Genomic DNA, 141,446 nt, shown 5'->3' on the forward strand with positions numbered 1-141,446 from the left:
CCGGTCCTGGTGATGGCCGGGTCTGGGGGCGTCCTCCGGCTCGTCCCGCCTCCCCTTTTTGAAGGTTACAGCCACGACCCAGTCCCGGGCCCGGTGCTGGTCCCAGCGTAGACAAGGAACCCAGTTCTGGGCCTGGTCCAGGCATTTCATTCATTCAGTTGTGTTTCCTGAGCGCTCACTGTGTGCAGGGCACTGGACTAAGCCCTCAGGAAAGTACCTCAGGCAAATCACTTAACTTCTCTGTGCCTCAGTTACCTCATCGTAAAAATGGGGATTAAAAAAAGTGAGCCCCACGTGCGACAATCTGATTACCCTGTATCTACCCCAGCGCTTAGAACAGTGCTCTGCACATAGTAAGCACTTAGCAAATACCATAATTATTATTATATTACAATATAACAGATATATTCGCTGCCCAGAGCGAGCTTACTGTCTAGAATGGGGAAGACAGACATCCATATAAATGAATAAATTACAGACTTGTACAAGAACCCGGTGCAGACAAGGACCCAGTGGCAGCCTGGTCCAATGTCCCCGTGTTGGTTTTGGGCCAGGCCACTCCTCGGTGCTGGTCCCAGTGGAAACCATGACCCAGTTCTGGTCCCGCTCCAGACCGTGAGCTGGTGTTATTCCCGGTCCAAACCACATCCCACAGCTGATCCCGATCCAGGCAACGACCTGGCGTTGGTTCTGGTCCAGAGAATGATCCAGCGGTGATGCCAGTACTGATCGTGACCCAGACTAATCCTGGTCCCGGCCAAGAATTGGAGCTGGTGCCAGTCCTAGACCATGACCCGGTACTGGTTCTGGCCCAGGCAGTGACCCAGAAAGGGTCATTCATTCATACATTCAGTCTTATTTAAGGAGCACTTCCTGTGTGCAGAGCACTGTACTAAGCGCTCGGAGAGTACAATTCGGCAACAAATAGAGACAATCCCTACCCAATAATGGGCTCAGAGTCTAGAAGGGGGAGACAGACAACAAAACAAAACCAGTAGACAGGCATCGATAGCACCAATATAAATAAATAGAATTAGAGATCTATACACAACCTTAATAAAATAAATAGAATAATAGATATGTAGATATATACGCAAGTGCTGTGGGGTGGGGAAGAGGATAGAGCAGAGGGAGGGAGTCGGGGCGATAGGGAGGGGAGGAGGAGGAGAGGGGAGGGGAGGAGGAGGAGAGGGAAAGGGAGGGATCAGACTGGGAAGGCCTCCTGGAGGAGGTGAGCTTTCAGGTCCCGGGTCATGGTCCCGGGCCTGGCCATTATTAATAATAATAATAATAATAATAATGTTGGTATTTGTTAAGCGCTTACTATGTGCAGGGCACTGTTCTAAGTGCTGGGTAGATACAGGGTAATCAGATTGTCCCACGTGAGGCTCACAGTCTTAATCCCCATTTTACAGATGAGGGAACTGAGGCACAGAGAAGTGAAGTGACTTGCCCACAGTCACACAGCCGACAAGCGGTGGAGCCGGGGTTCGAACCCATGACCTCTGACTCCAAAGCCCATGCTCCTTCCACTGAACCACACTGCTTCTCTAGAAGCATTATCCAGAACTAGTGCCAGTCCAGGTCACGACGCAGTCGATTGCTGGTCCCGGCCAAGACCCGGCACTGATCCAGGTCCAGACCATGACCTGGTGCTGGTCCTGGTCCAGCTCAGGCCCCAGTACTGCTGCCAGTCCAGACCAATAATAATAATAATAATAACAATAATGCTATTTGTCAAGCGCTTTCGATGTGCCAGGCACCGTTCTAAGCGCTGGGGTGGATCCAACTAAAGCGGGTTGGACACGGTCCCCGTCCCCTGTGAGGCTCACCGTCTCAATCCCCATTTTCCAGATGAGGCAACTGAGGCCCAGAGAAGTTAGGTGACTTGCCCAGGGTCACACGGCAGACAAGTGGCAGAGCTGGGATTAGAACCCATGACCTTCTGACTCCCAGGCCCGGGTTCGAGCCATTACGCTATTAAGACTGTGAGCCCCACGTGGTACAGGGACTGAATCCAACCTGGTGACCTTGTACCTACCCCATCGTTTAGAACAGTGCTTGGCACATAGTAAGCACTTGACAAATACTGTAAAATGTATCTGTTAAATGGGGATTAAGACTGTGAGCCCCACGTGGGACAACCTGATTCCCCTCTGTCCACCCCAGCGCTTAGAACAGTGCTCGGCACATAGTAAGCGCTTAACAAATACCAACATTATTATTATTATTATTATTAAATACTACAAATAAGTAATTCGTCTTCAGGGAGTTCTCTAATAATAATAATAATAATAATAATGGTATTTGTTAAACACTTACTATGCGCCAAGCCCTGTTCATTCATTCATTCAATAGTATTTATTGAGCGCTTACTATGTGCAGAGCAATGTACTAAGTGCTTGGAATGGACAATTCGGCAACAGATAGAGATAATCTCTGCCCAACGACGGGTTTACGGTCTAATCGGGGGAGATGGACAGACAAGAACAATAGCAATAAATTGGATCAAGGGGATGAACATCTCATTAAAACAATAGCAAATAAATAGAATCAAGGTGATGTACATCTCATTAACAAAATAAATAGGGTATTGAAGATATATACAGTTAAGCGGACGAGTACAGTGCCGAGGGGAGGGGAAGGGAGAGGGGAGGAGCAGAGGGAGAGGGGGGAGAAGAGGGTTTAGCTGCGGAGAGGTGGGGGGTGGTTAGAGGGAGCAGAGGGAAAAGGGGAGCTCAGTGTGGGAGGGCCTCTTGGAGGAGGTGAGCTTTCAGTAGGGCTTTGAAGAGGGGAAGAGAGTTAGTTTGGCGGAGGTGAGGAGGGAGGGCGTCCCGGCACCGCGGGAGGATGTGGGCCGGGGGTCGACGGCGGGATGGGCGAGAAGGGGGGACGGTGAGGAGGTGGGGGCAGAGGAGCGAAGCGTGCGGGGTGGACGGTGGAAAGAGAGAAGGGAGGAGAGGTAGGAGGGAGCGAGGTGATGGACAGGCTTGAAGCCTAGAGTGAGAAGTTTAATCTCCCAATCTCCCAATCACTTAGCACAGTACTGTGCACCCAGTAAGCGCTCCATAAAATACATTTATTGATTGATTGACTCCCCCTCTGGAGTGCAATCGCCCACTAAACCATAAGCTCTGCGGGGAGGGAATGTGTCTGTTATATTGTTATATTGGACTCTCCCAAGCGCTTACCACAGTGCCGTGTACACAGTAAGAGCTCAATAAATACCATTTATTGATTGATAGATTAAGGGCTCAATAAATACCATTTATCGATTGATAGACTCCCCCCCTCGACCGCAATCTCCCGCTAAACCGTAAGCTCTGCGGGGAGGGAATGTATCTTTTATATTGTTATATGGGACTCACCCAAGCTCTTAGCAGAGTGCTCTGCACACAGTAAGCGCTCAATAAATACCAGTGATTACTGATTGACTCCCACGCTAGACCGCAGTCCCCCTCTAAACTGTAAGTTCTTCGTGGGTAGGGAATGTGTCTGTTCTGTTGTACTCTCCCAAGCGCTGAGCAGAGTGCTCTGCCCACAGTAAGCCCTCAATAAATACATTGGTTTACTGATGGATTCCTCCTCTAGACCGCAGTCCCCCTCTAAACTGTAAGTTATTCGCGGGCGGGGAATGCGTCTCTTCTGTTGTCCTCTCCCAAGCGCTTAGCAGAGTGCTCTGCCCACAGTAATCCCTCAATAAATACATTGGTTTACTGACGGATTCCTCCTCTAGACCGCAGTCCCCCTCTAAACTGTAAGGTATTCGCGGGCAGGGAATGTGTCTCTTCTGTTGTACTCTCCCAAGCGCTCTGCACACGGTAAGTACTCAATAAATTCTATGAATGATTGATTCTCACACACACACAGAGGCAGACTGGAGAGATCCAGGCCTTTTCTATTTACCAGGGGCTTGTTCTCATTAGGGGCGGCCCCGCCTCCCCCCCACGGCCCCCAGCCCGGGACGTCCCCCCCGCCCCCCCAACATTTCCCCCCCCCCCTTCCTCGGCCGCCCGGCTGCCAATTTCTCCCTAATAAAAACCAAATTCCCGCCTGGAAGCCAGAAACATGTTGTTCCAAGATGGCCAGCCACGCCACCTCTGGGGCGAGGGAGCCCCGCGGCTGCCCGGACGCCCCCCCTCCCCTCCTCCTTCATCCCCTCCACCCCCCAGCCCCCCAGTCACGACCCCCCACGTGGGCAGTGGGCAGGGAGAGCGGGGCAGAGTCGTCCCCTGGCGGCGGCGGCTACCGGGGAAGGCCCGGCCTCCGGCCTCCGGCCTCCCGCGCCGACGACCAGAAGGCCGACATTCCTCCCCTCCCCTCTCCCAATCTGGATCTTCCCCAACACAACGGATTTTGAAGATCAGACGCTCCTCAGTCAGTCAGTAGCATTTAGTGAGCGCTGACGTGTGCAGAGCACTGCACTAAGCTCTTGGGCGAGTGCGATACAACAATTAACAGACGCGACTGGACTAAGCTCTTGGGAGACGACAGTAGAGACACATTCCCTGCCCACAGAGAGCTTACAGTCTCGGGGAGGAAACAGTCATAGAAATAAATAAATGAGAGATTCATTCAGTAGGATTGACTGAGCGCTTACTATGTGCAGAGCACTGGACTAAGCGCTGGGAATGGATAATTCGGCAACAGATAGAGACGATCCCTGCCCATTGACGGGTTTACAGTCTAATCGGGGGAGACAATCGGGGGAGAGATGTGGATATAAGCGATGTGGGGCTGGGAAGGGGGGGATGAATAAAGGGAGCGAGTAGGGGCGACGCAGAAGGGAGTGGGAGAAGAGGAAAGGAGGGCGCAGTCGGGCAAGGCCTCCTGGAGGAGGCGGGCCTTCAATAAGGCTTTAAAGGAGAGAGTCATCGTCGGTGGGATATGAGGAGGGAAGGCGTCCCAGGCCAGGGGCAGGACGTGGGCGAGGGGGCGGCGGCGGATCGGGGCCGGGGAGAGGGAATCGGGCCACGAGGATGTCTACTGTTTGCTCTCTAGGGCTCAGTCCAGTGCTCTGTGCGTGGTGGGTGCCCCGCGAAGCATTCTGCACACGGTAGGTGCTCAGTACAGTGCTCTGTGCACCAGAGATGCCCATCACAGCACTTCGCACCCAGCTACTTTGGCCGTGAGCCCCATGTGGGGCAGGAACTATATCCGACCTGATTGTTTTGTACAGTAATGATGCTGTTTGTTCAGCAGCATGGCTCAGTGGAAAGAGCCCGGGTTTGGGAGTCAGAGGTCGTGGGTTCTAATCCCGACTCTGCCACTTGTCAGCTGTGTGACTTTGGGCAAGTCACTTCACTTCTTTATGCCTCAGTTACCTCATCTGGAAAATGGGGATTAAAACTGTGAGCCCTAATAATAATAATAATAATGTTGGTATTTGTTAAGCGCTGACTATGTGCAGAGCACTGTTCTAAGCGCTGGGGTAGGCACAGGGGAATCAGGTTGTCCCACGTGGGGCTCACGGTCTTAATGGGACAACTTGATTACCTTGTATCTACCCAGCGCTTAGAACAGTGCTTGGCACATAGTCAGCGCTTAACAAATACCAAATTATTATTACCACGTGCCAAGCAATGTTCTAATCGCTGGGGGAGATACAAACAAGGTGATCAGGTTGTCCCACGTGGGGCTCACGGTCTTTACCCCCATTTGACAGATGAGGTCACCGAGGCACAGAGAAGTTCATCGGCTTGCCCAAGGTCACCCAGCTGACCAGTGGCAGAGCCGGAATTAGAACCCACAACCTCTGATTCCCAAGCTCTGGCTCTTTCCACTAAGCCATGCTGCTTCTCCAATAATAACTGTGGTATTTGTTAGCGCTTACTATGTGCCAGGCTCTTTACTAAGCGCTGGGGTGGATGCCAGCAAATCGAGTTGGACACAGTCCCTGCCTCACTTGGGGCTCACAGTCTTACTCCGCATTTTACAGATAATAAGAATGTTGGTATTTGTTAAGCGCTTCCTATGTGCAGAGCACCGTTCTAAGCGCTGGGGGAGATACAGGGTCATCAGGTTGTCCCACGTGAGGCTCGCAGTTAATCCCCATTTTACAGATGAGGTAACTGAGGCACAGAGAAGTGAAGTGACTTGCCCACAGTCCCACAGCTAAGTGGCAGAGCCGGGAGTCGAACCCATGACCTCTGACTCCGAAGCCCAGGCTCTTTCCACTGAGCGCAACTGAGGCACAGGGAAGTCAAGTAACTTGCCCAGAGTCACAGAGCAGCCAGGTCGCGGAGCCGGGATTAGAACCCGGGTCCTTCTGATTCCTAGTGCTCTATCCACTAGGCCATGCTGCTTCTCTGCAGCATCTATGTATCCCAACGCTTAGTTTAGTGTTTGACACAACGCTTGCTTAACAAACACCATGACTATTATCATTAGCAACGTAATCGATCATCGTCATCATTAGCCGATGCCCATGCAGTGCTCTGCACACAGTAGGAGCATTTTACCTCCTTTTAAGCAGCGTGGCTCAGTGGAAAGAGCCCGGACTTGGGAGTCAGAGGTCATGGGTTCTAATCCCGACTCTGCCACTTGTCAGCTGTGTGACTTTGGGCGAGTCACTTCACTTCTCTGGGCCTCAGTCCCCTCATTTGGAAAATGGAGATTAAGACTGTGAGCCTCATGTGGGACAACCTGATGACACTGTATCTTCCCCAGCGCTTAGAACAGTGCTCTGCACATAGTAAGCACTTAATAAATACCAACATTATTACATTATTATTCTCTGGGCCTCAGTCCCCTCATCTTGAAAATGGGGATGAAGACTGGGAGCCCCATGTGGGACAGCCTGATCACCTTGTATCTCCCCCGGCGCCAGGGAAGCAGCGTGGCTCAGTGGAAAGAGCCCGGGCTTCGGAGTCAGAGGTCATGGGTTCGACTCCCGGCTCTGCCACCTGTCAGCTGTGTGACTGTGGGCAAGTCACTTCACTTCTCTGTGCCTCAGTTACCTCATCTGTAAAATGGGGATTAACTGTGAGCCTCACGTGGGACAACCTGATGACCCTGTATCTCCCCCAGCGCTTAGAACAGTGCTCTGCACATAGTAAGCGCATAACAAATACCAACATTATTATTATTATTATTAACATGTTTACCATTATCATCATCATCATCATTTTACCTCATTTCCCAGATGAGGGAACCGAGGCCCAGAGACTTGTCCGAGTTGACACAGCAGGCAAGCGGCGGAGCCACGATTAGAACCCAGCTCCTTCCGACTCCCCGGCCCGGGATCCATCAACCAGGCTGCGCGGCTTCTCTTGCAGCGCTCTGGACGCGGTCGGCCCCGCGATAAATCTGTCTGAGGCAGCGACTGATAGGGGCGAAGCGGATTCGAGGCCGAGCCCGGCTGCCACCTTGTAAATCTGGATTTATTGGGTAATTGGGTTTTAAGACTGGAGTAGCTTAAGGATTAACTATAAAGACGCGTTTCACGAGCCTCCAGAGATGCCACTCCAGGCCCCAGCGAGCGGCGGGGGCTACCGGCCCGACTCCGGCCGGGCCAGACCGCCCTTCGCCCACAGGCCCGCGCCCTGCTCGTCCCGACGGGGCCCAGGGCCACCCCCTCGGCCAGATGGGCCGGGGTACGCAGGGATAATACTAAGAACCCGTGGCATTTGTTAAACGCTTACTAGGTAATAATAATAATAATAATGTTGGTATTTGTTAAGCGCTTAATATGTGCAGAGCACCGTTCTAAGCGCTGGCAGCGTGGCTCAGTGGAAAGACCCCGGGCTTGGGACTCAGAGGTCATGGGTTCGATACCCGGCTCTGCCACCTGTCAGCTGTGTGACCGTGGGCAAGTCACTTCACGTCTCTGGGCCTCACTTAGCTCGTCTGGAACATGGGGATTAAGACTGTGAGCCTCACGAGGGACAACCTGATTCCCCAGCGCTTAGAACAGTGCTCTGCAAGTAGTAAGCGCTTAACAAATACCAACATTATTATAATTACAGGGTCATCAGGCTGTTCATTCATTCATTCATTCAATAGTATTTATTGAGCGCTTACTATGTGCAGAGCACTGTACTAAGCACTTGGAACGTACAATTCGCCAACAGGTAGAGACAGTCCCTGCCCAGTGACGGGCTCACAGTCTAATCGGCGGGACAGACGGACAAAAACAAGACAGCATAATCACGATAAATAGAATCAAGGGGATATAAATAGAATCAAAGGGATATAAATAGAATCAAGGGGATATAAATAGAATCAAGGTTGTCCCACGTGAGGCTCACAGTTAATCCCCATTTTACAGACAAGGTAACTGAGGCCCAGAGAAGTGAAGTGACTTGCCTATAGTCCCACAGCTGACAAGTGATTAACAATAATGTTGGTATTTGTTAAGCGCTTACTATGTGCAGAGCACTGTTCTAAGCGCTGGGGGAGATACGGGGTCATCAGGTTGTCCCACCTGAGGCTCACAGTTAATCCTCAGTTTACAGATGAGGTCACTGAGGCACGGAGAAGTGAAATGACTCGCCCGCAGTCACACAGCTGACAGGCGGCAGAGCCGGGAGTCGAACCCATTACCTCTGACTCCGAAGCCCGGGCTCTTTCCACTGAGCCAGGTGGATAGAATAATAAATATGGACAAATATACACAAGTGCTGTGGGGCGGGGAGGGGAGTAGAGCAGAGGGAGGGAGTCCGGGGCGACGGGGAGGGGAGGAGGAGCGGAGGGAAAGGGGGGCTCAGGCTGGGAAGGCCTCCCGGAGGAGGTGAGTGCTCGGTAGGGCTTGGAACGGGGGAAGAGAGTGAGTTTGGTGGATGTGAGGAGGGAGGGCGTTCCGGGACAGAGGGAGGACGCGGGCCGGGGGGCGACGGCGGGACGGGGGGGAAGGAGGCCCGGTGAGGAGGCGAGCGGCGTCCGAGGAGCGGAGCGTGCGGCCTGCGATGGAGGAGGAGAAGAGGGAGATGATGCGGGAGGCGGCCGGGGGATGGACGGCTTGGAAGCCAAGAGGGAGGAGTTTTTGTTTCGTGAGGAGGTTGATGGACAACCATCGAAGGTTTTCGAGGAGGGGGGTGACCTGCCCGGAGCGTCTCTGTCGAAGGATAATCCGGGCAGTAGACGTGCATAGAGATAAATTTATACATATATAATTAATCAGCATTAATCTTAAATGCTGAGCCTTTGAGGGTGGGGCCAATATCAAATTCGAAGAAGAATTTGGAGAAGCAGCTTGACTCAGTGGAAAGAGCCCGGGTTTGAAAGTCAGAGGTCATGGGTTCTAATCCTGGCTCCGCCACTTGCCAGCTGTGTGACTTTGGGCAAGTCACTTCACTTCTCTGTGCCTCAGTTACCTCATCTGGAAAATGGGGATTATTCATTCATTCGTTCATTCAATAGTATTTATTGAACGCTTACTATGTGCAGAGCACTGTACTAAGCACTTGAAATGGACAAATGGGCAACAGATAGAGACGGTCCCCGCCCTTTGACGGGCTTACGGTCTAATCGGGGGAGACGGACAGACGAGAACGATGGCAATTAATAGAGTCGAGGGGAAGAACGTCTCATAAAAACAATGGCAAATAAATAGAATCAGGGTGATGTACATCTCATTAAACAAAATAAATAGGGTGATGAAGATATATACAGATGAGCGGACGAGGACAGTGCCGAGGGGGTGGGACGGGAGAGGGGGAGGAGCAGAGGGAAAGGGGGGGAGAAGGGATTAACTGCGGAGGGGTGAAGGGGGTGGGTAGAGGGAGCAGAGGGAAAAGGGGAGCTCAGTCTGGGAAGGCCTCTTGGAGGAGGTGAGCCTTAACTGTGAGCCCCACGTGCGACAACCTGATCACCTTGTATCCCCCCCACCGCTTCAAACAGTGCTTTGCACATAGTAAGCACTGAACAAATACCACCATTATTATTAAATGCCCAAAGATTACAGATTCGCATGCATGGACGCCGCCAAAGGAGGACGGAGCTCATCATCTCCATTAACCACACGGTAAGCGTCCAGTACAGTACTCTGCACACTATAGAGTTGCGTGATGTCGGTGTGGCTGCGTGCGGAGCAATGTATTGAGCACATAGTGTGTGGAGAGAGCTATTCTGGGTGCCTATTGTGTGCAGAGCGCTGTACTGAGCGCTTACTGTGTGGAGAGTGCGGTGCTGGGCGCCTCTTGTGTGCAGAGCATTGTATTGAGCGCATACTGTGTAGAGAGCTGTTCTGGTCACCTCTTATGTGCAGAGCGCTGTATTGAGCACTTACTGTGTGGATGTCTGTCTCCCCCTGCTCAAACTATGAGCTCCTTGTGGGCAAGGATTGTCTCCGGTGCTGTATTGTGCTTTCCCAAGCGTTTAGTACAGTGTTCTGCACCCCGTAAGTGCTCAATAAATATGACTGAATGATTGAGGGTGCAGTACTGGAATCTCCCCCAGCGCTTAGAACAGTGCTCTGCACATAGTAAGCGCTTAACAAATACCAACATTATTATTACTGGCACTGGGGAAGCAGCATGGCTCAGTGGAAAGAGCCCGGGCTTCAGAGTCAGAGGTCATGGGTTCGACTCCCAGCTCTGCCACCTGTCAGCTGTGTGACTGTGGGCAAGTCACTTCACTTCTCTGGGCCTCAGTTACCTCATCTGGAAAATGGGGATTAACCGTGAGCCTCACGTGGGACAACCCGATGACCCTGGATCTACCCCAGCGCTTAGAACAGTGCTCTGCACATAGTAAGCGCTTAACCGACACCAACATTATTATTATCCCACCTCTGCCACTTGTCAGCTTTGTGACTGCGGGCAAGTCACTTCGCTTCTCTGGGCCTCAGTTCCCTCATCTGTAAAATGGGGATGAAGACTGTGAGCCTTACATGGGGCAATCTGATTACACTGTATCTACCCCAGCGCTTAGAACAGTGCCCTGCACATAGTAAGCGCTTAACCAATACCAACGTTATTATTATTATTATCTATTGGATGCAGAGCACTGTACTGAGCGCATACTCTATGGAGAGAGCTGTACTGGGCTTCTGCTGGGGGGCGGGAGGGAAAGTGGGGGGGGGGGTGGGAGACGGTGGGGGGAAGAGGGGACGTTGGGGGGGTTGCCTGGAAGAGGAAGCCCGTCTGACGCCTTGCAGACCCTTGCCCGAAATCCAAACCTCTCTCGGGGGCCTGAGAATGGAGACCGGATGCAGGGGGAGGGGGCTGCCCAGGACCGCCAGTGGGGGTGGGGGAGGGGGGTTGGGAAGAGGGGCCTCCAGATGTGGAGGGGGACCCCGCTCTGCCCGCCTCCCGCCGGATTCACTCTGCCCCCCCCTTCCCTTCTCCCTCCGGTTCTCCGTCTGGGCCGAGGCGCAATTCGTCTTTCTGCCCATTTCCACCCAGGAGAGGGGCCGAGAGTAGATGAAAAACCACAAGCAAAATTGGGGAGGGAGCTCGGGGGGCCTGGAATAATAAGGTTGGTATTTGTTAAGCGCTTACTATGTGCCGAGCACTGTTCTAAGCGCTGGGGGAGATCCAGGGTCATCGGGTTGTCCCACGTGAGGCTCCCGGTTAATCCCCATTTGACAGATGAGGGAACTGAGGCCCAGAGAAGGGAAGTGACTCGCCCACAGTCACACAGCTGACAAGTGACAGAGCCGGGATTCGAACTCATGACCTCTGACTCCCAAGCCCGGGCTCTTTCCACTGAGCCACGCTGCTTGGAAGCCGGGAGTCCCCGGGGCGCGCGTCTTCGCTTGAGTATCGGCGGGCCCGTTTTTGTGTCCGTGTGGTCACGCGGGCGTGTATACAATAATAATGATAATAACTACGGCATTCCTTAAGCGCTTACCGTGTGCCAGGCCCCGTACTCGACGCTGGGGTCGATACAAGCTTGGACCCGGTCCCTGTCCCTCGTGGGGCTCACAGTCTCAATCCCATTTTCCGGATGAGGGAACTGAGGCCCGGAGAAGCGAAGGGACTTGCCCCAGGTCACCCAGCAGACGAGTGGCGGAGCCGGGATTAGAACCCATGGCCTTCTGACTCCCGGGCCCGGGCTCTATCCACTAGGCCTCGCTGTTTCTGTCGATATAATGTGTGCATTTGTGTGGGATTGTGTGTGCACATGTGTGTGCATGTATGTTTGTGTGTGTGTCTTTTCCCAGAGATTGAGGAATAATAATAATAATAATATGAGGATGATATTTGTTAAGCGCTTACTAGGTGCCAAGCACAGTTCCAAGCACTGGGGTAGACACGAGGCAATCAGGTTGTCCCCCGTGGGGCTCACAGTCTTAATCCCCATTTGACGGATGAGGGAACTGAGGCACAGAGAAGTGAAGTGGTTTGCCCAAGGTCACCCAGCAGTCAGATGGTGGACCCGGAATTAGAACCCACAGCTCTGACTCCCGAGTCTGGGTTCTTTCCACTGAGCCATGTTGATGTGAGCGTGTGTGTGTGAGTGTGTGTGGGAGGGTGGGTGATTTCCTTTCATTCATTCGGTCTTATTTATTGAACGCTTATTGTATGCCGAGTGCTGTACTAAGCGCTTGAAAAGTACAATAGCTTGATACTATTTATTGCTATTGTTCTTGTCTGTCCGTCTCCCCTGATTAGACTGTAAGCCCGGCAAAGGGCAGGGATCGTCTCTATTGTTGCCGACTTGTTTATTCCAAGCGCTTAGTACAGTGCTCTGCACATAGTAAGCGCTCAATAAATACTATTGAATGAATGAATGAATGAATTTGTACATTCCAAGCGCTTAGTAATAATAATGTTGGTATTTGTTAAGCGCTTACTACGTGCAGAGCACTGTTCTAAGCGCCGGGGGAGATATAGAGAAGCAGTGTGGCTCAGTGGAAAGAGCCCGGGCTCGGGAGGCAGAAGTCATGGGTTCGATTCCCGGCTCTGCCACTTGTCAGCTGGGTGACTTTGAGCAAGTCACTTCACTTCTCTGTGCCTCAGTTCCCTCATCTGTAAAATGGGGGTGAAGAATGTGAGCCTCACGTGGGACCACCTGATGCCCCTGTATCTCCCCCAGCGCTTAGAACGGTGCTCTGCACATAGTAAGCGCTTAACAAATACCAACATTATTACGATTAATGAGGTTGTCCCACGTGAGGCTCCCAGTCTTCATCCCCATTTGACAGATGAGGGAACTGAGGCCCAGAGACGTGAAGTGACTTGCCCACAGTCACACAGCTGACAAGGGGCGGAGTCGGGATAGTTAAGTGATCAACAAATCCCATCATTATTATCGTTATTATTATTACTACTGTCCTCTCCCTCCTCCCCTTGGCCTCTTCTCTCCTTTTCCTCCTGCTCCGACCCTCTCCCCGACCCCCATCGCGTCCCCCCATCTCTCGCCCAGGTCTCGGCGACCCCCTCCTCCGTCTCTCTCGGTCTCTGTGGGTCTCTTTCGGTCTCTGTGGGTGCCTGCCTCCCCCGGCTCTGGCTCCGGCATGTTGGGGTGAAATGAGGACAAGGCGTTCCTGGCTCCCCGCCTTTAAAAGACAGTTTCCCCACCAGCCTCCCTTTGCAGAGTTTATGGGGGGCTTAGCACAGTGCTTGTCACACAGTAAGTGACTTAAATACCATCGTTAATATTATTATTGCCATGTCTTCCTCCCCCGGGATCCCTTGTATTCATTCATTCTCTCAATAGTATTTATTGAGCGCTTAATATGTGCAGAGCAAGCAGCGTGGCTCAGTGGAAAGAGCCCGGGCTTTGGAGTCAGAGGTCATGAGTTCGAATCCCGGCTCTGCCACTTGTCAGCTGGGTGACTGTGGGCGAGTCACTTCACTTCTCTGGGCCTCAGTTCCCTCATCTGGAAAATGGGGATGAAGACTGTGAGCCTCACGTGGGACCACCTGATTCCCCTTATTATTATTATTCTAAGCGCTGGGGTAGATGCAAGGTCATCAGGTTGTCCCACGTGGGGCTCACGGTCTTCATCCCCATTTTCCAGATGAGGGAACTCAGGCACAGAGAAGTGAAGTGGCTTGCCCAAGGTTCTAAGCAGCGGGGTAGATGCAAGGTCATCAGGTTGTCCCCTGTGGGGCTCACGGTCTTAATCCCCATTTTCCAGATGAGGGAACTGAGGCCCAGAGAAGTGAAGCGACTTGCTCAAAGTCACACAGCTAATGAGTGGCGGAGCAGGAATTAGAACCCATGACCTTCTCACTACCGGGCCTGTGCTCTACCCGCTACATCATGGGCACAGGGCGAAGGGCACACGGAGCGGGGCGCAGAGCGCAAGGTGCAGGGCACAGAGTGCCAAACTTGGGGCGAGGGGCACGCGATGCGGAGCACAGAGTGAGGGGCGCCAGGACACAGAGTTTAATACTAATAACAACAATAATAATAATCATGGAATTGGTTTAGCACTTACTACGTGAAGTAGAAGCAGGGTGGCTTAGCGGAGTCAGAGGTTGTGAGTTCTAATCCCGGCTCTGCCCCTTGTCTGCTGGTGACCTCGGGCAAGCCGCTTCACTTCTCTGGGCCTCAGTGACCTCATCTGGAAGAAGGGGCTGAAGACTGAGAGCCCCACGTGGGACCACCTGATGACTTTGGATCTCCCCCAGCGCTTAGAACAGTGCTTGGCACCTGGTAAGCGCTTAACAAATACCACCATCAGCAATCCTGGAATCCGGCCGAGAGGAGGAGGGTGGGGGGAAGAGGGCTGCTGGTGTCCGGAGGCCACTGAGACCTTCCGCGCTTGGGCGGCCTGGCGCACCTGAAGGCCCAAGGCCCGGAAACCCTCCTCTTCCTCTTCTTCCTCACTTCCCTCCTCAGGGATGACCGGGATGGGGGACGCTGGGGAGTGACCGGACACCAGGGAGAGGGACCAGCAGACAGGAGGGTGACCAGACACCAGGGAAAGTGATTGGAAGAGGAGCGACTGGACGCTGGAAGTGACCAGAAGACGGGGGCGTGACAACACTGGGGACGATGACCAGCAGACAGGGGAGTGACCGGATACAGGGGTGAGTGACCAGCAGGCAGGGGCGTGACTGGACACTGGGCAGAGTGATCAGCAGACAGGGGAGTGTCTGGACAGCGGGGAAAGTGACCAGCCGATAGGGGAGTGACCAGCAGACAGGGCGTGACTGGACACCGGGGAGACCAGCAGATGGAGGAGTAAGTGGGACTCCAGGGAGAGTGACCAGCAGTCAGAGAGGTGACCAGAAGAGAAGTGACCAGACACCGGGGAGAGTGCCCGGTAGACAGACGAATAACAAGCCACCGAGGCAAGTGACCTGACACCGGGGAGAGTGAGCAGCGGACAGAAGAGTGACCAGACACTGGGGCGAGTGTCTCGATACCTGGAAGAGTGACCAGCAGACAGAGTGACCACACACCGGGGAGAGTGACCAGCAGACAGAGAGGTGGCCAGACACCGAGGAGAGTGACCAGCAGACAGAAGAATAACTAGACACAGGGGCGAGTGTCTCGACACCGGGGAGAGTGACCAGAAGACTGAGGAGTGACCACACACCGGGGAGAGTGACCAGCAGACAGAAGAGTGACCGGACACCGGGGCGAGTGTCTCGACACCGGGGAGAGTGACCAGCAGCAGACAGAGGAGTGACCCGGCACACAATGTCCAGAAGACAGGGGAGTGACCGGACACTGGGGAGAGTGACCAGTGGTGAGAGGAGTGACCGGGGACCGAGGAGAGGTGCCCGGCCCACGTCCCACCTCTGGCCTGGAACGGCCTCCCTCCTCAAATCCGCCAAGCAATCCACTTCCCCCCTTCAAAGCCCTACTGAAGGCTCACCTCCTCCGGGAGGCCTTCCCACACCGAGGCCCCCCTTTTCCTCAGCTCCCCCTCCCCTCCCCATCGCCCCGACTCCCTCCCTCTGCTCTACTGGTGTCCCTATGTACAGATCTATAATTCTATTTATATTAATGATGTGCATATATCTCTAATTCTATTTGTCTATATTGATGCTATCGATGCCTGTTTACTTGTTTTAATTATGTTGGTATTTGTTAAGCGCTTACTATGTGCCGAGCACCCTTCTAAGCGCTGGGGGAGATACAGGGTCATCAGGCTGTCCCACGTGAGGCTCACAGTGAATCCCCATTTTCCAGATGAGCTCACTGAGGCCCAGAGAAGTGAAGTGACTCGCCCACAGTCACCCAGCTGACGAGGGGCAGAGCCGGGATTTGAACCCATGACCTCTGACTCCCAAGCCCGGGCTCTTTCCACTGAGCCACGCTGCCTACTCTAATTTTTGTTAGAAATTTTGTTTCGATGCCCGTGTCTCCCCGTCTGGGCCGTGAGCCCGTCGTGGACGGGGGTGGTCTCTCTTTGTTGCTGAATTCTACTTTCCAAGCGCTCAGTCCAGTGCTCTGCACATAGTAAGCGCTCGATAAATACGATTGAATGAATCTGAGGTCACACTCGGGGGGCTGGGAGGGTCCTGACCTCTGGGGCCAGAGGTGGGCTGTCACCGGAGCATGGGGGGGACACCCAGAAGCCGGGGTTCTCCCCTCGGGGGGTGGGGACGGGTCACCATAGTTGGGGGAGGTGCCTCGCAGCAGCCTCCTTGTTGTGAACAGAGAATGTGTCTGTTATATTATTATTAATAATAATGTTGGTATTTGTTAAGCACTTACTAGGTGCAGAGCACTGTTCTAAGCAGTGGGGGAGATTAGAGAAGCAGCGTGGCTCAGTGGAAAGAGCACGGGCCCTGGAGTCAGAGGCCATGGGTTCGAATCCCGGCTAGGCCACTTGTCAGCTGTGTGACTTTGGGCAAGTCACTTCGCTTCTCGGTGCCTCAGTTCCCTCATCTGTAAAATGGGGATGAAGACTGTGAGCCCCACGTGGGACAACCTGATTCCCCTGTGTCTACCCCAGCGCTTAAACAGTGCTCGGCACATAGTAAGCGCTTAACAAATACCAACATCATTATTATTATTATTATACAGGGTCATCAGGTTGTCCCACATGAGGCTTACAGTCTGAATCCCCATTTTACAGAGGAGGGAACTGAAGCACAGAGAAGTTGACTCGCCCACAGTCACACATCTGACAAGTGGCAGAGCCGGGATTAATAATTTTGGTATTTGTTAAGCGCTTACTATGTGCAGAGCACTGTTCTAAGCACTGGGGTAGAGACAGAGTAATCAGGTTGTCCCACGTGAGGCTCCCAGTCTTCATCCCCATTTTCCAGATGAGGTCACAGGCCCAGAGAAGTGAAGTGACTTGCCCACAGTCACCCAGCTGACAAGTGGCAGAGCTGGAATTCGAACCCATGACCTCTGACTCCCAAGCCCGGGCTCTTTTCACTGAGCCATGCTGAATTGTCCTCTCCCAAGTGCTTAGTACAGTGCTCTGCACGCATTAAGTGCTCAATAAATACAATCCATGGACTGACTGCTTGGAATGGTCAAGTTATGGACCAGCATGGCATAATAGCTAGAGCCCGGGCTTGGGAGTCAGAAAGTCAAGGGTTCTGATCCCGGCTCTGCCACTTGTCTGCTGTGTGACCTTGGGCAAGTCCCTTCACGTCTCTGGGCCTCAGTTACCTCATCCAGAAAATGGGGATGGAGACTGTGAGCCCCACATGGGACGGGGACTGTGTCCAACCCGGCCCCCACTAGACTGTAAACCAGTTGTGGGCAGGGATTAACTCTCTTTATTGCTGTATTGTACAGTCCAAGCGCTTAGTACAGCGCTCTGCACACAGCTCTCAATAAATATGATTGAATGAATGATCTGCTTGTATCCACCCCTGCATTCAATATAGCAATAATGTTATTTGTTAAGCTCTTACTATGTGCAGAGCACTGTTGTAAGCACTGGGGTCGATACAGGGGCATCGGGTTGTCCCACGTGGGGCTCACAGTCATCATCCCCATTTTACAGATGAGGGAACTGAGGCACAGAGCAGTTAAGTGACTTGCCCACAGTCACACAGCTAAGTGGCAAAGCCGGGATAGTGCCTGGCATAGTAAGCACTTAACAAATATTATAATAATAATAATAGCCTGATTAGCTTGTATCTACCCCAGTGCTTAGTACAGTACCTGGCACATAGTAAGCGCTTAACAAATAAAATAATAATAATAATAATAACCTGACTAGCTTCTATCTACCCCAGCGCTGAGAACAGTGCATGGCACATAGTAAGCGCTTAACAAATAAAATAATAATAATAATAACCTGACTAGCTTCTATCTACTCCAGCGCTGAGAACAGTGCCTGGCACATAATAAACGCTTAAATACAATAATAATAATAATGATAACAACAACCTGACTAGCTTGAATCTACCCCAGAACTCAGTACAGTGCCTGGCACATAGTAAGCACTTAACTATTACAATTATAACAACATGATTAGCTTGGGTCTACCCCAGTGCTTAGTACAGTGCCTGGTACATAGTAAGCGCTTAACAAATACAATAATAATAATAATAATAATAACCTGACTAGCTTCTATCTACCCCAGCGCTGAAAACAGTGCTTGGCACATAGAAAGAGCTTAACAAATACCACAATTATTATTATTATTTACTATGTGCCAGGCCCTGGACTAAGCACTGACTACTTACAGAGCACTTTCATTCATTCAATCGTATTTATTGAGCGCTTACTGTGTGCAGAGCACTGTACTAAGCGCCTGGAAAGTACAATTCAGCAACAATTCAGTTAATTTCAGTTGTCAAACCTCCACTGTCCCTCCCGCTTCCCTACCCCAGGGATTGAGAACGGGGACCTTGAACACAGTAAGTGGTCAAGAAATACAATCGACTTACTGACCGGCCGACTGCTTGGGGTGGTCTAGTTCATTCTTTCATTCATTCGGTAGTATTTATTGAGCGCTCACTATGTGCAGAGCACTGTACCAAGCGCTTGGAATGGACAATTCGGCAACAGATAGAGACGGTCCCTGCCCAGTGACGGGCTCACGGTCTAAACGGGGGAGAGGCTATGGACCAACATGGCCTAGTGGCTAGAACCCGGGCCTGGGAGTCAGAAGGTCATGGGTTCTAATTCCGCCTCCTTTGGGACTTTGGGGACCAAGAGGGCCAGGGGGACACCGCGTGACTCAGTGGAAAGAGCTCGGCCTTGGGAGTCAGAGGTCATGGGTTCGAATCCCAGCCCTGCCACTTGTCAGCTGGGTGACCGTGGGCAAGTCACTTCACTTCTCTGTGCCTCAGTTCCCTCATCTGTAAAATGGGGATTAACTGGGAGCCTCACGTGGGACAACCTGATGACCCTGTATCTCCCCCAGCGCTTAGAACAGTGCTCTGCACATGGTAAGCGCTTAACAAATACCAACGTTATTAGTATTATAACTCTGTTGGAGGAAGAAGATGGAGGAGAGGGCAGGACCAGGGGTGGAGGAAATGCGCACAGAGTAGACCGGAGCTGGTAGGCCTTGTTTTCAATTTCGCGGGGCCGGCGGCCTTTGCTTTCTTTTCTTTTTCTTTTTTTCACCGGCCTGTTTTTGTTTTCAAGTTTGAAGCCCGGACAGGAGCCAGATGGGATCAGTCAGAGGCCCTTCGCTTGGGAAGCCCGGCAAGAGAAGCCAGACTGCTCCCTGATCGAGCCCCAGGAACCTCTGGGGGTTTGGGTTGGCGGGGGTGAGGAGAGAGGAGGAGGAGGGGAAGGAGGGGAGAGAGGAGGGAGGAAGCCGGGAAGAGGAGGAGGAGGAGGAAGGGGAAGAGGAGGAAGGGGAGACGGTGGGGAGGAGGAGAGAGGGGAAAGAGGAGGAGAAAGGAGGACAAAAGGGAGGAGGAAGGGGCAAGAGGAGAAGGGGGAGAGAGAAGGGGAGGGGGAAAGAAAGGGAAAAGAGGAAGAAAGGGGGGAAGCTGGGAAGAGGAGGAAGGAGAAAGTGGGGGAGGATAGAGGAGGAAGGGAGGGGAGAGGAGAAAGGAGAGGAGGAGGGGAGGGAGGAATCGCGGAAGAGGAGGAGGAGGTGGGAGAGGGGAGGAGGAAGGGAAAAGAAGGGGGGAGGAAGCTGGGAAGAGGGGAAGGAGGAGGAAGGGGAGGGGATGGAGAAGGAGGAGGAGAGGAAGAGGGGAAAGAGAACGAAGAGGAGGGTAAAGGAGGAGGCAAGGGAAAAGAGGAGAAAGCTGGGAAGAGGGGAAGGAGGAGAGGGTGGGGAAGGAGAGAGGATGAGGGAAGGAGGAGGAAGAAAGAGGGGAAAGAGGAGGAGAAAGGAGGAGAAGAAGAGGGAGGAGAAGAGGGGACGAGGAGGACGGGGAGAGAAGGGGGAAGGTAAGAGAAGGGAAGGGAGAGAGTAAGATAAAAGAGGAGGAAGCTGGGAAGAGGGAAAGAGCTGGAAAAAGGAGGAAGGGGAGGAAACTGAGAAGTGAGGAGGGAGGAGGAGGGAGGAAGCAGGGAAGAGAGAAAGGGGAGAGGGTGGGGAAGGAGAAAAGAGGAGGAGAGGAAGAGGGGAAAGGAGGAGAAAAGGGAGGAGGAAGAGGGGAAGAGTGGGGAAAGAGAAAGAAGGGGAGGGGAAGGGGAAAAAGGAGGAAGAAGAGAGGTTGGGGAAGGAGAGAGGAGGAGGGAAAGAGGAGAGAAAGAGGAGGAGGAAGAGAGGAAAAGGAGGAAAGGAAGAGAATGGGGAAGGAGAGAGGAGAAGGGAAGGGCGAGAGAAAAGGAAAAGAGGAAAAGGAGAAAGCTGGGAAGAGGGGAAGGAGGAAGCTGGGAAGAGGAGGAAGGGAGGAGTGGGGAAGGCGAGAGGAGGAGAGGAGGGGAAAGTAAGAGGAAAAAGGAAGGAGAGGAGAAGAAAGGAGGAGGAGGGGAGGGAGGAAGCTGGGAAGAGGAGGAGGAAGAGGAGGAGGGGAGAGAAGAGGGAGAAAACTGGGAAGGAAGAGAAAGAGGAGGCTGGGGAAAGAGGAGGAAGAAAAGGGGAGGAGCAAGAGGGAAAAGAGGAGGAAGGAGAGAGAAAGACGGAGGAGGGGGAGGAGGGGAGGAGATGCCCCTTTTGTAAGGCTGGGGAGGGAGATGTTGATGCTTGGGATTTTATGGTCCAGTGACAGGGATTCCGGTGAACTGGGTTCGCCTGGGATCTAGAGAAGCAGCGTGGCTCAGTGGGAAGAGCCCGGCCTTGGGAGTCAGAGGTCCTGGGTTCCAATTCCGGATCTACCACTTGTCAGCTGTGTGACTGTGGGCGAGTCACTTCACTTCTCTGGGCCTCAGTGACCTCATCTGTACTGTGGGACAACCTGATGACCCTGTATCTCCCCCAGCGCTTAGAACAGTGCTCTGCACATAGTAAGCGCTTAACAAATACCAACATTATTATTATTATGGGACAACTGCTGTGTGCATTCATTCATATTTCTTGAGCGCTGTGTGCAGAGCACTGTACTGAGCGCTTGGAATGGACAATTCGGCAACAGATAGCGACAATCCCTGCCCAGCGACGGGTTCACAGTCTAAACGACTGCAGAATACACACCACCATGTGCAGAAATGGGTACACTGTGAGCCCCACGGTCCGAGTCCAAACTGATTAGCTCCTCTCTGCCCCAGCGCTTAGTACAGTGCCCGGTGAGCTCCTTGTCCCAGACCCTGGGAATGTGTCTTTATTGTCACGCTGAACTCTCTCAAGCACTTTGGTTCAGTGCTTTGCTCACAGTAAGCGCTCAGTAAGTACAATTCAATGAATCGTACCTAGTAAACGTTTTAACAAATACCATTAGAAAACTCCACATTGGGTGCCAACCGGGTGCCGAGCAGTGTACTTTCCAAGCGCTTAGTACAGTGCTCTGCACAGTAAGCGCTCGACAAATACGATTGAATGAATGAATGTACCGGTGCAAGGTGCAAAGGGCTATACTGGGTGCCTACTGTAGTAATAATGTCGGTATTTGTTAAGCGCTTATTATGTGCAGAGCACTGTTCTAAGCGCTGGGGTAGATACAGGGTCATCAGGTCGTCCCACGTGAGACTCACAGTTAATCCCCATTTTACAGATGAGGGAACTGAGGCAACTGAGAAGTGAAGTGACTTGCCCACAGTCCCACAGCTGACAAGTGGCAGAGCCGGGATTAGAACCCATGACCTCTGACTCCCAAGCCCAGGCTCTTTCCCCTGAGCCACGCTGCTTCTACTATAGACAGACGCTCCTGGGATAGGAAAATAGGAAGCAGCGGGGCCTAACGGCTAGAGCCCAGGCCTGGGAGTCAGAGGTCGTGGATTCTAATCCCGGCTCTGCCACATGTCTGCTGTGTGACCTTGGGCAAGTCACTTCACTTCTCTGTGCCTCGGTTCCCTCATCTGTAAAATGGGGATGAAGACTGGGAGGCCCCGTGTGGGATAGGGACTGTGACCAGAAAATGAAAGAAGGTATAGTTTCTGCCTAACATCTAATATGGACGATTGACTGACATTGATTATAGGATAGCATTTGTTAAGCGCTTACTACGTGCCAAGCGCTGTTCTAAGCGCTGGGGTAGGTACAGGGTAATCAGGTTGTCCCACATAAGGCTCATTGTATTGTAATAATAATAATAATATTGGTTTTCAAAATAAGTAAACACACAGTCTTCATCCCCATTTCACAAATGAGATCACTGAGGCCCAGAGAAGTGAAGTGACTTGCTCAAAGTCACACAGCTGACAAGTAACAGAGCCGGGGTCGGAACCCACCACCTGTGACTCCCGAGCCCGGGCTCTTCCCACTGAGCCACGCTGCTGCTGCTGGCACTTGTTAAGCGCTCACTATGTGCCAATCACTGGGGGAGATACGAGCTGTGCGACCTTGGGCAAATCATTTCACTTCTCTGTGCCTCAGTTTCCTCATCTGTAAAATGGGGATTAAGACCGTGAGCCCCACGTGGGACAGGGACCGTGTCCAACCCGATTTTCCTGTGTCTACCCCAGCACTTAGAACAGTGCCTGGCACATAGTAAGCGCTTAACAAGTACCATTAATTATTATAATTTTTACCTGCTCATAATAACTATTATATTAGTTAATAATAACTAAATAAACCATTAATTATTATTATTACATGCTCATAATAATAATAATGTTGGTATTTGTTAAGCGCTTACTATGTGCAGAGCACTGTTCTAAGCGCTGGGGTAGACACAGGGGAATCAGGTTGTCTCACGAGGGGCTCACAGTCTTAATACCCATTTGACAGATGAGGTAACTGAGGCCCAGAGAAGTGAAGTGACTCGCCCACAGTCACACAGCTGACAAGCGGCAGATCCGGGGTTCGAACCCATGCCCTCTGACTCCCAAGCCCGGGCTCTTTCCACTGAGCCACGCTGCTCATAATAACTAAATTATTAGTTCGTACCAGAGCAGCAGCGGTCTTGGAGAGGGCGGCATGGAAAGGGGGACCACCGGTCAGGAAGTCCGCTGCGTGACCTTGGGCAAGTCGCTTCACTTCTCTGCGCCTCAGTTACCTCATCCGTACAATGGGGATGAAGACCGTGAGCCCCCTGTGGGACCTGGACTGTGCCACGAGCCCGGGAAATGTGTTGGCGTGTTGAGGACCCGGCAACGTCTTGGAATGCTGTGAGCCCAGGAATGTGTTGGAATATCACGAACCCAGGAATGCACCGAGATGCCGGGAGCCCGGGAAATGTGCCGGAATGTTGCGAACCCAGGAAAGCTCCGGAATGTCATGAACCCAGGAATGAGCCGGAATGTCGGGAACCCAGGAATGTCGGAATTGGAATACTGTGAGTCCAGGAATGTGTCGGAATGCCAGGAAGGTCCGGGAATATCTCGAAACCAGCAACGCGTTGACAGGCGGCAGGGCCAAGACCCTCTTCCGATCACAGGGCAGCGGGACCCCCACCCTCAAGGAGCTTAGAGTTTGACGAAGGCGGGAGGGGGAGACCAACCCCACAATGAACTCCAGATGGGAGGAAAGTGGAAAAATGGAAATAGACTTGTGGATCGGTGCTTAAGTAATAATAATAATAATAATGTTGGAATTGTTAAGCGCTTACTATGTGCCGAGCACCGTTCTAAGCGCTGGGGTAGACACAGGGTCATCGGGTTGTCCCCCGTGAGGCTCACAGTTAATCCCCATTTGACAGATGAGGGAACTGAGGCCCGGAGAAGTCAAGTGACTCGCCCACGGTCACACAGCTGCCAAGTGGCAGAGCCGGGATTTGAACTCATGACCTCTGACTCCCAAGCCCGGGCTCTTTCCACTGAGCCACGCTGCTTCTCTAATAATACGAGAAGTATATACGAATACGAGAATACGAGAAGTAATAAGCCGAGAAGCAGCATGGCCTAGTGGATCACAATAATAATAACGTTGGTATTTATTAAGCGCTTACTATGTGCAGAGCGCCGTTCTAAGCGCCGGGGTAGGTCCAGGGTCATCAGGTTGTCCCACGTGAGGCTCACAGTCTTCGATCCCCATTTTACGATGAGGGAACTGAGGCACAGAGAAGTGACTGGCCCACAGTCACGCAGCTAAGTGGCAGAGCCGGAATTCGAAGCCACGACCTCTGACTCCCAAGCCCGGGCTCTTTCCACTGAGCCACGCTGCTTGGCTTGAGAGTCCGAAGGACCTGGGTTCTAATCCTGGCTCTGCCGCGTCTGCTGTGTGACCCTGGGCAAGTCTCTTCACTTTTCTGGGCCTCAGTTCCCTCATCTGGAAAATGGGGATTAAAAGCGTGAGCCCCATGTGGGACGGGGACTGTGTCCACACTAACTTGGATGTAGTGACCAGAGCCCTGGCCTGGGAGTCAAAAGGTCATGGGTTCTAATCCCGGCTCCGCCACTTGTCTGCTATGTGACCTTGAGCAAGTCACTTAATAACAACAACGATGGCATTTGTTAAGCATTTACTATGTGCGAAGCACTGTTCGCTTCTCTGGGCCTCAGTCATCTCATCTGCAAAATGGGGATTGAGACTTGAGCCCCACATGGGACAGGGACTGTGTCCAACTCAATTTGCTTGTACCCACCCCAGCGCTTAGTAATAATAATAATAATGTCAGTATTTGTTAAGCGCTTACTATGTGCAGATCACTGTTCTAAGCGCTGGGGGAGATCCAGGGTCATCGGGTCGTCCCACGGGAGGCTCCCAGTTAATCCCCATTTTCCGGATGAGGAAGGAACTGAGGCACAGAGAAGTGAAGTGACTTGCCCACAGTCACCCAGCTGACAAGTGGCAGAGCCGGGAGTCGAACCCATGACCTCTGACTCCCAAGCCCGGGCTCTTTCCACTAAGCCACACGCTACTTCTCTAACACAAAGTAAGCGCTTAACAAATATCACTGTCTACCCCAGCACTTAGAACAGGCCTTGGCACATAGCAAGTGCTTAACAAGTACCAAAATTACAGTGCCTGGCACATAGTAAGCGTTTAACAAATACCATCATCATCATTATTATTAAGCCGTTTAAGACATTTTCTTTCAGCCATGTCTAACACATACGAATTTACTTACACTCCCCCTTGGCATTTGTATATTCATGTCCACGCCATTCATTCAATCGTATTTATTAAGCGCTTACTGTGTGCCGAGCACTGTACTAAGCGCTCGGGAGAGCAAAATACAACCCCAAACAGATACATTCCCTGCTCACGACGAGCTTACAGTCCAGAGGGGGAGATGGACATTACTGTAAACAAATAAATAAATTACAGATACTTAGGTAGGCAATAATAATGTTGGTATTTGTTAAGCGCTTACTATGTGCAGAGCACTGTTCTAAGCGCTGGGGTAGATACAGGGTCATCAGGTTGTTCCACGTGAGGTTCACAGCCTTCATCCCCATTTGACAGATGAGGTCACTGAGGCCCAGAGAAGTGAAGTGACTTTCCCACGGTCACACAGCTGACAAGTGGCAGAGCCGGAATTCGAACCCATGACCTCTGACTCCCAAGCCCGGGCTCTTGCCACTGAGCCACGCGGCTTCTCAGATACGTATTCGTTATGAGAGTGTTGTAAACGCCCTTACGCTCATCCACCCCAAGCCAGTGAAAGCTCCTTTTGCTCAGGGAACTTGTCATTTTCCAAAAGCCTCGTTCAGGGTCCTGCATCGAATGAGCCCTAAATGTCTTTCTGAGCGCTGACTGTGTGCTGAGCACTGTACTAAACGCTTGGGAGAGTGCAATACAATGCTGTGCACACGGTCAGCGCTCAATAAATACAATCGAATGGGCAACAAATTGACGCGTTCCCTGCCCACAATGAGCTTAGAGTCAAGAGGGGGAGAGACTTGAATGAAAATTGATAAATAATAATGGTGATATTTGTTAAGCGCTATGTGCAAAGCACTGCTCTAAGCGCTGGGGGGGGATACAAGGTGATCGGGTTGTGCCACATGGGGCTCAGATTTCATCCCCATTTTACAGATGAGGTAACTGAGGCACAGAGAAGTGAAGTGACTTGCCCAAAGTCACACAGCTGACAAGCGGCCAAGTCGGCATTCGAACCCACGACCTCTGACGCCCAAGCCTGGGCTCTTTCCACTGAGCCACGCTGCTTCTCCAAATGACAGATACACGGCACTGTACTGAGCGCTTGGAAAGTCCAATTCGGCAACAGAGAGAGACGATCCCCGCCCAACGACGGGCTCACCGTCTTCACTGCACACACACTTTATTTTTATACTCTAATAGTAACGATAATGGTAATTGTTAAGCACTTACTATGTGCCAGTCACTGTACTAAGCGCTGGGGTGGATGCAAGCAAATCGGGTTGGACCCAGTCCCTGTCCCACGTGGGGCTCCCGGTCTCCATCCCCATTTTCCAGATGAGGGCATTGAGGTCCGGAGAAGGGAAGTGACCTGCCCAGGGTCACACAGCGGACAAGTGACGGAGCCTGGTTTAGAACCCAAGACCTTCTGACTCCCAGGCCTGGGCTGTAGCCTCTGTGCGGTGCTGCTTCTCATGTTGGACTCTCCCAAGCGCTTACTATGTGCTCTGCAGTCAGCGCTCAATAGATAGTTGTGGTGGGGCGCATCCTCCCATGGCAACCAGGCCCGGGATGGCCTAGGAGGCTGGGATGCTGCCTCAGTGGGCCTGTCAGGCTGAAAATCCCTCCCTCAACCGCAAGGCTGCACCAAGGTTTGAGCCCGGGGCTGCCTGCTCCTGCCGGATTCGGGGGGAAACTGAGGACCCCCGGTGCCCCCCCCGCGTCCCCCCCAAATGCCAGGACCGATACCCAAGGAGGTGGTGACGTCACGGGGCCTCATCTAACCTCCGTTTAGACCGTGAGCCCGTCACTGGGCAGGGCTGGTCTCTATCTGTTGCCCAACTGTCCACTCCAAGCGCTCGGTACAGTGCTCTGCAGGTGGTAAGCGCGCAATAAATCCGACTGAATGAGAATACGACTGAATTCATTCAGTCATTCATTCAATAGTATTTATTGAGCGCTTACTAGGTGCAGAGCACTGTACTAAGCGCTTGGGATGAACAGGTCGGCAACAGATAGAGACGGTCCCCGCCGTCGGACGGGCTCACGGTCCGATCGGGGGAGACGGACGGACGAGAACGATGGCGATAAACAGAGTGGAGGGGAAGAACATCTCGTAAAAACCGATGGCGACTAAATAGAATCGAGGCGATGTACAATTCGTTAACAAAATAAATAGGGTAACGGAAATATATACAGTCGAGCGGACGAGTACGGTGCCGTGGGGAGGGGAAGGGAGAGGTGGAGGAGCAGAGGGAAAGGGGGAAAAGAGGGTTTAGCTGCGGAGAGGTGAAGGGGGGGTGGCAGAAGGAGTAGAGGGAGAAGAGGAGCTCGGTCTGGGAAGGCCTCTTGGAGGAGGTGAGTTTTAAGTAGGGTATGAATGCCCTCCGGCGACCCGGGCACCGCTTCCGAGCCGCAGCACTCGGCGGAGGTGGGGAGGGTGGCCGGGACCGCCGGGGCCGCGCCCGGCCGGGGGCCGGCCGGACGCCGCGCAGGGGATGAGCCGGCAGAACTGGCCGAGCTGCCTGGAGGCAGGGAGCCCCCAGGACCACCCCGGGACGCCCAGCTTCATCCTGGGTAGCTGAAGGGACCCCTCCAGGGTTCCCCAAATGGCTGCAGGGGCCATCGCAGGACCCCCCAGAAACACCCTGCACGGCTGTAGGGGCCGCCAGACGGCTCCAGGCTCCAGGGACCCCCCGGGACCCCCAGGCTCATCTTCAGTAGCTGTAGGGACCCCCCCTCCAGGATTCCCCGAATGGCTGCAGGGGCCATTGCAGGGCCCCCCCGGAAACAGCCCCGGTTCCTGTAGGGACCCCCAGACTCCCCAGATGGCTCCAGGGACCACCCCGGGACCCCCAGCTTCGTCCTCGGTAGCTGAAGGGACCCCCCCCCCAGGGTTCCCCAAATGGCTGCAGGGGCCATTGCAGGGGCCCCCAGAAACACCCCGGGTGGCTGTAGGGACCCCAGACTCCCCAAATGGCTCCAGGGACCACCCCGGGACCCCCAGGCTCATCCTCGGTAGCTGTAGGGACCCTCCCAGGGTTCCCCAGAAAGCTGCAGGGATCACTCCAGGGCGCTCCCCCTGAATCCCCCGGACGCCCGCAGGCCGCCCCCGCGAGAGCCCCAGCCTCCCCGGGCGGCGAAGCCGGGCGGTCTTTTCCGGAAACGTTTTTAATGGGCGACACGAACCCGGTCGACGCAAGCCCCCCACCCTCCGTGGTTCGGAAGGCGAGGCCGGGACCCCACGGTCAGGGCGGGCAGAGGGGAGGAGGGTCCCGGTCTCAGAGCGTCAACCAGCGGGGGACCCCGCCCCACCGGGGGTCGGCCTTCTGCTTCCGCCTCTCCTCGTCCGTCAGCCGGTTCTGGATCTCTGCGAAGGAGCCGGGCTCCGGGGAGGATTCCTTCTTGGGAAACAGGTCTGGGAACGTGAAGGTCTGCCCGTGAGCCTGGAGGGGGGACGGGGAGGGAGGAGAGTACAGGTCACGACCCGGGCCCGCTTGGGACGGTCCAAGCCGGCAAGAATAACAGACACATTCCCTGCCCGCAGCGAGCTTGCAGTCTAGAGGGGGAGACGCACATTAATAATAATAATAATAATGTTGGTATTTGTCAGCTGTTCTAAGCCCTGGGGTATACAGGGTATTCAGGTTGTCCCACATGAGGCTCACAGTCTTCATCCCCATTTTCCAGATGAGGTAACTGAGGCGCAGAGAAGTGAAGTGACTCGCCCACGGTCCCACAGCTGACAAGCGGCAGAGCTGGGATTTGAACCCAGGACCTCTGACTCCCAAGCCCGCGCTCTTTCCACTGAGCCACGCTGCTTCTCTATTATTCAATCGGTCATATTTATTGAGCGCTTACTGTGCGCAGGACACTGTACTAAGCGCCTGGAAAGTACAGCTTGGCAACAGAGAGAGACAATCCCCGCCCACAATGGGTTCACGGTCCAGAAGGGGGGGAGACCGGCATCAAAGCAAGTGAACGGGAATCGACTGCATCGATGTAAATGGAATCATAGATATAGACACGTCGTTAATATAAATGAGTAGAATTATAAATATGAATAATAATGTTGGTATTTGTTAAGCGCTTACTATGTGCAGAGCACTGTTCTAAGCGCTGGGGTGGATACAGGGTCATCGGGTTGTCCCACGTGAGGCTCACAGTCTTCATCCCCATTTTACAGATGAGGTAACCGGCCCAGAGAAGTGAAGTGACTTGCCCTCCGTCACACAGCTGACAAGTGGCGGAGCCGGGATTAGAAGCCACGACCTTCTGACTCCTAAGCCCAGGCTCTTTCCACTGAGCCATGTTTGCTTGTACTGTAGAGAAGCAGCATGACTGGGTGGAAAGAGCCCGGGCTTGGGAGTCAGAGGTCAGGAGTTCGAATCCCGGCTCTGCCACTTGTCAGCTGGGTGACTGTGGGCAAGTCACTTCGCTTCTCTGGGCCTCAGTTACTTCATCTGGAAAATGGGGATGAAGACTGTGAGTCCCAAGGGAGACAACCTGATGACCTGTATCTACCCCTGGGCTTAGAACAGTGCTTGGCACACAGTAAGCACTTAACAAATCCCATCATCATCATCATCATCATCACAGTGCTCTGCAGACAGCAAGCGCTCAATAAATACCACTGATTGATCGTGGTTCACTGGAAAGAGCCCGGGCTTAGGAGTCAGAGGTCCCGGGTTCTCATCCCAACTCTCAGCTGTGTGACTTTGGCCCAACTGTCCATTCCAAGCGCTCAGTCCAGTGCTCTGCACATGGTAAGCGCTCAATAAATACTATTGAATGAATGAAAGTCGCAACTTCTCGGTGCCTCAGCGCATCTGGAAAATGGGGCTGGAGACCAGGAGCCCCACGTGGGACAACCTGATGACCCTGTATCTCCCCCAGCGCTTAGAACGGTGCTCCGCACATAGTAAGCGCTTAACAAATACCAACATTATTATTTTTATTACTCTGCATAGTAAGCGCTCAATAAATACTACTGAATGAATGAAAGTCACTTAACTTCTCGGTGCCTCAGCGCATGTGGAAAATGGGGCTGGAGACTAGGAGCCCCACGTGGGACAACCTGATGGATGACCCCGTATCTCCCCCAGCGCTTAGAACGGTGCTCCGCACATAGTAAGCACTTAACAAATACCAACATTATTATTATTACTCTGCATAGTAAGCGCTCAATAAATACTACTGAATGAATGAAAGTCACAACTTCTCGGTGCCTCAGCGCATCTGGAAAACGGGGCTGGAGACTAGGAGCCCCACGTGGGACAACCTGATGGATGACCCTGTATCTCCCCCAGGGCTTAGAACGGCGCTCTGCACGTAGTAAGCGCTTAACAAATACCAACATCATTATTATTATTATTACTCTGCACACAGTAAGCGCTCAATAAATACTACCGAATGAATGAAAGTCACTTCACTTCTCGGTGCCTCAGTGCATCTGGAAAATGGGGATGAAGACTGGGAGCCCCACGTGGGACAACCTGATGACCCTGTACCTACCCCAGTGCTTAGAACGGTGCTCGGCACAGAGTAGGCGCTTAACAAATACCAACATTATTATTATCATTGTTAATAATAATAATAAAAACGGAACTGGAGGGGAAGAGCACTGCTGCCACCTCGTGGCAGCTGGGGGGTAACACGGCTCCGGCCCCGATCAGTGGCCAGCGGCTCAATGTTGGTATTTGTTAAGCGCTTACTATGTGCAGAGCACTGTTCTAAGCGCTGGGGTAGATACAGGGTCATCAGGTTGGCCCATGTGAGGCTCACAGTCTAAATGCCCATTTTCCAGATGAGGGAACTGAGGCCCAGAGAAGTGAAGTGACTTGCCCACAGTCACACAGCTAAGTGGCAGAATTCGAACCCATGACCTCTGACTCCCAAGCCTGTGCTCTTTCCACTGAGCCATGCTGCTTCTCTAATAAAAACGACCTTGGCGGGGGGCCAATGACCCTAGCCCGGGGCCAGCAATGGTGGTCCCTCAGGGACCCACGGGGACTGACCAGCTCCAGGGTCGCCGGGCTCCAAGCTGACATAATAATAATTATAATGTTGATATTTGTTAAGCGCTTACTATGTGCACAGCACTGTTCTAAGCGCTGGGAGAGATACAGGGTCATCAGGTTGTCCCACTTGAGGCTCACGGTCTTCATGTCCGTTTGACAGATGAGGTGACCTGAGGCCCAGAGAAGTGAAGCGACTTGCCCACAGTCACACAGCCGACGGGTGGCGGAGCCGGCGTTCGAACCCATGACCTCTGACTCCCAAGCCCGGGCTCTTTCCACCGAGCCTTCCTGATCAGACCCGACTCCTCAGAGCCCAGGGAAGTCGGAAGGGTCACGGGTTCCAACCCCGGCTCCGCCACCTGCCAGCTGTGTGACCCGGGGCGAGTCGCTTCACTTCTCTGGGCCTCGGTCACCTCATCTGGAAAACGGGGATTGAGACTGGGAGCCCCACGGGGGACAGGGACCGGGTCCAACCCGATTTGCTTGGATCCACCCCGGCGCTTAGAACAGCGCCTGGCACATAGTAAGCGCTTAACAGACGCCATCATTATTATTAGTCCAGGGAGCTGGGTGGGAAGGGGGAAACGAGGGCGTAGTCAGGGAAGGCCTCCGGGAGGAGATGGGCCTTCAGTAAGGCTTTGAAGTTGGGGGAGAGTCCTCGTCTGTCAGATTAGAGAAGCAGCGTGGCTCAGTGGAAAGAGCCCGGGCTTGGGAGTCAGAGGTCGTGGGTTCGAAACCCGGTCCTGCCACTTGTCAGCAGTGGGACCGTGGGCAAGTCACTTCACTTCTCCGTGCCTCAGTTCCCTCATCCGTCAAATGGGGATGAAGACCGTGCCTGATGACCCTGTATCTCCCCCAGCGCTCAGAACGGTGCTCGGCACCTAGTAAGCGCTTAACAAATACCAACGTTATTATCTGAGGAGGGAGGCCAGAGGCAGGACGCGGGCGAGACGGCGGCGGCCAGACAGACGAGATGGAGGCCTGGGGCGAAGGCCGGCATTAGAGGAGCGGACTGAGTGGGTTGGTTTGGAGAGCAGCGAGGTAGGATCGGAGGGGGCGACGGTTTTAAAGCCGATGGCGAAGAGCTTCTGTTTCATGCGGAGGTGGATGGGCGACCACCCGAGGGTCTCGAGGAGCGGGGAGACGTGCGCCGAACGCTTCTGGACAAAAATGATCCGGGCAGCAGAGTGAACTACGGACCGCAGGGAGGACAGACGGGAGGCAGGGAGGTCGGCGAGGAGGCCGCCCCACAGCGCTTGTGGGGCAGCGCGGCTCAGCGCGAAGAGCCCGGGCTCGGGAGTCCGAGGTCGTGGGTTCTAATCCTGGCTCCGCCACGTGTCAGCTGTGTGACTGTGGGCAAGTCACTTAACCTCTCTGTGCCTCAGTGACCTCATCTGTCAAATGGGGATGAAGACTGTGAGCCTCATGTGGGACAACCTGATGACCCTGTATCCACCCCAGCGCTTAGAACGGTGCTCTGCACAGAGTAAGCGCTTAACAAATACCAACATTGTTATCATTATTATGTACATATCTATAATTCTACGTATTGACATTAACACCTGTTTGCTTGTTTTGATGCGTACATATCCACAATTCCATTTATTCACATTACTATTATTATTATTGATGTCTGATTGTTTTGATGTCTGTCTTTCCCCTTCTAGACTGTAAGCCCGGTGTGGGCAGGGATCGTCTCTCTTTATAGCCGAACTGTACTTTCCAAGCGCTTAGTACGGTGCTCTGCACACAATAAGCGCTCAATAAATACGACTGAATGAACAGATGAATAATCAAGGTGGGAAAGGAGAAGTGCTCGGACCAGTGAAGTAGCATTAAGCATCTGAAAATCACAGGCATTCAGCCCAGGGGCCGGGAGCAGGCGCCCAGCACGGCAGCCAGCAACGGGCGCTCGGCCCAACGGCCCGCAGCCGACGCTCAGCTCACTGGCTGGCGACGGGCACTGGGCACAGTGGCCAGGAGCGGGCGCTCGGCACATCGGCCGGCGCCATACCGGCCCGGGAGGGGCGCTCAGCACGTGCGCCGGGAGTGGCTGGGAGCGGCTACTCATCACAGTGGCCGGGAAGGGGCGCTCAGCGCATAGGCCGGAGGGTGGGGGAGTGCCCTCGGCGCACGTGCCGGGGGTCACGGGTTCCGATCCCAGCCCTGCCCGCTCGCCGGCTGTGTGACTTTAGGCAAGTCACTTCCCCGGGCCTCAGGGACCTCAACTCTCAGACGGGGATGAAGACCGTGAGCCCCACGGGGGACAACCTGATCGCCTTGGATCTCCCCCGGCGCTCAGAACATAGTAAATGCTTGACAGATACCGTCGTCATCATCTGCCCGCAGCGGGCCGATGACCGGTGACCGGCAGCCGGCCGGCAGCCCGCTCCCGGTGCCCCCGCCCGCCCCGGCCGGCACGAGCGGTGCCCGCTCACCAGCTGGACGTAGGCCACCTTGTAGTCCGGCTGCTTCACCCGTCTGTTCTTGTGATCCTTCTTCTTGTTGGAGCCTGTGCCGCGAGCGGAAGGGGGGGGGGGGTCAGCCACGTCCGCCCTCCCCTGCTCACTGCCCCCCGCCGACTCCGCGCCCCGGCCGGAGGGCAGACCGCACCGGGTACCCCCCGCCGCTCGGCCCACGGAGCCCCACGCCCGGGACGCCCATCCTGGGAGAGGGTGGGGGCGGGGAAGGGGATGGGCCGGGGCCGGGGGCGGGTCTGGACTCACCAAACTGAATCCTGGTCCTCACCGTGGCCACGGGCACCTTGTAGATGCTCTGGAGATAATTCCTCAGGTCGATCCGGGTCATCCTAGAGGGACGCCCGGGGAGAATGAAGCCGTTATCCCGTCGGGGAGGCCGAGGCGGGTCGGGAGGGCAGGAGGAGGGATCTAACACTCCTCCCCGCGGGAAGGCGGGGCAGGGATCCCCATGATCCGTGAGGAAGAGGGGGCGGGGATCCCCATGATCCACGCGGAGGAGGGAGGCGGGGATCCCCATGATCCAGGCGGAGGAGGGGGGAGAGACCTCTGTGATCCCTGGGGAGGGAGGGGCAGGGATCCCCATGATCCACGCAGAGGAGGGAGGCGGGGATCCCCATGATCCATGAAGAGGAGGGGGGAGAGACCACTGTGATCCCTGGAGAGGAAGGGGCAGGGATCCCCATGATCCATGCGGAGGAGGGGGGGGGAGACCTCTGTGATCCCTGGGGAGGGAGGGGCAGGGATCCCCATGATCCATGCGGAAGAGAGAGCAGGGATCACGGTGATCCCTGGGGAGAAGGGGAGCGAGGATCCCCGTGATCCTTGAGGAGGAGGAGGAGGAGGGGGACAGGGATCACCACAATCCCTGGAGATATGGGGGGGAAGCAGCGTGGCTCAGTGGAAAGAGCACAGGTTTTGGAGTCAGGGCTCACGAGTTCGAATCCCGGCTCTGCCACTTGTCGGCTGTGTGACTGTGGGCGAGTTACTTCAAATCTCTGTGCCTCAGTTCCCTCATCTGTCAAATGGGGATGAAGACTGCGAGCCCCACGTGGGACAACCTGATTCCCGTGTCTACCCCAGCGCTTAGAACGGTGCTCGGCACATAGTAAGCGCCTAACAAATACCAACATTATTATCTCCACGATTCCTGGGGAGGAGGGGGCAGGGATCCCCGTAATCAGGGAGGAGGGGGGATAGGGATCCCCACGATCCCTGGGGAGGAGGGGGGAAGGGATCGCCACCACCCACGAGGAGGACGGGCCGGCACTGCCCGCTCAATCTCTGACCCCCCCGTGTCCCTCCCAGGAACCGGGGCACGGATGCCCAGGGGCGGGGCTGTCCCCGGGCCCCGAGCGGCCCCCCCGGGCGCCCCCCCCCCCGCCCTCCCCCGGGCCGGACTCACGTCATGGGGATGCGGAACTGGACGGTGTCCTCGGGCTGCTCCTGCCCGGGCCTCACCAGCTGCACGAAGAAGTTGGTGCGGAAGACCCGCAGCTGGGGGTTCCCTCGCTGGTACAGGGGGTACCTGGACGGGAGGCGGAGGAGAGGGGGGGGTCACCGAGCACCCCCGGGGACCCCGACGGCCGCCGGGGCAATCCGCTCCGAGCTTACTGTTAGTGGAAAGAGCCCGGGCTTGGGAGTCAGAGGTCGCGGGTTCGGATCCCGGCTCCAGCACTTATCAGCTGAATGACTCCGGGCAAGTCACTTCGCTTCTCTGGGCCTCGGTTCCCTCATCTGGAAAAGGGGGCTGATGACCGTGAGCCCCACGTGAGACAACCTCATTACCTTGTAGCCGCCCCGGTGCTTAGAATATTCACTCAATAGTATTTATTTATTCATTCAATAGTATCTATTGAGCGCTTACTATGTGCAGAGCACTGTACTGAGCGCTGGGAATGAACAAGTCGGCAACGGATAGAGACGGTCCCTGCCGTTCGACGGGCTCACGGTCTGATCGGGGAGGGACGGACGGACGAGAACGATGGCGATAAATGGAGTCGAGGGGAAGAACGTCTCGTAAAAACAATGGCGACTAAATAGAAGCGAGGCGATGTACATTTCATTAACAAAATAAATCGGGTAATGGAAATATATAGAGTTGTAGAATACGCTTGGCACCCAGTAAGCGCTTAACAAATACCGTCATTATTATTATTATTACTTTCCCAAGTGCTTAGCTCAGGGCTTGGCACATAGTAAGCGCTTAACAAATACCGCCATTACTATTAGTATTACTTTCCCGAGGGATGATGATGATGACGATGGTACTTGTTAAGGGCTTACTCGGTGCCAAGCACTGTTCTGAGCGCTGGGGTAGATACAAGGTGATCAGGGTGTCCCACGTGGGGCTCCCGGTCTTCATCCCCATTTTCCAGAGGAGGCAACTGAGGCCCAGAGAAGACAAGTGATTTGCCCAAAGTCACCCAGCGGACAAGTGGCGGAGCCGGGATTAGAACCCACGGCCTCCGACTCCCAAGCCCGGCCTCCTTCCATTAAGCGAGGCTGCAAGTGCTTAGTAAAAATAATGGTATTTGTTAAGCGCTTACTATGTACAAAGCACTGTTCTAAGCGCTTGGGGGATACAAGGTGATCAGGTGGGGTTCACAGATTTAATCCCCATTTTACAGATGAGGGAACTGAGGCACAGAGAAGTCAGGTGACTTGCCCAAAGTCACACAGCTGACGTGAGGGAGCCGGGATTCGAACCCATGACCTCTGACTCCCAAGCCCGTGCTCTTTCCACTGAGCCACGCTGTTTTGCACCCGGTAAGCACTTAACAAATACCAGTGAATGAATGATTGAATGGGTAGGCTGAGAACCCCCAGCTCCCTTCCCCGACAGCGGCGCGGCTCAGTGGAAAGAGCCCGGGCTTGGGAGTCAGAGGTCATGGGTTCGACTCCCGCCTCTGCCGCTTGTCCGCTGTGTGGCTGTGGGCGAGTCACTTCACTTCCCTGCGCCTCAGTGACCTCATCTGGAAAATGGAGATTAACTGGGAGCCTCACGTGGGGCGACCTGATGACTCTGGATCTCCCCCAGTGCTTAGAACAGTGCTCTGCACGTAGTAAGCGCTTAACAAATACCAACATTATTATTATTATTCATTCAATCGAATTTATTGAGCGCTCGCTGCGTGCAGAGCTCTGTCCTAAGCGCTCGGGAGAGGACAACAGAACAACAGGACACACTCCCTGCCCACAACGAGTTTACAGTCCAGAGGGGGAGACGGACCTTAATAGAAATAAACAAATGACAGATCTGGGGACATAAATGCAGAGTCCAAAGGGGGAGACAGACATTAATAGAAATAAATAAATGACAGATCTGGGGACATAAATGGTGCGGGGCTGGGACCGGGGGGATAAATGCAAGTCACTTCACTTCTCTGTGCCTCAGTGACCTCATCTGTAAAACGGGGATTAAGACCGTGAGCCTCAGGCGGGACAATAATAACAATGTTGGTATCTGTTAAGCGCTTACTACGTGCCGAGCACTGTTCTAAGCGCTGGGGGAGATACAGCGTAATCAGGTCGTCCCACGTGAGGCTCACGGTCTTCATCTCCATTTTGCAGATGAGGTCACTGAGGCCCAGAGAAGTGAAGTGACTCGCCCACAGTCCCACAGCTGGCAGAGCCGGGAGTCGAACTCATGACCTCTGCCTCCCAAGCCCGGGCTCTTTCCACTGAGCCACCGTTGCTTCTCTAATCTGATTACCCTCTATCTACCCCGGCGCTTAGAACAGTGCTCGGCACATAGTAAGCGTTTAACAAATTCCAACATTATTATTATAAATGAAGGGAGCAAGTCCAGGCGACGCAGAAGGGAGAGGGAGAAGAGGAAAGGAGGGCGCAGTCAGGGAACGTCAGATCTTCCGGTCAGGTGGGTGCAGAGCACTGTACTGGGCGCTTGGGAAAGTACAATCGTGCACGTTAATCAACTCTGCTCAAACTGCACTCTCCCAAACGCTTAGTACAGTGCTCTGCACTCAATAAGCGCTCAATACATACCACTGATCAACTGACAGTCTCCTAATAATAATATTGGTATTTGTTAAGCGCTTACTATGTGCCGAGCACTGTTCTAAGCGCTGGGGTAGAGACAGGGTAATCAGGTTGTCCCACGTGAGGCTCACAGTTAACCCCCATTTTCCAGATGAGGTCACTGAGGCCCAGAGAAGTGAAGTGACTCGCCCACGGTCACCCAGCTGACAAGCGGCAGAGCCGGGATTCGAACTCATGAGCTCTGACTCCCAGGCCCGGGCTCTTGCCACTGAGCCACGCTCCTCCTGTGTGTAGGACGCTGCGGTGAGCGCTAGCAGAGGACAACAGACATAGACGACGTGACCCCTGCCCTCAGGAGCTTACAGTCTCCTGTGTGCAGAGCACTGGACTGAGCGCTTGGGAGAAACGAGGGAGGTAATAGACGCGACCCTGCTTTGAAGGATCTGTCTCTGCGTGCAGAACGCTGTACTAAGCCCCACTTTTCCCCATCTCCCACTCCCTTCTGCGTCACCCTGGCTTGCTCCCTTTGCCCTCCCCCGACCCCACACCACTTAAGGGACTGTCTCTGTGGCCGAACTGTACTTTCCAAGCGCTTAGTACAGTGCTCTGCACACAGTAAGTGCTCAGTAAATACGACCGAATGAGTGAACTATCATTTTATTTAATGTATTGATGTCTGTTTGTACTGATGTCTAACCGCCCCCCTACACTGTGAGCACCTCGGGGGAGAGACGGTCACTGTTTATCGTTGCTTGGTACTTTTCCAGGCGCTTAGTACAGTGCTCTGCACACAGTAAGCGCTCCACGAATACGAATGACTGAACTGAGCACTTGTGAGTTATACAACAGCATTAGTAGACATGATTCCTGCCCGCAAGAAGCTTGCGGAGCACTGTACTGAACGCTTGGGAGAAACGAGAGAGATAACAGAGACCTCGCCCTCAAGGAACTCATAACGGGTAAACTCACCCTTTAGACTGTAAGCTCTTTGTGGGCAGGGAATGGGTCCGTTTATTGTTGTATTGCACTCCCCCAAGCGCTCAGTACAGTGCTCTGCACACAGTAAGCATTCAATAAATAAGACTGAACAGATGAACGAAAGAATGTAGCCTTCTGTGTGCAGAGCCCTGTACTGAGTGCTTGGGAGAGGACAGTTGCTAGTAAAACCATCCTATAATCCTGGCCCCGCTCCAGGTAAATGCAGTGGAGATGATTGATTATTGTTATTATTACTAATAATGTATTTGTTAAGCGCTTACTATGTGCCAGCCACCGTACTAAGCACTGGGATAGACACAAATTGGGTTGGATACGGTCCCTGTCCCACGTGGGGCTCACAGTCTCAATCCCCACTTTACAGATGAGGTAACTAAGGCCCAGAGGAAGGATGTGACTTGCCCAAGGTCACACAGCACACAAGTGGTGGAGCCGGGATTAGAACCCACGACTTTCTGAATAATAATAATAATAACGTTGGTTTTTGTTAAGCGCTTACTATGTGCAGAGCACTGTTCTAAGCGCTGGGGGAGATACAAGTTAATCAGGCTGTCCCACGTGGGTCTCATAGTCTTAATCCCCATTTTACAGATGAGGGAACTGAAGCACAGAGAAGTGAAGTGACTCGCCCACAGTCACACAGCTGACAAGTGGCAGAGCCGGGATTCGAACCCATGACCTCTGACTCCCAAGGCCGGGCTCTTTCCACTGTGCCACGCTGCTTCTAGCCACTATGCCAAGCTGCTTCTCTTGATGGATGGGCAACTAGTGGAGATTCTCGAGGAGTGGGAAGATTCATTCACTCATTCATTCAATCGTATTTATTGAGCGCTTACTGCATGCAAAGCACTGTACTGAGCCCTCGGGAAATCCAATTCAGCAACAGACAGAGACGATCCCTGTCCACACTGGGCTCACAGTCTAGAAGGGGGAGACGGGCATCGAAACAAGTAAACAGGTATCAATCACAGCAATAATAATAATGATAATAATAATAATGTTGGTATTTGTTAAGCGCTTACTATGTGCAGAGCACTGTTCTAAGTGCTGGGGGAGACACAGGGGAATCAGGTTGTCCCACGTGGGGCTCACAGTCTTAATCCCCATTTTACAGATGAGGTGACTGAGGCCCAGAGAAGTGAAGTGACTTGCCCACAGTCACACAGCTGACAAGTGGCAGAGCAGGGATTCGAACCCATGACCTATGACTCCAAAGCCCGTTCTCTTTCCACTGAGCCACGCTGCTTCTCAATACCATATATTGATAGATTCATTCATTCAGTCGTTACTTCTCTGTGCCTCAGTTACCTCATCTGTAAAATGGGGATTACACCTGTGAGCCCCACGTGGGACAACCTGATCACCTTGTTTCCCCCAGCGCTTAGAACAGTGCTCGGCACATAGTAAGCGCTTAACAAATACGACCATTTCTATTTTATTTTTAAGCGCTTACTATGTGCCAGGCACTGTTCTAAGCGCTGGGGGAGACACAAGGTCATCAGGTTGTCCCACGCGGGGCTCCCAGTCTTCACCCCCATTTTCCAGATGAGGTAACTGAGGCCCGGAGAAGTGACTTGCCCACAGCCACACAGCTGGTAAGTGGCGGAGTTGGGATTAGAACCCACGACCTCTGACGCCCGAGCCCGTCATCTTTCCACTAAGCCACGCTGCTTCTCAATAGCATATACTGATTGATTCATTCAGTCAGGCGTATTTATTGAGCGCTTACTGTGTGCACAGCACTGTACTAAGCTCTTCTAAAGTCCAATTCGGCGACGGATAGAGACAATCCCTGCCCAACGACGGGCTCACAGTCTAGAAGGGGGAGACGGACAGCAAAACAGAACAAGTAGACAGGCATCAATAGCTTCAAAGTAAACAGAATTATAGAAACATACACCTTATTAAGGAAATAAATAGAATAATAAATACGTACAAATATACACCAGTGCTGTGGGAAGGGGGTGGAGCAGAGGGAGGGAGTCGGGGCGACGGGGAGGGGAGGAGGAGCGGAGGAAGAGGGGGGGGGGGGCTCAGTCTGAGATGTGGACTGAACTTTTTTTTAGAAAAATGATCCGGGCGGCAGACTGAAGTGGGGACTGGCGTGGGGAGAAAGAGGAGGTCGGGAAGTCAGAGAGGAGGCTACTACCGTCACCCATTCAGTCATTCACTAGCATTTATTGAGCGCTTACTAGGTGCAGAGCCCTGGACTGAGCGCTTGGAACGGACAAATCGGTAACAGATAGAGACGGTCCCTGCCCTCTGACGGGCTCACGGTCTAATCGGGGGAGACGGACGGACGAGAGCGACGGCAATAAATAGAATCGAGGGGGATGAACATCTCATTCAAACAATAGCAAATAAATAGAATCCAGGCGGGAGAGGATCAGGGCTTGGATAAACGTGATAGCAGTTTGGACGGAGAGGAAAGGGCGGATTTTAGTGAAGGGACAGGATTTGGTGACAACGCATATATTAAATCTGCCCATCCACCTCCACATCCGACAGAAACCCTATGCTACTGATGCCCGTCTACTTGTTTTGTTTTAATGTTGGTATTGTTAAGCGCTTACTGTGTGCGGAGCACTGTTCTAAGCGCTGGGGTAGACACAGGGTCATCAGGTTGTCCCACGTGAGGCTCACGGTCTTCATCCCCATTTGACAGATGAGGTCACTGAGGCACAGAGAAGTTAAGTGACTTGCCCACAGTCACACAGCTGCCAAGTGGCGGAGCGGGGTTTCGAACCCGTGACCTCTGACTCCCAAGCCCGGATTCTTTCCACTGAGCCACGCTGCTTCTGTTTTGTCGTCTGTCTCCCCGCTTCTAGACCGTGAGCCCGTTGGTGGGTTGGGATTGTCGCTATGAGTTGCCAAACTGGACTTTCCAAGCGCTTAGTACAGTGCTCTGCACACAGTAGGCGCTCAATAAATACATGAATGAATGAATCAATGGGCGGAGTCGGGGGAGGAGGGAAGCCCAGAGAGGGGCAGTTCCCGGCCCCAAGTGACCCAGCCCGAGTGGGGACAGGGGCCGAGGACATCCCTCTGTCTCTCACCCAGAGAGATCAGATCCAAGTGAGGATGGGAAGGGCTTACGATTCCAGATTCCGATACCGATAAATAATAATAACAGTGGTATTTGTTAAGCGCTTACTACATGCCGAGCACCGTCCTAAGCGTAGGGGTAGATACAAGGTTGGGCGCAGTCCCTGTCCCACATGGGGATCATAGTCTTCATCCCCATTGCACAGATGAGGGAACTGAGGCCCTGAAGTGACTTGCCCAAGGTAATAATAATAATAAAGGCATTTGTTAAGCGCTTACTATGTGCCAAGCACTGTTCTAAGCCCTGGGAGGGACACAAGGTGATCAGGTTGTCCCACGTGGGGCTCCCAGTCTTCATCCCCATTTTCCAGATGAGGACACCGGGGCCCAGTGAAGTGACATGCCCAAGGTCACCCAGCTGACAAGTGGCGGAGCCGGGATTAGAACCCACGACCTCTGACTCCCAAGCCCGGGCTCCTGCAGACCGGTGGCAGATCCGGGATTAGAACCCAGGTCCTCCCGCCCCCCAGGTCCGTGCTCTATCCACTCGGCCATGATTTTTCTACCAAGGTTTGGGGGAACTGGAAGGACCCGGGGTCTATTCCCGGCTCCGTCGTGCACCACGCTTGGGACAGGATGATGCGTGGGGGGGAGAGGGGTGACAGAGGAGCGGAGGGCACAGGTGCGGGGAGATGGGGACAGGCCGATGGGGAAGGGGAGAGGGAAGGTATGTCCAAAACTGAGCTCCTCATCTTCCCTCCCAAGCCCTGTCCTCTCCCTGACTTCCCTATCACCTTGTCGGTACGACCGTCCTTCCCGTCTCTCGGGCCCGCGACCTCGGCGTCGTCTTCGACTCGTCTCTCGCGTTCACCCCACGCGTCCGATCCGTCACCGAGACCTGCCGGTCTCACCTTTACGATATCGCCGAGATCCGCCCTTTCCTCTCCACCCAATCGGCTACCTTACCGCTACGGGCTCTCGGAATATCCCGGCTAGACTACCGTGTCGGCCTTCTCTCTGACCTCCCTTCCTCCTCTCTCGCCCCGCTCCGGTCTATTCTTCACTCCGCTGCCCGGCTCATCTTCCTGCAGAAACTCTCTGGGCCTGTCACTCCCCTTCTTAAACACCTCCAGTGGTTGCCCATCGACCTCCGCTCAATACAAAAACTTCTCACTCTAGGCTTCGAGGCTCTCCGTCACCTCGCCCCTTCCTACCTCTCCTCCCTTCTCTCTTTCCACAGCCCACCCCGCGCGGTCCGCTCCTCCGCCGCCCACCTCCTCGCCGTCCCCCGTTCTCGCCCATCCCGCCGTCGACCCCCGGGCCACGTCCTCCCGCGGTCCCGGAACGCCCTCCCTCCTCACCTCCGCCAAACTCTCTTCCCCTCTTCAAAGCCCTACTGAGAGCTCACCTCCTCCGAGAGGCCTTCCCACACTGAGCTCCCCTTTTCCCTCTGCTCCCTCTGCTCCCCCTCTACCCCTGCTTCACCTCTCCTCAGCTAAGCCTTCTTTTCCTCCCTTTCCCTCTGCTCCTCCCCCTCTCCCTTCCCCTCCCCTCAACACTGTGCTGGTCTGCTAAATTGTAAATATTTTCATTACCCTATTTATTGTTAATGTACATCACCTTGATTCTATTGTCAGTGAGCTGTACATCACCTTGATTCTATTATTTTGTTAATGAGATGTACATCACCTGGATTCTATTATTTTGTCAGTGAGATGTCCATCACCTTGATTCTATTATTTTGTTAATGAGATGTCCATCACCTTGATTCTATTATTTTGTTAGTGAGATGTCCATCCCCTTGATTCTATTTATTGCTATTTTTATGGTCTGTCTCCCCCGATTAGACTGTAAGCCCGTCAATGGGCAGGGACTGTCTCTCTCTGTTGCCCAACTGTCCATTCCAAGCGCTTAGTCCAGTGCTCTGCACATAGTAAGCGCTCAATAAATACTATTGAATGAATGAATGAATGAATGAAAAGAGAGGAGCCGACAGCGCAGGCGCGGGACGGTTGGCACAGAATGATGGGGGAGGGGGAGAGAGGAGTGGACGGCGCAGGCGCGGAGAGATTGGAACAGGCCGGGGGGGGCCAGAAGAGAGGAGCCGACAGCGCAGGCGCAGAACTGTTGGGACAAACTGATGGCAAGGGAGAGGAAAAGAGAGGAGCCACGGGCGCATGCGCGAGACGGCTGGGCCAGGATTCATCCATTTATTCAATCGTATTTAATGATTTAAGGTTGAGGGAAAGTGGAGAGGAGGCGAGGCCCGGCAGGTGGCCGAGCCGCTACTCACAAGACTCTCTGCGCCATGCTCACCGACGGCTCCTAGGCTCGCCGCTTCCGGCGCCAGCCCGAGCGAGAGCGGCCGCCGCCGGGCTGCGCGCACCCAGCTCTCGGCGCTGGCGGCCCCTGCCGGCCGGAGGGGGAACTGCGCCGCCGACGCCTCCCGGGCATGCGCAGTGTTGCTCTGAGGCCTCCAACCTCCCCTTCCTCCAAGTCTCTAATAATGTTGGTATTTGTTAAGCGCTTACTATGTGCAGAGCACTGTTCTAAGCGCTGGGGTAGATACAGGATAATCAGGTTGTCCCACATGAAGTCTCTAATAATGCTGCCATGTGTTAAGCGCTTACTATGTGCTAAGCACTGTTCTAAGCGCTGGGTTAGATACAATAATAATATTGCTGTCATGTGTTAAGCCCTTACTATGTGCAGAGCACTGTTCTAAGCGCTGGGGTAGATACAGGGTAAACAGATGGTCCCACTTGAGGCTCACAGTCTTAATCCCCTTTTACAGATGAGGTCACTGAGGCACAGAGAAGTTAATGACTTGCCCACAGTCACACAGCTGCCAAGTGGCAGAGTTAGAATTCGAACCCATGACCTCTGACTCCCCAGCCCGGGTTCTTTCCACTGAGCCATGCATACAAGGTGATCAGGTTGGCCCACGTGGGGCTCACAGTCATCATCCCCATTTGACAGATGAGGTCACTGAGGTCCAGCGAAGTGAAGTGACTTGCCCAAAGTCACACAGCTGACAAGTGGCAGAGCCGGGATTAGAGCCCATTACTTCTGACGCCCAGGCCCGTCCTCTTTCCACTAAGTCACTCTTCTCTGCTTCTCTTTTCCCCCCAACCAGCACCCACAGAGCCCTACACATAAAAAATAATAATAATAATAATGTTGGCATTTGTTAAGCACTTACTATATGCAGAGCACTGTTCTAAGCGCTGGGGTAGATACAAGGTAATCAGATTGTCCCACATGAGGCTCACAGTCTTAATCCCCATTTTACAGATGAGGTAACTGAGGCACAGAGAAGTTAAGTGATTTGCCCACAGTCACACAGCTGACAAATGGCAGAGCCGGGATTCGAACTCTTGACCTCTGGACTCCCAAACCCGGGCTCTTTACACTAAACCTCACTGCTTCTAAAATCGACGATGGTGAATCCTCGTGCAGGTTACAATAAAAATGCCTACCTTGGGTTTGTTATAGTGCTTTTATTACCAAAGGGCTCTCACATTAATTAGTTCATTTCAAATCCTCAACTCCAACTCTCTCCTGGACCCCCTCCAATCTGGCTTCCGTCCCTTCCACTCTATCGAGACTGCTCTCTCAAAGGTCACCCATGACTTCCTTCTTGCCAAATCCATGACTCCTACTCTATAATAATAATAATAACGTTGGTATTTGTTAAGTGCTTACTATGTGCAGAGCACTGTTCTAAGCCCTGGGGTAGATACAGGGTAATCAGGTCCCACGTGGGGCTCACAGTCTTAATCTCCATTTTACAGATGAGGTCACTGAGGCAGGGGGAAGTGAAGTGACTTGCCCACAGTCTCACAGCTGACAAGCGGCAAAGCTGGGATTCGAATCCATGACTCTTTCCTCTGAGCCACGTTGCTTCTCTATCCTAATCCTCCTCGACCTTTCAGCTGCCTTTGACACTGTCAGCCATCCCCTTCTCCTCCACACCTTATCTCACCTTGGCTTCATGGACTCCGTCCTCTCCTGGTTCTCCTCTTATCTCTCTGCCCCGTCATTCTCGGTCTCCTTCGCGGGCTCCTCCTCCCCCTCCCATCCTCTAACTGTTGGGATTCCTCAAGGATCAGTTCTTGGCCCTCTTCTGTTCTCCATATACACTCACTCCCTTGGTGAACTCATCAGCTCCCACGGCTTCAACTATCATCTCTCTGCAGATGACGCACAGATCTACATCTCCGCCCCTGTCCTCTCCCCGTCCCTTCAGGGTCGTATCTCCTCCCTCCTCCGGGACGTCTCCACCTGGATGTCTGCCCGCCACCTAAAACTCAACATGAGCAAGACTGAGCTCCTCATCTTCCCTCCCAAGCCCTGTCCTCTTCCTGACTTCCCTATCACTGTGGATGGTATGACCATCCTTCCCGTCTCTCAAGCCCGCAACCCTGGTGTAATCCTTGACTGCGCTCTCTCGTTCACCCCCTCTCCATCCAAACGAACCTTCGTACTGGTACAAGGTCTCATAACCGTCCCGGCTGGATTACTGTGTCAGCCTTCTCTGTGGTCTCCCTTCCTCCTGTCTCTCCCCACTCCAGTCTATCCTTCATTCCACTGCCCAGATCATCTTCCTGCAGAAACACTCTGGGCCTGTCACTCCCCTCCTTAAAAATCTCCAGTGGTTGCCCATCGACCTCCCCATGAAACAAAAACTTCTCATTCTGGGCTTCAAGGCTGTCCATCACCTTGCCCCTTCCTACCTCTCCTCCCTTCTCTCTTTCTCCCGCCCACCCCGCACGCTCCGCTCCTCTGCCGCCCACCTCCTCACCGTCCCCCGTTCTCACCTATCCCGCCGTCGACTCCTTGTCCACGTCCTCCTGCGGTCCTGGAACGCCTTCCCTCCTCACCTCCACCAAACTCACTCTCTTCCCCTCTTCAAAGCCCTACTGAGAGCTCACCTCCTCCAGGAGGCCTTCCCACACTGAGCTCCCCCCCCTTCCCTCTGCTCCCCCTCCACCCTCTGCTCCTCCCCCTTCCCCCCCCCCAGCACTGTGCTCATTTGTATATGTTATTTATTACCCTATTTATTTGATAATGAGGTGTACATTCCCTTGATTCTACTTATCGTGATAATTTTGTTTTGTTTTCATTTTGTTTTGTTTTGCTCTGCTGTCTGTTCTCCCGCGGTTAGACTGTGAGCTGTCATTGGGCGAGGATTGTCTCTATCTGTTGCCGGATTGGTACATTCCAAGCGCTTAGTACAGTGCTCTGCACATAGAAAGCACCAATAAATACTATTGAACGAATGAATGAATATTTATTTTGTTAAGGGGGTGTACATCCCCTTGATTCTATTTATCGTGTTTATGCTGTTTTGTTTTTGTCCGTCTGTTCCCCCGATTAGATGTAAGCCGTCAACTGGCAGGGATTGTCCTCTTCTCTGTTTGCTGAATCGTATATTCCAAGTGCTTAGCACAGTGCTCTGCACATAGTAAGCGCTCAGTAAATACTGTTGAATGCATGAATGGTGATGGTCTCAGCATTTTTTTAATATTATTTGTTAAAAGCTTACTATGTGCCAGGGACTGTATTAAGCGATACAAGTAGATACAAGCTAATCAAATTGGACACGGTCCATGTCCCAATTGGGGCTCCCAGTATTAATCCCCATTTTACAGATGAGGTAACTGAGCCCCAGAGAAGTAAAGTGATTTGCCCAAGGTAACAAAGAAGACAAGTGGTGGAACCAGGAATAGAAGCCAGGTCCTTCGGACTCCCAGGTCTGGGTTCTGTGTTCCAGGCACTGTACTGAGCCTGGGGTAGATACAAGGTATTTATGACTGACAGAGTATCTAACCCAAATGGAACTCAGAAAAAAGAAGGAAGGAAAACAGGTATTTAATCCCCATTTTGCAGATGAGGAAACCAAGGTACAGAGAAGTGAATTGATTTGCTCAAGGTCACACACAGCAGAGAAGTGGGACAGCTGGGATTAGAAGCCTGATCCTCTGACTCCTAGGCCATCCACCCATTTCCCTGGAATCCGGGGATACCAGTTCTGTCACCCCCACAGCCAGAACCCGGGGATACCAGCCCCATCACCCCCTCAGCGAGTTCCGGAAAGCAGCACGGTGTAGTGGATAGAACACGGCCCTGGGAGTCAGAAGGTCATGGGTTCTAACTCTGACTCCTCCACTTGTCTGCTGTGTAGCTTTGGGCAAGTCACTTCGCTTCTCTGGGCCTCAGTAACCTCATCTGGAAAATGGAGATTGAGACTGTGAGCCCCAGCCGGGACACGGACTGTATCCAACCCTCTTTCTCGTATTCATCCCAGCACTTAGTACAGTGCTGACACATAGTAAGCCCTTAACAAATACCACAATTATTATTAGGGGGCAGCTGAAATGGAAATGCACCTCCTCAAGATTCTTCCCACCCCAAGGACGAGGGGCTCCACTGGAGCTGGAGGGCGGTGGAAGATGAAACAAACTGCAGGACACATTTCTCTCCACAGCGCAGGAGACCAGGAGCAGGAATCGCCTCCCTTGGCGAGCCTGTGTGACAGGAATCTCCAGCAGGTCCAGAGGGATTGGGGGGAGATCCAGGGACAAGCGCCCGTGCTCGGTCACTGGGGGAGAGTCAGGGACGGAGAGGGGAGAGTCAGGGGTGCGGGATGGTTCGTGCTGGGTCACTGGGGGAGAGTCTAGAGGTGCTAGATCACTGGGAGAGGGTCAGGAATGTTGAATGGTCCATGCTGGGACACTGGGGGAGAGTTGGGGAGTTGGATGGTCTGTGGGGGGAAAGTCAAGGGGGGATGTATGGTCTGTTCTGGGTCACGGTCTGTTCTGGGTCTGTTCTGGAAGAGTCATGGGTGGTGGATGGTCCATGCTGGGTCACTGGGGGAAAGCCAGGGGTTTTGGATGGTCCATGCTGTGTCACGAGGGGAGAGTCAGGGGTGTTGGATGGTCCATGTTGGGTCACTGGGGAGAGTGAGGGGTGGTGGACGGCCCATGATGGGTCAGTGGAGAGAGTCAGGGGTGGTGGATGGTCCATGATGGGTCACTGGGGGAGAGTCAAAGTAGGTGGATGGTCCACCCCTGTCTGGTGAGTGCAGGGATCCAGAAAGAACGACCAGCCTCCCCGGGTTTCTCCCAGGGTCCCACTGCCCCTGACAGAGTTGGGATCCAGATCTGCAGTGGGCTGTGGGCCTCTCCCAGGGGGGTGTGGAGCAGATTCCCGTCACTTGGTTGACAAGGGCGATCTCTGCGGGTAATTGGTGCCGACCGGCCCTTTGCGACCCTTCAGATTGCCGAGGACGGTGGTGTCGAGCCCCAGTCCCGAGACCGTCCTCCCGGGGCAGGGTCTCCGTGCCCCCCGCCGTCTTCTTCCCTCCCTTGGCCCCACTTCAGCCACAGAGCCCCAGAGGGTCAGAAACATTTTTATTTACAAACGCCATAGAGGGGGGTCGGGGGCCAAAACACGGGAAGTCCCGGGGTCCCTGAGCACAGATCTCCTGGTAGGGGTCCGCGGGGGACCCGCTTTCCATCTCCCAGCTGGCAAGGGGCTCTATAGGTCCACAGGGGCAAAGGGTGGCGGGAAGGGGAAGGGGTTGGGGAGGGGGGTTCTGCCCGTGGGAGTCAGCCCCGCCGCAGGCATCCGTGCGTTCACTTCCAGCGGGCCTCCAACTTTGCCTTTGGCTCCGGCCTCTTGCTGCCGTAAATGGAAAGGGGGAGATCCCCGTCAGTGGAGTGCAGGAGACGGGGGCTCTCGACCCCCTCACCCCAGCCCCGGGGCTGCCCGGCCCACCTGGCCGGGGGGCCGAGGGGCTTCTGGATGGGGTTCTTCATGCGGGACCCGCGGGGCGCCTGGAAACTTCCCCACCGCCCGTCCGTCTCCCACCCTGCAAGCGCTCGCCCTCTGGGTTCAGAGGGGCATGCAGGATTGGATCCCAGTGCCGAGCAAGCCAAAGCAAGTCCCCTGGCCACTTACCTGGCCTAGGCAGCCCTTGTGTCCCGAGTAGTTCCCCCCTCCCCCGACCCACTTACCTGCCCTGGCTCACTTACCTGCCTCAGAAATCTGGGTTAGTCTGGGGGGGTTAGAGGTCCGAGCGGTCCCAAGCCCGTCCCTGCCTTACCCGTTCCCGGCCCGAAGGACCACGGTGTTGGAAAGCCTTAAGCCCTAAGCCCCCCAAAATGTGCCGCTTCAGGCCCAAGGACCCTGGCAGCTGGGTGCAGGGAAGATTTGGCCTCCAGGGCCACTGCACAGCATAGGGGGAAGGCAGGGAACTACCGAGGGAGCAAGGGAGGCTAGCGCCGACCCTCGCCTGGTATCTGCTCGTGGGCTGGCCCGGGGGATTGTTGGGGGAAACCGGGGCACGTCTGCCCCGCTCCCTTCGTGGCGTCCCCCAAAAACCCCCACCAATTCCCCCACCCGGCCCCCCCGCCTGACCCAGTCCTTACCTGTGGGCAGCGGCCCGCGAGGTCCGGCCTGAAACCGGCCCTAGACACGGGACGACCGGGGGTGCTCGATGCTCCTGCTCCCTCCCTGGGAGCCGGACCTGCCGGGGGTCTCGGGGGTCTGGCCTTACCGGCGCTTCAGTAGCTTCCTCAGGCCACTCAGTGCTACTCTACCCCCTTGAGGCTTTCTCTTCACCCTCCCCATTCTCTGGGGGCACGAGGAAGGACGGGGCCTTCCAGGGCTTTGAGGGCTCAAAAATTACAGACCCTGCCTTACCTCTAGGCAGTAGCTCGCTGTGGACAGGGAACGGTCTGTTTATTGTTGTAACTGGGACTCTCTCAAGTGCTTAGTACAGTGTTCTGCACACAATAAATGCTCAATAAATATGACTGATTGATTGTAAGCTTCTTGTGGGCAGGGAACGGGTTTACCAATTTATGAATGAATTCGATTATACTGAATACAGTGCTCTGGCCACATTAAGAACTCAATAAATAATAATAATGATGGCATTTGTTAAGCGCTTACTATGTGCCGAGCACTGTTCTAAAGGGGTGGGATAGATATAAGGTGATCAGGTTGTCCCCATGTGGGGCTCACAGTCTCAATCCTCATTTACAGACGAGGTAAACTGAGGCACCAGAGAAAGTGAAGTGACCTGCCTAAAGTCACACAGCTGACAAGTGATGGAGCCGGGATTAGAACCCACGACTTCTGACTCCCAAGCCCGTGCTCTTTCCCCTAAGCCACGCTGCTTCTCAATCAGTATTGATTGACTGATTATAAAGCATCTGAGGGCAGGGAATTATGTCTAACCGACTTGTCATACTGTACTCTCCAAGGCTTGGTCAATGCTCTGCGCACAGTAAGTGCTCAATAAATACCATGGATTGATTGATCGATTGATGCCTTTTATCCTCCCAGGCCTGGCCCCTGGTGGAATGGAGCGGGGGAAGGAGGAGGAAGGAGGGGAATGGGGAAAGGGGGTGTCACCTGTCACCCAATCCCAAGTTCCCGCCCACCGGTCCCTGGGGGTCTCGTATCACCGGCAGGCCGCAGCGGGGGGATGGTGGGGGGGGCCTGTTAGTTTGTTATTGAGGGGGTCTCAGCGGGGAAAGAACCATCCTGCTCTGGCAGCCCCACCCTCAAAAGGAGAGTGGAGCGGAAGCTCTCTCTCCTGCCCGTTTGGGGGCCTTCTCTTTCCCCCTCCACTCTCTCCATCTTTTCAAAGAGGAAGCAGGGTGAGGGAGAGGTCAGAGAGGACCCCTGCCCATCCTATGGGCCCAGGTGGTCACTGTGCAGGGGTGGGGGCGCTGCTGGTCTGGACTGTGGTTCCAGACTGCTGCCCTCTGGGCCTGCCGCCCTCTGGCCTGGCAGGAAAGGTAACGGTCTCCGGCCAAACTCCCCGGCGGGGCCTCTAACCGGGCCGGAGAGCGACCGAGCGGGAACGAAAGAGCCCGGGTCCCGGTCCGTATGTCCTGCTCCTCCCTGACCTCAGTTTTCCCCAGTGAGGTCCCCGTCCCCCGAGGCCCTCGGCGGGAGCGGGCTGGGGTACTACTGCTTCTGGGCCTGGTCGATCCGGTTCCTGAGGGTTGTGATCTGCAAGCAACACAGACGACTCGGATTCTCGGGGGGCTCGGGAACAAAGCCGGGGTCCCCGTGCCCCTCCGTGCCCCGGGGGGGGCACCCCAGGGCCCGGTTCTGGATTCAGGGAAGTCCCCGGGGACCAGGGAGCGATATTCAGGCAGGAGGCGGTGGTTCCCAAGGCTCTGCCCCCTGTGAGCTGGGCAGGGGCTGGGCACAGCCCGTATCCCTGGGGGGCAGGGGAGGCAGAATGCGTTTTCCCCAAGAGATGCCCATTTGCCCGGCGGGAAAGACGCCCGCCCGGACCTCAGCCCCGGCCTCCATGACCCTCCTGGGCAAACTGTAAGAAGAAGGGCGGTGTTGGCGTTGGGTAGAGGCCTTTTACTTACTGTGACCTGTGACCCCGGCTCTGCCCCAACGGGGCGGGCACCTCCAGAGCGATCTGAGACCCTAGCACTTACCTTTCCCGCCAGACCAGAGGGTGACAGACCCAGAGGGCAGCGGGCACAGGGGGTGGTGGGCACGGAGAAGAAGCTTTGAGGGGGACGCTACCAGTGTACCCCCGCCCACGACACTTCTCCTTGCCTACCTCAGTCTGACTCTGTCTTCGTCCTACCTCCCTGGGACAGAGGTCTTCCCTGCCAGACGTTGGCCTTCGGCCGGCCGCCCCGGGCCCAGCCAAGACAGCAGGGGGTAGCCGACGGTGGCTAGGGCCAGACTCGGATGGGGTCCCCGAGCCCGCCCCGCCCACTTTGCGATCCTGCCAGAACTCCACCCGTGATGCTGGGGCAGAGAAGGGATCCCCTCCCCCCCCCGGCCCTTGGCAGAGGGTTCCCACGGGGGGGGTCCCCTGTGCCCGTGGCCGGGGGGGGCACCTCTGTACCACACTGGGGGTTTCCCTTGTGCCCGCTGCCATTGTGTTCCTTCAGGAACCCAGGATCTCACCATGCAGAAGGCTCATGCATCTGAGATCAGGCCAGGGTATGCGACCCCCTCCACCCAATACTCACAACTTAGCCAACATCGCCACCCTCGCCCGCAGGGCTGTGATCTAAGAGAGACGGAGACGATTACCCTGGCGGTCGGGGGGCAGGGAGGTAGGGGAGCCACCGCCGGTGAGGGACGGAGGTTTCGGGGTGGAGCCGGGCAGCCAAGCGGAAAGTACCCGGGCCCGGGGGGCCAGGAGCCCTGGGTTCTATCCCGGGCCCTACCGGGGAACCTAGAGCAAGTCAGTTCTCTGCCCTGCACCTCAGTTACCTCATCTGTAAAATGGGGATTAAGGCTGTGAGCCCCATGTGGGACAGGGACTATTCATTCATTCGATCGTAGTTATTGAGCGCTTACTGTGTGCAGAGCCCTGTACTAAGCTCTTGGAAAGTACAGTCCAACTGATAGCTTGACTCTAGCCCAGCATTCAGAACAGTGCCTGGAACATAGTAAACGCTTAAGAAATACCACCATTATTATTATTTATTACTATTATTATTCTCCGGGCCTCAGTTTCCTCATCTATAAAATGAGGATTCAAAACTGGTTCTCCCTCCTAGACTGTAAGTCCCGTATGGGGTAGGGAATGTGTCCGACCTGCTCATCTTGTAAATGCCCTAGTGCTTAACACAGTGCTCGGGACATAGAAAGCGCTTAACCAATATCACAATTATTATAATTATCATTCTCTGTGCCTCAGTTTCCTCATCTGTAAAATGAGGCTTCAAGACTGGTTCTCCGCTCTAGACTGTGAGTCCCACATGGGGCAGGGACTGTGTCCAACCTGCTTATCTTGTAACTACCCCCGTGCTTAACACAGAGGTTGGCACATAGTACGTGCTTAACAAAAAACATGATGATGTAGCGTATTGTCCTCTCCCAGAGCAGTGCTCTGCGCACAGTAAGCACTCAGTAAGTACCACTTATTGATTAGGTGGGCCTTCCACGACTTGGGAATGAATCCCTCAGGCTGCGACCGGCGAGCGCAGGAGTCGGACCCTGCCGGGGGTCGCCCTCTGGAACCTGCCCCCACCCCAACCCGTGGGACTCCCGTCCCAGGGACAGGTTGTGGCTAACCTAGCGGGTGGTGGTGACGCTGGTCCGGCGGGCTCGTGACCCCTCATGCGGGTCATTCAGTCAATCAATGGTATTTACTGAGTGCTTACTAATGATAATAATTGTGATATTTGTTAAGCGCTCACTATGTGCCAAGCACCATTCTAAGCACTGGGGTAGTGCAAGTTAATCAAGTTGGACCCAGTCCCTGTTCCACATGCGGCTCACAGTCTTGATCCGCACTTTGCAGATGAGGTAACTGAGGTCCAGAGAAGTGAAGTGACTTGCCCAACATCACACAGCAGACATGTAGTAGAGCTGGGATTCGAACCCACGTCCTCTGACTCCCAAGCCCAGGCTCTTTCCACGAGGCCACACTGCTTCTCAATGTGTGGAGCACTGTACTTGGGAGAGTACAATACAACAGAATTAGAGAAGCAGCATGGCGTAGTGGATAGACCATAGGCCTGGGAGTCAGAAGGTCAAGGGTTAATAATAATAATAATAATGTTGGTATTTGTTAAGCGCTTACTATGTGCCGAGCACTGTTCTAAGCGCTGGGGTAGACACAGGGGAATCAGGTTGTCCCACGTGGGGCTCACAGTCTTAATCCCCATTTTACAGATGAGGGAACTGAGGTACAGAGAAGTTAAGTGACTTGCCCACAGTCACACAGCTGACAAGTGGCAGAGCTGGGATTCGAACTCATGAGTCCTGACTCCAAAGCTCGTGCACTTTCCACTGAGCCACGCTAATCCTGCCTCTGCCACGTGTCTCTTTTGTGACCTTGGACAAGTCATTTCACTTCTCTGGGCCTCAGTTACCTCAGTTGCCTCATCTGTAAAATGGAGATTAAAACTGTGAGCCCCACATGAGACGGGGACTGTGTCTCATTTGACTTGCTTGTATCCATCCCAGCTCTTAATACAGTGCCTGGAACATAATAAGCGCTTAACAAATACCATTATCGTTATTAATAATAATTAGTGGACACTTTTCCTACCCATAATGAGCTTACAGTCTAGAAGGGGAGACAGGCATTCATAGGAAAGCAGTGTGGCTCAGTGGAAAGAGCCCGGGCTTGGGAGTCAGAGGTCATGGGTTCGATACCCGGCTCTGCCACTTGTCAGCTGTGCGACTGTGGGCAAGTCACTTCATTTCTCTGTGCCTCAGTTCCCTCATCTGGAAAATGCGGATTGAGACTGTGAGCCTCACGTGGGACAACCTGATTACCCTGTATCTACCCCAGCGCTTAGAACAGTGCTCTGCACATAGTAAGCGCTTAACAAATACCAACATTATTATTATATGAAAAATAATTTATCAGATATTTAAAGATTTGTACGTGAGTGCTGTGGGGTTGGGGGTGGGATGAATATTAAATGTCCCTAGGGGACAGAATGAAGTGCCTAGATGACAGAGAAGGGAGAGACGAGGAAAAGACGGCTTATTTGGGGAACGCCTCTTGGAGGAGAGGTGACCTTAATAATGCTTTGAAGGGGGAGAGCGTGGTGGTCTGGCATACGCAGAGAGGGAGGGAGTTCCAGATCGGGGCGGGGAGGTCGTGGGAATGGGGTCGGTGGTGAGACGGGGTCCGGCCGGGGTGGGGGGCCTGGGGAGACCCCCCCCCCACCGCTCACCTCGTATTTCTGCCTCTTCAGCTTCTCCCCAAACTCGAACTTGTCGGTCTCCAGCTGGTGCAGGGATTCCCACAGCTCCTTAGCCTTGTCTCTGCGGGTGGAGAGAAGCGAGAGGTGCCAGTTTAATAAAGGAATAATTAAGAAATAATGATGGTACATAGCCAACTATGTGCCAAGCGCTGTTCTAAGCACTGGGGTAGATACACGTTAATCGGGTTAATAATAATAATGTTGGTATTTGTTAAGCGCTTACTATGTGCCGAGCACTGTTCTAAGCGCTGGGGTAGACACAGGGGAATCAGGTTGTCCCACGTGGGGCTCACAGTCTTAATCCCCATTTTACAGATGAGGTAACTGAGGCACCGAGAAGTTAAGTGACTTGCCCAAAGTCACACAGCTGACAAGTGGTAGAGCCGGGGTTCGAACCCATGACCTCTGACTCCAAAGCCCGTGCTCTTTCCAGTGAGCCACGAACCTTCTCTAGGTTGGCTTCTGCAGGGTTGGAAATGGTCCCTGTCCCACATGGGGCTCCCAGGAGCAGTGTGGGAATCAGAAGGATCTGGGTTCTATTCCCGGCTCTGGCACACGTTGATGATGATGATATTTGTTAAGTGCTTACTATGTGACAAGCACTGTTCTAAGCGCTGAGTACATACAAGGTAATCAGGTTGTCCCATGTGGGGCTCACAGTTTTAATCCCCATTTTACAGATGAGGGAAGTGAGGCACAGAGAAGGTAGGTGATTTGCCCAAGGTCACACAGCAGACAAGTGGCGGAGCCAGGATTAGAACCCACGACCTCGGACTCCCAAGCCCGGGCTCTTTCCCCTAAGCCATGCTGCTTCTGAGACTGAACCATGCTGCTTCTGGCTTCCTGCCCGTAATGAGCTTACAGTCTAGAGGGGGAGACGGACAGGCATATGAATAAATAATCTATAAGATATAATTTAAAGATTTGTACATAGGTGATGTGGGATTGGGGTGAATATTAAGCCATGTCTGCTGGGTGACCTTGGGCAAGTGACTTAACTCCTCTGTGCCTCAGTTACCTCATCTGGAAAATAGGGATTGAGACTGTGAGCCTCAGGTGGGACAGGGACTGTGTCCCACCTGACTTGCTTATAGCCACCCCAGCGTTTAGCCCAGTGCCTGACACACCGTGAGCAATTATAAAATATCATAATTATTACTAATCCCACCCCTCGTACCAGTCCCACCACTTCTACCAATTCCACTAGTTACTGGTGAAATTACTACTACTAGAGAAGCAGTGTGGCTTAGTGGAAAGAACCCGGGCTTGGGAGTCAGAGGTCGTGGATTCTAATCCCGCCTCCGCCACTTGTCTTCTGCGTGACTGTAGGCAAGTCGCTTAATTTCTCTGTGCCTCAGTTCCCTCATCTGTAAAATGGGGATTAAGTCTGTGAGCCTCAGGTGGGACAACCCGATTACCCTGTGTCTCCCCCAGTGCTTAGAACAGTGCTCAGTGCTCAGAAGCAGCGTGGCTCAGTGGAAAGAGCACGGGCTTTGGAGTCAGAGGTCATGGGTTCGAATCCCTGCTCGGCCACATGTCAGCTGTGTGACTTTGGGCAAGTCACTTAACTTCTCGGTGCCTCAGTTACCTCATCTGTAAAATGGGGATTAAGACTGTGAGCCCCACGTGGGACAACCTGATTCCCCTGTGTCTACCCCAGCGCTTAGAACAGTGCTCGGCACATAGTAAGCGCTTAACAAATACCAACATTATTATGCTCGGCACAGGGTAAGCGCTTAACAAATATCATTATCATTATTATTATTAGTCCCACGTCCCGGTCCTGCCCCCTCCCACCGTGGCCGGCCACCTCAGTTTGTCGTCGCCGAGATGATCGATGTTGAGGGGCTTCCTCCTCTCTGCCAGGATCTTCTTCTTCATCTCACGGGCTGTCTGCTTCTTCCCTCTCTTCTGGTCGGCCTGGGGAGGGGGCGGCATTCAGATTCCCACCCTCCCCCTCGACACTTCCCCCGCGACCCCACACCAGCAAGGACGGGCCAGGGACGGTGGGCCATACGCAGGGGCTGGGGAACACGGGGGTTCCCACGTGACGAGTCTCTGGTTGAGCCCCCAAGATGAACCCCCTGTGAGTGCCCAGGTGAGTGTCTAAAGTGAGTATCCAGGTGAATGCCCGAGTGAGTGCTCAAGGGGAGTGCCCCGGTGAATGCCCAGGTAAGATACATGAAGATGAGCACCCCCAGTGAGCATCAGTTGAGTGCTCAAGGGGAGTATCCAAGATGAGTGCCCAGGCGAACGCCCAGGCAGGTGTCCGGGTGAGTGCCAAGGGGAATACCCAAAATGAGCCCCCAGTGAAAATCCAGGTGAATGCCAGGTGAGTGCTCAAGGGAAGTACCCAAGGTGAGTCCCCAGGTGAATGCCCAGGTAAGGCACACGAAGATGAGCACCCCGGTGAGCATCAGGTGCGTGCTCAAGGGGAGTATCCAAGGTGAGTGCCCATGCGAGTGCCCAGGCAGATGCCCGGGTGAGTGCCAAGGGGAATACCCATGATGAGCTCCCAGTGAAAATCCAGGGGAGTGCCCAGATGAGCATCCAGGTGGATGCCCAGTCGAGTGCGCTGCCCACCTTGGCCAGGTAGCTGCTGTAGGAAGCGCCCATGGAGGACAGAGCCTTCTTCTTCTTCAGGTCATCCTCAGCTTTCCGCTTGGCATCCTCTTCCTCACGCCGGGCTTTCTCCTCCTGTCAATCAATCAGTCGTATTTATTGTGCGCTTATTGCGCACAGAGCACTGGACTAATCTTTTGGATATAATAGAGCTGGTAGAAATGTTCCCTTGCCCACAAAGAGCTTACAGTCTAGAGGGGAAGACAGACCTTAATATGCTACTGATGCCCGTTTTCTTGTTTTTATTGTCAGTCTCCCCCCTTCTAGATTGCGAGCCTGTTGTGGGGCGGGGATTGTCTCTATTTGTTGCTGAATTGTACTTTCCAAGCACTTAGTACAGTGGTCTGCACACAGTAAGTGCTCAATAAATATGATTAAATGAATGAATGAATGAATAAATAAATAAATAAATGATGGATACGGACATAAAAACTGTAGGGCTGAGGTAGGGGTGAATAAAGGATCACTTCTCTGGGCCTCAGTTACTTCATCTATAAAATGGGGATTAACTGTGTGCCTCACGTGGGACAACCTGATCACCCTGGATCTCCCCCAGCGCTTAGAACAGTGCTTAACAAATACCAACATTATTAAAGGTGCAAATCTAAGTGCAAGGGTGAGGCAAAAGGGAGAGGGAGAAGAGGAAATGAGGGCTTAGTCGGGAAGACCTCTTGGAGGAGATGGGTTTTTAGGAGGGATTTGAAGGTGGGGAGAGTGGTGGTCTGTCAGATAAGAAAAGGGAAGCAGCGTGACTCAGTGGAAAGAGCCTGGGCTTCGGAGTCAGAGGTCATGGGTTCGACTCTCGGCTCTGCCACTTGTCAGCTGTGCGACTGTGGGCGAGTCACTTAACTTCTCTGTGCCTCAGTTACCTCATCTGTAAAATGGGGATTAACTGTGAGCCTCACGTGGGACCACCTGATGACCCTGTATTTCCCCCAGCGCTTAGAACGGTGCTCTGCACATAGTAAGCGCTTAACAAATACCAACATTATTAAAAGGGAGGGCGTTCCAGGCCAGAGGCAGGACGTGGGCGAGGGGTCGGCGGCGAGATGGACGAGATGGAGGCCCACTGAGAAGGTGGGCGATAGAGTAGTGGAGTGTGTGGGCTGGGTTGGAGTAGGAGAGCAGTGAGGTGAAGTAGGAGGGGACGAGGTGGTGGAAAACTTTAAAGCCAAAGGTGAGAAGTTTTTGTTTGATGAGGAGGTGGGTGGGCAACCACTGGAGGTTCTTGAGGAGCAGGGAAACATGTCCTGAATGATTTTATAGAAAAATGATCCGGGCAGCAGAGTGAAGTATGGACTCAAGTGGGGAGAGACCGGAGGCAGGGAGGTCAGCGAGGAGGCTGATACGGTCATCAAGGCGGGAGAGGAGAAGTGATTGGATTAACTTGGTAGCAGTCTGGATGGAGAGGAAGGGCAGATTTTAGCAATGTTGTAAAGGTGGAACCGACAGGATTAATGACTGATGGAATATGTGGGTTGAAGGAGAGAGAGGAGTCGAGGATAATGCTAAGGTTATGGGCCTGGGAGACGGGAAGATAGGCGGTGCTGTCTACAGAGATGGGAAAGTCAGGGGGAGGACAGGGTTGGATGGGGAGGATGAGGTGTTCTGTTAAATTTGAGGTGTCAGCAGAACATCTGAGTAGAGATGTCCTGAAGGCAGAAGGAGAGAAGTAGAGGCTGGAGATGGAGATTTGATAATTATCCGTGTAGATAATTCAATCTATCAATCCTGTCTTGTCATCCACCCCCACTGAGAGTGAGTCAGGTTGGGGGTGGCGGGGTCGGGGGGATCTGACCGGGGGCCCCCCAGCTAGAGGATGGGCCAAGAGGTGGGGGAGCCGCTGGGAGCCGGGATCGCGGGGGTCCTCACCGCCAGCCTGTTCTGGCGTTCCTTCTCCTTCTCCGCCCGGATTCTCTGCTGGTCAGCCCTCTCGGCTCTGCGCTTCTCCTGAAGGTCAGAGGGCACGGCTCAACCCCCGCCCGGTACCTGGACCCAGACCGCTAGAAGCTAGGCAGCGCGGGGATGGGGCCAGGGGCTCCTCCCCACCCCGGGCACGCAGCCCTTTAGAAACCAGGTGGTGGAGGGTTGGGGAAGGGGGCTCCTCCCCACCCCCAGCACACAGTCCATTAGAAGCCAGACAGCGGGGGTGATGGGGATGGGGGCTGCTCCCCACCCCCAGCCCACAGTCTATTAGAAGCCAGGCGGTGGGGGAATGGGACGAGAGCTCCTCCCCACCCCCGGTCATAGTCTATTAGAAGCCAGGGAGCAGGGAGATGGGGATGGGGGCTCCTCCCCACCCTGGGTAGGGAGCCCATTAGAAACCAGGCACCGGGGGATGGGGATGGGAGTTGCTCCCCACCCCGGGTTACAGTCAATTAGAAGCCAGGCGGTGGGGGGGATGGGGACTGGGGGTCTTCCCCACCCCTGGGACACAGTCCATTAGAAGCCAGGCAGCAGGAGGATGGGGCAGAGGCCACCCTAGGCCTCCGAGGCTAGAACGGGAAAGACCCGTGGAGGACCGATCGGGGAGGGGGTTCCCGGTCCTGAGCCCACCCCCACCCCACCCCACCCCACCCCGGCCACCGATTTCCAGATCCTTGGGCACGCACGATTCTCTCCTTGAGGGCAATCAGCTCCTCCTCCTCCTTCTTCCTGGCTTCGAAGTGGTTGTCGATGAGGGCCTGGAGCTCCATCAGATCCTTGTTTTGCCTTTTCTTCTGGATGTCCTGCAGGGGGGCGGATCCAGAGACAGGGTCGGGACCCCTGCTTCCCTCTGCACTCTCAAAATCCCACCCTTCCACATCCCCTCCCCGGGCCTCTCCCAGCCCAGCTCCACCCAAAGGGCAGGGGTCTTTAGCCAGCATCGGGGCTTCTGGCTGGATGGCCAAGGCCTTGGTCCAATGGGGAGAAGAGGTGGGCGGGGGAGGGTGGTCGCTCCCCTTGGCCTGAAATAACACCCTCAGGCCCCCAAGGATTTATAGAAGCAGTGTTGCCTAATGGATAGAGTGCGGGCCTGGGAGTCAGAAGGAACTAGGGTCTAATCCTGGCTCCGCCACTTGTCTGCTGTGTGACCTTGGTCAAGTCACTTCACTTCTTTGGGCCTCAGTTCCCTCATCTGTAAAATGGAGATGAAGACCATGTGATCCCCATAGGGGTCAGGGACTGTTCCGACCTGATTAACCTGTATCTACCCCAGTGCTTAGAACAGTGCTTGGCCCATAGTAAGTGCTTAACAACTATTATTATGATTATATTAGGTGGAGATGGGTCATGGGCCTGGGTTGGGGGCGGGGGCTTTTCTCCCGCTCTGCGATCTCAGGGAACGTGAGACCGGCAAGGGGTGACTGACAGGCGAATATACTCACATCGAAATCCACCTTCTCCCCTTCCGGGATCTTCGGAGCTGTTAACCTGTCGAGGTGAGAAAGAGGAGAAAACAAACTCTGACCTCCCTTTCACCGGTCTATCAGAGGGGCTTCCTCAGACTCTCACCCCTCCCAACCCCCAGGCCAGGTCCACCGGAAGGTCAATCGATCGGTCAGTGGTATTTACTGAGCGTTTACTGTGTGCAGAGCACTGTACTGAACACTTGGGAGAGTACAGTACAAGAGAGTTAATAGGCATGTCCCCTGCCCACAGAAACTGGCAGTTATCAATCAACTAATGGTATTTAATAATAATAATAATGTTGGTATTTGTTAAGCGCTTACTATGTGCCGAGCACTGTTCTAAGCGCTGGGGTAGACGCAGGGGAATCAGGTTGTCCCACGTGGGGCTCACAGTCTTAATCCCCATTTTACAGATGAGGTAACTGAGGCACAAGAGAAGTTAAGTGACTTGCCCAAAGTCACACAGCTGACAAGTGACTGAGCCGGGTCTCGAACCCATGACCTCTGACTCCAAAGCCCGTGCTCTTTCCACTGAGCCACGCTGCTTCTCTAACTCAATCTCCTTGGCCCCTCCAACCTCACCCTGCTGCTCTCCAACTTCAACCCAGCTCACAGACTTGGCTCCTCTAATGCCAACCTGCTCACTGTACCTCAATCTCACCTATCTCGCCTCCGACCCCTTGCCCGTGTCCTGTCTCTGGCCTGGAGCCCTCCCATCTCATATCCGACAGACGATGACTCTCCCCCCTTCAAATCCTTAATGAAGGCCCAGCTCCTCCAAGAGGCCTTCCCTGACTCCGCCCTCCTTTCCTCTTCTCCCATTCCCTTCTGCATCACCTTGACTTGTTTCCTTTTCTTCATCCTCCCTCCCAGCCCCACAGCACTTATGTCCAAATCGGTCATTTATTGATTTCAATTCATGTCTGTCTCCCCCTCGAGACTGTAAACTCATTGTAGGCAGAGAACGTGTCTGCTATATCACTAATCAGCATCATCCTCATCATACTTGTTAAGCGCTTAGTATGTGCCAAGCACTGTTCTAAGCACAGAGGTAGGTGCAACTTAATTAGGTTGGACACAGTCCCTGTCCCCCATGAGGCTCACACTCTTAATCCCCATTTTACAGATGAGGTAAATGAGGCCCAGGAAAGTGAAGTGACTTGCCCATGGTCACACAGCAGACACATGGTGGAGCCAGAATTAGAAATGTGCTTCTGATTCCCCTGTTCTATCCACTAAGCCAAGCTGCTTCTCCATTATTGTTATATCGTACTCTCCCAAGTGCTTATTACAGTACTCTGCACAAATAAGCGCTCAATAAATATGATCGATTCATTCCTGCCTCAACGGAATCAGGTGGGGCAAACTGGTGGTCAGCAATGCAAAAGCACCACGAAAGGACGGGGCCATGTCATGCCTGAGTGATCGATCGATTGGCCGATTGATCGATGGATTACCTTTAGTCTTCCATAAAGTGTCCTGAGCAGAATCCCCTACTTACTTTGGCCTTGGCTTTTCCTCTGATTTTCAGGAGCAGGTCCAGTGGGAGAAGGGAGGTCAGAGGAGGAGGAAAGATGGAAAAAATAGTGAGACCAGAGTGAGTGGTGGGGAGGGGGGGTGAGGGGAGAGGAAGAATAATTAAAGGAAAATCCAGGTTGGGGGACCAGTTGGGAAGCCTGGTTAGGAGTGAGGCTGTTGAAAAGGGAAATTGTTGGCATCATCATCATCAGTACTTCTGTGGTGCCCGCTATTGTGCAGAGCGCCGTACTGGGCGTCTCCTGTGTGCAGAGCCCTGTACTGGATGCCTGCTGTGTGCAGAGTGCTGTACGGTGTGGAGAGTGTTGTACTGGGTGCTTCCTGTGTTCAAAGTACTCTACTCTGTGTAGAGCACCGTAATGGGCCTCTGCCGTGGGCAGAGCACTGTGCTGGACACCCGCTGCGTGCAGAGTGCTGTACAGAGTACCTACTGTGAGTGCAGAGCTTTATACTAGGTCTCTGCTGTGTATTGAGCACTATACTGGATGCCTGCTGGGCACAGAGTGCTGTATTGGGCATCTGCTGGTTGCAGAGTGCTCTACTGGACCTCTACTGTGTGCAGAATGCTGTACTGGGCACTTGCTGTGTGCAGAGCTCTGTACTGACTGCCCAAGTCTTTTTTCTTTCTGTCAGTCCTCTAAAACCCGTGAACAATGCGCTGCACATGGCAGGCATCCAGTACAGTACTGTGCACAGAGCAGGTGCTCAGTACAGCTGGCTGCCAGTGAGTACTGGAGATGGTGTGTGTTGGAAGAGGGGAGGGATGGGTGAAGGCAGGATAGAAGGAGGGAGGGAGAGAAGGAAGGCAGGGTAGGGGGGAAGGAGGAGGAGGGCAGGGGATGAGAGAAGGGGCAGCAGCAGGCAGTTCTTCTCTGCTCCCCCTGGGGTGGTGGCAAATGTCTGGTTCTTTCCTGACCCCGCTCTGCAAGACCCAGGTCCAGGCCGGTCTGCAGGTCTTGGGGGTGGGGGGAGTTGGGGGACAAGAGAGACAGGTCAGACCCCCTCTCTCTCCTCTCTGGTGGCCTGGGAGACTCTCTCTACTGGCCCCCGATTATTATTTTATTTTATGCTTTTATTTAGCCTATCTGCCCCAATTGTGCTCCAACACTTCATCTCTCCAGATGTGTCTGTCTCTGGTATCTTGTCCCCACTTTAAATTGGGACCACTCCCCCCCACGAAAAGGACAGGGAGTCCACATGGTGGGCATTCTCTCCTAGAGTTTTGCACAGTGCTCTGCACACAGAAAGGACTATTCTCCTGTCTGAAGCTGCCTACTCGGTGCCAGGGGCTTTAAGATGAAGAGGTCACCCCTCCCCGACCCCGAGTCTCTTCTGTGACACCAGATTTCTTCCTGAGGATCCTTCCCGGCCTCCCACCCCCACCGTCTGCATGCACGGTCCCTTCTGACCTCTCTCCAGTACCTCTCAGCAGGAGAAGGCGGAGGGCAGAGCTTGCTCACAGTGCTTAGCGCCAGCCTGCCCAGCGGCACAAAGCAGCAGCAGCAGCTCGGGAGAGAAAGGTCTGGGAGAGTCCCCTCCTCCCTCCAACCCCCTCACCACGGAGGTCCAGAGATGGAAGGCAGAGACCCGAGAGACAGAGAGAGAGACAGAAAGGAAGGGGATGGATTGAGAAAGAGAAAATGGAGGTAGAGACAGTGAGAGAGAGAATCAGAGACAGTGAGGCAGAAAGACACCAGGGACACGGATTGAATGGAGGTGGAGAAGAATGTAGAGAGACAGAAATTCAGACAGAAGGAGAAGAAAAACAGAGTGTAAGCATGTAGAAAGAGAAACAGAGAGGAAAACAGAGACAAAGAGACAGAGAGAGATAGGAAGGGGGTGGAGGGAGAAAGAGAACGGAGGTAGAGAGAGAGAAAAACAAAGACAGTGAAACAGAAAGACAGCAAGGACACAGAGTGTATGGAGGGGGAGAAGAAGAGAGAGAGAAACAGAAATTCGGACAGAAGGAGAAGAAAAATAGAGTGTAAGGGTGTGGAAAGAGGAAAGCAGAGACAAAGAGACAGAGAGAGATAGGAAGGGGGTGGAGGGAGAAAGAGAGAACAGAGGTAGAGAGAGAAAAACAAAGACAGTGAGATAGAAAGACAGCAAGGACACCGAGTGTATGGAGGGGGACAAGAAGGGAGAGAGAAAGAAATTCAGAAAGAAGGATAAGCACAACCAGACAGAGAGTGTAAAGGTATGAAAAGTAACAGAAGAAAACAGAAACAAAGAGGGAGAGAGGTATAGGAAGGGGGCAGAGGGAGAAAAATGGAAGTAGAGAGAGAAAGAGAAACAAAGACAGTGAGACAGAAAGACAGCAGGGACAGGGTGTGTATGGAGGGGGAAAAGGCAGTGAACAACATACAGAAATTCAGACAAAAGGAGGAATAAAAACAGATAGAGCATATAAAGGTGGGGGAAGAGAAACAGAGAGGAAAACAAAGACAAAGAGACAGAGAGAGAAAGTAAGGAGGAGGAAAGAGAAAGAGTGAAAGGACGTGGAGAGAGACAGGCAGAGACAAAGAGACACAGAGTGTAAGGATGTAGAGAGGGAGATAGAGAGAGAGACACACAGAGGGACCAAGTATAAGAAGGAGGATACATATTTATAATTCTATTTATTTATCTTAATGATGTGTATAAATCTATAATTCTATGTATTTATATTGATGCTATTGAAGCCTGTTAACTTGTTTTGATGTCTGTCTCCCCCCTTCTAGACTGTGAGTCCATTGTTCATTCATTCAATAGTATTCATTGAGTGCTTACTATGTGCAGAGCACTGTACTAAGCGCTTGGAATGGACAATTTGGCAACAGAGTCAATCCCTGCCCATTGACGGGCTTACATGGGCAGGGATTGTCTCTGTTGCTGAATTGTAATAATAATAACACTGGTATGTGTTAAGCACTTACTATATGCCAAGCACTGTTCTAAGCGCTGAGGTAGATACAAGATAATCAGGTTGTCCTATGTGGGGATCACAGTCTTAATCCCCATTTTACAGATGAGATAACTGAGGCACAGAGAAGTTAAGTGACTTGCCCACACAGCTGACAAGTGGCAGAGCTGGGATTAGAACCCGTCACCTCTAACTCCCAAGCCCGGGCTTTTTCCACTAAGCCACGCTGCTTCCCTTTCCAATTGTACTCCCCAAGCGCTTAGTACAGTGCTCTGCACACTGAAAGTGCTCAATAAATATGATTGAGTGAATGAATGAAAGGAGGAGAAGACTGAGCTACACACAGAAACAGAGATAAAGAGAGGTGGAGTGGGAGACACAGAGAGAGACAGAAACAGAGACAGAAACGAGCATGTAGAGAGATTTAGAGTAAAATAAAGATAATAATAATAATGTTGGTATTTGTTAAGCGCTCACTATGTGAAGAGCACTGTTCTAAGCGCTGGGGTAGATACAGGGTAATCAGGTTGTCCCACATGAGGCTCACAGTCTTAATCCCCATTTTACAGATGAGGGAACTGTGGCACAGAGAAGTTAAGTGACTTGCCCACAGTCACACAGCTGACAAGTGGCAGAACCGAGATTCGAACCCATGGAGACAAAGCAAGAGAAAGTGACAGAGACCAGGAAAGATCGAGAGTATAAGGAGGAGGAGAGAGACAGAGAGAGTGACAGAGACAGAGAAATCACGAATATAAGGAGGTGGAGAGGAAGACAGAGGGAGACAGAGACAAAGAGACTGAGAGTGTAATGGGGTGGAGAGGGAGACAGAAAGAAATAAACAGAGACAAAGATCAAGAGTGTAAGGAGATGGTGAGGCAGAGAGACAGAGAAAGGGAGACAAAGAGAGATTGAGGGAGAGAAGAAGATAGAGAGAGATAGAAATTAAGAGAGATTGAGCATGTAAGAGGTGGAGAGGGAGACAGAGAGAGACAGAGACAAAGAGAGATTGAGAGTGTGAGGAGATGGAGAGGGAGACAGGGAGACAGAGAGAGTGTGACAGAGGCTAAGATGGAGAGTGTAAGGAGATAGAATGGGAGACAGAGAGACAGCGAGACGGCAAGTGACAGAGACTAAAATTGAGAGTGTAAGGAGATGGAGAGGGAGACAGAGAGAGACAGAGATTAAGAGAGATTGAGCATGTAAGAGGTGGAGAGGGAGAGAGAGAGAGAGAGAGAGAGACTAAAAGAGATGGAGAGTGTCAGAAAATGGAGAGGATGACAGGGAGACAGAGAGAGAGTGACAGAGACTAAGATCGAGAGTGTAAGGAGATAAAGAGAGAGATAGAGAGATACAGAGAGGGAGACTGACAGAGACCAAAATTGAGAGTGTAAGGAGATGGAGAGGGAGACAGAGACTAAGAGAGAATAAGAGCATAAGAGATGGAGGAGACAGAGAGACAGAGAGAAAGAGACTAAGAGAGATTGAGCAAGTAAAAGGTGAAGAGGGAGAGACAGAAACTGAGAAAATGAGAGTGTAAGGTGATGGAGAGGCAGACAGAGAGACCGAGAGAAAGAGACAAAGAGAGATCGAGAATGTAAGAAGGTGGAGAGGGAGACAGAGACAGAGACTAAGAGAAATCGAGAGTGCAAGGAGGTGGAGAGGGAGACAGAGAGTGTGACAGAGACAGGGACTGAGAGTGTAAGGAGATGGAGAAGGAAGCAGAGATGGAGACAAAGGGAGAGTGACCCGAGAGAGACAGTGTCTAAGAAGATGGAGAGGAAGATGGAGATAGAGAGAGAGATAGCAGAGACAAAGAGAGATGGAGGGGACAAGGGGACAGAAAACCTCTCACCTTCATACTCATCTTGGTCATCGTCTTCGGCTTCTTGGCAGGGCCAAGCACGTGCAGGAGAAAAGCGGGCGGGAAGCACACAGGGGGCGTTAAGGGGGTCCCCGCGGGACCCTGGGGGGAGGGAGGGGACTCGGGGGCACCGGACCACCGAGGCCTGGCCGTGGCAGGAGTGGGGGGATGGAGGGGCAGGTGTGTGACCCCGTCCCTCCTCAGGGAGGGGGCAGGGGGCAAGACTTTGTCCCATTTGGGGAAGGGTCTTTTCAATTGCGGTCTCTGGAACGGCCCCCACAAAATCACGCTCGCCCAATTCTCGGGGGCTTTCTCTCTCTGTCTCTGTGTGTCTCTGACTCCCTCCGCCTCCCTGTCTCTGCCCTCGAGAACACTTTAAGGATGAAATAGACCCCTCTCCCACCTCCCTCACTCCACCCACTCTATGGCTTAGGTGCCATCCGGCCCTGAGATGGGGGGTGGGCTAGATCACCTCTTAAAGGAAAGTGGGAACGACGGGCTTGCTCGTGAGCCCAGGGGAGCCCAAGATACGGGGAGGGGAAGCCCAAAACCAGCTGGCCCACCCAGGACCCGATGCAGGTCCTGGCCCCGGCTCTGCCCCCAGATCTCTGCTGGGTAACCTTGGGAGAGTCACTGAACCTCTCTGGGCCTCATTTGCCTGCTCTGTAAAACGGGGAGATTCATCCCTTGACCGATTATATTAATGTCCATCTCCCCCCTATAGACTGTCAGCTCATTGTGGGCAGGGAATGTCTCTGTTTATTGTTATATTGTACTCTCCCAAGCCTTAGTAGGGTGCTGAGGATATACAGTAAGCGCTCAATAAATACGATTGAATGAATTAAATGAATGATTAATCCCTAATCTCTCTTGTTTAAATCCCAACTGCTACTGCAGTTTACCGGACTGTTCTCCAGACTGTAAACTCGTTGTGGGCAGGGAACATATCTACCAATTCCGTTATAGTGTAATAATAATAATAATGATTATTATTATTGTATTCGTTAAGCACTTACTATGTGCCAAGCACTGTACTAAGCACCGTGATAAATAAAAGTCAAATTGGGTGTACTCTCCCAAGCGCTTAGTACACTGCTCTGCACACAGTAAGGGCTCAACAAATACCATTGATTGATTGATCTCCCAAAATAGGGAATGTGTCTACCAACTCTGTTACAGCATAATAACGATAATGATGATGATGCTATTTGTTAAGCGCTTAGTATGTGCCAAGCATTGTACTAAATGGTGGGGTGGATATAAGCAAACCGGGTATACTCTCCCAACTACTTAGTCCAATGCTCTGCACATAGTAAATGCTCAATAAATACCATAGATTGCTCGCAATAGCTTGTAAGCTCCTTATGTATTATAAATTATTTATTCATATTAATGTCTGTCTCCCCCTCTAGACTGTAAACTTACTGTGGACTGGGAACGTTTCTGCTAATTCTGTTGCATTATGCTCTCCCAAACGCCTAGTGCAGTGCTCTGCACATAGAAAGCGTTCGATAAATAAGATTGATTGATTGACTGAAGGCAGGGAAGGCATCTTCTAATTCTACTGTCTTCTCCCAAGCGTTCAGTATAGTGTTCTGCACACAGTAGGCGCTCGATACATAGCGTGGATGAACTTTGCCCCCCTTTGCCTCAGCTCCCCATCTCCTCCGTGTCACCCCGACTCGCTCCCTTTGCCCTATTCTCCCCTCACCCTACAGCCCTGGTGTATATATGTATATGTCTGTAATTCTATTTATTTATATTGATGCCTATTTACTTGTTTTGATGTGCATATATCTTTAATTCTATTTAGTCTATCGATGCCTGTTTACTTGTTTTGATGTGTATAGATCTACAATTCTATTTATTTATATTAATGCCTGTTTTACTTGTTCTGATGGGCATGTACATCTCTAATTCTATGTATTTATAGCGATGCTCTTGATGCCTGTTGACTTGTTTTGATGTCTGTCTCCCCCTTCTAGACTCTAAGCCCGTTGTGGGCAGGGATTGTCTCTACTGCTGAATTGTGCTTTCCAAGCGCTCAGTACAGTGCTCTGCACGCAGTAAGCCCTCAATAAATACGATGGAATGAATGAATGAATGGTACCCCTGGGGCTGGGGGCGTGGCAGGGCAGAGCAGGGGCAGCAGGGGCCGAGGTTCTGCGTTCTAATCCAGCGTCCTGCTAAGAGGCGTCCACCGCCCATGCAACCGAAGCGCGTCCCAGCCAGCTGCTGATTGCCATGCGCTCCCGCACTGGCTCCCCCTACTGGCCGGCAGGAGCCGCTCCACCTCCCCCGTCCCCGCCCGAGGTCGCCCCCCGATCCCCGCCCAAGGTCGGCCGCCTTCCTCGCCCCGTCTCCCAAATCCCCGCCCCCCCCCCGCTCTCCCCGGGCCCCGGTGGGAGGCTTCTGGCCCCGTGGCCCCGGTAGCCCCGATGTCTGGGGTTTTGGCCAACAGACTCTTCCCTCAGTTTCCCCCGGGCGTGCCCCCCACCACGCTCCTAAACCACCTTCAACCTCTCCATGCTCTCTCCTTCCTTCTTCTCTTCTCCCCCTTCACCTTTCTCCTCCCCACTTCCTCTTCTCCCCTTTCCCTCTTCCTCCCCTCCCTCCCCTTCCTTTCTCCTCTTCCCTCTTTCCCTCTTCATCCTCTTCCCCTTCCCCCTCTTCTCCCCTTTCTTTTCCTCCTCTCTCCTTCCCCTTCCCTCTTCCCACTTTCTCCTTCTCTTTTCTCCTCTTCCCTGCTCCCTTCTTCCCTCTTCATCCTCTCCCCATTTCCTATGCCTCCCTCCTTCTCTCTTCCTCCCCTCTTTCCTCTTTCTCCTTCTTTCTCCTCTTCCCTCCTTCCCTCTTTCTCCTCTCCCCCTTTCCCTTTTCTCTTCCCCCTTCCCTCTTCCTTCCATCCCTCCTTTCTCCTTCTCTCATCTCCTCTTTTCTCCTCCTCTCCCCTTCCCCATTTCTCTTCCCCCTTCCTCTTCCTCTCCCCCCTCGTCTTTCTCCTTCTCTTTTCTCCTCTTCCCTCCCTCTTCATCCTCTCCTCCTTCCCCCTCTCTCTCTCCTCCTTCTCTCCCCCCCCAAGACGTCGAACCTCCGGAGAAAGGGTTTGGAGAGGAGGGGAGCTCACACCTACCTTCTTGGACTTCTGCGGGACCACGTGGGGGGCGACAGGTTGAGCCAGCAAGGGCCGAGGAGGTGGAGAGAAAGAGAGAGGAGCAGGGCCGTGAGATTAGCTCAGGACAGGGGTCAGGGGTCGGGGTCAGTGGGTGGGGAGGGGTGGGGGTGGCAAGGAGAAAGAAAAGCAGGGCGGTGAGGAGGTTGGCTTCGGGGAGGGGGCGGGAAGGGGTACCGAAGGTAAGGGCGGCGTAGGAGCGGCCCCACCGGCTGATAATTATGGTATTTGTTAAGCGCTTACTATGTGCCAGGCACTGTACTAAGCGCTGGGCTGGATCCAAGCACATAGAGTTGGACACAGTCCCCGTTCCATGTGGGGCTCACAGGCTCAATCCCCATTTTACAGATGAGGTGACTGAGGCCCCAAGAAGTGAAGTGAGGTTAGGGAGGACAGAGGGGGAAGAAGTTAGGTCGTGTCCCTTCCCTGCGGTCACCCTAAGATTCCCGCAACACTCGGGCACACACACAAACACCCCCAACGTGGGCGCGCACGTGGGGGATGGGAATCTTAGCCTGGCTCAGCTCGGGCCGCCTGGGCTTTTGCTGGGTGAACGAGGGTCGGGATCACAGGCACACAGGGGGGTTTGGGGGGAGGGGGGTCACAGGGACCACCTCATCCAAGCCCCTGGGGAACCCCAATCCAAGCACAACCGGCGGAGACACCTCTCCTGCCCCATGGGGGAAGGACCAGGGTTGACTCGACAGGCGGGCTGGTAAAGTTTAATGGTTATTTGCAAGTCTGGGTTAGTATTTTTAAAGGCTTGCCTTTCCCTCGTGGGGAGTGGGAGGGTGGCGGGGTCCATCTCACCGTGTGGACATGTGCCGTAGAGGTCTAGCTCGGGGGAGGAACCTGGGCCTGGATGGTGGGTGAGGGGGTCGTAGGGGTGGGCGGGGAGGGGGCTGGATCCCATTCCTTCCCTCGGCCCTGGATTCCCGCTCGGCCGAGGGGCCGGTAGAGACGAGGAGGAGGCTCAACTGGGAAGTCACGTACCTGGCTGGGGAGCTTCCCGGGCGGACAAGGGTCAAAAAACGGGTGGCAAAGTCGGGAATCACACACACACACGCACAGAGAGAGAGAGTCCGGGGCCGCGGCCACGCCGGATCCCGGAGGCGGGAGCGTGGACACAAGGTGGAGAGAAGGTTAATTAGGAACGAGGTGAGATGGGGTGAAAATCCGGAAAGACAGGCCCGAGGGCCGGGCCGTTTTGGCCTTGAGAGTCATGCAGTGAGTTTCTCCGTTAGACTGTATTCTCCCAAGCACCCAGCACGGCACCCTGCACACAGCGCTCGCCCAGTACATCTCCCTTCACACAGAGGTCGCCCAGCACAGTACCCTGCACACAGCAGATGTCCAACATAGCGGGCGCCCAGCACAGCACCCTGTACATAGCCGATGTCCAACACAGCGGATGCCCAGCACAGTGCCCCGCACACGACGGGCACCCAGTACAGCACCCTGCACACAGCCGTGCCCAATATAACACGCTGCACACGGAGGACGCCCAGCACAGAGCCACCGAGGCCGAGATTTTGCCAACCGCCCCCGAACCCCAACTGGAAACCGAGGGCGGGAGCTGAGGCTCAGCACAATGGAAAACAGCTCAAAGTCGTCCCTACGGCAGCAGCCTGAAGCAGGGTAGACTCTCTTGCATTCATGGAACACTGGAGGGGGATGGGGGACAGGGAAGGGAGAGGCGGGGGGTGGGATGGTCCATGCTGGGGTCACTGGGGGTCACAGTACTAGGTGCGAGGCACTGAACTAAGCACTGGGGTAGATACGAGCAAATCGGGTTGGACACAGTCCCTGTCCCACTTGCGGCTCACAGTCTCGTTCTCCATTTTACAGAGGATGTAAACACAGAAGTAAAATGACTTGCCCAAGGTCACACAGCAGATCGGGCAGAACCGGGATGAGAACCCAAGTCCTTCTGACTCCCAGGCCCGGGCCCCTGCCACTATGCCATGCTGCTTCGCTCAATGGGGGAGAGTGTGGGATGGAGGGGGAGAGGCAGGGGGGTGGGATGGTCCGTGCTGGGTCACTGGGAGGTGTCAAAGTTGGAAGGGGGCAAGGCAGGGATAATAACAATAACAATAATAATAATAATAATAACGGAATTTATTAAGTGCTCACTAGGTGCCAAACACTGTTCTAAGAACTGGGGTAGATACAGGGTAATCAGGTTGTCCCACGTGAGGCTCACGCTTTTAATCCCCATTTTACAGTTGAGATAATTGATGCACAGAGAAGTTTAATGGCTTGCCCAAGATCACACAGTAGACAAGTGGCAGAGCCGGGATTAGAACCCACATCCTCTGATTCCCAAATCTGTTCTCTAGGGATGGAAAAGGAAAAGTCAGGGACTGAGAAGGGAGGGTCAAGAATGGGTAGAGGAGAGTTAGGGATGGGGAGGGAAGACTCTGGGACGGGAGGGGAGAGTCAGGGGTGGAGAGGGGAGAGTCGGGGATGGAGGGAGAGAATCAGGGAAGGAGAGGGGAGAATCCGGGATGGAGAGGAGAGTCAGGAATAGGAGGGGAGAGTCAGGGATGGAGAGAGGAGAATCAGGGATAGAGAGGGGAGAATCAGGGATGGAGAGGAGTCAGGGATTGGAGGGAAGAGTCAGGGATGGAAAGGGAAGAGCCAGGGATGAGAAGAGGAGCCGGCAGCAGGGAACGTGCTGTGCGTCAAGGCCAAGAGCCGCGACCCCACGCGGGATTTTTGTCCGCAGGCTCCTGTTCTGCCCCCTTCAACCACCTCGGAATGAATTCCCAGCCGCGACCCCCGCCTCGGCCACCAGCCCGGGAATGCGGAGGCCACGTGTCTTTACCTTCCTCGGCGACTTCTGCAGGTGGGGGGAGCCGGCAAACCGGAGCCACAGGGGAAAACCGGGTTAAGGAGAGAGAGACGAGAGACACGTTAAAGGTCTTCGGCAGTGAGGCGGGGGAGAAAGGCAGGGGCCGGGGGCCGGGGAGGGGAGGAGGGAGGAAGAGGAGGAGGAGGGAGTGGGGAGGGAAGAAAAGGGGAAGGGAGGAAAGAAGAGAGGGAAGGGAGAAGGAAAAGGGGAGGGAGAGGGGGAGAGGAAGAAGGAAGAGCAGAGGGAGGAGAGGGAAGGGAGAAGGAGGAGGAGAGGAAGGGAGGGAGAAAAGGGAGGAAGAGGAGAAGAGGGAAGAGATGGAGTAGGAGAAGAAGGGGTAGAGGAGAGGGAGGACAAACGGAGGAGGAGAGGCAGAAAGGAGAGGAGAGGGAGGAGAGGAGGGAGAGGAGAAGGAAAAGAGGGAGAGGATGAGAGGAAGAGGGGGAGAGAGGAGGGGTGGGAAGAAGAGGGGAGGGAGAAGAGAGGAAGAGGAGGGGAGAGGAGAGATGGAGGAGAAGGAGGAGAAGAAGGGGTAGAGGAGAAGGAGAAGAAGGGGTAGAGGAGAGGGAGAAGAAGGAAGAGAAGAAGGGTAGAGGAGAGGAGAAGAGGAGGGAGGAGCGGGAAAGGAGGAGGAGAGGAGGGGAGGGAGAGAGGGATGAAGAGGAGAGGAGGGAAGAGATGGAGTAGGAGGAGAAGAAGAAGAGGTAGAGGAGAGGGAGGACAAAGAATGGAGGAGAGGGAGAATAAGAGGAGAGGGAGAAGGAGGGGAGGGAGAGGAGAAGGAAGAGAGGGAAAGGATGAGAGGGAGAATGAGATGGGGAGGAGAGGAGAAGGGGAAAGAGGAGGAAGGAAAGAAGAGGAGGGGAGGGAGAAGAGGGAGGAAGAGGAGAGGAGGGAAGAGAAGGAGGAGGAGGAAGAGAAAGGGTAGAGGAGAGGGAGAAAAAGAAGGGGAGGGAGGGGCGGGAAGGGAGGAGAGGAAGGGAGGGAGATGGGGAGAAAGAGGGGAGAATGGAAGAGATGGATTAGGAAGAGAAGAAGAAGAAGGGGTAGAGGAGAAGGAGAAAAAGAGGAGCGGGAGAAGGAGGGGAGGGAGAGGAGAAGGAAGAGAGGGAGAGGATGAGAGAGAATGAGAAAGGGAGGGAGAGGAGAAGGAGAAGAGGAGAGAGGAGGGAAGGGAAGAAGAGGCGGAGGAGGGGAGAGGAGGAAAAGGAGGGGCTGGGAAAGGTGATAGGTGAGAGGTGGAATTGGGGGGGGTCCCTAGAAGATGCCGGAGCTGGGGGCTGGGCCACCCCTGAAGGTCTGCCCCAGAAGCCCCCCGACCCCTAGTTGTCGCCTTTCCCCCTCCCACGCTGGTCATCCGGGCAGAGAGGGTCCAGGACTGGGAGTGACGACCCCCGTCCCCTCCCCCCACTTTTAGGGTTCCCCACTTTCAGGGTTTCCGAGGCCCGGGAGAGGCGAGGGGAGGGGGATGCTCTGCGGGGTCTTTCGGGGTCCTTCGGTTCCGGTTTCTTACCTTCCTCCTGGGCTTCTGGGGTCCGCGGGGGTCAGAAGTGGCGGGAACCGAGAGGGGAAACCGGGAGAGCCATGACACCGTCCGACGGGGTCGGGGTTGGGGTCGGGTGGTCACGGAGAGAGGGGGGCAGGGGACGCCGTTAGATGGGGCGCGGTGACCGGACACAGCAAGGGACGCACACACACACACACCCACGCACACCTTTATTCATAATAGAAATAATAATAATAATGGTGGTATTTGTTAAGCGCTTACTATGTGCCAAGCACTGTTCTAAGCGCTAGGGTAGATCCAAGGTAATCAGGTTGCCCCACGAGGGGCTCACAGTCTTAATCCCCATTTTACAGATGAGGGAACGGGGCCATAGAGGAGTGAAGTGAGTTGCCCAAGGTCACACGGCAGACAGGTGACAGAGTCAGGATTAGAACCCATGACCTTCTGACTTCCAGGCCCAGGTTCTATCCACTACACCGTGCTGTTCTTCATCCCCCCTCCTTGCTCCACAGCACTTACGTCCATATCTATCATTTATTTCTTTCTATTAATGTCTGTCACCCCGTCTAGACTGAAAGCTCACTGTGAGCAGGCAATGTCTCATATTGTCCTATTGTGCTCTCCCAAGTGCTTAGTACAGTGCTCTGCACACAGTAAGCAGCTCAATAAATACAATTGAATGAATGAATGAATGAATACCTACACCCAAACACACACACACACACACCCTTCCCTTTGCCCCCCCACCAAGATAGGTCAGGAGAGGGGTGGGAGGACACAATCAGTAGAGACAGGAGTCCCAAGGTGGTGGAGGTGGGGGAACACTGGTTAATTCCAGAATTCAACTTTCAAAATCCAAGAGCAAAGGAGGGAAGCCACCGCACCCCACACCAGTGTCCTGGGGGGAAGGTGCAGTGTCCCCCATCTCCCCTCTAGCCCCCACCCCCATCAAGGTCGGTTCGGGCTGCCGTTCCCTGCAGTAGGTTGGGTGGGAGGGATGGGAAGGGGCCTAGTGCACCCCAAGAGGGAAGGGGTGGCCCGGACCCTCTTCCCATCTCCTTAAGAATCTCCTCACCCTCTGGCCACCCTCAGCCTCCTTGGGCGGCCTCGAGAAGCCTCTTTGACCCCCTCCCCCCACCCCGAATTCCAGGCGGGAAAGGATATGGGTCCTCTGGCAGAGCATGAATGCCACTGTGTCACCTCCCCTCTACATCCTGCCTCATTTTCCCCAAATCACATCTTCAGTAACTTCCCAGCAACAGCAGGGGTGGCCCCGAGGGGTCCCAGGTGCCCAGACGGGGACCCTGTTTTCCCTTCACCTCCACAGCACTGGCTTCCCAAAGGAAGGCACCCCCTCCTCCCGCCATCTTGAGAACCCCACCTTCCTAGGCAAACGTCCCTTGTGGGAAAAGAAGCATTTTTATTTGGGCTGTTAAGACAGCCACATAAGCCCTCTCAAAACATTTCACCTTTGCTTTCCAGTGCAGGGGGAACCACCTCTATCCCTGGGTGGATAGTATTGAAAATCTTGGTGAAAACGTGCCGAGCTCGGAAGGGAAGGCTAAAGGTTTTGGAAGCATCCCATCCACTCCCAAACTCTTGCGCGGTGAAGATGCCCCGAAGCGGTGGTTCTTAATAATAATGATACTTGTTAAGCGCTTACTATGTGCCAAACACTATTCTAAGTGCTGGGGTAGATACAATTAGTCAGGTTGGACACAGTCCCTGTCTTACTTGGGACTCACAGTCTCAGGTCCCATTTTACAGGTCTTCCAAAACGTTTGCCCTTCCCTCCTGCTCCTCCCCACCCCTTGCCCTTGCAAATCCAGTGGAGGGTTGGGATTTTGAAAGGAATTTTTCCGGAGTGGGGGGAAACCAAACACCCAGTGGGGTGGGGATGGTGAGTTAGGAGGTGAGGGGGTATCTAGTCCATGCACACCCGCCCCTAGGCATTTAATCAGTATTAGGTGAAGATGTAGATTAAGAAGGTGAAGTTGAAGATGATGAAGAGGAAGAAGAAGATGCAGGTGGGGTCAGAGGGGGCGTTAAGGGGAATGGGAGAAAGGAAGGATGAAGGGGCTTCAGAAAGTACCTTCTTCTTCATACTCCTCTGCATCGGGATGAGAAAAAAGACAGTGGTCACGTCATGCCCGGCCCGTGTCGGTCATCCCCAGAAATGGAGTGACCGAGGGTGGACACAAGTAAGTTTCCCCTGGCCAGTACTCTGGAGGTCAGCAGGGGGAAGGCCCAGCTGGTGTCGGTCATCTCTACAGATGGGGTCACTAAGGGTGGACACAGGCTAAGCTCCCCTGGTCAGCACTCCAGGGACCAGTAAGGGGTGGTAGGAAGTCCTATGAGCCCTGTCCCGGAAAGTCTGGGTGCCCTAGGGGTGAGGGGAGAAGTGGACATAGGTTGTCTGGGGAAGTCTACTGGCCCACATCCTCTTGCCCACATCCTGCCTCTGGCCTGGAACATCCTCCCTCTTCATATAATAATAATTGCGGTATTTGTGAAGCGCTTATTATATGCCAGGCACTGTACTAAGTGCTGGGATGGATACAGGCAAATCGAGGGGGACATGATCTCTGTCCCATGTGGGGCTCACAGTCTTAATCCCCATTTTACAGGTGAGGGAAGTGAGGCATAGAGAAGTGAGGTGACTAGCCCAAGGTCACACAGGCAAGTTTGCAGAGCTGGAATTAGAACCCAGGTCCTTTTGACTATCAGGCCCTGACGCTATGCACTAGGCCATGCTGCCTGCTTCCCCATATCCAACAGACATTCTCCTCACCTTCAAAGCCTTATTGAAGGCCCATCTCTGAGAAGCCTTCCCTGACTAAGTCCTCTTTTCCTCTTCTCCCACTCCCTTCCGCGTGGCCCTGACTTGCTCCCTTTATTCCTCCCAGCCCCAAAGCGCATACCTGTAATTTATTCATTTCTATTAATGTTTGCCTCCCCCTCCAGACTGTAAGCTTCTTGTGGTCAGGGAGTGTGTCTGCGTATTGCTATACTGTACTCTCCTAAGTGCTCAGTACAGTGCTCTGCACACAATAAGCATTCAATAATAACAATAATAATTATGGTATTTGTTAAGTACCGCCTACGTGTCAGGCACTGTGCTAAGCTCTGGGATGGATACAAGCAACTAGGATTGGACACAGTCCCTGTCTCATGTGGAGCTCACAGTCTCAATCCCCATTTTACAAATCAGTGAGGCCCAGAGAAGTGAAGTAACTTGCCCAAAGTCACACAGCAGAGAAGTGGCGGAGTTGGGATTAGAACCCAGGTCCTACCGACTCCCAGGCCGGTGCTGTATCCACTATGCCATGCTGCTTCTCCACATAAATATGATTGATTGATTGATTGAAAGTTGGGGGGCTGCCAGGAAGGACGGGGCCATGGTCTAGGCCGGTAATTACGGCTCTGGCCTCCTTTGCTCTCCCTGTCCACTCTCCCTTCTATGTGCGTGGAGCACTTTGATTTCTGTCCCAGAGCACTTTCTCACCAATGACCTTAGTAGGTCACGCTCAGTACAGGGTACTGCACCCAAGGGGGGGGTCAATAAAAAGAACCATAAAAATTACACCATTTTAGTCCCCCACTTCTCTTTAAGGCAGAGATTATTCGTTCTGTTTTCTAAGATCACTAAGGATCAGAGAGGCTAAGTGACTTGCCCAAGGTTAAACAGCAGGCAGGGCAGAGCTGGGACTGTATTATTCTCATTTTACAAATGAGAATGTGGAGGCCCAGAGAGGTTAAGCCACTTGCCCCAAGTCACACAGTGGCAGAGGCAGAAATGGGACTGTATTATTCTTTTCACTTTTGAGGTAAGAATGCATAGGCCTAGAAAAGTTAAGCAACCCAGCCAGGGTCACGCAGCAGGCAGGGACAGACCTGAGACTGTATCATTCTCCTCATTTTACAGATAAGACTGTGGAGGGCCAGAGAGGTTAAGTGACCTCCCCTAGGTCACACAGCAGGCAGGGACAGACCTGAGACTGTATCATTCTCCTCATTTTACAGATAAGACTGTGGAGGGCCAGAGAGGTTAAGCGACCTCCCCTAGGTCACACAGCAGGCAGGGGCAGAGCTGAGATCAGATTTCTTGTCTCCTGGCTCCCACTGGACTACACTGCCTCCTACCCTACCCGAAGAAATGAGTCAGGGGCTACGCCCCCTCCCCACCTCTACGAAACAGAGTACTTGGTTTGGGAAGACAGAATGATTAAATAGAGAGCCTAGTGGATGGAGCACGGGCCTGGGAGTCAGAAGGACCTGGGTTCTGATTCTGGCTCAGCCACTTGTCTGCTGTGTGATCTTAAGCAAGTCTCTTCACTTCTCTGGGCCTCAGTTACCTCATCTGTAAAATGAGGATTAGGACTGTGAGCCCCATGTGGGACAGGGACTGTGTCCAACCTGATTAGCTTGTGTCTACCCCAGTGCTTAGTACAGTAGTTGGCCCATAGTAAGTGCTTAACAAGTACCATAAGAGAGAGAGAGAGAGAAAGGGGGAGGGAGAGAAGAGAGAGAGAGATAGAGTGAGAAAGAGAGAGAGAGAGAGTGGGAAAGAGAGGGAGGGAGAGAGAAAGAGAGAGAAGTAAAGAGAGAGGGAGAAAGAGAGAGGGAAAGAGGGTAAGAGAGAGGGAGGGAGAGAGGGAGAAAGAGAGAGGTAAAGGGAGAGGGAGAGAGAAGCAAAGAGAGAGGGAGAGAGAAAGAGGTAAAGAAGAGAGAAAGAAAAAGAGGGAAAGAGAGAGGGAGAGAGAAAGAGGTAAAGAGAGGGGGAAAGAAAGAGAGAGGGAGAGAGAAAGAGATAGGGAGAGAAAGAGAAAGAGAGGGAAAGAGAGGGAGGGAGAAAGAGAAAGAGGTAAAGAGAAAGGAAGAGAGAGGAAAAGAGGGAAAGAGAAAGAGAGGGAAAGAGAGAGGGAGAGAGAAAGAGAAAAAGAGGGAAAGAGAAAGAGAGGGAAAGAGAGAGGGAGAGAGAAAGAGGGAAAGAGAGGGAAAAAGAGGGAGAGAAAGAGAGGGAAAGAGAGAGAAAGAGAGGGAAAGAGAGCGGGAGAGAGAGGGAAAGAGAGACAGAGAGATGGCAAAGTGATGGGGCAGAGTCTTGGTGGGGCTAGAAGTCAGATCAGGGCAGAAGAGGTGAGAAGAGGTTCCCACAAGGAAAGGTGAGGACAGGGGTGGGGACAGATGGTTTTCCAAGCCTCCCGGACGGGAAGCTGAGAGGAGCTTCCAAAGGGGCAGCGCCACCCCCGGGACGAACCCCCCACCCCAATCACCCCCAGCCCAACCACCCCCACCACCGCAGAAAGGTCATTGAAGAAGACTTACCCTCGCCCTGCTCCCTGCCGGGGGGGTGGGGGAAGGAAAGAAACAGACGCGTCAGTCAGCTGAGCCACCCTTCAACTTCTACACTGGAAGCTTGTTGTGGGCCGGGAACCTGTCAGCTTCTTGTTCTATTGGACTCTCCCAAGCGCTTAGTACAGTGCTCTGCACACGGTTCGCTCTCAATAAATACGATTGAATGAATGAATGAACCTCCAAGGCCAAGACGTGTGAGGTGTGGAGGCTGATGGGTCGGGTGTGGGGGGCTGGATTTTTCCTCCCACTCCCACTATGTGCTAATGGTTTAGACCCCGTCTGTCTCCCCCTGCCCCCTCCCCCCGCCCCCCGACCCAATTGGACTGGAAGCTCCTTCAGGGCAGGGAATATGGGCTGGGCTTCTGTTGTAGTCTTCCAAACATTTACTACAGCACTCTGCACAGAGTAGGTGCCTAATACAGTGTCTTGCATATAGGAGGCATCCAGTAGAGCACTGTGCTCAGAGAAGACATTCAGAAAAGCGCTCTTCATACAGTAAACACCCAGGACAGCGCTCTGCCTACAGCTGGTGCCCAAACGGGTACATAATACAGCACTCCGTTCACATTAGGTGCCCAATACAGTGTCTTGTACATAGGAGGCATCCAGTACAGCACTCTGCTCAGAGAAGGCATCCAGAACAGCACTCTACACACAATAGGCACCCAGTACAGCACTCTGCATGCAGCAGGTGACCAGAGTAAGTACCCGATACAGCAATCTGTTCACATTAGGTGCCCAGTGCAGTGCTTTTCACGTAGAAGGCATCCAGTACACCACTTTTCATACAGTATAAGCACTCACTACGGAACTCCGCACACAGAGTAGGTACCCAATACAGCACTCTGTACACAGTAAGTGCCCAGTACAGTGCCATGCACATTGGAGGCGTTCAGTACAGCACTCTGCTCAGAGAAGGCATGCAGAACAGCATTCTTCATACAGAAGACATCCAGTCCAGCTGGTGCCCAGTACAACGCTCTGCACATAGTAGGTGTCCAGAAAAGTGCTCTGCACATAGCAGGTGCTTAGTGCAGTGCTGGGCTCTGTCCACAGCAGGTGCTCAGTACAGTGCTCTGAACATAGTAGCTAACCAGTAAATGCCCCTGAAGGATCAGTGGATTGAAATGACTGCTGGGTCTTCAGTGTAACGTCTTGTAAGCTCCCCCTAGACTGTAAGCTCTTTGTGGGCAGGGAAGGTGTCTGTTTATCATTGCGTTGTCCTCTCCCAAGCGCTTAGTACAGTGCTCTGCACAGAGTAAGCGTGCAATAAATACAATTGACTGACTTATTTGCAGGTGAAATAAAATTCTAAATGGAAAAGAATAAATCGCTGGATCTAGGAGAGGGGGAGATGCAGGCGTTTACTCACACTTCCTCGTCAGACATGGTGGCGGGGTTTAGTTCCTAGAGGAAGTGAGAGAAGGTGGGAGAGACAGAGACAGAGAGACAGAGACAGAGACAGAGCTGTTAGTCCGGCAAGAGGATCGCCTTTGTCGGGAATGCAGTATGGCCTAGTGGCAAGAGCTCGGGCTTGGGAGTCAGAGGTTGTGGGTTCTTATCTCGCCTCCTCCATTTGGCTGAGAAGCAGCGTGGCTCAGTGGAAAGAGCAAGGGCTTTGGAGTCAGAGGTCATGGGTTCGAATCCCGGCTCGGCCACTTGTCAGCTGTGTGACTTCGGGCAAGTCACTTAACTTCTCAGTGCCTCAGTTACCTCATCTGTAAAATGGGGATTAAGTCTGTGAGCCCCACGTGGGACAACCTGTTTCCCCTGTGTCTACCCCAGTGCTTAGAACAGTGCTCGGCACATAGTAAGCGCTTAACGAATACCAACGTTATTATTAACTTCTCTGTGCTTCAGTGACCTCATCTGGCAAATGGGGATTAAAACTCTGAGCCCCGCGTGGGACAACCTGATTACCTTGTATTTACCCAAGCACTTAGTACAGGACTTGGCGCATAGTAAGTGCTTAACAAAGACCATTATTATTATTTTGTTGTTGCATTTATTATCATAATTATTATTACAGTAAGTACTCGATAAATCTGATAGATTAATTGACTCTCAGCTCAATCATGGTCACTGAATCATTTCCCGAGGGATGAGTACAGTGCTCGGCAGACAGTATCTGCTCACTAAATACTATTGATTGATTGGTCCGGTAAATGTCCATACTATTAGTTGATTGATCCAGTAACTGTCCAATCGGTGGGCATATCTAATAATAATAATGTTGGTATTTGTTATTATTATTATTATATCTCAGAAGACGATGCCAATCCTCACTCTCACCCACTACCCTACTTCTGAACTTGAGGGTCCCGGGGTCCTGGTTCCCCCCGCCCACAGCCGAGCGGAAGCAGATCCAGCCACACTCTAACCACACAGCCACACTCACACTCTAACACTCTAATGAGAAGCAGCATGGCTCATTGGAAAGAGAACGGGCTTGGGAGTCAGAGGTCATGGGTTCGAATCCCAGATCTGCCACTTGTCAGCTGTGTGACTGTGGGCAAGTCACTTAACTTCTCTGTGCCTCAGTTACCTCATCTGTAAAATGGGGATGAAGACTGTGAGCCTCACGAGGGACAACCTGATTACCCTGTATCTCCCCCAGCGCTTAGAACAGTGCTCTGCACATAGTAAGCGCTTAACAAATACCAACATTATTGAGAAGCAGCGTGGCACAGTGGAAAGAGCACGGGCTTTGGAGTCAGGGCTCATGAGTTCGAATCCCAGCTCTGCCACTTGTCAGCTGTGTGACTGTGGGCAAGTCCCCTAACTTCTCTGTGCCTCAGTTCCCTCATCTGTAAAATGGGGATTAAGACTGTGAGCCCCACGTGGGACAACCTGATTCCCCTGTGTTTATCCCAGCGCTTAGAACAGTGCTCTGCACATAGTAAGCGCTTAACAAATATCAACATTATTATTAACCTGTCTGGAGGTTTGCGTACCCCAAAATCTGGGGTCCCCACATTGTCCCCACAGCTGGGACACAGGATGTGGGACCCCCCTCAAATTGCCCCCAAATAACTGCCGCAACTACTAGGGGAAGCGGCCTGGCCTGGTGGCAAGGGACTGAGCTTGGGAGTCAGAGGTCATGGGTTCCAATCCCGGCTCCACCACTTGTCTGCTGTGTGACCTTGGGCAAGTCGCTTCACTTCCCTGTGCCTCAGTTCCCTTATCTGTACAATGGGGATAGAGATTGTGAGCCTCATGGGGGACAGGGACTGTGTCCGACCTGATTGCCTTATATCTAATCTACCCCAGCGCTTAGAACAGTGTTTGGCACATAGTAAGCACTTAACAAATATCATTATTATCATTATTATTATAACCCAGGAAGGTCAGTGTGCTTCAGTTTCCCCTCAGAGACTGTGGAGGCCCCGTTGCCGGGGTCGGGGCCGGAATGTCCAAGGGCAGGGCTGGGGTGGAAGTCGTGGGTGGGGGTGGGAGGAGGGGTGTCCAGTAAAGACAACAGCTGGGCGGTGGACGTGACCGTGCTGCCTGTCCCGGGCCCCCCAGCCCCGCCCCCAGGCAGCCTTCCTTCGAACCTAAGGAAGCTCCTTAAATTAGAAGAGGCCCCCCCACGCTCCCTCCCCGAAACCCAAGACCCCAAGGAGACTTTCCTTACTGGGCATTGAAGGAGCACAGTTGATTAGCGGCTCCAGTCCTTGGCCTCCGCCTTTCCCTCTTGCCCTTCCTGACCAGGCCCTATAAGGCCTGCGGACACCCCTCAGACAGCCCCCCGGCCCCCTCCTCCCAATACTCCTCATCCCTCGCCCTCCCCAGCCCCGGAGTCGTGTCGACAAAGAATGTGGGGGCAGGAGAGGGAAACCGAGCCCACCCAGAGAAAGCCAACCTCCCCAGCCACCACCCTGGCGTAAGAGTTCTGCGGCTGGAAGGAGGCCTCAGCAGGTTATCGCGTCCAGCCCCCTGACTTCGGGCAGGACTACGTTCCTAGTGGAATCTCAGCCGCCCCCAAGGGCGGGACTCAGGATGGGACTACTGGAGTCTAACCCAGTTCCTTCCTGCTGCAAGTTTCCCTGTTTCCTTTGATCCTTCTCTCCCCATCCCACTGGATGGAACCGCTGGGCAGCTTGAGGTTACCTGGTTGGGGGGACACCTGGGAGGGAAGAGGTGGTCTTTACACCAATATGAAGGTGGGGTAGCCACCAAGGAGGCGGTAAGCCTAGACTCGCCACTGAGGAGCACATAAAATATTAATAGCAATAGTAGTAATGGTGATGATGACATTTGTTAAACACTTATTATGCCAAGCACTGGGGTAAATAGGAGATCATCAGATAGGAGGGAGAACAGGTATTGAATCTCCATTTTGCAGATGAGGGAACTGAGGCACAGAGAAGTTAAGTGACTCGTCCAAGGTCACACCTACGGTAAGTGGCAGAGTGGGGATTATAATAATAATAATAATGGTATTCGTTAAGCGTTTACTATTTGCCGAGCACTGTTCGAAGTGCTGGGGTAGGCACAAGGTGATCAGGTTGTCCCATGTGGGGCTCACAGTCTCAATCCTCATTTTATAGATGAGGTCACTGAGGCCCAGAGAAGTTAAGTGACTTGCCCAGGGTCACACAGCAGACGAGTGGCGGAGCCAGGGAGAAGGCAGGTCCTCCGACTTCCAGGCCCCGGGTCCACTAGAAAGCGATGTTTCGCTACATTACGCGGACTCTGGGGTTGGCGGAGGGGCGGGGAGGGTGAGCAAAACTCGTGCTCCCCCCGAGGGTCCCCTTCCTCCGGGAAGCCTGGGCTGTCCAAGCCCCCGCCCTGGAACACGACTGATGGATTAGTCGATTGCTGGGCCCTCTGGACAAACCTCCCCCGCCTTAGTCCCTCCCGCAACCTGTAAGGCAGGGAAGGGGCCGAGCCCACGGGGAAACTGAGGCACAGGCGACACTCAGCAGAAGGGGCGTGGGGGCTTATCCCCCTCCCCGGGGGCGGAGTGCTGAGGCCCGGGGAAGGCAAGCCGGGCTGCCCCCTCCCTCCGATGCCCGTCCGAGGGTCCTTGGGGAGCCTGCAACCACCTGCTGCTGGAGGGCTCTGAGCCAAGCTTCGGGGGCCGGGGGCGGCGGGGAGGGGCAGCCCGGACAGCTGAGCCGCAGCTGAAGGACAGGTGAGGGGGCTCAGGGGGGAGTCGAGGCCTGGAGTCTCTCCAGAAGGTTCCGGGACCCCTCCCCCTCCTCCTCCCTCTCCCTCTTTCCCTCCCCTCCTCCTCACCCACTCAGTCCTTCCTCCTCTACTCTCCTCCTCCTCCTCTCCCCCTCCTTTCCCTCCCCTCCTCCTCACCCACTCAGTCCTTCCTCCTCTACTCTCCTCCTCCTCCTCTCCCCCTCCTTTCCTTTCACTTCTCCCCCCCCCTCCTTCCTTCCCTCCCCTCCCATTCCCCTTCACATCCCCTTCATCCTCCCTGCCCTCCCTTGCCCTCCTCCTCCTCCTCCTCTCCCTTCTCCTTCTCCTCCTTCTCCTCTTCCTCTTCCTCCTCCTCCTCTCCCTTCTCCTTCTACTCCTCCTCTTCCTCCTCTCCCTTCTTCTACTCCTCCTGTTCCTCCTCCTTTACCTCCTCTCTGAGGCTGGGGGTCCGGCGCCTCTCTCTAGGGAGGGGTGGGGAGGGGGCTGCCTGAGACCTCCCTGCCTCACGCCCCCCCCCCCCGACCCTCACCCCCCTCTTTGTTGCGAAGTGGCAGAGGGGGCGGTTTCATCCTGGGGATTGGCTCCCCTCCAACAGATTCTCCTCTCCTTTGCCTCCCCCAGGCCCGTTCTTAATAACGTTGGTATTTGTTAAGCGCTTACTATGTGCAGAGCACTGTTCTAAGCACTGGGGTAGATACTGGTTACCCTGTGAGGCTCACAGTTAATCCCCATTTTACAGAGGAGGAAACTGAGGCACAGAGATGTGAAGTGACTTGCCCACAGTCACACAGCTGACAAGTGGCCGAGCTGGGATTCGAACCCATGACCTCTGACTCCAAAGTCCGTGCTCTTTCCACTGAGCCACCCTGCTTCTCTCCCCTGCATCCCCGCACTCTGCTCTCCCCGCACCTCGCTCTCCCCCGCACCCCTCTCTCCCCCGCACCCCGCTTTCCCCGCATGCTACTCTTCCCTCTCCCCGTTCTCCCCGCATCCCGCTCTCCCCGCTCTCCCCTCCTCACCCCGCTCTCCCCCGTCTTCATCCCGCTGCCCCCGCACTCCGCTCTCCCCCCCGTCCTCATCCTGCTCTCCCGCACATCCTACTCTCTCCCACCGCGCTCTGCTCCCTTCTAGACCGTGAGCCCGTTGTTGGGCGGGGATGGTCTCTATCTGGGGCCCAATTGCCCTTGCCAAGCGCTTAGTCCAGCGCACTGCACAGGGTAAGAGCTCAATAAATACGACTGAATGAAGGAATGCATGGCCTCCCTTGGCCCCGCACCCCGCTCCGTCCCGCTGCTCACCCCGCCGTCCCCTGTGCCCTGTCCCCCGCCTCACCTGCGAGCGGAGAGCGCTGGGAAGGTGTGCGGTGCCGCGGGGCCCGGGGCTGCTGCGGGGCCCGGGGGACCCTCCCTCCCTTTTACACTGACATTCGATCTCTCCCCGCAGCTGAGGGGCGGGGGGCGGGCCGGGGGAGGGGGGCCGGGGACCCCCGGCTGGCGGGGCACGCGCAACGGCAGGAGGGGAGGGGAGGGGTGAAAGGGGAGATGGGGGGGGGGGGAGAGGGGAGGAGGAAAAAGGGTGAGGAGGGGGTGACGGGGAGGAGGAGGAGGGAGTGAAGGAGGAGGAGGGAGGAGGAAGGGAGGGGGTGAAAAGGGAGGAGGGGGTGAAGGAGGAGGAGGAAGGAAGGAGGGGGTGAAAGGGGAGGGGGTGAAGGAGGAGGAGGAGAGGGGTGAAAGGGGAGGAGGGGGTGAAGGAGGAGGAGGAAGGGAGAGGAGGGGAGGGTGAAAGAGGAGGGGAGGGGTGAAAGGGGAAGAGGGGATGAAGGAGGAGGAGGAAAGGACAGGAGGGGAGGGGGTGAAAGGGGAGGAGGGGATGAAGGAAGGAAGAGGGGAGGGGGAAAGGGGAGGAGGGGTGAAGGAGGAGGAGGAAAAAGGGAGAGGGGGTGAAAGGGGGAGGAGGATGGTAGAGGAGGTGGTAAAAGGGGAGAAGAGGTGAAGGAGGAGGAGGGGAGGAGTGAAAGAGGAGGAGGGGGGTGAAAGGGGAAGGGGATGAAGGAGGAGGAGGAAGGGAGAAGAGGGGAGGAGGGGAAAGGGGAGAAGAGGATGAAGGAGGAGGAGGAAGGGAGAGGAAGGGAGGGAGTGAAAGGGGAAGAGGGGATGAAGGAGGAGGAGAAAGGGAGAAGAGGAGAGGGGGTGAAAGGGGAGGAGGGGGTGAAGGAGGAGGAGGAAAAAGGGAGGGGGGATGAAAGGGGAGGAGGAGGAGGAGGGGGAGGAGGAGGATGGGAGAGAAGGGGGTGAAAGAGGAGGGGGAGGAGGAGGAGGAGGGGAGGGGGTGAAAGAGGAGCAGGAGAATGTGGTGAGGGGGGAGAAGAGATGCTAAGACGACAGGGACATGTTTGGAGAAGCCGCTATGGTCTCCTGGTCCCCGTCTCCCGACCTTCCTTATTTAGAGCCCGGCCGGGCAGTGAGACGAATGTCCACGGCCGGGGGCGGGGGGGGGGGGGGCAGGGGGAGGGTCTGAGAGGGGTCCCGACCCTGCGGAGGCCCATCTGCCCCCAAAGAAGCAGCATGGCGTAGTGACTAGGGCACGGGCCGGGGACTCAGAAGGTCATGGGTTCTAATCCTGGCTCCGCCTCGCGTCTGCTGGGTGGGCAAGTCACTTCACGTCTCTGGGCCTCAGTGACCTCAGCTGGAAAATGGGGGTGGAGACTGTGAGCCCCATGCGAGACAGGGACCGTGTCCAACTCGATTTGCTTGTACCCACCTCAGCGCTTAGTACAGTGCCTGGTACACTGTAAGCGCTTAACAAATGCCGTAATTATTTTTATTAATTATTATTAATAATAAAGAAGTCCGAGACGAGGCTGCCTGGGAGAGGGGGGCAAGGGGAGGGTGAGAGACCCCGCCCCAATCCCCTTTCCACCCCTCCCGCACCCGCAAAGAAACGTTGAACTTTGCGTTGTCTCTTCAGCTAATAATAGGAATGGGCCTGTGAGTCAGAAGGTCATAATAATAATAATGTGGGTATTTGTTAAGCGCTTACTAATGTGCAGAGCCCTGTACTATGCGCTGGGGTAGATACGGGGTCATCAGGTTGTCCCACGTGAGACTCACAGTTAATCCCCATTTTACAGAGGAGGTAATAATAATAATAATGGCATTTGTTAAGCGCTTACTATGTGCAGCGCACTGTTCTAATCGCTGGGGTAGATACAGGGTGATCAGGTTGTCCCACGTGAGGCTCACAGTTAATCCCCATTTTACAGAGGAGATAACAATAATAATAATGACGGTATTTGTTAAGCTCTTACTATGTGCAGAGCACTGTTCTAAGCGCTGGGGTAGATACAGGGTGATCAGATTGTCCCACGTGGGGCTCACATTTTTTAATCCCCAATTTTACAGGTGAGGTCACAGAGGCCCAGAGAGGCTAAGTGACTTGCCCACAGTCACACAGCCGACAAGTGGCAGAGTCGGGATTCGAACCCATGACCTCTAGACTCCCAAGATCATTCCGGATGGATACGGGCGAGCTGCCCCAGGGGCCTCGACTCTGCTGTCGGCCACCCGGGGGCGGTGCAGCTCCGCTCCTGCAGTGGGGGGGATGTTGGGGAGGGGGCTGGAGGTGGGGGGTGGGGGGGGGGAGTGGACAGCCGGAGCCCTGAGGTCAGCAGGGACGCGGGGCAGTGCTATTTTGGGCCCTCGAAGCCCCGCTGTCCCATTTGGAGGCAGCCGGGGAGAGGGGCTGGCAGATAAGGGGGGGAGGGGGCGGGCCTGGAGGGGGGTGGGGAGGAGGCCCGGAGCTGGGAGCGACCCCCGCGCCCGAAGCTCGGATCCCCCCCGGACCGACCCCCAGGTAACGGGCTGGTTGTGGGGGAAGGGGGGGTCTACTCTACAGGCCTCGCATCAGGGTCCCCCCCCCCCAAGCAGCCCCCCAGGGATGGGGAAGGGGGCAGGAGAGGAATTGGGGAGGGGGGTCGGAGGGTAGGGAAGGGGCGCACAGGGGGCAGGGGGAGAAGCAGTGTGGCTTTGTACCTTCGGCGCTTAGAAAAGTGCTGGGCACAGCGTAAGCACTTAACAAATACCAGCATTATTATTACCTTGTATCTACCCCAGCTCTTAGAACAAGGCTTGGCACATAATAAGCACTTAAATACCATTATTGTTATTATTATTATTATTATTAAAGGACCAGGAGCTGCGTGGGTTTAAGGGGGGGGTTGGAAAGGGGGAGGGGAAGGGTTGGGGTGGAAGAGAGGGGAGGGGGACAGGGAGGTGGGGGGAAGGGGGCAGGATTGGGGACGGTCCCAGGAGTCTGGGAGCGGGTAGGAGCTGAAGGTCAAGCATCCAGTAGGAGAATTCACTGGGAGCGACAGGGCAATGGGGTGGGCGTGCGGAGGGGCACAAAACTGGACACAAAATCCTGTCCCAATGCCCCTCCCCCTGGGCACCTGTCCCCCAGCCTCCAAGACCCCCTCTCCCCCTCACCCCTCCCCACACCCGGCTGGGTCATCGCCAACCATTACAGAAGCAGTGGCCTATGGATAGAGCACGGGCCGGGAAGTCAGAAGGACCTGGGTTCTAATTCCGGCTCCGCCACCTGTCTGCTCTGTGACCTCGGGCACGGCACTTCACTTCTCTGGGCCTCAATTACCTTATCTGGAAAATGGGGATTAAGACTGTGAGCCCCACGTGGGACAAGGACTGTGTCCTTGTATTCACCCCAGCGTTTAGTAATAATGATAACGTTGGTATTTATTAAGCTCTTACCATGTGCAGAGCACTGTTCTAAGCGCTTGGGGCGATACAGGGTAATCAGGTTGTCCCACGTGAGGCTCACAGTTAATCCCCATTTTACAGATGAGGTAACTGAGGCCCAGAGAAGTGAAGTGACTCGCGCACAGTCACACAGCTGACAAGTGGCAGAGCTGGGAGTCGAACCCATGACCTCTGACTCAGAAGCCCAGGCTCTTTCCACGTGCCTGGTATATAGTAAGCGCTTAATAAATGTCATCGCCAATATTATTATTACTACTACCACTAGATTAGACTGTAAAATCCTTGTGGGCAGGGAATTTTTCTTCTAACATTATCATACTGTACTCTTGCAAGCGCCTTATACAGTGTTTTGAACCCAGTAGCCACTCAGTGAAAAACACTGATGATTCGTGTAGCGCTGTGTGCCAAGCATTGTGTTAAGCACTGGAGGAGATGTAAAATAACCAGGTCTGACACTGTCCCTGACCCACATGCGATTTATCTAAGTAGGAGGGAGAACAGGGATTGAATCCCCACTTTATTGATAAAATGGGGATTAAGACTATGAGCCCCACGTGGGACAGGGACTGTGTCCAATCTGATTAGTTGGTATCTACCCCGGATCTTAGTACAGTGCCTGGCACATAGTAAGCACTAACAAATACCACAAGTATTATATGGTAATTGTTAAGCGCCATGTGCCAAGCATTATTCTAAGTGCTGGGCTAGATGCAAGTTGATCAGGTTGTCCCACATGGGGTTTACAGACTTAATCCCCATTTTACAGATGAGGTCACGGAGGCTCACAGAAGTGAAGTGACTTGTCCGAAGTCACACAGCTGACAAGTGGCGGAGCCGGGATTAGAACCCACGACCTCTGACTCCCAAGCCCGGGCTCTTTCCACTAAGCCTCGCTGCTTCTAAAATCGACGATGGTGAATCCTCATGCAGGGTACGATAATAATGCCTACCTTGGGTTTGTTATAACGCTTTTATTACCAAAGGGCTCTCACATTAATTAGTTCGTTTCAAATCCTCACAACACCTCTGTGAGAGAATAATAATAATGACAGTATTTTTTAAGCGCTTACTGCGTGCCAAGCACCGTTCTAAGCACTGGGGAAGATGCAAGGTAATCAGTTTGTCCCACGTTGGGCTCATCGTCTTAATCCCCATTTTACAGATGAGGTAACTGAGGCACAGAGAAGTTAAGTGACTTACCCACAGTCACACAACTCAGAAATGGCAGAGCTGGGATTAGAATCCACGACCTCTGACTCCCAAGCCCGGGCTCTTTCCACTGAGCCTCGGTTGGGGAAACAAAGGCAGGAATTATTACCCCCCTTTTACAGATGGAGAAACTGAGGTACAGAGAAGTGAAGTGACTCACTCAAGGTCACACGGCAGACTAACGGAACGGGTGGGACTCGAATCCGGGTCCTCCGGCTTCTGGCCCGGTGCCCTACCGCTTCGCCTCACTGCTTCCCCTACTACTACTATAATAGCAGAAGCAGCATGGCTCAGTGGAAAGAGCCCGGGCTTGGGAGTCAGAGGTCATGAGTTTGAATTCCGGCTCTGTCACTTGTCAGCTGTGTGACTGTGGGCGAGTCACTTCACTTCCTCTGTGCCTCAGTTACCTCATCTGTAAAATGGGGATTAACTGTGAGCCTCACGTGGGACCTGATGACCCTGTATCTCCTCCAGCGCTTAGAACAGTGATCTGCACATAGCAAGCGCTTAACAAATACCAACATTATTATTAGTAGTAGTAAGTGTTTAACAAATGCCTCAAAAAAAACCCAAAAAATGCAGGGCCTCTGGCACCCCTGATAGCACCCCCTCCCCCTAGAGAGAAGGTGACTGGGGTGGGCAGACCACCCCACTTGGGGGAGAGGTCAGTGCTCCATGTCCACAGCAGCAAGGACACCCCGAGGTGCCCCTCTGGGGATGATGGGGAGGTCTTAGCTGAGATGACTCTACCATCACCATAACCCTAAGAGGCCGGGTTTGGGAGTCAGAGGTCATGGGTTCTAATCCCAGCTCTGCCGCTTGTCAGCTGTGTGACTTTGGGCAAGTCACTTCACTTCTCTGTGCCTCAGTTCCCTCATCTGTAAAATGGGAATTAAGACTGTGAGCCCCACGGTGGACAACCTGATCACCTTGTATCCCCCCCCAGCGCTTAGAACAGTGATTCGCTTATAGTAAGCGCATAACAAATGCCAATATTAATATTATTATATTACCACAGTTCACTGAAGCCATGCTGTGGCCCAGCTACAGCTGAGCCAATACACTGATAAATCAGATAGTCCAATCTGCTTTGACCGGGACCCCCCTCACTCGGACACTCTCTATTGGATTTCCAGACTGTGATTTTTTCTGTCTTCCTAGAGGAAGGTTCTGGTCCTGTTAGGCCGTCGGACCCAAACCTTCCCACCCCCAAATCTGGTCAGTCTAATCCGGATGGACCAGCCCAAACCCCTCACTTTCCCCCAGTGACCCAGCACGGACCATCCCACACCCATGACTCTCCTTTCTCCATCCCTGACTCTCCCCAGTGACTCAGCAAGGACCATCCCACACGCCTGATTCTCCCCTCAATAATAATATTTGTTAAGGGCTTACTGTGTGCCAAGCACTGTAGTAAACACTGGGATGTAAACACTGGGATGTATACATACAAATCCCCTGTGACCCAGCAAGGACCATCCAACACCCCAACTCTCCCCTCTCCATCCCCGACTTTTCCTCAGTGACCCAGCATGGACCATCCAGCACCCGTGATGTTCCACCTTTTCCCCGATCTCTCGACTCCCTTATCCTAGGGAAGACAATGGCAAGGAAATCCAGCTGCCCTGCTGGTCTAAATCCATCCCAAATCTCCCATTCTTCCTGCCACCAACTCACCCTCACCATCTTACCAGCCTTCTGTGGGGTCCCCGCCCCCCGGGCTTCTGCTTCGCCTGGTCTTGGGAGGAAGGGGAGGAGGGTGTGGAGTCCGTAGGAAGGGAAGGGGGGCTTTGAAGACCCCAGCATGGGTTGGGAAGTTTTGGAAAATCCAGGAAGGAGCTGGGGCCTGTGGAGCTCCCAGCTGTAGCAGTGAAGAAAGACCTGGGATTCGGTCATTAAGATTCTTTGCACGGTAGCTTGACCTTTCCGTGTTTCTCCTCTCCCAGCCTCTCCTCCTGGGGTCCTTTCCCCAGACCCTTTAGCCCCTCTTCGTATCGGCGCCCTCGGAACGGCACCCCACCACCCAGGAACCGGGCTGGGGTCTCCCCATGGCAGGGGGCGGGTGGTCCAGGATCGGTCCTCGTGGCGGTCAGCGCTGGCAGTCCAGCTCAGGAGAGGATGGAGAACCTTGGGCCAGGGGCAGAGGGCCTTTCTTTTCTCCTAGAAACCCCATCATCATAGACAACCTGTCACTCAGTCTGCCCCGACCACCCCCTGGCCCATCTACCTACTTACTGTTGGGGTGACCTTGACCCACTCGGCCTCCCCCCGTGCCTCAGTTTCCCTCTGCAAATACATTTATGTCTATGACTCTCCCTTTGAGTGGAAGCTCCTGGTGGGTAGGAAACGTGTCGCTTCTGTTTGCACTCTCAAAGTGGTGCAAATGTTACTGCGGCACGGCCTAGTGGCTAGAGCACAGGAGTCAGAAGGTCGTGGGTTCTAATCCCGGCTCTGCCGTTTATCTGCTGTGACCTTGGGCAAGTCACTTCACTACTCTGGGCCTCAGTGACCTCTTCTGTAAAATGGGGATTGAGATTGTGAGCCCCACATGGGACCGGGCCCGTGTCCTTGAATCCACTCCGGTACTTAGTACCTTGCGAGGCACGTAGTAAGCGCTTAACAAATACAATTATCATTATTATTATTACTACTACCAGTAGACTGTATGCTCCTTGTGGGCAGGGAATGCGTCTACAAACTCTATCGTATTGTATTCTCCCAAGTGCCTAGTAGTGTTCAGTACCCAGTAACCACTCAGTGAACACCATTGATGATTCATTTAGTGCTGTGTGCCAAGCATTGTGTTAAGCCCTGGGAGAGATATAAGATAACCAGGTCTGACACAGTCCCTGTCTCACATGGGGTCTGCAGTAATAGGAGGGAGAACTCCCACTTTAGTGAGGAGGAGACTGAGGCCTGGAGAAGTGAAGTAGTAATAATGCTGGTATTTGTTAAGTGCTTACTACGTGCCAGCCACTGTACTAAGCACAGGGGTGGATACAAGAGGATCGGGTTGGACACAGTCCCTGTCCCATATGAGGCTCGCAGTCTCAATCCCCATTTTACAGATGAGGTAATTGAGGCCCAGAGAAGTGAAGTGACTTGCTCAGATAAAAACCCATGACCTTCTGGCTCTATCCACTGCGCCATGCTCCTTCCCCAACACTAGTTTGGGGTGAGGGTCTGAGGGAAGCCTCGACCTCCCCCCCCCCTTCATATCAGGGGCAAAGTGTGCAGGCAGGGGATTGGATGGGGGGAGGTGAGCCCTCTGCCCGGCTGGGTTCAGGGGGATGGAGGAGTTTGAGGAGGTAGAAGGGGAGAAGCCTGAGCCCGGCTCAGAGCTGCAGAAGTGCACAGGGGCATCTGTGGAAATCTTTATTGTTGCTTTATCAAACCTGATCGGGATTCCTGCAGGCAGGAAGCGAGGGTTGGGTGGGGGTGGGGATGGGGGGCAGCACCCAAAGCCACGTGATCCTGGCCCAGGGATGCAGGGACCAGAACGCACTCCTGGCTCGGAGTCTCGAGGCGGGGGGGTCCGGCCCATCCCCCAAAACATGATCTCCCCCCCATCCCTCAGCCCCTTCCCAGGGACCCCTCTTCCCAGCAGGAGGGAGGTGGGCACAGGCCCTGGGAACGAGAGGGGTCGGTTGGCCCTCGGCAAGTTTCTGGGGTCTCATCTTGGGGGGCCGGGGGAGATGTGGAGCAGGGGCAGGAAGACCCACTAAATAGAAAAAAGTTTTAAACAAAAAGAAGGTGCTGGTCTCTTTGGGGGGCAGGAAGTCTGCAGGGGCTGGGGGAGGAGGGGTGGTAGGGGGGGCTCAGTAGCAGAATTAAGCCATTGGGAGAGGCTGAAGGGGGGGGGAGGCAGGGGCAAAGCAGCGCAGACCACAGCCCATGGACCCCGGGCCCCGGGCCCCGGGTCCCGAGCCTCTGCTTCGGGGAAGGACGATTGTGCGTGGAGACATGGAGATGTGGAGACGCGCCAGGGGAGGACTGAGCCATCTGAGACACCCGCACCTGCCGCTGTCCGCCTGGAACGAGAGAGATGGGAGGGAGGGGACAGAGGGAGAGAGACAGGGAGGAGGAGGGAAACAGGGAGGGAGAGGAGAGAGAAAAGGAGAAGGAGAGATAGAAAGAAGGGTTAACGGGAGAATGATGGGAAGTGGGAGCGGAGTGGAGAGAGAGAATGGGGGGAAGGGAGAGAGAAACGGAAAGGGAGATGGAGAGCAAGGGAGGGACAGGGAGAAAGAGGGGGAAGGCGGGGTGGGGGAGAGGGAGATGGAAAGAAAGGAAGAAAGAGGGGAAGACGGAGAAGAGGGAGAGAGAAGGAAGGGGGAGAAAGAGGGGGGAAGATGGGGAAGAGGAAGAAAGACGGGGAAGGCAGGGGGAAGAGAAAGAGAAGGGGAAAGGGAGAAAGAGAGGGAGAGGGAAAAAGAAGGGGAGAGAGAGAGGGAATGAGGGGACAGAGGGAGACACAGAGAGAGGGAGGAGCAGGAAAGAGGAGAGGAAGAGGGAGAGCGTTAGCTGGCCTGTCCAAGAGGTGAGAGTTGACCTCCTTCCCTTCCTTTCCCAGCACCTTCCCTGTCCTCCCGGGTTACACACACACACCCCGGCTGTCCAGCCCTTCAAAGGCAGGCGGGGGTCCTGCTCCAGATTGCTTCTACCTGTCAATCAACCAATCAGAATTACTTACTGAGCACCTACGGCAGGCAGACCACTGGAATGGGTGCCCACTTTGGGCAGTAAAATGTATTGAGCACCTCCTGAGGGCACAGTGCTGTAATAATAATAGTGATGATGATGGTATTTGTTAAGCGCTTACTATGTGCCAAGCACTCTTCTAAGCGCTAGGGTAAATACAAGGTAATCAGGTTGTCCCACATGGGGCTCAGTCTCAATCCCCATTCATTCATTCAATAGTATTTATTGAGCACTTACTATGTGCAGAGCACTGTACTAAGCGCTTGGAATGGACAAATCGGTAACAGATAGAGACAGTCCCTGCCCTTTGATGGGCTTACGGTCTAATTGGGGGAGACGGACAGACAAGAACAATGGCAATAAAGAGAATCAAGGGGAAGAACATCTCATTAAAACACTAGCAAATAAATAGAATCAAGGGGAAATTTTACAGATGAGGTAACTGAGGCACAGAGAAGTTGAGTGACTTGCCCAAGGTCACATAGGAGACAGGTGACGGATCCGGAATCAGAACCCATGACCTTCTGACTCCCAGGCCCGGACACCTGGGGGTATCTACTATGTGTACAGTACCAGGTGCCTGCTGCATGCAGAGCACGGTGATGAGAGTCTACCTTGTATAGAGTGATGTAGTAGTGACCCACTGTATGGTTGCATTGTACTCTCCCAAGCGCTTAGTACAGTGCTCTGCCCAGAGTAAGCGCTCAATAAGTATGATTGAATGAATGAAAGGCCAGGCCAAGCAGCAGGATCCGGGGCTAGCTCCAGACTCATTATGGGTACCTACGTAATAAGAATTGTGGTATTTGTTAAGCAATTCTCCACACACAGAAGGAGCTCAATGTATGGATGGGGATAATACTAGTAATAATTATTATTATGATGGTTTTGTTAAGCGCTTACTATGTGCCAGGCACTGACTAAGCACTGGGGTAGATACAAGCAAATCGCGTTGGACGCAGTCCCTGACCCACCTGGGGCTTACAGTCTCAATCCCCATTTTCCAGTTGAGGTAACCGAGGCCCAGAGAAGTGAATAATAATGATAATAATAATGATGATGATGGTATTTGTTAAGCACTTACTATGTGCCAAGCACTGTTCTAAGTACTGGGGTTAGATATAAGGTAGTCAGGTTGTCCCACGTGGGGCTCACAGTCTTAATCCCCATTTTCCAGCTGAGGTAACCGAGGCCCAGAGAAATAAAGTGACTTTCCCGAGGTCACACTGCAGACAAGTGGCGGAGCCGGGATTAGAGCCCACGGGGGGGAGGCTGGGAGTGGGAGAGAGCCGGCCGGGGTGGCCGTTGACCCCGTGTCGCTCTCTTGCAGGTGACCGAGATGCTGATCACGGGGGTCCTGGCGACCCGGGGCCCTCCGGCCCCGCCCCCACCCCTGCTGCCCAAGCCCGGCCACGACAACGTCCGGCTGCAACGGCTCCTGAGGCGGGCGGCCAAAAAGAGAGCCGGGTACCCCGCCCCGATGCCCGCCCTCCCCTTCCGGGCCTCCCTGTCCCCCGTGAGCGAGGCCAGCCAGGACCTGGACGGGGGCGGAGAGCGCCGCCTCCCCGCCCCCCCACCCCCTGTCCTCCCGGCTCGCCCCCCACCCCTGCCCCACCTACCCGCTGCTGACCCCTCATCCCAGCAGCCCCAAACCCTCGGCCCCACCGAGCCCCCGCCGGGCCCGGCCTGTCCCACGGACCTCCCCGCTGAGCCCCCACCCCCGGACCACCCACCCGTCCTTGGCCCCACCACCCCCGGCCCGGTCCCAGACCACCCCCCAGCTCTCCCCACCCACCCCCCTCCCCGGACAACCCACCCACCCTCGGGCCCACTGAGCCCCCGCCTGTCCCGGCCCACCCACCCACCCTTCCCACTGACCCCCCGCCCCCCGCCCCCCGGCCAGCCCCAGCTCGCCCCCTGGCTCTCCCCACTGACCCCCCGCCCCCGGCCCACCCTCCCACCCTCGGCCCCGCGACCTCCCGGCCGACCCTGGCCGGCCTGTCCTGTCCCAGGGTCATCCAACACGTGTCGTCGCCCCTGCAGAAGATGACCTTCACGTTCAGCCTCTCCGAACGCCTCAGCCTCTCTGGACACTTCAGGGCTCCGCCCCTCGGCCCCGCCACCGCCCCCAGGACCCTCTGGCCGGCGCGACCCCCGGCCTCGGCCCCCTTGGGGGTCACCCACACCAGCCAGGTGCACATCGCCGTGAATGCGCCGCCCCCAGACCGCGGCTCCCCAGGCAACGGGGGTCAGCACGTGCCTCCGGGCCGGGCCCAAGAACCGACGGACAGAGGGGCCCTCGGGACCCCGCCTGGCCATACCCTGGACCCCAGATCCTCTCCCAGCGCCGAACCACCCCAGCCGGTCGCCCCCGGCCTCGCCGCGGTGGGTCCCGATCCCAACGTCCCGGTGGCTCGGATCCGGCCTCTGCCTGCCCGCCCCGCGACCGGGCAGGACGGGACGACCATCTCCACTGGACACGGACACGGCCCCGGCCATGCCCCCGGCGACGGCCCCGTGCCCGCCAGCCACACCGCTGGCGATGGCCACAGCAGCCGTGCCAATGGAAGCCCTGCCCCTTCCGGCCAAGGCCCCGGATGCGCCTCCACCCACACCCCTGGTACCGGCCACGTGCCCACTAGCCACATCCCTGGTGACGGCCACAGCAGCCACGACAATGGCAGCCCCACCCCCTGCAGTCACGCCCCTGACCCGGGCCTCAGCACGGCGACGACGACGGGGCCCAGGATGATCAGCCGGATCGTGGTTCCCGTGGCGATGCCCGCCTCCCGCCTCCGCTCGCCTTCCCCCCGGGCGTGGGTCAGCCTGGCCAGGGTCAGCCCTGTCCCAGCCACGCCGCTCGAGGCCTTCCATGCCCCGTCCGGCCCGTCCGTGGCCGCCGCCGCGGGGCCCCCGTCTATCTCCCGCCCCAGCGTGGGTACGGTGCCCACCGCCGGCCTCGGCCCCCAGCCCCCGGCCGCGGCCGCAGCCCCCTCTGCCCCCACCCTGCCTGGGGCCCGGCTCGGCGGCTGGACGCGGCTCAGGAAGCAGCTGGCCGCCAGGCCGGAGGCTCCCCTGGGCCCGGACTCCGGGGTGGGCACCGGCGCGGGCGGTGAGGAGCCCAGGCCGGGCGGGTCCTCCCAAGCCTCCAGGCTTTGGGACGCCGTCCTGTACAAGATGGCGGTGGCCAAGCCCCCGGGGCCGGAGGGGCCGAAGCCGGGGGGCGGCTTCCTCTCCCGCTGTCGCCTCCCCCTGCTCTTCCGACCGCGCTTCGATGCCCGCAAGCTGAGGCAGGCGGCAACGGGCGGGGGCCCGGCCCAGCAAGGGGCACCACTGAGGGCCAGGGAGCCCCCCAGCTTCAACCGCACGGCCGCCGGCTGGCGGCTCCCGTGACGCTGGCTGGCACGCGGCAATGAGAAGCACAGCGGCCTAGTGGGTAGCGCCCGGGGCTGGGTTCTAATCCCAACTCCTCCACTTGTCTGCTGGGTGACTCTAGGCAAGTCACTTCACTTTCTGGGCCTCAGTTCCCTCATCCTTAAAATGGGGGTGAAGACCAGGAGCCGCCTGCATCCAATCTGATTAGCTTGAATCCACCCCGGCGCTTAGTACAGTGCTTGGCATAGATTAAGCGCTTAACAAATACCATAAGAAAAAAAAAGAGAGATGAGGCAGCCCCCAGCCCCAGTTGGCCTCGGCCCCTGGACGCAACCCCTGACCCGCACGCTGAGGATGGAGACCCGGGCCCACCCCGTCACCCGACAGAGAATGTCTGCTACAGCAGACCGAAGACTGAGATGGGGTGTAGACCCATGAAGCAGTGTGGCGTAGTGGCTAGAGCACCGGGCTGGGAGTCAGAAGGTCATGGGTTCTAAACCTGCCTCCTGCACTTGTCTGCTATGTGACCTTGGGCAAGTCACTTTATTTCTCTGTGCCTCACTTACCTCATCTGTGAAATGGGGATTGAGACGGTGATCCCATGTGGGACAGGGACTGTGTCCAGCCCGATTTGCTTGCATCTACCCCAGCGCCTAGTACAGTGCCTGGCACATAGTAAGCGCTTAATAAGTACCGTAATTATGAATTATTACTGGAGAGGCAGCATAGCCTAGTGGCAAGAGCACGGGCTTGGGAGTCAGAAGTCGTGAGTTCTAATCCCGGCTCCGCCACCTGTCTGCTGTGTGACCTTGGGCAAGTCACTTCACTTCTCTGTGCCTCAGTGACCTCATCTGTCAAATGGGGATTAAAACTATGAGCCCCACGTGGGACAACCTGATCACCTTGTATTCCCCCAGCGCTTAGAACAGTGTTTTGCCAATCTTAAGCACTTAACAAATACCACAATTTATTTTATTCTCTGTGCCTCATCTGTAAAATGGGGATTGAGACTGTGAGCCCCATGTGGGACAGGGATTTGTCCAACCTCATTAGGTTTATCTACCCCAGTGCTTAGAACGGTGCTTGGCACATAGTACGCTCTTTAAAAAAAGCATTATTATTATTATTATTAGACCGAGAGGGATGGGAGGGTTTGGGGGGGTAGAGATGGGTCTGGGAGACTGTCCTCCACCCCCAGAGAGAGGGGGCACTGGAGACAGGTGGAGAGCACGAGGGCAGACCACGGGTGGGACCACGCGGCTGTGTGCTGCGTGACCCTGGACAAGCCACTTAACTTCCCTGTGCCTCAGTTACCTCACCTGGAAAATGGAGATTAAGACTGTGAGGCCCCCTGTGGGACAACCTGATTACCCTGAATCTACCCCAGTGCTTAGAACAGTGCTTGGCACAGAGTAACGCCTAACAAATGCCATAATTATTATTATGGTGTTGGGCTCAATGCTGAGGGCCATGGACCCTGCTGGGAGGACAGAAAGTGGAGGTGGGTCGGGGGGCTGCTCTGGGATTCTGGGTCTCTCCCTTCTCGCTAAGAGGGGGTGCCGGTGGTCGGTGTGGGGGTGTGGGGTTTGTGTATATTCTAAGCGCTTAGTACAGTGCTCTGCACATAGTAAGCACTCAATAAACACTATTGAATGAATGATTGGAGGGCGGAGATCCGGCCAGGTGGGGGATCCTGGGGCCACCCCCAAACCCTGCAGAGCTATCCAGCCCCCAAGGAGCCCCCAGGGAGCCATGGGGGAGGCAGGGAGGGGCCAGGAGCACAGCTATAGCGTAAGGCACTTAGTACAGTGCCCTGTCCCCAGAAAGCACTTAGTACAGTAACCTATCCCCAACATTTTCTTTCTAATGGTACTTGTTTAGTACTTACTATGTGCCAGGCACCGTTCTAAGTGCTGAGGTAGTTACAAGCAGCATGGCGTAGTGGCTAGAGCATGGGCCTGGGAGTCAGAAGGTCATGGGTTCTAATCCTGGCTCTGCTACTTGTCTGCTCTGTGGCCTTGGACAAGTCACTTCACTTCTCTGGGCCTCAGTTCCCTCATCTGGAAAATGGGGATGAAGACTGTGAGCCCCACATGGGACAACCTGTCTACCTCGTATCTACCCTGGAGTTTAGAACAGTGCTTGGCACATAGAAAGAATTTAACAAATGCCATAATTATATTATTTTACAAGCTAATCAGGTAATCAGCTGGGATCGGCTTTAATCCCCATTTTACAGATGAGATAACTGAGGCCTAAAGAGGTTAAGTAACTTGCCCAAGGTCACACAGTAGACAAGTGGCAGAGCCAGGATTAGCACCCAAGTCCTGACTCCCAGACCTTTGGGGTTTTCCATAGGCCACGCTGTCTTTCTGGAATCCAGGTGTTCAGGAATTACCACCGATTAAATGTTTGGCTAAAAGACGGGGACGTGGGGCCAGTGTCCAGGAGAGGGACAGTTCAGCGGGGCCCTCGCAGAGCAGGGCTCAGACAGGTCTCCTCACCTCAGGTCCGGTGTGGTCCGGATTAAACGTATCAGCCCCAGGAATCGCGTGAAGAGCAGACTGGGCCGGAGACGGTAGGGTAGGGTCCCCTTCAGAGCCCGTCCTCTAGACTGGGAGCTCATTGTGGACAGGAAACGTGTCCGCTTGTTGCTATATTTTGCTCTCCCAAGCATTTAGTACAGTACTCTGCACACGGTAAGCGCTCAATAAATACGATTGAATGAATGAATAGGGTCCCGGCTCCTCCACAAATATGCTGTGTGACCTTGGGTAAGTCACTTAAATTCTCAGTGCCCCAGTTACCTCATCTGTAAAAGGGGATTAAGAGTGTGAGCGCCCATTTGGGACAGGGACTGTGTCCAACCCGATTAGCTTGCATCTACCCCCGTGCTTAGAACAATACCTAGCACATAGTAAGCGCTTAACAAATACCACAATTATTATTATTATTATTAGGGCACTGTAGTAAGCGCTTGCAGGAGACAGGGCAGGGGGAGTGGGGCAGATGGTGCTGGAGGTAGAGGGAGGAGGGACCGCAGAGGGTCTTGCGGGGCAAGAGGGGCTGGGGGGCTTAGGGGGCTGCAGGTAGGCAGAGGAGAGGGAGACCGAAAGTGTAGAGGGAAGAAGGGGCCGAGGGCGAGAGCCGATTCCCGGGGGTTGAGAGGAGAGACCCCCTAGTAGAGCAGATAGGTGGGACTGTGGGAGGCTCTGGGCGGGCGGACGGGGTCCAGGACAAGTGGAACGGAGGAGCTGCTGCTCTGACAGAACGCTATCTGGGCAGGGGGCCGGATGGGGGAGCTGGAAATAAACGTTCGCAGCCAAGGCGTCGCAAGTGTACTGCCTAAGCACTTAATACAGTGGTCTGCACACAGTGCTCAATAAATACAATTGACTGCTTGGCTGACTTCCTCCCATTGCACTTTCTCAATTGGTCGGTGGCCTCCCAGTAGACACGGCCACTGCTGCCTCTGCCCTAAGGCCACACCCTCGGCCCTACAGCCCGGTCCTGGGTAAGGGATCCCTCCACCTCCGGGTGGTCTCCGTGGGCTGCTGATTCTCTCCCCAGGTGGCCTCCGCAGGTCAAGGATTCTCCCCCCAAGTGACCTCTGTGGGCCGCTGGTTCTCCCCTCCCTGCGTGGCCTCTCCGGGGCTCACCTGGACACGGGATTCCGGGCCGCCCGGGACCTCGGCCATCACGGGGCTGCTTCCTCGTCCGCCAGGACCTTCTCATACTTGCCGTGCCCGGTCAACACGAACTTGTACCTCTTCCCCGACGGCGTGCTCTGAGGGGGGAACCGGCCCGGTCGTCGGGGAGGGGACGGCGGCCAGGGCCGTTGGGGCGGAGAGAACAACCAGAGCAGAGTGGGACGAGGGGGTGGGGCGGGCAGGGTGTTTGGGGAGGAGAAAGCGGGCAGGGCGATTGCGGCTGGGGGGAGTGAGCAGGTAAGCTCGCTGTGGGCAGGCAATGTACCTGCTTATTGTCGTATTTTACTCTTCCAAGTGCTCGGTATGGTGCTCTGCTTGCATTAAGTGCTCAATAAATACTTCTGAATGAATGAATGCACAGGGCAGTTGGGGTAATAATAATAATAATGTTGGTATTTGTTAAGGGCTTACTATGTGCCGAGCACTGTTCTAAGCGCTGGGGTAGACATAGGGGAACCAGGTTGTCCCACGTGGGGCTCACAGTCTTAATCCCCATTTTACAGATGAGGGAACTGAGGCACAGAGAAGTTAAGTGACTTGCCCACAGTCACACAGCCGACAAGTGGCAGAGCTGGGATTCGAACTCATGAGCCCTGACTCCAAAGCCCATGCTCTTTCCACTGAGCCACGCTGCTTCTCCAAGCAGAGAGGCAGGGCAGATAGGGCAGCCGGGGCGCGGGTAGTGGGCAGGGCAGTTGGGGCGAGCAGGGCAGGGAAAACAGACAAGGTGGTTGGTTCGGAGGGAGAGGATAAGGTGGACAGGGAGGGAGGGATCGGGCAGGGAAGTCCCGGACGGTCCTCCGGGGGGTCAGGGTCCGGGGGTCAGGGGGTCAGGGTCCGGCCCCGGGGTCCGTACCTTGACGGTGGCGGCGGGCCTGCTTCCACCCTTCTGCTCCCAGAGGCTGCGTTTGCTCATGTCGCCGGCCACGATGTCCTGGGGGGCCGGGGGGAAAGAGGGTGGTCAGCGGAGCTGCCGGGAGTCCCAACCCCCACCCCGCCTCCTGCCGGCACCCCCCGCCCAGCTCCCGCTACCTTGCAGGGGGCGGTTCTCCCGGGGGTGGAGGCCGACACCTCGCCGGTCTCCCAGAGGCTCTTGGTGTTGGCGACGGCCATGCTGGGCAGCTCGATGGAGGGCTGCCTGGTCACCCTCGGGGCCTTGCTCGAGCTCTGTGAGGGGACGGGGCAGGGGGTTGGGCGGAGGATGAGGATGGAGGGCTATCTGGTCACCCTTAGGGCCTTGCTCGAACTGTGTCGAGGGGAATGGGACAGGGGACAGGGTGGGGTGGGGGTAGGAGGGCTGCCAGATCACCCTTGGGGCCTTGCTTGAACTCTGTGCGGGGACGGGAAAGGGGGCAGGGTAGGGGACCGGTCACTCCCCTTCTGCCCACCCTCCCGGGCCTTCGAGTTGGCCGGGCGGCCCCTGGGGGTCCGGGGCAGCTCGGGGGGAGGCAGAAGGCGGGAAGGCTACCTCGATGGCGTGGGCGTATCGCTCCAGGTGGTCATCGATCCGGGAGACGGGAGGGGCGGACGACGCCTTCTTCACGCTGTGAGGGCGGGCGGGGAGACCGGGCCGGGGGGTTGGGGGACGGGGTCAGGCCGATGCGGCCCCCCGAGAGACCCATCCCCACCCACCGGCTCCGGCCCCTGCAGCCCCTCACCCCGGGGCTCAGCCTGTGTGGTGTGTGATGTATGTATGTTGTGTGATCTGTGTATGTGTGTGTTGGGTGTGTGTCTGGTGTGGTATCCATATATGGTGTGTTGCATGTGTGGTATGAGCATGTGTGGTCCGAGAAGCAGCGAGGCTTAGTGGAAAGAGCCTGGGCTTGGGAGTCAGAGGTCCTGGGTTCTAATCCCAGCTCCACCACTGATCAGTTGTGTGACTTTGGGCAAGCCACTTGACTTTTCTGTGCCTCGGTTCCCTTACCTGTAAAATGGGGATTAAGAATGTGAGCTCCACGTGAGACAACCTGATTACCTTGCATCTACCGCAGTGCTTACAACAGTGCTTGGCACCGAGTAAGGGCTTAACAAATACCATCATCATCATCATCATGTGTGTGCTGTATGGGGTGTTTGTGAAGTGTGTGTGGTTTGCTCCCTGTTCTTCCCCCATCCCAGCCCCAATGACCATATTTGTCATTTATTTATTTCTTTTAATGTCTGTCTTCCACCCCTAGACTGTAATATCATTATGGGAAGGGAATGTGTCTCTTTGTTGTTATATTGTACCCTCCCAAGTGCTTAGTACAGTGCTCTGAACACAGTCAGCACTCAATAAATACGACTGAATGAAAGAATGACGTGTGTGTTGTGTGTAAAATGTATGTGTGTGATGTGTCGTGTGAGTGGTGTGTGATATTTGTGCGTGTGTGTGCGTGTGTGTGCAGGGATCCAAGTCACCTGTTTGTCGCGGAGCGGGTCAGGGAATGGTTTCCGTCGATGAGCTGTGCAAGGAAAGAAGCCGAGAGAGGCGAGGTGGGGTTGGCCCTCTGGACCCCCCAAACCTAGGCCTGCCAAGGCTGAGCCTCCCCCGAAGGCTGGGCCCCCAAATCCTAAGCCCCTGAACATGGGACCCCCACCCCAAGCCTCAGCACCCCAGGTCTGGGCCACAGGAATCTCTGGCAACAGAGGGAGGGTCGATGTGAGGGCCGGTCGTGTCTCTCCTGCCAGCCTGGGCTAAGGGAGAAGCAGAAAGAGCCCCCCTTCCCCTAACCCCACCCCCGGGGGAGATTCACCTTGATGGTGGGGCTCAGAGGAGGCGGGCCGGACCCCGGCCCACCCTGGCCGCCCGGGCTGCGGGCTGTGAGGGGCTTCTCGGCCTCCCGGGGGTCCTCGGGGAACCGCTGGGACTCGTCCTGCAAACAGACGTGAGACCGCCCAAGCGCTGGTCACCCCGGTTCAGAGGAGGGGGCTTCCGGGAGCCGACGACGGGGCAACGGGGGTGAACCCAGGAGTCTGGGGAGTCAGGACACGGAGCCGTTTCCTGTGTGACTCTGGAGTGGGCCCTCAACCTCTCTGGGCCCCGGCCAGCTCAGTCCAGAGGAAGAGTTGGGGTTAGGACCCCTGCTCTGTTCAGGTGTGGGGGAAGGGGTGTCTTTGGGGACAGAGTGGCACCTCCCCTGGAAACACCTTAGGGGGCAAGGAGATGGGGAGGAGAGCAGGCGGGCACGGTGCCCGCCTGCAGAATAGAATAATAATAATGGTATTTGTTAAGTGCTAACTATGCGCCAGGCACCGTACTAAGCGCTGGGGTGGAAACAAGCAAATTGGGTTGGACATAGTTCCTGTCCCTCGTAGGGGCTTACAGTCTCAAACCCCATTTTATAGATGAAGTAACTGAGGCAAAGAGAAGTGAAGTGACTTGCCCAAGGTCACCCAGAAGACAAGTGGCAGAGCCAGGATTAGAATCCGTGACCTTCTCTCTCCCAGGCCTGGGCTCTATCCACTAGGTCATGATCACCCCCCGCCCCTGTCCTCTGACCTCAGAGGATGGGGTTGAGGAAGCCAGTTGAGAAGCAGTGTTGCCTGGTGGAAAGAGCCTGGGCCTGAGAGTCAGAGGACCTGGGTTCTAACCCCGGCTCTCCCAGTTGCTTGCCGTGTGACCTTGAGAGAGTCGCTTCACTTCTCTGTGCCTCAGTTTCCTTAATTATAAAATGGGGATTCGATTCCTGTTCTCTTTTCTACTTAGAATGTGAACTCCATATGGGACAGGGACTGTGTCCATCCTAATTAATATATATCTTCCCCGGTGCTTTGAACAGAGTTTGACACAGAGTAAGCGCTTAACAAATAACATCCAAAAAAGGCAGGGTTCTAATGCTGGGGTAGAAATAATACAATTGGATCAGACACAGCTCCTGTCCTATGCAAGGATCAATCAAAATGAGAACAGGTACTGAATCCCCATTTTCCAGATGAGGAAACTGAGGCCCGGAGGAGTGAAGTGACTCACCCACGGTCACACAGCAGGTAAGTGACGGGGTCAGGATTAGAACCCAGGTCCTCTGGCACCCAGACCCGAGCTCTTTCCATCAGGTCATGCTGCTTTTTTTTTTTTTTACGGTATATTAAATGCTTACTCTGTGCCAGGCACTGACCTAAACGCTGGAACAGATGCAAGTTAATCAGGTTGGACACAGTCCCTGTCTCACATGGGGCTCCCAGTCTTACTCCCCATTTTACAGATGAGGGAACTGAGTCACAGAGAAGTGAAGTGACTTGCCCAAGGCCACACAACAGACAGAAGATAGAGCCAGGATTAGAACCCAGGTCCTTCTGACCTCCAGGCCTCTGCTCCATCCACTAGGCCACATTGTTTCTCAACCCGCTTCCTCAACCCCATCCGGGGGCAGTGGGCACGGAATGGGTCCGTTTATTGTTGTACTGTCGTCTCCCAAGCACTTTAGACCAGTGCTCTGCACACAGTAAGTGCTCAATAAATACGACTGGCTGAATGAATGAATAAATGAATGAATCTCAGCTGAGGGTCCCCGAGGTTCGGGCCCTCACCGTCGGCTCGGCTTCGTGGTCCTGCAGCAGGCTCGTCCTCTCCTCTGGACCCTCCTCAGAGCCCTCCTGCTCATGTCTCCGGGGGCTCCAGCCTCGCTCCAGGCTCAGCTGGTCCAGCTTCATTTCCGACAGGCTCCGATCGCCTTCCTCGTCCTCGCAGGAGGGTCGGGGGGACCTGCAGGGAGCGGGGTCGGGGGGATGGTGGTCGGAGGATGGGGGAGCGGGCAGCAGGGCGTGGGTGAAGGGAGGAACATGGAAGGATGAGGGGGAGAGCAGAGGGAAGACAAGAGGGGAGCAGGGGGAGGATGGGGAGGGTGGGGGGGCAGGGGAGGGTCGGGGGGGAGCAGGGAGACAGCAAAAGGGAGAGGGACAGGGGGGTGGGGGATGGTAAAGGGGAGAGGGAGGGTTTGTTACGTGGCCGGAGAAGGAAGAGAGCAGGAAGAGCAGGAAGAGAAGAGGAGAAGAGGAGGAGGAAGAGGAAGAGAGAGGAGGAAGAGAAGAGGAGGAAGTGGAGGAGGAGGAAGAGGAAGAGAGGAGAAAGGAGAGGAAGAAGAGGAGGACAAGGAGAGGAGAAGGAGGAGAGGAACAGGTGAGGAGGAAGAGGAGAAGGAAAGGAGGAGGAAGAGGAGAAGGAGAGGAGGAGGAGGAGGAGGAGGAGAGATAATAATAATAATAATGATGGTGGCATTTGTTAAGCGCTTACTATGTGCCAAGCACTGTTCTAAGCACTGGGTTAATAATAATGTTGGTATTTGTTAAGCTCTTACTATGTGCTGAGCACTAAGTGCTGGGGTAGATACAGGGTAATCAGGTTGTCCCACATGAGGCTCACAGTCTTAATCCCCATTTTACAGATGAGGTAACTGAGGCATAGAGAAGTTAAGTGACTTGCCCAAAGTACACAGCTGACAGGGGGCGGAGCTGGGATTAAAACCCATGACCCCTGACTCCTAAACCCGTGCTCTTTCCCCTGAGCCACAGTATATATATGGTAATCAGGTTATCCCAGACTATGGGGCTCACAGTCTTAATCCCCATTTTACAGATGAGGTAACTGAGGCACAGAGAAGTTGAGCGACTCGCCCAAGGTCACACAGCAGACAAGTGGCGGAGCCGGGATTAGAACCTACATCCTTTGACTCCCACGCCCGTGCTCTTGCCACTAAGCCATGCTGCTTCTCACGAGGGTCCGGTTAAGCCCCCACGTGATTCGCTCCCTGCTGCCCCGCCACCCACCTCCGGTCTAGGAAGGAGCTGCCTCGGCGAAGGACAAGGACCGGCAGACGGGGAATAACGATAATCATCGTCATCATCCCGGTGATATCTGTTAAGCGTCTCACCTCGGGACCCCGTCGTGCTGGGGCTCGTGAGGCGAGGCTCCCCAGCCGTCCTCCTCCGCGGGGCCGGGCCGGGCCGGGCGGCCGTCGGGTCCGCCCTCGGACGCGGTCTGTCTCTGCTTCCGCAGCTCCAGCTTCTGGGTCCACTCGCCAAAGCCTTCGTCCTCCTCCACCTCCGGCGGCCCCGCGGGCTTCAGGCTGCGGGCGGCGGGACACAAGCATAGCTAGCTGCGGGCAGGACGCTATACTGGATGCCCGCTGCGTGGGGAGCGCTGTGCTGAGTTCCTACCGCGTGCATCTGTTTAATGTATACCGTGCTCTCTCACGTGCTCTGCACAGGGTAAGCGCTCAATAAATACGAGTGAATAATAATGATGGTATTTGTTACGTGCTTACTATATGCCCGGCACTGTAGTAAGTGCTGAATGAATGATGTGTGTGTGTCTCTGAGTGTGTTTACGTGTGTGTCTGTGTGAGGTGTGTGGGGTTTGTGTGTATGGTTCTGTCTCAGAAAACCTTCCTCCGGGACCCCCAGGCCCCCTCCACCCCACCTCCCCCATGCACATATGTGCACACTCGCCCCGTCCCCCCACCCCAGGTCCCATCTCCCCCTTCTTGTCTGCTGTGTGACCTGGGGTAAGTCACTTGACTTCTCTGTGCCTCAGTTCCCTCATCTGTAAAATGGAAATTAAGACCATGATCCCAGAGTGGGACAGGGACTGTGTCCAATCCAATTGTCTAGAATCCACCCCGTGCTTAGTACAGTGCCTGGCACATAGTAAGCACTTAACAAACACCATAATAATGTGGGAAGCAGTGTCGCTTAGTGGAAAGAGCCCGGGCTTGGGAGACGGAGGACTTAGGCTCTAATCCCGGCTCCGCCACCTGTCTGCTGTGTGACCTTGGGCAAACCACTTAACTTCTCTGTGCCTCAGTGACCTCATCTGTAAAATGGGGAGGAAGACTGTGAGCCTCATGTGGGACAACCTGATTATCCTGTATCTACCCCAGCGCTTAGAAGAGTGCTTGGCACATAGGAAGTGCTTAACAAATACCATCATTATTATCTAGCACTTAGAACAGTACTTGGCACATAGGAAGCGCTTAACAAATGCCATCATTATTATCTAGCGCTTAGAACAATGCCATAATAAGCGCTTAACAAATGCCATCATTATTATCCAGCACTTAGAACAGTGCTTGGCTCATAGGAAGCGCTTAACAAATGCCATCATTATTATCCAGCATTTAGAAGAGTGCTCGGCACATAGTGGGTGCTTATTTAATACCATCATTATTATCCAGTGCTTAGAACAGTACTTGGCACATAGGAAGCGCTTAACAAATGCCATCATTATTATCTAGCGCTTAGAACAGTGTCATAATAAGTGCTTAACAAATGCCATCACTATTATCCAGCGATTAGAACAGTGCTTGGCACATAGGAAGCGCTTAACAAATGCCATCATTATTATTCAGCATTTAGAAGAGTGCTCGGCACATAGTAAGTGCTTAACAAATATCATCATTATTATCCAGGGCTTAGAACAGTACTTGGCACATAGGAAGTCCTTAAAAATGCCATCATTATTATCTAGCGCTTAGAACAGTGTCATAATGAGTGCTTAACAAGTGCCATCATTTTTATCTAGCACTTAGAACAGTGCCGTAATAAGCGCTTAACAAATACCAACATTATTATTATCCAGCATTTAGAACAGCGCTTGGCACATAGGAAGCACTTAATAAATTCCATCATTATTATCCAGCACTTAGAACAGTGCTCGGCACATAGAAAGCGCTTAACAAATACCATCATTATTATCTAGCGCTTAGAACAGTGCCATAATATGGGCACGGGCTTGGGAGTCAGAGGTCATGGGTTTGAATCCTGAATGTACCACCTGTCAACTGTGTGACTGTAGGCAAGTCACTTCACTTCTCTGGGCCGCAGTTACCTCATCTGTAAAATGGGGATTAAGACTGTGACCCTCAGGCGGGACAACCTGATTACCCTGTATCTACCCCAGCGCTTAGAACAGTGCTCTGCACATAGTAAGCGCCTAACAAATACAAATGCCAACATTATAATAAGCGCTTAACAAATGCCGTCATTATAATCCAGCGCTTAGAACGGTGCTCGGCACATAGGAAGCGCTTAACAAATGCCGTAATTATGGAAGCAGCGTGGCTCAATGGAAAGAGCCTGGGCTTCGCAGTCAGAGGTCATGGGTTCGACTCCCGGCTCTGCCACTTGTCAGCTGTGTGACTGTGGGCAAGTCACTTCACTTCTCTGGGCCTCCGTGACCTCATCTGGAAAATGGGGATGAAGACTGTGAGCCTCACGGGGGACAACCTGATGAGCCTGTATCTCCCCCAGCGCTTAGAACAGTGCTCTGCACACAGTAAGCGCTTAACAAATACCAACATTATTATTAACATTATTATGATCCTCATCATCTTACAGCTCCTCCCGCTCGGGCGCTCCGGATTCGTCCTCGTCCTCCTCGGCGGCAGGCTCGGAGTCGCCGCTAGGGGCGCCCGTCCGGTCGCCGCCCGCGGCCCGGAGCTGTTCCTGGAGTCGGCCGCTAGGGGCGCCCGTCCCGTCGTCGCCCGCGGCCCGGAGCTGCTCCTCGGCTCCGCCGCTAGGGGCGCCCGTGCCGTCGTGGCCCGCGGCCGGCTGCTGTTCCTCGGGGCCGCCGCTGGGGGCGCCCGTCCCGTCGTCGCCCATGGCCCGGAGCTGCTCCTCTCGCCGCCGCCGCCGCCGCTCCCGAGCCGCCTCCTCCTCATCCTCCACGCTCCACTGGTTGGTCAGCCTAAGGCGGGGGGACATTCAGGTTGCGACCGCCAGGGGGAGCCCCGGCCCTCCCTTCAGCCACTCACTCACTCACTCATTCAGTCAGTCAGTCATTGTCAGTCATTCCTTCAGTCGCTCAGTCATTCAGCCAGTTATTGCCAGTCATTCATTCAGTCATATGTATTGAGCGCTCACTGTATTCATTCATTCATTCACTCATTCAATCAGTCGCTCATTCATTCATTCAGTCAGTCAGTCAGTTATTGCCTGCCATTCATTCAGTCGTATGTATTGAGGACTCACTGTATTCATTCATTCATTCACTCACTCACTCATTCCGTCAGTCACTCATTCATTCATTCATTGTCAGTTATTCATTCAGTCACTCAGTCATTCAGCCAGTTATTGCCAGTCATTCATTCAGTCGTATGTATTGAGCGCTCACTGTAGTCATTCATTCATTCACTCATTCAATCAGTCGCTCATTCATTCAGTCAGTCAGTCACTCAGTCATTCAGCCAGTTATTGCCTGCCATTCATTCAGTCATATGTATTGAGGACTCACTGTATTCATTCATTCATTCACTCACTCACTCATTCCGTCAGTCACTCATTCATTCATTCATTGTCAGTTATTCATTCAGTCACTCAGTCATTCAGCCAGTTATTGCCAGTCATTCATTCAGTCGTCTGTATTGAGGCGCTCACTGCATTCATTCAGTCAGTCATTCGGTCAGTCACTCATTCAGTCATTGTCAGTCATTCATTCAGTCAGTCATTCAGCCAGTTATTGCCAGTCATTCATTCAGTCGTATGTATTGAGCGCTCACTGTATTCATTCATTCACTCATTCAGTCAGTCGCTCATTCATTCATTCAGTCAGTCACTCAGTCATTCAGCCAGTTATTGCCTGCCATTCATTCAGTCGTATGTATTGAGCGCTCACTGTATTCATTCATTCATTCACTCATTCAGTCAGTCGCTCATTCATTCAGTCAGTCAGTTATAATAATGTTGGTATTTGTTAAGCGCTTACTATGTGCAGAGCACTGTTCTAAGCGCTGGGGTAGATACAAGGTAATCAGGTTGTCCCACGTGAGGCTCACAGTTAATGTCCATTTTACAGATGAGGTAACTGAGGCACCGAGAAGTTAAGTGGCTTGCCCGCAGTCACACAGTGGACAAGTTATTCATTCAGTCACTCAGTCATTCAGCCAGTTATTGCCAGTCATTTCATTCAGTCGTATGTATTGAGCGCTCACTGTATTCATTTCATTCCATTCATTCACTCATTCAGTCAGTCAGTTCAATTGTCAGTCATTCATTCAGTCACTCAGTCATTCAGCCAGTTATTGCCAGTCATTCATTCAGTCGTATGCATTGAGTGTTCACTGTATTCATTCATTCAGTCAGTCAGTCACTCATTCATTCAGTCAGTCAGTCATTGTCAGTCATTCATTCAGTCACTCAGTCATTCAGCCAGTTATTGCCAGTCATTCATTCAGCCGTATTTATTGAGCGCTCACTGTATTCATTCACTCATTCATTCACCCATTCAGTCAGTCGCTTATTCCAGTCAGTGAGTGTCAGTCATTCATTCAGTCAGTCATTCAGCCACTCAATCATTCATTGTCAGTCATTCATTCAGTCATATTTATTGAGTGCTCACTGTGAATACATTCATTCATTCATTCACTCACTCATTCATTCAGCCAGTCACTCATTCAGTCAGTCAGTCAGTCATTCAGTCACTCAGTCATTCAGCCAGTCATTCATTGTCTGTTATTCATTCACATCCCCTTGATTCTATTTATTGTTATTGTTTTAATGAGATGTCCATCCCCTTGATTCTATTTATTGCTATTGTTTTTGTCTGTCTGTCTCCCCCAATTAGACCGTAAGCCCGTCAATGTGCAGGGACTGTCTCTATCTGTTGCCGATTTGTATATTCCAAGCGTTTAGTACAGTGCTCTGCACATGCACTCAATAAATACTATTGAATTAATGAATTTATTGAGTGCTCATTGTATTCACTCATTCAGTCAGTCACTCATTCAGTCAGTCGCTCATTCAGCCAGTCATTCAGTCATTGTCAGTCACTCGGTCATTCATTGTCAGTCATTCATTCAGTCATATTCAATGAGTGCTCACTGTATTCATTCATTCATTCAGTTGTATTTATTGAGTGCTTACTGTGCAGAGCACTGTACTAAGCACTTGAAATTCATTCATTAACTCGTTCGATCGCATTTATTGAGCACTTGTGTGCAGAGCACTGTACTAAGCACTTGGAAACTACACAGAAGCAGCGTGGCTTAGTGGAAAGAGCCCAGGTTGAGAGTCAGAAGTCATGGTTCTAATCCCGCTCCACCACTTGTCAGCTGTGTGACTTTTGGGCAAGTCACTTCACTTCTCTGGGCCTCAGTTCCCTCATCTGGAAAATGGGGATGAAGTCTGTGAGCCCCCCATGGGACAACCTGATTATCTTGTATCTACCCCAGCGCTTGGAACAGAGCTCAGGACATAGTAAGCGCTTAACAAATACCATCATTATTATTATTTATTATGCTTACAATTCAGCAACAAATAGAGAGAATCTCTGCCCAACCACGGGCTCACAGTCGAGAAGGGGGGGAGGTAACTGAGGCCCGGAGAAATCAAGTGACTTGCCCAAAGTCACACAGGTGACAAGTGGCAGAGGCGGGATTAGAACCCATGTCCTATTACACGTACACTTTCCACTAAGCCACACTGCTTCTGTATGCAGAGCGCTGTGTACTAAGCGCTTGGAAGAGTACACGTCACCAAGAAAAAGCCACATTCCCTGTCCACGACGACCTTACAGTCTGGCGTACATTGGCGTTGCGTACAGTCTGGCTCTGAAGAGCGGGGGAGAGTCACTGTCTGTCTGATATGAGGAGGGAGGATGTCCCAGGCCAGAGGCAGGATGTGGGCGAGGGGTTGGCGGTGAGGCAGACGAGATGGTGAGACAGACGAGATGGAGGCCAGGGAGAAAGTTAGCACTAGAGGAACGAAGTGCTCCTGTCCCCGCCCCGGGCCCGACACGCTGTGTGACCCCAGGCTGGAGGCTGCCCCTCTCTGACCCAGCACACTGAGTCTCTGCTGGACACCTCCCCCTATCCGGGGGGCATGGGGGAAGTGGGAGGGGACGCAGGAACCGAGCTGGCAGGAGAGGAGCAGGTAATAATAATGATAATGGTACTTGTTAAGCCCTTACTATGTGCCAAGCACTGTTCTAAGCCCTGAGCACTGCTCTAAACCCTGAGCACTGTACTAAGCATCACGTGTGTCCTCTCTGTGTGCTGAAGTGCAGACATAGCGTAGAAAGCAGCGTGGCCTTGTGGAAAAAGCCTGGACCTGGGAGTCAAAGGACATGGGTTAATAATAATAAAATAATAATGATGGTATTTGTTAAGGCGCCTGACTATGTGCCAAGCACTGGTTCTATGTGCTGGGGTAGTTAAAAGGAATCAGTTGTCCCACATGGGGCTCACAGTCATCATCCCCATTTTACAGATCAGGGTCACTGAGGCACAGAGAAGTTAAGTGACTTACCCAAAGTCACACAGCTGATAAGTGACAGAGCCAGGATTAGAACCCAGGTCCTTTTGATAGCCAGGCCCGTGCTCTATCCACTAGACCACGCAGCTTCATGATGCTTGTTGTGTGATTTTGTGTATATGTGTGTCTTTGTATGTGGGTGTGCAGTTGCATGTCTCAGTGGGTGTGTCTGAGTACATTTACATGTGTGTGTCTGTGTGTGAATGCATGTGGGGTTGTGTATATGGTGGTGTATGTGTGCCTCCATGTGTGAATGTGTATTTGTGTGTGCAGTTGCGTGTGTCTCTATGTGAATGTGTGTACAGCTGTGCATCTGTGTGTCTCTGTGTGGGAATGTGTATGGTTGTGTGTGTAGTTGTGCGTGTCTGTGTGAATTGTGTGAGGTTGTGTGTCCAGCTGTGTGTCTGTGAGTGTCTCTTTGTGTGTGAATGTGTGGTTGTGTATGTAGTTGAGTGTGTCTGTGAATTGTGGGGGGGTTGTGGGTACACTTGTGGGTCTGTGAGTATGACTGTAATGTGGTTGTTATGTGTAGTTTATGTGTGTCTGTGAATTGTGCATGGGGTTGTATGCAGTTGTGTGTCTGTGTGTGAATGTGTGTGTTTGTGTGTGCCTGTGTTTGTGTGTGAATGGGTGTGGGGTTGTGTGTGCAGTTGTGTGTGCCTGTGTGTAAGTTTGTGTGTGCGTGTGTGTCTCTGTGTATGGGTGCATATGAGATTGCGTGTGCAGTTGTGTGTTTGTCTCCGTGTGCACGTGTGTGGGGTTGTGCGTGTGTTCTGCCTGTGGTGTCCATAAATGAAGTCATTCATGCAGTCTGGACTCTCCCCCTCCTTGCCCTGCCCTAGCAAGCGGGGAGGGGGATGCCCCAAGAGGGTCCTGGGAGGCGGGGAGGGGGCGGCCCGGGCAGCGGACAGGGCCAGGCCGGCCCGTCCCCCTCCCCCGGGCCCCCCTGCCCCTTGTCCTCCCCATGTCCTCAAAGGGTGGGACCAGGACTCTCTCCCACCCCTGCCCACACCGCCACCCCCTCCCCATGACCTCATCGGCTCACTATTTCCATCCTCTTCCATCCCTGGACCAGCTGGACGCAGGGGGAGACCCCCCCCCCCCCAGCATCCTTGTGTGCCACTGGGACCGCGGGGGAGGGGAGGCGGGGGAGGGGCTCCCCCTAATCTGGGGGTGGGGGTGGCCAGGCTGGGGGGGGGGTGGTGGGAAGCTGACTGCTCTGTCTGTCAGCTCTCTGCTCTCTCTTTCTCTCCTCTGTTCGCTCTCTGCTTTCTCTGTCGCTCACAGTGTCCTCTGGCTGCTTTCTCTGTCTCTCTACAATGTCTCTGGCTGCTTTCTCTCTGTCTCTCTGATGCTGTCTCTGCCTGCTTTCCTCTGTCTCTTTGCTCTGCCTCTGCCTCTGATCTGCTTTCCTCTGTCTCTGGCTGCTTCCCTGTCTCTCTACCATGTCTCTGTCTGCCTCTGCTGTGTCTCTGGCTACTTTCTCGTCCTGCTCTGTTGCCGTCTGCTCCGTCCGCATTTCTCTGTCTCTGTCTCGTCTACCGCCATCTTTTTCGTCTTTGTCTGTCACTCTCTGCTCTGCCTGCTGTCTCTGGCTGCTTTCTCTGTCTCTCTGTTGGTGTCTGCTTTGTCTGCTTTCTCTGTTTTCTCTGTCTCTGTCCCTCTGTTCTGTCTCTGTCTCTCTACCCTGTCTCTGTTGGCTTTGTCTGTCTCTGCTTTCTCTGTCTCTCTGCTCTATCTCTGCTTTCTCTCTGTGTCTCTCTGCTCAGTCTCCTTTGTCTTTTTACTCTGTCTCTGCTTTCTCAGTCTACTCTCTCCAGGTCCTGTCTCCCATCCCCACCCCCACATCCTCTCCGGCTCCCGGGGCTGGAATCATTCCTAGGAGCCTGGGCCCCAGGCCAGGAGAGGCTGTGAGCCTGGGTCTCAGAGCTTGGAGCAGGGAGATGGGGGAAGGGCCGGGGGAGAAGGCATCTTGTCCATCCCTGCCTCCTGACAGGGCCACATCAATCACGTTCCTTAGCGGCCAACAAACTCTAGCACCCCTCGTTGCTGTTCCCTAGGTCTAATAACCCTCACCACTTCCTTAAGTCTATCATGAACCCTGCCCACTGCATGTTAAATCCATTTATTAGTAATAATTAATATATAATGGTACTTGTTCGTGGGCTCAGTGGAAAGAGCCCGGGCTTGGGAGTCAGAGGTCATGGGTTCAAATCCCAGCTCTGCCACTTGTCAGTTGTGTGACTGTGGGCAAGTCACGTAACTTCTCTGGGCCTCAGTTTCCTCCTCTGTCAAATGGGGATTAAAACTGTGAGCCCCACGTGGGCACAACGCTGACACCTGTTATCCCCAGTGCTTTAGAATGGTGCTTTGCACATAGTAAGCGCTTAACAAATACCAACTTTATGTGCCAGGCACTGTATAAGTGCTCTTGTGGACACAAGCAAATCATAATAATAATAATAATGTTGGTATTTGTTAAGCGCTTACTATGTGCAGAGCACTGTTCTAAGCGCTGGGGGAGAGACAGGGTCATCAGGTGGGCCCACGTGAGGCTCCCAGTCTTCATCCCCATTTGACAGATGAGGTCACTGAGGCCCAGTGAAGTGACTTGCCCACAGTCACACAGCTGACAAGTGGCAGAGCAGGGATTTGAACCCATGACCTCTGACTCCAAATCCCGTGCTCTTTCCACTGAGCCACGCTGCTTCTCTAAATCGAGTTGGACACAGTCCCTGTCCCACATGGGGCTCACGGTTTCAATCCCCATTTTCCAGATGAGGTCACTGAAGCCCAAAGAATTGAAATGACTTGCCCAAGGTCACACAGAGGGCAAGTGGTGGAGGCAGGATTAGAAGCCGGGTCCTTCGGACTGCCAGGTCCGTGGTCTATCCGCTAGGCCTCACTGCTCCTCCCCTCCTCTGCCCCACCAGGCTGGCTGGACCTCCCCTGACTCTCACCCATACATATCTGTCCCCTCACCCACACACACACACACTCCAGGCAGAATGGATCTCATTCATTTATTCATTCAGTCGTATTTATTGAGTGCCTACTGTGTGCAAAGCACTGTACTAAGCGCTTGGGAGAGTACATTGTAACAGGCACATTACTGCCCTCAATGAGCTCACAGTCTAGGAGACAGAAAATAATAAAAATAAATAGATAAATAGATTACAGATATGTACAGATCTATACATCTGTGCTGTGGGGATGGGAGGATGAACGAAGAAGCAAGTAAGAGCAGCACAGAAGGGAGTGGGAGAAGGGAGTGGGAGAAGAGGAGAGAAGGGCTTAGTCAGGGAAGGCTTCTTGGAGAAAATGGTCCTTCTACCCCTAACCTCATCCACACACACACACATCTGTCCTCTCACCCACCCACCCCTACCAGGCTGGCAGAATCGGTCTTTCCCCTGCCCCCACCCAAATGCATCTATCCCCTCACCCACACACATAATAATAATGATAATAATGGTGTTAATTAAGTTCTTACTATGTGGCAGGCACTGTACTGAGCACTTGGGTAGACACAAGCAAATCGGGTTTGACATGGTCCCACGTGGGGCTCACAGTCTCAATCCCCACCTTCCAGATGAGGTGACTGAGGCTCAGAGAAGTGAAATGACTTGCCCGAGGTCATACAGCAGACAAGTGGCGGAGCCGGGATCAGAACCCAAGACCTACTGACTCCCAGGCCCGGGCTCTACCCACTAGGCATACTGCATCTGCTTTACCCGCCAATCCTGGGCTGCAGGGGTGACTCCATGCCCAGGCTCCAACCCCCAACACTGGAGACTCCGAGGGAACCCGGGCGGGGCCCTCATGATGGGAAAAAAGTGATCGATCAATAATAATAATAATGTTGGTATTTATTAAGCGCTTACTACGTGCAGAACACTGTTCTAAAAGCTGGGGTACATAGAGGGTAATAAGGTTGTCCCATGTGAGGCTCACAGTTAATCTCCATTTTACAGATGAGGTAACTGAGGCACAGAGAAGTTAAGTGACTTGCCCACAGTCACACAGCTGACAAGTGGCAGAGCCGGGATTCGAACCCATCACCTCTGACTCCCAAGCCCGGGCTCTTTCCACTGAGCCACGCTGCTCAAGCCCCACTGCGGGTCCTGGGCCAGGATCCACTGCCAACCCGGTCCGCCTGGACAAGAGGGTGGCCAGAGGGGTGGATGAAGAGGAAAGGGCCAGAGACAGCATCCAGCGTCATGGCCCCCAGCCCCTCCCCCTATGAAGGACAGGCCCGAGGGTCCCACCATCCCCGGGGAGAAGCCGACAGACCGGTGGGTCTGGAGTCTTATCTGTCGGTCTGCAGAGGCAGAGGGGCCTGGATTGTGTCTCCTGCCTCCTGCCAAAAGCCCCCAGCCTCCGGCCTCTGGGAGACTTCTCCCAGAGCCAAAGAGTTAGTCTTCCCCCTGGAACCGGGGATGGTCTTCCCTTCTAGACTGTAAATTCGTCTCTAGACTGTAAGTTCACTGTGGGGGAAGCAGCGTGGCTCAGTGGAAAAGAGCCTGGGCTTCAGATTCAGAGGTCATGAGTTTGACTCCCAGCTCTGCCACTTGTCAGCTGTGTGACTGTGGGCAAGTCACTTAACTTCTCTGTGCCTCAGTTCCCTCATCTGTAAAATGGGGATTAACTGTGAGCTTCACGTGAGACAACCTGATTACCCTGTATCTCCCCCAGCGCTTAGAACAGTGCTCGGCACATAGTAAGCGCTTAACAAATACCAACCTTATTATTATGTCACTGGTTTTCATTGGGTTGTACTTTCCCAAGCACTTAGTACAGTGCTCTGCACACTGGAAGTGTTCAATAAATACGATTGAAATGCAATTGAATGAATCGGGGTCCCCACTACATCAACAACACTGGGGTCCTTGATCACCCCACGGTCTGCCCGGCCTAGACTCTGGTTCCGATAGCCACACCAAAGATACCTGCCCAGGAGGACTGAGTGCTTGACATGCCTCCTGGACCTTGCCCTCAACATGAGAACAGATAAGACAACCCCAATTCCCCTCTCCATCCCTGACTCTCCTCAGTGACCCAGCACAGACCTTCCAACACCTCTGACTCTCCCCTCTCCAACCCTAACTTTTCCCCCGTGGCCCAGCTCGGGCCATCCTATGGTTCTGACTCTCCCTCTCCATCCCTGACTCTCCCTAGTGACCCAGCAACAGACCATCCTATACCCCTGTTCTTCCCCAGTGAGCCAGCACAGATCATCCCACACCCCTGACTCTCCCACAGTGACCCAGGATAATAATAATAAAGGTATTTGTTAAGTGCTTACTATGTGCCAGGCACCGTACTAAGCCCTAGGGCAGTTACGAGCAAATCGGGTTGGACACGGTCCCTGTCCCATATGGGGCTCCCAGCCTCAATCTCCATTTTACAGACGAGGTAACTGAGGCCCAGAAAAATGAAGTGACTTGCCCTAGGTCACAGAGCAGGCAAATGGTGGATCTGGTATTAGAACCCATGACCTTCTGATTCCCAGGCTCATGTTCTATTCACTACACCATGCTGCTTCTTCATGGATCATCCTACACCCCTAACTCTCCCCTCTCCACCCCTGATTTTCCCCAGTAACCCAGCCCGGACCGTGCAAAACCCCTGACTGTACCCTCTCCATATCTGACTCTCCCCCAGTGACCCAGCATGGACCATCCCACACCCTGGACTCCCTCTCCATCCGCGACTGACCCCTGTGATCCAACACATACCATCTCAAATCCCTGACTCTCCCCCAGTGACCCAACACAGACCATCGACATTCCTGCCTCTCCTCTCTCCATCCCTGACTTTCCCCCTGTGACTCAGCAGGGACCATCCCAAAAATCCAGGGATGCCCCTCCCCCTCCCCCAGGGGATACCTCATTCCTAAGCCCCAGTCCTGACCCCTTCTACCTGGCCTCCTCCCTTTGTTCTTCCCCCTCCCAGCCCCTGACCACTTCTGTCCATATCTCTCTCCTGGACCCCCTCCAGTCTGGCTTCTGCCCCCTTCACTCCACTGAAAAAGCCCTCTGAAAGGTCACCAGTGATCTTCTGGCCAAATCCAATGGTCCCTACTCCATCCTAATCCTCCTCAACCTCTCAGCTGCCTTTGACACTGTTGACCATCCCTTTCTCTTCAGTAAGTTATCCAACCTTGGCTTCACTGACTCTGTCCTCTCCTGGTTCTCCTCTTATCTCTCTGGCCGCTCATTCTCAGTCTTCTTCATGGGGTCCTCCTCCCCCTCCCATCCCCTGAGGAACTGTCGGGGTTCCTCAATGGTCAGCTTTGGGTCCCCTTCTATTGTCCATCTACACTCACTCTCTTAGAGAACTCATTCGCTCCCACGGCTTCAACTATCATATTTATGTGGATGACACCCAAATCTATATCTTCTCCCCTGTTCTCTCTCCCTCCCTCAAGGCTCTCATCTCCTCCTGCCTTCAGGACATCTCTACTTGGATGTCCTCCCGCCACTTCAAACTCAACATGTCCCAAGACAGAGCTCCTTATCTTCCCTTCCAAACCCTGACCTCTCCCAAACTGTCCTGTCACGGTGGACGGCACAACCACCCTTCCCATCTCACAAGCCCACAACCTTGGTGTCATCCGCGACTCCGCTCTCTCATTCACCCCACACATCCAATCCATCACCAAATCCTGCGATCTCACCTTCACAACCGCCAAGATCCGCCCATTCCTCTCCATCCAAACCACTACCATGTTAGTAAAATCACTCATTGTGTTCCGACTGGATTACTGCATCAGCCTCCTTTCAGACCTCCCAACCTCCTTCCTCTCCCACTTCAGTCCAAATTTCATCCTGCTGCCAGGATTATCTTTCTACAGAAATGTTCAAGGCATGTCACCCCCTCCTCAAAAATCTCCAGTAGTTGTCTATCAACCTCCGTAACAAACAAAAACTCCTCACTATTGGCTTCAAAGCTCTCTATCACCTTCCCTCTTCTTACTTCATCTCCCTTCTCTCCTTCTACTTCCCAGTCTGCACACTCCTCTCCTCTAGTGCCGCTAACCTCCTCACTGGGAGGCCTCCTTCTCGCCTGTCTCGCCATCAACCCCTGGCCCACGTCCTACCTATGGCCTGGAACACCCTCCCTCCTCAAATCTGCCAAACAATCACTCTTCTCCCCTTCAAAGCCTTACTGTAGGCCCACCTTCTCCAAGAGGCTTTCCCAGACTAAGCCCCACTTTTCTTCATCTCCCACACCCTTCCCTGTCAACCTGACTTGCTCTCCCCGCCCCACAGTGCTTATGCCTATAAGTATATATCTATAATTCTACTTATTTATATTGATGCCTGTTTACTTGCATTGCTGTCTTTCTCTCTCCGCCTTCCCTTTACAGTGTGAGCCCATTCTGGGCAGGGATTGTCTCTATTGCTGTAATGTACTTTCCAAGCACTTAGTACAGTGCTCTGCACACAGGAAGCGCTCAATAAATATGATTGAATGAATGAATGAATGAGGAGCTTGAGGCCCTGAGGAGGTGGCAGGAGACCCTAACCCTGGGGCATGCCCCCTCACCTGCACTCCGATCTTTCCATCCCCCAAGCCCCTATCATGTACCTCCCTCTCCCATCTCATCCCTCCCTCACCTCCCGCCACTAACTCAATCAATCACTGGTATTTATTGAGTGCTTACTGTGCGCAAAGCATTCAGTCAGTCATATTTATTCAGCACTTGCTATGTGCAGAGCACTGTACTACGCTCTTGGGAGAGGACAATGCAACAATAAACAGACACATTCCCTGCCTATAATGAGCTTACAGTCTTGCGGGGAGACAGACAACAGTAAAAATAAATAAAATGACAGATGTGGACATAAAGCAAGTGGGGCTGGGAGGAGGAAAGAGCAAAGGGAACAAGTCAGGGAGTGGGAGATGAGGAAAAGTGGGGCTTAGGCTGGGAAAGCTTCTTGGAGGAGATGGGCCTTCAATAAGGCTTTGAAGTTGGGTCGAGTCATTGTCAGATTTGAGAAGGGAGGGCATTCCAGACCAGAGGCAGGACTTGGGCAAGGGGTTGGCAGGGAGATAGACCAAGATCAAGGTATAGTGAGAAGGTTGGCATCAGAGGAGCTAAGTGTACGGGCTGGGCTGGAGTAGGAGAGCAGCGAGGTGAGGTAGGAGGAGGCAAGCTGATGGAGGGCTTTAAAGCCGTTAGTAAGGAGTTTCTGTTTGATGCACAACTTGGATGGGCAACCACTGTACACACTCTGTATTCAATAAATACTATTGATTGGTTGACTGAACTACATAGCAGGAGCTGAAAAGGTACAGGGAGAGTGTTTTGGTAATAAACTTATTATAAGGTAGTAAGAGAGTAAACTTATTATCCCCCTCTAGACTGTAAGCTCGTTGTGGGCAGGGAATGTGTCTGTTTCCTCTTAAATTGTGCTCTCCCAAGCTCATTTAATAAGAAAATTGACAGTAAGCTGTCAATAAATATGATTGAATGAATAAGGATTGCCTGCCTGCTTCCCTCACATGGCAGGAAGTGAATGACCAAAATCACAGGAAGCAAGTATGGCCTGCTGGAAAGAGTCTGAGCCTGGGAGTCAGTGGACCTGAGTTATAATCCCCCATCTGCCACTTGTCTGCTATGTCACCTTGGACAAGTCACTTCCCTTCTTCAGGCCTCAGATACCTCATCACTAAATCCTGTCTGTCCCACTTTCACAACCGCTAAAATCTGCCCTTTCCTCTCCATCCAAACTGCTATCACGTTAGTACAATCACTCATCCTATCCCGCCTGGATTACTGCATCAACCTCCTTGCTGACCTCATGGCCTCCTGTCTCTCCGGACTCCAGTCCCTACTTTACTCTGCTGCCTGGATCATTTGTCTATAAAAACGTTCAGGACACATCACCTGGCTCCTCAAAAAACTCCAGTGATTGCCCATCAACCTCTTCAACAAACAAAAACTCCTCACCATTGGCTTTAAAGCTCTCCATTCCCTTGCCCCCTCCTACCTCACCTCGCTTCTCTCCTTCTCCATCCCGACCCAGACACTTCGTTCTTCTGATGCCGCTAACCTTCTCACTGTGCCTCAATCTCGTCTATCGCTGACCTCTCGCCCACATCCTGCTTCTGGCCTGGAAGGCCCTCCCTCCTCATATCCGACAATGACTCTTCCCCAACTTGCAAGGCTTATTGAAAGTACATCTCTTCCAAGAGGCCTTCCCAAACTAAGCCCCACTTTTCTCATCTCCCACTCCTTTTGCTCTTCCCCAATCCCTGCCCCACACCACTTACGTCCATATGTGTAATTTTATTTATTCGAAGTCATGTTTGTCTCCCCCACTCTAGACACTGGGGGCAGGGTTTCTATCTATTGTTGTATTGTCCTCTCCCAAGTGCTTAGTACAGTGCTCTGCACACTGTAAGCGCTCAATAAATATGATTGAATGTTCTACTTCTCAGAGAACTTACAGTCTAGACCCCGGGGAAGAGGCTTGCTTCCAGGAGAAGAGGGGGAAGCAGCTGTTTAGCTAGTCACAAAACCTTCAATATAGCAAAATAAAACAGTGTTTGCCTTTTCCACCCGCCAAAAACTCTAGCTCCCACGCAGCCTGCAGCTGTTTAGATAGTGTGGCCAAGTGGTTAGAGCACAGGCCTGCCGAGTCAGAAGGACCTGTATTCTAGTCCTGGCTCTGCCGCTTGTCTGCTGTGTGACCTGGCGCAAGTCACTTCCTTTCTCTGTGCCTCGGTTACCTCATCCGCAAAATGGGGATTGAGACTGTGAGCCCAACATGCTCTACCCCAGCGCTTAGAACAGTGCCTGGCACATAGTAAGCACTTAACCAATACCATAATTGTTATTATTAGTGGTAGTATATTGATTGACCAATTGATTGTTAGCTCTACAACAATCTGGCCCCTGTCAGACAAATAGTTGGGGGGCAGTGAACCCCTACCCATCGTAGCACAACTAAGCCCTTCAGACTTTCTGTGAGGTGATCCCTCGCCCCTGCCCCTGACCCCGACCCCGACCCCTGCTCTAGGACTCAGTGCATGACCCCAGGCACTCCCTGTGCAGCATATAAACTTTTTGAGGGCAGGGAATGTGTCCCTTATATTGTTCTATTGTACTCTCCCAAGCACTTAGTACAGTGCTCTGCAGAAGCTTAGTGGAAAGAGCACAGGCTTGGGTTCTAATCCCAGCTCTGCCACTTGTCTGCTGTGTGACCTTGTGAAAGCCACTTAACTTCTCTGTGCCTCAGTTACCTCATCTGTGAAATGGGGGTGAAGATTGTGAGATCCATGTGGGACAATGTGATTACTTTGTATCTACCCCAGCGCTTAGAACAGTGCTTGACACGTCTTAAGTGCTTAGCAAATACCATAATTGTTATTATTATAGTAAGCGCTCAACAAATATGATTGATTGCCAAAGTCTCTCTGCCTTAATAATAATAATAATTCATTTAATCATATTTATTAGGAGCTTACCATGTGCAGAGTACTGTACTAAGCATTTGGGAAAGTACAATAAATACAACAGTAAAAGTGAAAATCCCTGGCCACAATGAGCTCACAGTCTGTGGGGGGAGACAGACATCGATACAAATAAATAAAATGACAGAAATATACATATAATAATAATAATGTTGGTATTTGTTAAGCACTTACTATGTGCAGAGCACTGTTCTAAGCGCTGGGGTAGACACAGGGGAATCAGGTTGTCCCACATGGGGCTCACAGTCTTCATCCCCATTTTACAGATGAGGGAACTGAGGCACAGAGAAGTTAAGTGACTCGCCCACAGCCACACGGCTGACAAGTGGCAGAGCTGGGATTCGAACTCATGACCTCTGACTCCCAAGCCCGGGCTCTTTCCACTGAGCCATGCTGCTTCTACATAAGTGCAGTGGGGCTGGAAAGAGGGGGAAGAGCAAGAGAAGCAGCATGGCTCAGTGGCAAGAGCCTGGGCTTGGGAGTCAGAGTTCATGGGTTCAAATCCCTGCTCTGCCACTTGTCAGCTGTGGGACTGTGGGCAAATCACTTAACTTCTCTCTGCTTCAGTTCCCTCATCTGTAAAATGGGGATCAACGGTGAGTCTCACGTGGGACAACCTGATTACCAGTTGATTACAACTGCGCTTAGAACAGTGCTCTGCACATAGTAAGTGCTTAACAAATACCAACATTATTATTATTATTATTATTAAGTCAGGGTGACGCAGAAGGGAGTGGGAGATGAGAAAAGTGGGGCATAGTCTGGGAAGGCCTTTTGAAGGAGATATGCCTTCAATTAGGCTTTGAAGGGGGGGAGAGTCACTGTCTGTTGGATTTGAGGAGGGAGGACACTTACTATGTGCCAAGCACTGTTCTAAGCAGTGGGGTAGATACAAGGTAATCAGGTAAACAGGTTGGACACAGTTCCTGTCCCAAATAGGGCTCATAGTCTTGCTCTCCATTTTCCAGATGAGGTCACGGAGGCCCAGAGAACTGAAATTATTTGCCCAAGGTCACACAGCAGACATGTGGTGGAATCTGGATTAGAACTACAGTCCTTTGACTCCCAAGCCCCTGCTCTTTCCATTTGGCTGGTCATTCCAGTGTATTTATTGAGCACTTACCGTGTGCAGAGCACTGTACTAAACTCTTGGGAGAGTACATTGTAACAATAAGCAGACACATTCTCTGCCCACAACGAGCTGCCACGTTGCTTCCCAATTTAAATCCTTTATTTTCCCTTTGCCATTTCTGTCTTTCCCCATCAGCCAACCGGTCAATCAATCGTATTTACTGAGCACTTACTGTATGCAGAGCACCGTACTATTCATTCATTCATTCATTCAATCATATTTATTGAGCGCTTACTGTGTGCAGAGAACTGTACTAAGCTCACTGTACTAGGCGCTTGGAAGTGCACAAAGCGCTTAATACTGTGCTTTGCTCTCAGTAATCATTCAATAAAGACTGAATGAATGAACAGAGGTGGTAGAAAGGTTCCTTGCCAGTTTAGAGGATTGGAGGATCCCTCTGCTAATCTGCTAATAATGGTAATTATTATTATTAATCCTTTAGGCTTAAACTCCTCGAGAGCAGGCGTCACCCCCAGGCTCGTCCCCTTCAAAGGCCTTTGTCCCCCTTCCCCACCATCTGGGTCCCCCGCCCCCGCATCTGTGCCCCGGGTTTGAACTGAGCTAGGGCGGAAGCAGAACCAGAGATCAGAATGGGCAGACCAGAGGAGTTTCCTGCAATTCATTCATTCACTCACCGTACTTATTGAGCGCTTACTGTGTGCAGAGCACTGTACTAGGCCCTTGGGAAAGGACAGTACAGCAATAGAGACAATCCCTACCCACAACGAGCTCACAGTCTTTTACACACATACACACACGCACCCACACACTTTCACAAGCACACGTATCCACTTTCACACGTTCACTCCCACCCACACACATTCTGACACCCTGACCACTTCACGCAGTCCCACACAGTCCCCTCTGCTGATGAGAGCTCATGCACACACACACATAATCATACACACACTTTCACATGCACACATCCCCACCCACACTTTTACACGCACACACACACACACACAATCTCTCTCTGACACCCTGATCTGTACACGCAGTCACACACCCTTTCCAACACAGTCCCCCCTTGCTGATGAGCGCGCACACACACACAATCACATACACACAATCACCCCCACACACTTTCCCACGCACACACACACGCATTCTATCTCTGCCACCCCGACCTGTACACGAGTCCCACACCCACGCCGATACAGTCCTGCAGATGAGCGCGCACACACACACAAAATCACACACACACACTTTCACACGCACGCATCCACCCACACGCATTCTATCTCTGACACCCTGACCTGTTCACGCAGTCACACACCCTCGCCAACAGTCCCCCCCCCTTGCTGATGGGCACGCACACACACAAAATCACACACCCGCAATCACCCCCACACACGTTCACCCCCACACACCCACCCCCCACGCATTCTATCTCTGACACCCTGACCTGTACACGAAGTCACACCCCCTCGCCAATACAGGCCCCCCCGGCAGATGGGCGCGCGCACACACACAAAATCACACCCACACTTTCACACGCACACCCACCCACCCACACTCTCCGACACCCTGACCTGTATACGCAGTCCCACACCCTCGCCAACATAGTCCACCCGTTGAGCGCGCATATACACACACACACACGCACACAATCACACACACACCCAACCCACTCACACATATTCTGACACCGTGACCTGTACACGCAGCCCCACACCCTCGCCAACACAGTCCCCCCGCTGATGATCGCGCACACACACAATCACACAAAATCACACAATCCCACCCTTGATCCCCCCCCCACCCACACACCAACCCACACCCATACACACACAAACACACACACACACAACCCCAATCACTCATCTCCCCTTCCTCTGTCTTGTCCTGCACCTCCCCACCCCTCCCTGCTTTCCCCGGCGACCTGGGCCAGTCCTGCCGCCGCCCGCCGCCTGCGGTCGGAGAACAAAGGCGGAGAGCAGAAGCCGGACACTACCTCGTCCTTCGGTGGGAGAGGGGCCGGAGGTGGGGGTCCGGGGGGGACACGGATGAGTGATTGACCCTGGTCACCCCCACAGACGGCGGCAACTTTCCGGCGCTTAGAACGGTGCCGGGCACATAGTAGGCGCTTAACGAATGCCATCATCATCATTATTATTATAGAAATCCCCGCCCCCCGTCTTCAAGGGCCTGCTTTCGTGCCAATATAAATATCGATCTCGATTGATGCCCGCTGATTTAGGCTGCCGTCCGTCTCCCCCCTCCTCTCGACTGCGACCCCTTTGTGGGCAGGGACTGTCTCCCTCCCTTGCTGCAGTGTGCTTTCCCAAGCGCTTAGGACAGTGCTCTGCACACAGTCGGCCCTCGGCCTTTCGTTCGATCGCATTTATGGAGCGCTGGCCTCGTGCAGAGCACTGCCCTAAGCGCTCGGGAGAGGACGATCCGGCAGCAAAAGGAGGCAATCCCTGCCCAACAACGGGCCCGCAGTCCATACGGTGAGTGGATGAATGAACGATTGAATGAATGCCAGCCCCTCCGCGACCCCCGGGGAGGAACAAAGCCCCCCCACCCCCAACCCGTGACACCCACCGCAGCAGGTGCTCCAGACCCTGTTTGCTGGAACTCCGTCTCAGGACAGCGCTGGCCATCGCTGGATGGTCCCCGAGCGCTGCACAGTTCGCACTCCCCCTCCTCTTCCCTCCCTTTCCTTCCCCTCCCCCTTCCTTCTCCTCCCTTTTCCTCCGGGATCCCGCCCCCTCCGCCCCTCCCTGTCCGTCTCTGTCCGTCCGTCCCCCTAGGTCTCTGGGGGGGGTGGGCTTCCCCCGGGGGTCTCTCTGTCTCTGTGGGTCGGGTGTGGGTCTCCGGGCGGGGAGGCGTTTGGGTCTCTGGGGGTCTCTGTGGAGCTGGGAAGCTCTATGTCTCTGGGGGTGTCTCTGTTGGGCTGTGTCGTTCTGATGGGGTCCCTGAGGGTCTCTGGGGGTGTCTCTGTTGGGCTGTGTCTCTCTGATGGGTCCCTGAGGGTCTCTGGGGGTGTCTCTGTTGGGCTGTGTCTCTCTGATGGGTCCCTGAGGGTCTCTGGGGGTGTCTCTGTTGGGCTGTGTCCTCTGATGGGTCCCTGAGGGTCTCTGGGGGTGTCTCTGTTGGGCTGTGTCTCTCTGATGGGTCCCTGAGGGTCTCTGGGGGTGTCTCTGTTGGGCTGTGTCTCTCTGATGGGTCCCTGAGGGTCTCTGGGGGTGTCTCTGTTGGGCCGTGTCTCTCTGATGGGTCCCTGAGGGTCTCTGGGGGTGTCTCTGTTGGGCTGTGTCTCTCTGAGGCTGTCTCTGAGGGTCTCTGGCTGTGTCTCTCTGAGGGTGTGTGTGTCTCTGTATATGTCTCTGTTTGGCTGTGTCTCTGAGCGTCTCTGTGGGTATCTCTGCTTGGCTGTGTCTCTCTGAGTGCGTCTCTGTCGGTGTCTCTGTTTGTCTGTGTCTCTCTGAATGAGTCTCTGAGAGACTCTGTGGGTGTCTCTGCTTGGCTGTGTCTCTCTGAATGTCTCTGAAGGTCTCTGTGGGTGTCTCTGCTTGGCTGTGTCTCTCTGAATGCGTCTCTGTGGGTGTCTCTGCTTGGCTGTGTCTCTCTGAATGTGTCTCTGAACGTCTCTGTGGGTGTCTCTGGCTGTGTCTCTCTCTCTATGTCTCTGAGCGTCTCTATGGGTGTATCTGGCTGTGTCTCTCTGAAGGTGTCTCTGGGCGTTTCTGTGGGCTTCTCTGTTTGACTGTGTCTCTCTCAATGTGGCCCTGGGGGTATCTGGGTGTGTGTCTCTCTGCCTGTCTCTCTGAGTGTGTGTGTGTGTCTCTGTTTGGCTGGGTCTCTGGGTGTCCTTGAGGGTCTCTGCGTGGGTGTGTCCCTCCGAATATGTCTCTGAGTGTCTCTGTGTGGTTGTGTCTCTTTGTATGTTTCTGAGGGTCTCTGTGTGAGTGTCTCTTTATGACTGGGTCTCTCCTTTTATGTCTCCGAGTGTCCCTATACGTGTCTCTGAATATCTCTGCGTGTGTCTGTCTCTGAATGTCTCTGCGCGTGTATCTCTATGGAGATATGTTTCTCGGTATCTGTGTCTCTCTCTGGTTGGGTGTCACTTTATATCTCCGACTACCCTGCGTGGGTGTCTCTGAGTGGTCGTATCTCTCTGTACGTCTCTGAGTGTCTCTGTGCGTGGGTCTCTGAGCGATCGTGTCTCCCCGTGGCTGTCTCTGCGAGGAGATCTCTGTACTTCCCTGCTCGAATGTGTGTCTCAGCCTTTCTCCCTCTGCCTCGGTTTCTATGTGTGTCTCTCCCCCCTTCTCTCTCTCTGTCTCTGCGTGTGTCTCTCCCCGCAGAAAGTTCAGCTTCTGGTTCCTTTTGTTTCCCCAGCTCCTTCTCCGCCCCCCATCCCTTCCACCTCTACTTCCTCCTCCCCCTCCCCCTCCCCTGCTCCTCCTCCTCCTCCCCCTCCTCCTCCTTCCCCTCTTCCCCAGACCAGGGAAAATGTCAGGGAGAAATCTCTGAGCCTACCAGCTTTGTGGCTGCAGAGAAGGAAAACCCACTCCAGGACCTTGGGATTTCTCCCCCATCCTCCTCTCTCCCCCTTCCCTCTCTCCTCCCTCCTTTTCTCCTCCCCCCTCTCCTTTTCTCTGTTTTTTTTATCTCCCTGTCCCTTTTCTTTCTCCGATTTCATCATTCCCCTCTTTCCCTCTTCTCCCTCCCATCCTGTCCTCCCCCTGTCTCTGTCTCTGTCTCTGTCTCTACCCACCTCCCTGTTTCCGCCTCCATTTTTCCTTTGTTTTCCTTCCCTGTCCCCTGGGGGCCCTCCGGCTTTCTCCGGGTGAATCCCGGGACCGGGGAGGTGTTGGGAAGGGGAGGGGGAGTCAGGGAGACCAGCTGGTCGAGGGGTAGGAGGGTGGGGGGCTCAAGACAGAGGGGGCCGGGATGGCCAGGCTGGGTTAGGCCCCAGAGGAGAGGGGTTTGGAAAAGCTGGTGCTACGAGCTGATTTTCCTCCCTAGGGGCTGCCCTGTTGCCCCCCACCCCCCCCCCCACACAGCAGAGAGACAGTCGCCCCCCCCAAACGTGGGGTCGACAAGAAGACCCCCTACCCACTCCCTCCCCCTCCCATCTGTCTCTTCTGAGCCCAGGGGACCAGCTGAGCTCCTGCTTACCATGTATACATCCTTGGGAGTGCATGTGAGTGTGCATGTGTATGAGTGCACCTCTGTACATGTGAGTGTACATGTGTGCATGTGTGTGAGGGGGTGGACTCCCCCCCAGTTCCCAGCTCAAAGAATTCCCCTAAATAGTAATCTAAAGGGCTAAGCAGTTATGTCCAAATCCATCATTTATTTGTGCAATAATAATAATGGTGGTATTTTTTAAGTGCTTACTTTGTGCCAAGCACTGTTCTAAGTGCTGGGGTAGTTACAAGGTAATCAGGTTGTCCCACGTGGGGCTCACAGTCTTAATCCCTATTTTACCGATGAGGTCACTGAGGCACACAGAAGTGAAGTGCCTTGCCCAAAGTCGCAGGGCTGACAAGTGGGAGAGTCGGGATTAGAACCCATGACCTTTGACTCCCAAAGGTCTTTCCTTTGACCTTTAACTCTTTCATGACCTTTGACTCTTTCCATTAAGCCATATTAACGGGTGCCTCCCCCTCTAGACTGTAAACTCTCTGGGGGCAGTCTTCCAACTATGTTGTACTGTCTTCTCTCCAGCACTTAGTACAGTGCTCTGCACACAGTAAGTGCTTAATAGATACGATTGATTGACTAAAGACACTCTTCCAGCCTCAGGACTGGACGGACCATTCGCTCCCCCCACCACTTACCTAAAGGGGAAACTGAGTCCAGTAAGGAAGGGAACAGTGTGGGTGCTGATGCCAAAGCTCAGTACGCCTGTCACCCCGAAGGCTGGAGGGAGAAGATGTCACCCTACCTGGTGGGTGTGTCGGGTCTCCCCTTTCCCAAGTGGAGAACCCCTCCCCAACTCCCCCCTCCCCCCAGCTCTCATGCATTCAATCATATTTATTGAGCATATTTACTGTATGTAGAGCATTGTACTAAGCGCTTGGAAAGTGCAGTACAGCAATAAAGAGAGGAGATCTGTGCCCACAAGGGGCTTACAGTCTAGAGGAGGGAAAATAACGATTATGGTATTTATTAAGTGCTTACTATGTGCCGAGCACTGTTTTAAGCACTGGGGTAGACACAAGGTAATTAGGTTGTCCCCCGTGGGGCTCACAGTCTTAATCCCCATTTTACAGATGAGGTAACTAGGCACAGAGAAGTGAAGTGGCTTGCCTTGGGTCACAAAGCAGACAAGTCGGAATTAGAACCCAAGTCCTCTGACTCCCAAGCCCGTGTTCTTTCCACTAAGCCACACTGAGATCCTCTCCCCACCATATATGTGGGTTCTCTTCAGACAGCACGTCCCAGCTCCCACTCACTGCTTCTCTCAATTATGCCAGACTCTCGGCTCTCCCCACTTTGACCCTGATAATAATAATAATAATAATAACTGTGGAGTTTGCGAAGCGCTTACTATGTGCCAGGCACTGTTCTAAATGCTCCGGTAGATACAAGATAATCAGGTTGGGCAGAGTCCGTCTCCCACGTGGGGCTCACAGTCACAATCCCCATTTTACACCCCATTTTACAGAGGAGGTATGAAAGTGGGACATTCTGGGAAAGGTGTGTCCATGGAGTCACTATGGGTTGGAAACAACTCGACAGCATAAGACAAGACAACTGAGGCCCAGAGAAGTAAAGTGACTCGACTAAGATCACACAGTAGACAAGTGGCTGAGACAGGATTAGAACCCAAATCCTTCTGATTCCCGGGTCCAGGCTCTATCCACAACGCGATGCTGTTTCTCCACTCAGGCTGTCCCAACTCCTACCTAAAGTTTCCTCCCCCTACCGCAGATTTGCCAGTCCACAATCCTCTCCAACTGCAAATCCTTCCTACCCCAGGAAGCCTTCCCTGATTAATGCCCAGCAGCCCAAATCCCATCTGCAGGGAGGCTGCACTCAGCGCATAAGAATTATTATTTTTTTAATTGTCTTTGTTAAGCGCTTACTGTGTGCCAGGCACTATATAAAGTGCTGGGATAGATATAAGCTAACAGATTGGACACAGTCCCTGTCCCATATGGAGCTCCCAGTCTTAATCCCCATTTTACAGATGAGGAAACTGAGGCACAGAGAAGTGAAGTGACTTGCCCCAGGTCACACAGCAGACAAGCGGTGGAGCAGCTGGGATTAGAATCAAGATCCTTCTGACTCCCAGGCCCTTGCTCTATTTACTACTACTAATAATGTTGGTATTTGTTAAGCGCTTACTATGTACTGAGCACTGTTCTAAGCGCTGGGGTGGATACAGGGTAATCAGATTGTCCCATGTGAGGCTCAAAGTCTTAATCCCCATTTTACAGATGAGGTAACTGAAGCATGGAGAAGTTGTGACTTGCCCAAAGTCACACAGCTGACAGGTGGTGGAGCCGAGATTAGAACCCATGACCTCTGACTCCTAAACCCGTGCTTTTTCCACTGAGCCCCGCTGCTTTTCATATTAGGTCACAATGCTCCTCATTTAGTACCTATCCTCAGGACTTCAGAACAGACGGCTATTTGTAGCTCAATTATTTATTGAGCTATTTCACCCTGACGTGATAGAGAAGCAGGGTGTGGCCTAGTAGAAAGAGCCCAGGCCTGGAAATCGGAACATGGGTTCTAATCTCAGCTTCACCACTTATAAACTGTAAAACCTTGGGCAAACACTTCGATTCTCTGTGCCTCCGTCTCATCTGCACAATGGAGGTTCAACAGCAGTGCGGCTAGGGAAGCAGCGCAGCTCAGTGGAAAGAGCCTGGACTTCGGAGTCAGAGGTCATGGGTTCGACTCCTGGCTCTGCCACTTGTCAGCTGTGTGACTGTGGGCGAGTCACTTCACTTCTCTGTGCCTCAATTACCTCATCTGTAAAATGGGGATTAAGACTGTGAGCCCCATGTGGGACAACCTGATTACCCTGTATCTACCCCAGTGCTTAGAACTGGGTTCGGCACATAGTAAGCGCTTAACAAATACCGTCATTATTATTACTGGCACATAGTAAGTGCTTAACAGATGCCACAATTATTATTATTAGCAGGATCTGCATAGGCTAGGTCCTGAAGGGAGAGTGGACAGCTGGGCCCATTATGGAGCATGGCAAAGACATTCATTCATTCAATAGTATTTATTGAGCGCTTACTATGTGCAGAGCACTGTACTAAGCACTTGGAACGTACAAATTGGTAACAGATAGAGACAGTCCCTGCCCTCTGACCAGCTTACAGTCTAATCGGGGACATTGTCAGGGCTGACCGGAGTCCAGGAGGAATGGCTTCACCCCCACATTCGGGACCGGGGGACACTAGTCGCCTTGGCGCCCTTGGACTGGGTGTCCCCCTCACCCCCCCAGATGATGAATTTCTAGAATGCAGGGAAGAGGGCAGGGCCGCAGGCTCAGCTGTCCTGGGGGCCAGCCTGGGGGTGCCTGGATGGGGTGGGGTGGGGTGGGGGCTAGGGAACAGATAACAGGCAACTGCAACCCAAGCCACCCTCTGAGCCACCCGGGGGTGGGGGGTGGCCGGCGGCTGTTGCTTCCTTCCCCAAAGACTGACCCTTCGGTGATCACTGTGGGGATTATTACTGGACCAAGGAGGAGCTGGAGGACCCCCAGGAGAGACGCAGGTTTGACCCTCTGGACCCAAAGTCCAGAACACCCTTGCAGATAAGGACAGCACCTTTAATTATTATCATTAATTACTGTGGTTATTCTTTCGTTCATTCAATCGTATTTATCTTACTGTGTGCAGAGCACTGTACTAAATGCTTGGGAGAGGGCGATATAACAATAAACAGACACATTCCCTGCCCACAGTGAGCTTACAGTCTAGAGGGGGCGACAGACATTAATACAAATAAATGAATTACAGATATGGACGTAAGTGTAAGTGCTTACTATGTGCCAGGCACTGTATTAAGAGCTGGGGTAGATACAAGCTAATTGTCCGCCTCCCACATGCTTGTTGTGGGCAGGAAATGTGTCTGTTAATTGTTCTATTGTACTCTCCCAAGTGCTTAGTAGAGTGCTCTGCATACAGTAAGCACTCAATAAATACGATTGAATGAATGAATGAATCAAGGGAGGAGGATTTAATGCCCATTTTGCAAATGAGGTAACTGAGGCACAAAGAAGTGAAGTTCCTTGCCTGAGGTCACACAGCAGAATGTAGTGCTGGAATTAAACCTAGGTTCTCTGACTCCCAAATCTAAGCTCTTTCCACTAGGCCATGCTGCTAAATGAAGTGACTGCCCCAGGTCACACAACAGACAAGCGGAGAAGCTGGAATTAGAAACCAGGTCCTTCTGATTCCCAGGCCCCTGCTCTATCCACTAGGTCACAAGGCTACTATACGCTGCTGCTTCCCAAGGAATAACAGCAAAGAGGCAAGGCACTGTCAGGGTTAATGGTCACAGAAGCACACGTATGCACACAGTCATAAATGGACTATGGAGAGCAGTATGGTCTAGTGGATAGATCCCAGGCCTGGGGGACAGAAGGACCTGGGTTCTAATCCCGCTCCACCATTTGTCTGTTGTGTGACGAGCCACTTCACTTCTCTGGGCCTTAGTTACTTCATCTGAAAAGTGGGGATTAAGACTGTGAGCCCTCTGTGGGACAGGGACTGTGTCCAACCTGATTAGCTTGGATCTACCCCAGCACTTAGAATAGTGCTTGACACATAATAATAATAAAAGTATTAATGGCTTTTGTTAAGCACTTATTATGTTCCAGGCACTGTATTAAGCACTGGGGTGGTAACAAGCAAATCGGGTTGGACACAGTCCCTCCCCGCAGAGAGCTCACAGTCTCCAACCCCATTTTACAGATGAGGGAACTGAGGCCCAGAGAAGTGAAGTGACTTGCCCCAAGGTCACACAGCAGACAAGGGGCAGAGTCGGGTTTAGAACCCATGACCTTCTGAATCCCAGGCCTGGGCTCTATCCCCTAAGCCATGCTTCTCTAGTAAATATTAAACAAATAGTAAGCACATAACAAATGCTATTATTAGTGTTATTATTATCTCCCTCTCCTTAGGGCTGTGAGCCCTATGTGGGACAGGGACTGTGTCTGACTTGATTATCTTGTATCTCATCCTAGTGTAATTCACAAGGCTTGGTACATTTTGTCTACTAACTGTATTGTAGTAATAATGATGGTATTTGTTAAGCGTGGCTCAATGGAAAGAGCCTGGGCTTGGGAGTCAGAGTTCATGGGTTTGAATCCCGACTCTGCCACTTGCCAGCTGTGTGACTGTGGGCAAGTCATAGAGAAGCAGCGTGGCTCAGTGGAAAGAGCACGGGCTTTGGAGTCAGAGGTCATGAGTTCGAATCCCAGCTCTGCCACTTGTCAGCTGTGTGACTGTGGGCAAGTCACTTAACTTCTCTGTGCCTGTTACCTCATCTGTGAAAATGGGGATTAAAAAAAATGAGAGCCCCACATGGGACAACCTGATTCCCCTATGTCTACCCCAGCACTTAGAACAGTGCTCTGCACATAGTAAGCGCTTAACAAATACCAACATTATTACTTAACTTCTCAGTGCCTCAGTTCCCTCATCTGTAAAATGGGGATTAACTGTGAGCCTCACGTGGGACAACCTGATTACCCTGTGTCTACCCCAGTGCTTAGAACAGAGCTCTGCACATAGTAAGCGCTTAACAAATACCAACATTATTATTATTATTAAGCACTTATGTGCCAAGCACTGTTCTAAGCTCTGGGGTAGATACAAGGTAATCAAGTTGTCCCACGTGGGGCTCACAGTCTTAATCCCCATTTTACAGATGAGGGAACTGAGGCAAAGAGAAGTGTAGTGATTTGCCCAAGGTCACAGCAGACAAGTGGTGGAGGCAGGATTAGAACCTACATCCTCTGACTCCCAAGCCCGTGTTCCTGCCACTAAGCCATGCTGCTTCTCTATTGTACCCACCCTGGAGCGTAGTAAAGTGCTCGGGACACAGTAGGCTATGAGCTCCTTGTAGACAGAAATGGTGTCTATCAATTCTGTTGACCTCTCCCAAGTGTTTAGAACAGTACTCTGCACACAGTAGACTGTGAGCTCCTGACAAGCAGGGATAATGTCTGGTAACTCTATTTTCCTCTCTCAAGCGCTTAGTATAGTGCTCTGCACATAGCCAGAGCTCAGTAAATACCACTGATGGGTTGATAGCAAGCCCTTAACAAATAGCCCTATTAAAGACCCACATACACACACTCACAAACACAAACATGCACAGTCCCCGTTTTTGCATTCGGAATTTCTCAGCTTGAAGCTCTCGATAGGGATCTCACCTCACCTCCTCCCCCTACTCCCTTCGCCCCCTCCCCCACCTCCCTCCCCCTGCCCCTTCCCAAGACAAGAGATTGGATCCTGGAGCTTTCCTTATTTTATCCTATTGTTCCAAAGATATCTTGCCCCCCGGCTTTAAGCCTCCTCCCAGATTCTAGATTCTGAAGTTTGCTTTGGGCAAAACAGAGAGTTAAATTAACCTCAGGCCATGGGAGTGGAGGAGTAAAGGGTCATTCATTCGTTCAATCGTATTTATTGAGCACTTACTCTGTTAGGAGCACCCAACTAAGCTCTTGGGAGAGGACAATAGAACAATAAACGGAAACATTCCAGGCCCACTAGGAGCTACCAGTCTAGAGGGGGAGACGGACATTAATATCAGTGAATAAATGACAGACATGGACATAAATGGTGTAGGGGTGGGAGGAGGGATGAATAAAGGGGACAAGTCAGGGCGATGCAGAAGAGAGTGGGAGAAGAGGAAAGGAGGGCACAGTCAGGGAGGGCCTCTTGGAGGAGATGGGCCTTCATTAAGGCTTTGAGGTGGGGGAGAATCACAGTCTGTCTAATATGAGGAGGGAGGGCTTTCCAGGCCAGAGGCAGGTTGTGGACAAGAGGTCAGTGGTGAGATAGATGACCGTTAGCGTTAGAGGAGCAAAGTGTGCGGGCTGGGTTGGAGTAGCAGAGTCAAAGGGGAGTGTAAGGTGGGCAACAGACCCCCTTTCCTCCCTGTCCCCCTCTCCCCCTACCATGCACATACACTGTGGGAAAAACCCACTGCCCAGGGTCAGAAACACTTCATACCAGACAACTGGACCAAAGCAGAATAACTTTGGGGAAAGAGCCTGGGCCTGGGAGTCAGAGGACCTGGGTTCTAATCCTCTACCCTGTAAACCCGTTATGGGCAAGAGATGTATCTGTTTATTGTTCTATTGTACTCTCCCAAGCTCTTAGTACAGTGCTCTGCACACAGTAAGTGCTCAATAAGTACAAATTGATCAAATAAGATCAAATTGAATGAATGAATGAATGAATAATCCCAGTTTGGCCGTATGTCTACTGTGTGACTTCAGGCAAGGCAGTTCACTTCATTCATTCATTCAATAGTATTTATTGAGCGCTTACTATGTGCAGAGCACTGTACTAAGTGCTTGGAATGAACAAGTCGGCAACAGATAGAGACAGTCCCTGCCATTTGACAGGCTAACAGTCTAATCACGGGCTTACAGTCTAATCACGGGTTTATGGTCTAATCAATTCTTGGTGCCTCAGTTTCCTCATCTGTAAAATTGGTATTAAATCCTACTCTCTCCTACTTAGACTGTGAGCCCCATGTGGGTTGGGGACTGTGTCCATCCTAAATAACTGATACCTACCCTTAGTGCTTAGAGCAGAGCTTGGCACATAGTAAGCATTTAACAAGTATTATTATTGTTATTATTATTGTTATGCATAATAATAACCCCACCTTGGGAAGGCAGGCTGGTGATCTCCTCTAAGTACCTAATTACCCCTGTCGGGTAAGCCATGCTGGGGTAGATAAAAAGTAAATAGGTTGGACCCACTCTCTGTCCCATATGGGACTCGAATCTTAATCCCCATTTTACAGATGAAGTAACTGAGGCCAAGAGAAGTGGAGTGATTTACCCAAGGTCACACAACAGGCAAATGGCAGAGCAAGGATTAGAACTCGGGCCCTTCTGACTCCCAGGCCTGGGCTCTATCCACTAGGCCATGATGCTTCTCAGGATGGTCTGTCTGATATGAAGTGGGAGGTAGTTCCAGGCCAGAGGCAGGATGTAGTGATTTGGGAAGAAGGAAATGAGTCTAAGGAAAGGATCCTGGAGTGTGTGTGTGTGGAAAGGAGGGAAGAAGGGCTGGAAGGTTCTCAAGGTGGACTCCCCTCCCCAGCCACCTCGCTCCCATCTTCCATCAACTGCCTACCTGAGTATCCCGCCATAATTCCCTCACTCCCTCTTCCAGAAACAATATCACCCAGGTCCAGGGAGCAATAAAAAGGAGGCGACACTAATAATGTTGGTATTTGTTAAGCACATACTATGTGCAGAACACTGTTCTAAGCGCTGCGGTAGATACAGGGTAATCAGGTTGTCCCACGACCACAGAGTACCTCCCTCTTGATGCACTATTTTGTCCTTACCCAACAGGGGCCAACTCTGACTTCACAGCATCCCTATCTGCCCCTGGCACCCCACTGGCCCCACTCTTGCCCCGAAGGAGAGGGAAACTCAAGATAAGTAGATCAGGAATAGAATTTACCCTACCCTGGACTCACAATCTAAGGGGAAGGGAGAACTGGTATTGAATCCCCACTGTGTAGATGAGGAGACTGAGCCACAGAGAAGTCAAGTGGTCACACAGCAGGCCGATGACAGAGCTGAGATTTGAACCCAGGTCCCCTGGCTCTCAGGTCTGTGTGCTTTCCACCAGCCCTACATCTTTGACCTGCCTTGTACCAGTCTGGAAAGCTAAGAGGATTGGAGCTGGATGAGGAAATCTGA

The 141,446-nt window shown here is 53.5% G+C and overlaps 3 protein-coding genes and 1 long non-coding RNA gene across 7 annotated transcripts in view; all 4 read right to left on the reverse strand.

Moving 5' to 3' along the window:
* Positions 1-28,467: 28,467 nt before the first annotated feature.
* MRPL23 (mitochondrial ribosomal protein L23) lies at positions 28,468-44,247 on the reverse strand. The gene is made up of 5 exons (XM_029059375.1): positions 44,149-44,247; positions 35,218-35,340; positions 34,062-34,144; positions 33,774-33,847; positions 28,468-28,761 (listed from the first exon to the last, which is right to left on the reverse strand). Exons 1-5 carry the CDS (start codon positions 44,163-44,165, stop codon positions 28,597-28,599), a joined length of 462 nt encoding a protein of 153 aa, XP_028915208.1. The 5' UTR covers positions 44,166-44,247; the 3' UTR covers positions 28,468-28,596.
* A 7,571-nt stretch (positions 44,248-51,818) lies between these two features.
* On the reverse strand, positions 51,819-71,058 carry TNNT3 (troponin T3, fast skeletal type). Its single transcript, XM_029059058.2, has 10 exons — positions 71,035-71,058; positions 67,893-67,925; positions 63,101-63,119; positions 61,576-61,621; positions 60,820-60,936; positions 60,080-60,157; positions 58,169-58,282; positions 57,396-57,505; positions 55,556-55,646; positions 51,819-51,887 (listed from the first exon to the last, which is right to left on the reverse strand). Exons 5-10 carry the CDS (start codon positions 60,901-60,903, stop codon positions 51,843-51,845), a joined length of 522 nt encoding a protein of 173 aa, XP_028914891.1. The 5' UTR covers positions 60,904-60,936; positions 61,576-61,621; positions 63,101-63,119; positions 67,893-67,925; positions 71,035-71,058; the 3' UTR covers positions 51,819-51,842.
* Positions 71,059-75,440: 4,382 nt separating this feature from the next.
* LOC114809981 lies at positions 75,441-87,376 on the reverse strand. Its single transcript, XR_003757742.2, has 5 exons — positions 87,279-87,376; positions 82,165-82,199; positions 80,763-80,776; positions 77,527-77,544; positions 75,441-75,455 (listed from the first exon to the last, which is right to left on the reverse strand). It is a non-coding gene; the product is annotated as an uncharacterized LOC114809981 (long non-coding RNA).
* Positions 87,377-95,290: 7,914 nt separating this feature from the next.
* The window catches only part of LSP1 (lymphocyte specific protein 1), a 57,367-nt gene continuing 11,211 nt past the window's right edge, over positions 95,291-141,446 (reverse strand). Inside the window, exons 1-11 of one of the 4 annotated variants that reach the window (XM_029061581.2) lie at positions 130,106-130,228; positions 112,028-112,378; positions 109,566-109,760; positions 108,226-108,400; positions 106,452-106,571; positions 106,117-106,160; positions 105,185-105,260; positions 104,749-104,883; positions 104,573-104,650; positions 103,666-103,793; positions 95,291-95,961 (exon numbers count right to left, since the gene is read on the reverse strand). In XM_029061581.2, the coding sequence (XP_028917414.1) occupies positions 103,704-103,793; positions 104,573-104,650; positions 104,749-104,883; positions 105,185-105,260; positions 106,117-106,160; positions 106,452-106,571; positions 108,226-108,400; positions 109,566-109,760; positions 112,028-112,378; positions 130,106-130,164 (1,323 nt within the window). In that variant the 5' untranslated portion in view covers positions 130,165-130,228 and the 3' untranslated portion in view covers positions 95,291-95,961; positions 103,666-103,703. Of the gene's footprint in view, positions 95,962-103,665; positions 103,794-104,572; positions 104,651-104,748; positions 104,884-105,184; positions 105,261-106,116; positions 106,161-106,451; positions 106,572-108,225; positions 108,401-109,565; positions 109,761-112,027; positions 112,379-130,105; positions 130,229-141,446 lie in introns of those variants that run through there. The other 3 variants (XM_029061579.2, XM_029061582.2, XM_029061583.2) reach the window with 3 other exon arrangements.

This window comes from Ornithorhynchus anatinus, chromosome 3 (genome assembly GCF_004115215.2).
Source record: "Ornithorhynchus anatinus isolate Pmale09 chromosome 3, mOrnAna1.pri.v4, whole genome shotgun sequence".
NCBI lineage: Eukaryota > Metazoa > Chordata > Mammalia > Monotremata > Ornithorhynchidae > Ornithorhynchus > Ornithorhynchus anatinus.

Coding starts and splice junctions, on each gene's coding strand:
- MRPL23 (XM_029059375.1), bottom strand. Junction 33,848..34,061: donor GAGGACCAGGATTCAGTTTG/GTGAGTCCAGAC, acceptor CTCGCGGCACAG/GCTCCAACAAGAAGAAGGAT. Junction 28,762..33,773: donor AGGTGGCCTACGTCCAGCTG/GTGAGCGGGCAC, acceptor TCCCCCCTCCAG/GCTCACGGGCAGACCTTCAC.
- TNNT3 (XM_029059058.2), bottom strand. CDS start 60,903: ATGGAGCTCCAGGCCCTCATCGACAACCACTTCGAAGCCAGGAAGAAG. Junction 58,283..60,079: donor AACGCCAGAACAGGCTGGCG/GTGAGGACCCCC, acceptor ATTGATTGACAG/GAGGAGAAAGCCCGGCGTGA. Junction 51,888..55,555: donor TGAAGAGGCAGAAATACGAG/GTGAGCGGTGGG, acceptor TGTTGCTTGCAG/ATCACAACCCTCAGGAACCG.